The sequence below is a fragment of the Macrotis lagotis genome, chromosome 2 (genome assembly GCF_037893015.1).
Source record: "Macrotis lagotis isolate mMagLag1 chromosome 2, bilby.v1.9.chrom.fasta, whole genome shotgun sequence".
Lineage (NCBI taxonomy): Eukaryota > Metazoa > Chordata > Mammalia > Peramelemorphia > Peramelidae > Macrotis > Macrotis lagotis.
The window spans coordinates 186159813-186283353 of NC_133659.1; the positions used below are offsets into that span (position 1 = coordinate 186159813).

Below are 123541 nucleotides of genomic sequence, written 5' to 3' on the forward strand. Positions count from 1 at the left end.
GAGATCATTAAAAGGGGGAAAGACCCCTTTTATTTTTTTATAGTGGCTCTTTTTTGTAAAACAAAGAATTGGAAATTGAGGAAATGTCCATCAATCGGGGATGACTGAGCAATTTATGATACATAAATGCACTGGAGTACTGTTGTTCCCTAAGAACTCATAGTAGTCAGACTTCAGAAAAGCTTAGAAAGACTTGTTATAGAAAATGCTATCCACATCCAGAGAAACAATTATGAAGTCTGAATACAGAGCAAAGTATACTATGTTCACATTTTAAAACTTCTTTTATGCAATTACTTTTTCTCTCATGATCATTTTCTTCTTTAAGTCTAATTCTTCTTTCACAATGTGACTAATATGAAGTATGTTGAACACAATTGTATATGTATAATCTATATCATACCTTTCACTGCCATGGGGAGTGGGAAAGGAAGGGAGAGTGGTAGAAAAATGTGGAACTCGGGGTGGCTAGGTGGCACAAGGGATAAAGCACCAGCCCTGGAGTCAGGAGTGCCTGGGTTCAAATCCGGTCTCAGACACTTAATAATTACCTAGCTGAGTGACCTTGTGCAAGCCACTTAATCCCATTTGCCTTGCAAAAACCTAAAAAAAAAATGTGGAACTCATAAACTTGCAAATGGATGAATGTTGAAAATTACCTTGGGGAAAAAAAAAGAAAAAAGAAAATTACCTTGACATGTAATTGGAAAAATAAAATAAAATAAAATCCATAATAAAAAACTTACAAGAAAAAATAAGGGATAGTCAGTAGTATTAAATTATATAGAGGTCAGGGAGAATGAAATTGAGGGAAAAAAATCATTGAATTTTGATCATTGCTAACTTTTTAGAGAGCCACTGAAGGAGAGTAATGAGAGGAACCAAAATTACAGGGGGTTAAGAAGTGGTTGGGTAGTGGGAAATGGAGGCATCAGGTATAGTCCATATGACTGAAATGTTGAGCATTAAAAAAAGAACTAGCATGGTGGCCTAAGGGGACAACAGAATCAAGAAAAGATGAAATTTTGGGGGGTTTTTCCCCTCTCCCATAAAAGAAGACCTAACAATGCAATGTGTATGTAAAGAGAAAGGACCCTAAGGAAGACTGATGCATTTAGTTTGTATCATTCATTATGTTATATTTTCTGGATGTTATCCCTTATCACTGCAATTTTAGATTGTAAATTCCTAAATGCAAGGACCACATCTGGGTACTTTTCTTTGTATAGTGTCTAGCAAAATATATCAACATTAACACTACTGTACTTCAAGGATCTAAGATTTTGTTATTATTCCTACAGTCTCATTGATACAACATCTCTATATCTTAGCAGATAGTCTATGAGAGCTTCTGTGGTCAAAAACTTTATGATCTTATGACTGACTTAGTAGTAAGCCAACTTCACAAGCTAGGCTGGCCCTTGAACAGCCAACATAAAGTCCTTCACTGGACCCTATATTCAAAGTCTTCCAGCTAGGAGACTGCTGGAGACTGTAGGGTCAGCTTGGAGACTGCTGGAGACTGTAGGGTCACCTGATTGCAATGACAAAGCATTGGAATGGGACTGAGGTAGAGATTATGAGATAGCACTGTGTACAATTTAATACTTTTAATGATTGTTTTAATTCACTTAATTTAAATTGTTTAATATGATTGATTAATATTTAGGCTTTGTATATTACTGCCTAGAAGAAAGGGAAAGGTCTTATTAATATTATAGTGACATATAATATTTGACCTAATTCAACATACATATAGTGTACCTACCTTATACATAATAGAATGGGCAAAAAAGATAAACACTGTAGTCATAGACAATGATAGATGGTAGTCAGCTTCTGTTCTTTGGTTTTCCATACTGGAAAGTTTCCCAGGATGTGAAAATCAAGTACCTAGTCTAATCATTTACTAAAAAAAAATCACAGCTTCTACCAGATCTTGCTGATCCAGATCCAGAAGTAACATATAGAACCCCTCATCATGCTGTTGGTGCACAAATCTAAAATAAGATGTATTCCAAAACCTCAATACCAAGAAATGTAAGAGAAGAGAAAGGGGAATGAAAGTCTTATGAGATATCCCCAGCTGAAGGAAGCAACAACACCCTGGCTCAGTTTTCTAATTCAGCATTATTAAGGGGCTTTTCTTTCCTTTGTGAATGGTTAAGGGGCTGGTGAGGATAAAAGGGTGTATTTGTATTATTTTAGATTCAGTCAAAATTAAGCAATGTGGCAGATGCTAAGGGGGAAAAAACTAGCTAGAAATTGAACAGTGGACATTCAGCAAAAGGAGTTCACAGTGAGGAATGCATAGTGAGAAATGACTGGAAAACAATGGTGAGTTAAGGTAACCATTTCAAAAATCATTTCATTTTGCTTTGAATTTTGGTTTTGCTTTGACAATGGTCTGCCGCTACATTTTAGGTTTTCAATCGTAGCAAAGTTGATTAGCCATGGTTCAGCAAGCCCCCTGTTGGTCTCCACTGATATTTGCAAGTTGGGGGAGGGAAACAAAAACTTTTTAAGCTTTGGTTTGTAGAGGCAGGGCCCTTAAGAGGTAGGAGCCTGGAATGTGTCCTTATGTCTGTTCTGTGAAATTCTAGGCTGAGGAGAAGTTGAATGAGTCAAGGATTAGCCATTGGGCCGACCAAATCTGGGAGACATCTTTGACTCATCCATAAAAACTGGAATTGACTTTTTAAAGCACTTAAGATTAATTTTATTTAATAAGTATGAAAAATTGTTCATTGAATTCTTGCTCCAATGTATGAAGGCTCTGGATTCTCAAAAAAATTGCCAGTAGAGTACAAGCACTTTCAGGTCCTGCCAAGTAGCTTTAAATATAAACCCTGGGGATTTGGGCTATCACCTAAGGCCCAATTTAACTTAATTTGGAGACTCTTGGCTGTCTGCCAAGGCTTTCTTTGATCATAGCTACTCTCAAAAATCATCTTATAGAAGTCATAGATTTAGAGCTATTGTAAAATACACCCTACCCACCCCCAAAAGAAGCCCTAGTTAAGATCATCAGCCAGATAGATGCATTTAGTACATCCCTTGCAACATATGATAGACTTAGTGAATTATAAAATAATAATATAAATATATAATTAAATATAAATAAATAATATTACTGACATTAATACTTTAAATAAATGATAATATAAATCACAATTATTTGTAAATACCCAAGCAGGAGCCTTTAGACAAGAGGTAGCCACCTATGGAAACAGATGAACTCAAAACTTATTTACTGAATAACCAATCAGAGAACAGACACATGACTAACATGTGCACTAGATAATGTCTGGATGGAAAGTCCCACTTCTAATCATCACTAGGGGTAAGAAAAATAAGATTGAATGTTTTTCATGAATTTATGTTCTTGAAAACAAAAAATCTGGTACTCACAGTTATAAGGAAGTGGGTTGATTTAATGCAGCCACTTGTTTTGAGAGGTGGTTATACCCGCAGGAATGATTGCCTATTTCTAGTCTCTTGATATTACAATAAACAAACCATTCAAGGATTATTTGTGCATGGAAATCAATGACTAAATTGAAAATAGAATAGAGAGAAATTAGTGTGTAAACTTTGTTAAGCTGAGCCTGCAAAAGGTGGTGACTTGGGTGAAGAATCAATGGTATAAAATCACTGACCACTGCCTTGCCAATGCACTATGAGCAGGTTACAAGGATGAGAAGAGTTCATTTAAGGAGAGCTATTTTGCTGGAACATGAAAGACTGGAGCCAATGGTTCTACAGGAAATGTAGTCACAAGAAAGACAGACTGGAATTCAGGGTTGGGAGTTATGACGATGTTTCAGAAGAAGATGACATAACTGTATTTGAATAAATGTCGATTTTTGTTCCTGAATAAATGTAGATTGTTGTACATCCCCTGAAAATAAAACCTAATGCATCTTTTGGACTAAAATTTAATACAAGATCTAGTCTTATTTGGGGAGAAATATGATAGGAAAGACCTCAGAAACCAGCAAGTCCAATCCTTATTTTACAGATGAGGAAACTAAGGCCTAAAAAGATGAAGTGACTTGCTCACAGGTAATAAGGAATGGTCACAGGATTTGAATTGAGGTTTTCTGATTTTCATTGTAGAGTTTTGAGCTCCACAGTGATCCTAGAAGTATGGAAGAAGAAAACAAAAAGGAAAACAATTCCAGTTCTAATGCCATACCTCAATTCCCTTTTCCCCTAGAAGAGATTAAATTGCAATACAGTATAATGGAAAGAGAGCTAGGCTTAGAGTTTGAAGAAGCCCGAGGTCCAAATCCAGTCTCTTATACTTGTTGGTTATGTGAGCTTGGGTAAATCTGAGTACTTCTATTCGCTCTGAATCTTAACCTCTTTGTCTATAAAATGGGAACAGTAACATTTGTTACGCCTATTTCATGCAGATGTTGAGAGAAAGTATTCTGCAAACCTCAAGGTGCTATATAAATGAGATGTTAATTTGCTACTTAGGTTATTTTTACATGCTTTGAAATAATAGCTAAAGTTTATATAATATTTTAAGGTTTATAAGGCACATCCTTCACAATAACCCTATAAGATTGTTTATAGACATATTATTATCCCCATTTTACAGAGGAACTTGAGGCTCATAAAGCATAGGAAACTTGTCCAAGATCACACAAACTAGTTAGCATAGAAGCCTGGACTTAAACCTAGAACTTTTGACTCCAAGATCAATACTCTTCCCCCTATACTTTGAGTGTGTCTCCGAGATCTGTTTCATCAACAGGATACTCCCTCAACCAAGACAGATCAAAATTCCATGCTGAAAAAATCATCTGGTGAAACAGCTTCTTCATTCTTAGCTGAGTTGATTTTTAAACAACAGATTCATTTCATCCCTGGGCTATATTTTTCAGTTTGCTAGGACTTTTCAACTTTTAGTCTGTTGCAATGGCCTTGGAGAGAACCTCTCAGAAGTCCATCATCATCATCATCATCATCATCATCATCATAGGATTTTAGTGAAGGATATACACATGTAACTATGTATAGCTATTCTCAAAAATATCCAAGATCCTATTCATTTTGGAGTTTGCCATAATGATACAGATCACAACTCATTCATGCCCAACCATCCTGTGCCCATTTTGTCCATACAGCCTAAAAGGTCACCACGGGAATCCTCCAACTGAAAGCCTTCCTAATAATTATTTGAATATTAGTATTGTCAAATTATTATCCCTCATTCTTACCACTTTATAAACTCATTTTTCTTCCCATATGATATATTTTAAAAACAAATTCACACTATTAAAACAGCAATCTAAATTACATTACCCACGAAATCCATGAACTTGTATGGGGGAAAAACCTTCCATCTTTATTTTCACTAATGCCTAACAGAAATCCAGCACTTCTTTCAATTATTTTAAATGTTATTCTGAGAAAGTATCCCTAAACTTCCAAAGGGTACACACACAAAAAAAGTCCCTGCCCTAGACAGACCCCTAGTGAAAGTGAAATGCTAATTACTATAGGCTACAGGGGAAGTGCCATTGTCATTTGGGGTTTACTGGATGCTGGGTGGGGGGTGTATTAGTAGGTGCTGGATCCTTCTGTTTGTTTTGGGGACTCTGCAAAGCACTTTTTTTCTTATCTAATATTCTTTGACAGGAGGTGCTAGGCTAATTATACAGAGTAGAAATGATCATTCATCCATCTGAGGTGCTCTACATTTGATTTTCTAACAAGCTAAAGGTTTACAGAATTGTGTTTGTGTATGTATGGACTTGAAGAAGTTTGACTAAACCCCTTAGAACTCACCATAATAGTGCTAAATTAATAATAATTAAATAATGATAAAAATGATTAAAAATTGCTATCATATAAACACAAGCAAATAAAATATACACACAATAACAAAATCATTTATATAGAAGGCAGCCAAGTATTTCAGGGGATGGAGCAATGGACCTGGAGTCAAGAAGTTGTTTTCCAGTCCAGCCCTGGACTCTTCATGACTCTATTTGGGATTATCTTGGCAAAGCTACTAGAATGGTTTGCCATTTCCTTCCTCGGTTTATTTTACTGAGGAAAAAACTGAGGCAAACAGGGTTAAATGGCTTGCCACCGTTGCCCTGGAGTCAGAGAGACCTAGTTCAAATCCAACCTAAAACACTAGCTGTGTGACCCTGGTAAGTAATTTATCCTCTGCCTTAATCCGCTGGAGAAGGAAATGACAAACCATTCCAGTAGCTTTGCCGAGAAAAATCCCATGGTCCAAAGATGTCACATAAAGTCAACACCCGCCTGAATCACGACTACCATTTATTTAAAGTTTGCAAATCTCTGCAAATGTTATCTCATTTGATCCTCAGAACAATCCCGAGAAGTAGGTGCTAATTAGAGCCTCAAGACCGGAGATAGTGGTTTCATGCACCCCGAGGGCTCTGAGACGCTCAGCCGGGCCTTGGTATCCAGGTGGAAATGTTTGCGTTTGGACTAAACAGAACCCTCCAACTACAGGTATCTATCAACACCCATTTAAAAGGCATCTCGGCTTCATGTTTCTTCCCCATGAATTTGGCGCCTAAAGGGTACAGGGCTGTGCACCACTCACGCCTCTGAAATCTGTTGATCAGGTTTGAAGCAGAAGAGAACAAGTTGGAGGGGAGGGGTTAGGCAGGAATTGCAACTGGGAGGGGGCTCTGTGCCACTGGGTGTAAGCGGCCCTGCACCCTAGAGTGAATTCTTGGCCTTTTCCCGCCACCAGACACTGACCGTGCGGCTCTCAAGTCTTTTGGAAGGGGGTGTGGCTGTGCCTGGAAGTTGGGGGGGGGGGGGACTGGTACAGGCCCCAGGGAGAGGTGAGCAAGGAGAGAGTGAAGGAGGGCAAGGCTCCCCTACCTCCGGCCCAGCCCCGCATTCCTCCGCCCCGGGGCAGCCCCACTCCTCCCGGCCGCCCCCGCCTCCCGAGGCCCTCGCCTCCTGCTCCAAATATTCCAACCATCCCGGGAGGGTGGGGCGCTGTGCTCCCGCCCCCCCAGCCCACCGCAGTCGCTGCCCCCCCTTCTTCCGCGCGATCCCCACCTTTTCTGGGGTAGGGCCAGCCAATGGGCGGCGAGCCTCCAGGGTTTGGCTGGGAGTTGCCCAGCGCCGGCCCCGCTGTCCTGGCCGCCGGCCGCTCGCACACGGACTCGGCTCGGGGCTCCTCTCCTCGCCTCGCCTCGCCTCTCCCTTTCCTTCTGCCTCCTCAGGGCCCCAGGCGGCTCCCGGGAACCATGGAAAACGCGCCGCTCCACATCATCGAGCAGCCCCTGGCGGGCTACCCCGAGGCGGGGGCTCCGGAGTCCGGGCCCTCGGCCGCGGCGGCCGCGGAGGAGCCGTCGGGGGGCTCGGAGGAGCTGATCAAGCCGGACCAGGTGAACGGGGTGCTGGTGCTGAGCCTGCTGGACAAGATCATCGGCGCCGTCGACCAGATCCAGCTGACGCAGGCCCAGCTGGAGGAGAGGCAGGCGGAGATGGAGGGGGCCGTGCAGAGCATCCAGGGCGAGCTCAGCAAGCTCAGCAAGGCGCACGCCACCACCAGCAACACGGTGAGCAAGCTCCTGGAGAAGGTGCGCAAGGTCAGCGTCTACGTGAAGACCGTGCGGGGCAGCCTGGAGCGCCAGGCCGGCCAGATCAAAAAGCTCGAGGCCAACGAGGCCGAGCTGCTGCGGCGCCGCAACTTCAAAGTCATGATCTACCAGGTGAGCGCCGGCTGGCGACCCCTCCCCGCCTCGACCCCGGTCCCCCAGACCGCAGCTTCGGAAACCCCGCGCGGGCCCAAGCGGAGCAGAGTCGCCCCCGAGCTGGGGACCCGCACTCCCTCCGCCCGTGCTCCGTCCCGTGGGTCTCCGCTCCCCGCATGACCCCCAAACCCCCGCCTTCCCCTCCCCGTAAACCTGCAGCCTCCGCTAACTCCCAGCTCCTGTCCTAGACGAAGTTTAAAAACTTCTCGGGAAAGCGGACCCCAGAGTGGCCCTGGGGGCCTGGGACGGGCTGGGCCGGAGGGCCCGAGGGGCAGCGCCTGTAAGCGGACACGGGCTGGCCATGCTGGGAGCCTGGGGCCTCGGGCGGGCCCGGCCAGATATAGCCTGCTGATTCAGACCTAAAGCATGCAGCCCTGGGGCTGGTGCCAGCGAGGCCGGCCCTCCATCCCGCTACTCTGCGCCCCAAGCCGATAGAATGGAGCCCCCCCACCCCAATCAGCCCTCCCGTAAATTCCTCAATTAGGACGAGCCGCAGAGGGAAAAGATGGAGGACGCCCGGGGATCCTGGATTCCTTAGTCGGGTGTATCAGATTTTGAGGACTCAGAGAAACTGGGCAGCTGCTACTCCACCCATTTGATCCCATAAGGCTGGGACCTAGACTCCGGGCTTGATTCTTGCAGGATCCATAAAAGTGATTACAGGCTCAAAATGTTAGGGGAAACCTATTCTGAAGCAAAGGGTTTGGATGGGAGGGCAACATAGTGGCAACTGGGCAGGCTCAGATTTGGGTCTTCTTTAATGTCCCCTTGGGATCTCTGTCTCCTTTTCTCCTTATTAAAGGGAGAAGGGGACTAGGAGATAGTGAACATCAGTACTGCTTTATTAACATTGAACATTCTTTTCATTCCGTCTGCGGAAGACAGGTTCATAACTTCTCAGCATTCCTGGGGCCCTGGTTACTTTGGCCTTTTAGCAACCCTGTAGTAACCCAAATGACCTTAATCCTGTGGGGGTCCTCAGACTGTTCAGAGAGTTGGGGTGGGGAATGGTCTTGAGGAAATAGGAGACCTGAAATCTTTTTCTAGGTTGGGGAGGGAGAGAGGAATGAAGGGTGAGAGAATGAGCAAAAACGGGGGGGGGGGGGGGGAGAGTGGGAGAAAGGGAAAGAGAAAGAGCCCCACCCAATGTTTGGGCCCTGTAGCTTGACTTGCCAGGGATTTTCCCTCCCTATAGGCACCCACTTAACAAAAAAGGGGACCTGGTTTCCTCCTCTCCTAGCACCAGCTGGTGGAAAATGTTTTCCTGTGACCGTCTGCAATTAAAGTTCTGGGAGCTTTAGGGTGGGGTAGGGCAACAGGGTAAGGAAAAACTGGAGGAAAGAAAACTGGGGGAAAAGGATCTGACATTTCTGTAAATGGCTAAAAACAGGCATTTTAGGGAAAAGAGGGAAGAAAACATAAAGGGATCATTTCTCATCTCCAGTCTTCATCAGCTGAATCTTCTCTTTTCCTCCAAATCATATAGTGACACACAAGGTGGTACATTATATATTATAAGTGCTTGGTTAATATTAGTTGATTAAATCAATGAAGTATTGTTGTACAATCCATCCAAACATAACTCTGAGATACACAATATTATTGTTCCATTTTACAGATGTAAAGCCTGCATAGAAGTTCAATCTTCTAAGGTCAAAGAACTAGTAAAAAGCAGAGCTAGAACCAAGAAACAACACTGACTCTAAGTGCAATGATTTTTCTATGACAGTGTTGTTGCTGAGTCTTGACTGACTCTTCATGAGTTCTTTTTGACAAAGATATTAGAGGGATTTGCCACTTTCTTCTCCAGCTAATTTTACAAATGGGGAAACTGAGGCAAGCAGGGTTATGTGACTTGCTCAGGGTCACACAGCCTGTAAGTATCTGGGGCTGGATTTGAACTCAGGTCTTTCTGACTCAGGCTCATTGCACTATCCACTGGGCCACCTAGTTGCCTATGAATATAAAGAAGTATCATGTCCCAAAGACATGAAAGAAACCCTAAAATAAGCTGGCCTATTTTTTAAATGAAGATGCAGAAGGGAAGGGGAAGAAAGAAAGGAATAAGCATTTTTTATCACCTACTATATAACAGGCACTATGCTAAGGGATTTTTTTTGTTGTTTTTATCAAATATCTCTTTGTATTCTCATAATAGCCTTAGTAGGTAGATGCTATTATTTTCTGTATCTTACAAATAGAGAAACTAAAGCTGAGTTTAAGTGACTTGTTGAGGGTCACATAATTAGCAAGTGTCTAAGGCCAGATTTCAATTTAGGTCTTCTAACTTCAAACCCATCTATTATGCAACTTGCTGTCTTTATGAAAGAGGGATAGAAGGCCAAGGGAAAAAGGGAAATATATTAAGAAGTGTGTAAGGCTACAGTGTCAGTACAGTCCCTGGACCTCCATGCCCATATCCATCACTCTTGTCTTTCTATCTGACTGGCAGGTATGTATATCTGTCAGGCACTCTGGACTAAGTAACCAGGTCATCATTCTCTGACCAGGATGGTGGTTGCAGGAACTAGGATTCTGGTTGTATGAAATGACAAGGAAAGAGAGGCAGACTGGCAAAAGCTGGGCTTATTTGAATGCCGTCCTACTCATTCTCAGACTTAGAAAATAATGGAAACAATACCAAACTGGCATCTTGAAGAAAACTCCACCAAGGTGACTGTGGAGGAGGGAAAAGTCACTAGTATCTGTTGTCATTTATTTCTCTCTCCTTCCCTGGTAGAAATTAGAGAAGTTTGTCTCCGGGAATGTTCAACAAATATTCTAATTGAGGGGAACACAGGAAGAAAAGGTTGGGACTATAGAGGCAGTCATGGAGAGAACAAGAGCATGCAGTTTGCCTTTGGGTTCAGGAAAAGAATGATGGGAAAACAGGGCCAAGAATTTCAAAAGATCTTATACAGGTGAATAAAGTTCTCACCTTTATTATAAAATCCTAAATCTAGGGATTAGGATGTTGGACAGAATTTATGTTTCCATGTGGGGTCTGGGGAAGGATTCATAGCCAAAATAGAGTCTCCCATTATGTGTATGTTGGAAGAGAGAGGGGAAATGGGGGTCCCAATCTGTGATCATCATTCCAAAGATAGGTTATGTGATCAGTGGAATGTTATGCTATGGCATTTTATGATTTAGTAAAAATAAAAAGGGCAGGAATAGGGTTAGGGAAGGCCCTGAATTGATGGATCCAAGATTAAAGGAATCTGGTTTCACTATTAACCACTCACACCCTTCTCCCAATTCGTTTGAGGGAGGGGTGGAGTTTGCAGGGAAGTATTATTTTTATTTCCATGTTCCTCCCAGTGCTAGGCTCCCAAGAGTAAATCCAAAGGTAATTACAAGGCATAGTCAATTCTCCCTTTCCTATCCTACTCCTCAAAATAAAAAATTAGAGACCTGGTATCCAATTCTATCAGGTAACAATTGGAAAGGAGAATGATAATGAATTTGATAAATTAAAATTGTTGATTTCCATACATGGGTTTGGTCTTGACCCAGATTGTCCTTATAAAAAAATAAGGACTAGAAGGCATTTAGGGGATTATGGCTCATGGGGATTAAAAACAAGATCTGGATAGACCTGAGGGACCTGTGGGACTCCCCCTCCCAAAAAAAATTATAACCGAAATTACTCAAAGCTCCCCAAACATTTGAATATGATTCAAAATCTGACTCTGCAGAATAGATTCAGATAAGCCCCAAACCTTTGTTCAAAATACTCAATCACACAAACACACACACACACACACACACACACACACACACACACACACACACACAGAGCCCCTCCTTGTCAAACCTTTTAATCTTGAAAAAACTCTGGTTAAAATGAATGCCCAAAAAATGCTTGAAGAAGATAGATCATTTCAAGGGTCTGAAGGGACTAATCTTGACATTCCAAGTTCAGAGGGACCTTAGTGAGCAACTAGTCTAATCTTCATTTTCTAAGCAAGAAACTAAGCCCAAGAGAAATTAAGAATCTTGGCCAAGATCATACAGACAATAAGTGACAGCCAGGATTTGGACTCAAAATGTCACAAAACAGCATCATATATAGAAAGAGAAAGAATTGGTGTTGTTTTTAGGCAGCACGTCCCAATGCTTTTTGGATGTGCTGACTGTGTGCAGACAAATAATTCAGGTCATGTCCAGTGCCAGCAGGAGCTTCTTCCTCTGCTCTCTGGTCTTACCAAAAGTCCAGGGCTCCCCCAAATTTAGAATTTACTGCCCTACTTTTTTTGTACCCCAGTGTAACTGCTGCCAGAAGCTAAGAGGAATATTTGTTCATCAAAGGATATATCAATTCATTACCAAATATCCAGTATCTGTTATATTTATATATATATATATATATATATATATGTATATATATGTATATATAAGACACTATGATATACAATTGAGAAGATCAGAAAAAGATAGTTTATACATATACATATATACACATACACACATATATATGTATATATAAATATGTCAGGAGAGATTTGAACAGTTAGTAATCCAGTTTTCCTGCCAAAAGGACCATATGAATGAGAATGGTATGTATGACATTAGGCTAGAAAAATAGTTTGGAAGCAAATGTGAAGTACTTTATATGCCAAGCTAAGGGTTTATTTTTTTTATCCTATAGTTAATGGGAAACCAATGAAGGTGTTTGAGTAAAGGAGTGGCTTGGGCAGACCTGTGTCTTAGGAAAATTATTTTTGTAACTGTTGGAAAGATACATTAGATAGAGGAAGAAAACATGTAAGAAGACTAGGAGGTTATAGTAACCTCAATTTTTTTTTAATTTTTAGTTATTTAAGGCAATGAGATTAAGTAACTTACCCAAGTCACACAGATAGCCAATTATTAAGTGTCTGAGGCTGGACTGAACTCAGGTCCTCCTGACTCCAGGCCTGATGCTCTATCTACTGCACCACCTAGCTGCCCTGAGGTTATAGTAACCTCAAAGAGAAGTTAGGAATACTTGAAAGGTAGTGGTTTTGCAAGTAGAAAGAAAGGGACAAACATAAGGGATGTTGTGGAGGTGGAGTCTACGAGATTTGACAGCTTATTGTGGGGTGAAGAAGGAAGGATAGATGATTATAAGATTTTGAACCTGAGTAACTGGTAGTGCCATCAACAATGGAAAGGAAGTTGGGAGGGTTAGCAGACTTTGGAGACTGTATACAGCCATTCCCTGTTGAGCTTGTCTTTTAGGTAACAGAAATTAGAGCAGGCAGCAACTGGACAAATGGTCACAGTGGATCACTATTTTCTGCTTAGGGTCATCATTGCTTTTGTATAAATTGACCAAGATAGGGGGTTGCCTCTTAGATGATAAGAGTGCTAATCTGTGCAACATAGGGGAACAGAGGAATCCTCCTCAGATATCCCTCTCTCATTACACATGAATGGAAACAGAGTCCTAGAGTTCACAATAGAGTTTTGACTTTAGAAGTAAGGCTAAGGTAAGAAACCTTCTGAATCCATACACATCTCAATCTGTGATGAAATCTGCTGTTGGGTAGGAGAAGGTTATATTGGCTCATGTAGGAGAAGGTTATATTGGCTCTTGTTTTCCATGGCCTCATGGAAAATCTGTTTGACCTTCAATCCTACCTATTCCTACTACAACTTCCACCCCTAACCTCTCCCTTTTAACTTTCTGGACAGGCTAGAACCTGCCTTTTTTTTTTTAATGGCTGCAGGAGTTACAATGCAGCAGTTGTTGCCAAACTTGGTACTTCCCTCCTCAACCTTTCTCCAGGGATAGCTCTGTCTCCAAAGTCTGACACTTCTCCCATCTTCATTGCTCTTCATGAGTGAATATCCAATAAGAGTATTGCTTGCTTCCTTCTCCCATCCCCCTTTCCCTCAGATTCCTCTGGAAATAGATGCAATCCATATAGTTACTGAGGAAGAGTAGAAGGATTGAGTGACCCTGGAAAGTGGAATGATGTGGATTTATTCTGTTTCCTCTCAGGAGTTGACCATCAGAGGGGGCATTTGGGGTGAGGTCTTCTCATACCTTTTCTCTCGAGCCCTTTTGGTATAAAGATTGGTCTGGCTTCACCCATAAGGTTCAGCTCAGTGCATTGCTAGGTTTAGGGCTGACCTGTTTTTTAAACTTCTAATCTCCTTGGCCATTCTGGAATACCATTGTTTGCCGTGGGATAAGGAGGGGGTGGAGAGGAGGCTCTGGAAGAAGTGATGTGGCAGAAGGGAAATTAAGCTGGTGGGGAGGGGCAGGATGTTCCTTCTTCCTCATCCTCTCCCCTCTCCCATGCTAGACATTACCCTATAACCTCCCTGCCTGGGGGTTTAATCAGAGTCTGGATCAGCAGCTGTGTTAGGGGCTGGGCATCCAGACTGGGAGATAGCAAAGTTGTTTACTTGCTCTTTTTTACCCTCTCCTCCCAATGTTTGCTTGGCTGGGTTCTCTCAACTGACCCAATTAATGGTTCAGCAAAGGTGGGACATAAATAGAACTCTTAAAGGAAGGGACTTGGAGGCTGATATCCCACTCCTCCCTGAGCCCTCTATTGAATCCCCCTCCCTAAACTTTTCATTCTCCCACATTTTCACCCTTATCCAATTTGTCTTTTTCATAGTTTTGCCTCTGAGTCACTGCAAAAGCTGCAGTTGCATCTTGTTCTCTGATAGCTGTGTGTGTGTTTGGGCATGATATGGAAGCTGAGATTCCTGCCAAGAGGACGAATGACAGGGATGGAGGGAAGTGCCAATGGAAGGAATCTGGGGAGGGGGCGATAGGGGAGTGCAAAGTAGACTCTATTTCTGAGTCCCCAGCTCAGGGGTACCCTTTGCAGTCAAGCTTTAGCACTGTGTCCCAAGCCAGCCTGGATCCAGGAGACATAATTTAAATTTGATTTCCTCCTATTCCAACTCTCCTATTTAAAGCCTAACTTTGTTCTGCTTTTGTTTCTTCTCCCTACTCACCAGCTTCATCCCTGCATGCCTCCCAGGATTTCTTCCTTTCAACACAATCTTCATCCACCCAACATCCCTTTTAAACCCCTTTTCCTTACCTTAGCCTGAGAAGAAGCCGAAAACACCCTCTGAGCACTCCACACCCAAGATCGTGCCCTTTGACCTTCTGCCTGAGACTGTGCCCTTTGACCTGTTGCCTGAGACAGTGCCTGAGCATCCACCCTTTGACCTGGCACCCAGGACAGTGCCCTATTACCCTGAGCCCCCGACTAACCCTGAGGAGCTGACAGAAGCAGGGGGTATTTAAAATACCTGGTATCACATGGTACCCGGTACCCTGGTCACTGAGAGGAATCTTCCCTTAAGTGCTCAGTGGTGGACAAGATAGAAAGGGACAACACGGGCCTTGACCAGGACCTGTAATAAGTGATGTGTGCTGTGGAAATGTATAGTGTAGCAAGCTATAGGCAAAAAAGGGAAGGGGCTTGGGGGTGGAGGTGTAGTTGAGGTGTCCTCTCCTGTTTTGGAATTGAAGGGAAGAAGGGTCTCTTCCATCTTTCAATTTTAAGATTCTACCAGGAGTCCTCAAAGCAAATTCCACATCTGAGCTACAACACTCCTCTCCCCTATCCCCAGGTCATGGAACTTGACTGGTAAAGAATGAGCCCATGGCTCCCAGTTGTTCTGCAGAGAATACTTTTCTCTTAGCTCCTTCCCTGCCCTTCCTTCCTAGGGAATACTTTAGCCAAAAGCAGCCAGGGGTATCTAAGGGGAGTATTATTTGGAGGGCCTCCCCAAAAGGCTCCCTACCTCTTTTTTAACTGGGGTGGAAATGTTTGCATTTATTTTCCACTTAAAAAAAATAAAATATTTTTGCAAAGAGATTCTTTGTGTTTCCCAGATCTTCCCCTGGGTGGCATGCCCAAGAGCTGCCAACCCAAGAGAAGCCAGGAGGAGGAGGAGAAGGAAGAAGAGGAGGAGGAGGAGGAGAAATCTGTGACCCAATAGGGTTTTAGCCTCCTTTTCTCTCCAGAATAGGAAGGGAAAGATTCTTTTAGGGTTAATGTCTCTAAACACCTTGAACTTATCCACCAAGAATCCACCTAGAGAGTTTGTTTTGTTTAAGTCACCCTTCTCCCTAACTCTTCCACACACATACTTTCAGCTTCACAATCTAAGCTTTTCTTCATCTTATACTCTACCTCACAGATCTGATATGCTTTTTTCCCCAAAATGTTCTTTGAACATTACAGGAAGAAAGAGGATGGAGTTTGCCTTATATTTAGGACCTTATAATGATTGTACTTCATTTTCCCTGAAATTTCTTCTTATCACAACAGGGACTGTCATACAGAAATGGGAGCTTTTAAAGGAAGGGACTTGGAAGCTGTGGTATCCCGTTTAGGTAGCTATTCTGACTTATGGGTGGAATTAACAGAGGCAAGATTCTTCATGTTTGATAGGGAACCCTTGGGAATGTTGTTGGGGGTCAGGGGGAGAACTGTGTGTGCATATGTTCAGATTTTGGAGATTAAAAGTATTCTGGAAACCAAGTGTGATGCCAGTGGTGGTTTTCTTAAACAAAATGTTAAAACTGAGCAATACACAGTTTTGTTCATGAGTTTTGTCAGGGAAATGGGGTAAAGAGTGGTGGGCCCTCTGTGCCCAGGGTGGGGGATGAGTCTGTAAGACTATGTGGCTACTATTGTAGCAAACTATAATAGCTTTAGAGGCTCCATGGCTGAAAGTTTTGGACTAGAAAGTGAGGGGAAAATTGACAGTTCCTTCCAGCTGTGACATTCTTACAAAAAGAATGAAGGAATGTTCTCATTGTACTCTTCAAAGAGGGTCTGCTCATTGGGATATTCTTTCCAGAGCCAGTATAAATCCTATCTCCCCTAAAAGAAAGTTGACCATAAAAACCCTACCTCTCACTCCAACCAGGAAAGGGCATTCTTATCCTTTAGATACCCTTAGCATCTATCCCATTGCTTCCTGGGAGTGAAACTCCACCTTAGGAGTTTACAGGTTCCAAGTATCTCTTCAGATTGGGAGAGCCAAACCCCTTCCCCAAACCAAACAATATTCTCTCCTTTCCTCTTCCACTACTAGTCCTATCTCCCAACTTCCTTCCCTTATCCTTCACCAGTAGACAGACTCCCCAAGTATGCATCATCCTTTACTCTGGTTTTTGAGATTCCCAGAGGCCAAGCTGCCTGGGATGAGTCCTCTCTCACCCTCTACCCAGCTCACTGCCCCAGAATTCTGCCTGGAAATTCATAGTCCAGGAATATGAGCCAACTCAGCCTTGGGGATTGGGGTGGAGCAGTGGGAGGACCAGTGATGCTGAAGGGCTGGGGGGCAGGGCAGAGAGACACAATGCTGGTCTGTTTCCCAGCTGCTAAGGCTGTTTCCTGACTCCTCCAGCAGTCCTTTGTCTTTCCCTGGCATTCCCTGCAGCCCCCAAGCTTTCTCTAAGATGGTTCCTCTAGCTCTATCTTGCCCAGGAATGGAAGTATGAATGCGCCAGTGGGGTGGCAATACATAATAAAATGGTAGAAGTTGAAACTTAAGTAGAACTTAAAGAAGCAGAGTACATTTGAATCCCCATTCCCAGGTATCCTAAGTAAAAGGGCTAGAATATGACAAGAGTGGAGTGGCAAGAGCAGAAAAAAGGAGACACATTCAGAGATAAGGAAGACTCTGGTTAGAGAAAGGTTAGGGCACCTCAGCACTGGAGAAACCACCTCTTATCAACCCCAAATGAGAAGGGGCAGAGGAATGAAGAGGAAGCCTCTCATGTTTTCCAGCCAGCTGTTGTGGTTAGGAGACTACGAGTCCCAGCATCCCTTGTGCACGGGTCACTTTGTCCACTGGGAGTTGTAGTTGAGCAAGAGAAAGGTAAGGGTGCCTCAGGGTTCTGGGGCCATGGGGGTTGGGGAGATTGGCTAGCCTGGAAGAAGAGGTGTGGCTCCCCCTTTGTCCTAGCTAATGTTGACTGGGAAGGAAGTTCAGAGGAAGGGTTGTTCCTAGCTTTTTATATAAACCAGGAAACTGGAGGATATGCAAGGGTGGGAGAAAGAAAGGAAGAGAATCTCTGCTGCAGGTGATGGGTGTGTGGGTGTGTGGGTGTGTTTTCATGTTCTCATGCATAATCACACGGACTAATGTCCTTCACTTAATTTTACCACCATTTCTTCCCTTGAAAGGGAGTTATTCCCAGGCTGGCTGACTTCCCAATTGTTTTGGCATGGTTGCTATCCTGTTTTTAGTCCCGGTGAATGTGGCTGGCCGAGGGGAACCCCTTGGTAAAAACCCAATTTCCTCTCATCCCTAAACTCTGGATCAAGAGTTTCTGGATTGAGTTGAGAGGAGCAAATCCTTGGACTCCATACCTCCCTGATTTCCTCTTAGCTCAATCTCTGCCTCCCTCCTTATCCTTAGTTCTGGAGTGTGTCCAGGATATTTTGGATCCATGGAAAAGAAGACTGTCTACCCACAAATATGAGTTTGCCCCCGTGGGAAGAGGGGGCTTTGAATTCCATGGGGGGGGTGGAGATAGGGGACAGTATGTCTTTGGATTCTGTCCCAGTCTTAAAAAAACAAAACAGAACTAGAAAATTAAACAATTCTCTGACTTCCATGAAGAAGCAAGAGGGAATAGGGAGTGAACCAAGAGGAGGAGGTAAAAGAAGAATGGGGATGGAAACCACCTTTCCATGGTCCCTCTCCATAGTGGGGAATGGTTCCAGCTAGGGAGGTGTCAATGGCAAAGAGGATTAGCCCAAGCCCTGACCTCTAACCTTCTTCCTCACTCCCATCCCAGATATGTATGAACACACTATTTGGGCCTTTTCCCCTTAGCTCTGGGAGCTAGTTCTGAATTGAGGAGGAAACTGGGAAATTTGGGAGGGGATGGATGGGACCCCCCAGAACTTTATTACCCTGTCCTTAGTCCTCATTTTTTGGCCTACTTCATGGTGATGCTGGACTTGCACATGGGTGCCTAGTTTCTGCGAAAGGGAAATTGTTGTGAAACCCAAGTGAGGTAAAGGAGGTAAAGCACTTTGCAAACTTTAGAAGTGTAAAAACATTATTATTACTGCTACCATTATTCTTTAAGCTGACTGTTCAAATCTGTGTTCCCCTATGACCACGAGAGGGCGTTCAGCCTCCTTTATAGGCTAGTTATGGTCCTTGATGGAGTAGATACCAAGGAGAGAAGGAGAATACAGCAGGATTAGATCCTGCTACAACCAGAATGACGGAATGAAAACATACATGCAATAAATGCTTACTGTGTAATTAAGCAGTGGGGATACAAATAGAGAAAGCAAGGCAGTCCTGACTTTCAAAGTTCTATACTAACAAAAAAAAGTTTCAGCTGCAAAAAAAAAGGTCCAATTGTCCTTAGGATACAACAGCAAAGCAGGTGGTAGTCTATCTTCTTTCATGTCTTTACTACTGATAAAATATACTTTTCTGATATTGAACCATTTGGCAGTGTCAAGGATCTTGGTGGCAAGCATTTTTCTGATCCTTAGGCTATGGCACCTCCTCAAGAAGCTGACAGGACCCATACACAAGGCTTGCTTCCCAGGGCAATAACTTCGGGAACAGAACTGGAAGTTATATGAGTGATAACCAATGAGAGATTTGTGTTGCCACTCCCAGGCTCTTGGGCTTAGATGTCTTGTTGATGGTAGTTGGTCAATAGTTCATTGGTGAGACAGATAAATCCTTTCCCTACAATGATTGCTTCTCTCAAAGATGGCTGTGAGGGCTGGGCCAACTGTCTGGGAGGCACTACCATTCCAAGGTTTCTGGGTTCATGGTTCTGTGCTACCTCAGAAATTCATTTTGTCTTTGCCCATTGAGCTCTGATTTCTTTTCTCTCCCTCACAACTATTTGTGTTCTTCCACCAGGATGAAGTGAAACTACCAGCCAAACTGAGCATCAGCAAGTCCCTGAAGGAGTCAGAACTGCTGCCAGAGAAGGAAGGTGATGAGCTGGGAGAAGAAGGAGAGAAGCCTGAAGATGATGCTACCCTGGAACTGTCCTCTGATGAGGCAGTAGAAGTCGAGGAAATCATTGAGGAGTCCAGAGCTGAGCGCATCAAGAGAAGTGGCCTTCGGCGAGTGGATGACTTCAAGAAAGCTTTCTCCAAGGAGAAAATGGAGAAGACAAAGGTGCGAACCAGGGAGAACCTGGAGAAGACCCGACTGAAGACCAAAGAGAACCTGGAGAAGACAAGGCATAATCTGGAGAAGAGGATGAACAAGCTGGGCACAAGGATTGTGACAGCTGAGAGACGGGAGAAGATGAAGACATCCCGGGATAAGCTTCGCAAGTCCTTCACTCCTGATCACGTGGTCTATGCCCGTTCTAAGTCCAGTGTCTACAAGGTGCCCCCCTTCACCTTCCATGTCAAGAAGATTCGAGAAGGTGAGGTCGAGGTTGTCAAGGCTACAGAAATGGTAGAGGTTGGAGGTGAAGAGAATGGAGTTGAAGATGATGACGGGGAGGGCACTGACCTCCTGAGAGGGAGCAACCCTGACATGCACACCCTGCTGGAGATCACCGAGGAGTCAGATGTTGTGCTAGTGGACAAGACTGATAGCGACTGAGCTGGACAGAGAGGGAATGGAGGCTCTGGGGATGGAGGAGTGGGAGGAAGCATACCCCACTCCCCCATTCCCATATCCTTTCTTACTTTGAACTCTCTCTGTCTCTGTTCCATTCTATCTGTCTCTCTGCCCCAAGCCGGGGTAGTGGCTGAGAGTTTTATAAATTGAAAATATATCATTAAGAATTTACCCCTTTCCTTTCCATTTCCCTGCCTTTTAGGAGGAAAGGAGACTTTGGCAGAACCTACCACTGATATTTTTAGTGGTAGAAAAGTGAAAAAGGCACTATTCATTTTCCAATCATCCAGTTTGGGGTCTGCCAGAAATTGCTGCCATTTCCATTAGGGGGCCACCAAAAGCCTTTGGGGATGCTTCAGTCCCTTTTCCCTCACCCTCTCCCAGTCTCATTCCTGTCTTTTTAGTCTTTCCCCCACCCAAGTTATTATGTAGACATATCCCTAAACCCCATCTTTTGAGGCTTTAAACCATATCCATCCCTAGAGGAAATGGAAGCCTTTTTCTGAAAGAACATGAAGGCAGTTTGGGGTTTGGGGCAGTGGCATATGGAGCAAGTAGGGCCACGATAATTGTCCGGGGGAGGGTTTGAGGAGAAGGAAAAGATATTTAGGTCAGGTCAAATCCTAGTTCAGGTCCTTGGATAAAAGAACTGGAACCTAAAGGGACCTATATATCTACAAGAACCCACTCATGTGAGCACATGCACACTTAGCTATGTGGGAGGATGGATAACTGGAAGGTGGGGCCTGGAGGAAGGGGGAGAGGAGAGATGCCCCCTCCCTAGCAGCTTAGAAACCAGACTAGGCCTCGGGCCAGTGCTCCCAAGAGTATAGCAGAACTGTTGCCAGCCATAGGAAGGACTGAGAAAGTCCAAGTCCTAAGCTAAAAACCTGGCTTGGCCACAAGATTTGGGGTAAGCTCACTGTGACAACCCTGCCCAACCAACAAGGTCAGGAAGGCTCAGCCAAACTTTACCCCTCAGTTGGGTGGTATGACCCAGACCTGCCCCATTTCTTTTTGCCCAACTGCATCTGGATCAGTGAAATGAAAAGTTGTAAGGATGGAAAACTCAGTTTTGGAGGTAGTTTAGGGGCACAACAAGGGCTCTGACAGAAATAGACAGGTGGAAGGTGTGTGCGTGTGTGTGAAGCTGAAAAGGGCAGACAGAAAAGAAGAGAAGAAGCCAGGGTAGGGGGTTTCTGTATTTTTACCCTATCTCAAGTTTATTTGTGGCACTGTCTGTAAGTTTGTTTAGGACTCCCCTCCCCCCTCCTAGTTAGGCACAATTCTGGCCTTGCTTTAGCTTGCTTTCCCTGCTCCAGGGGGTTCCTTTCCTGTATCTTTGGGGGTGGGGTGAGATAATGTCTGCAGTTGGCAAGACAAGCTCTCTGCTGACTTTTGACTGTATTGTCTTCTGTATCCCCCAGTGCCAACCCCCCCCCCTTAACCCATTTCCCCCCTCTGGGAATATAAATTGCAAGTGGCAGCTTATCCCCAATGATGGCATCTTCAACTCTATACTTTTTAACCAAAGCCTAGGACTGGGGGCTTTGTCCTTCTACACCTAATACATGATTCTTACTTTCTTGTTCCCTGCCCCTTCATTTCTTCCAGAAGCTGCCTTGCTTTATGATTATTTTATATTGTAGAATTGCATTCAGCTGTTTCCAGCCACGGGTGGGGTTGGGGGTGGGTTGAGGGTGGGGTTGGGGCTGTTTCTGAGAAGGGAGCTTAGGGACACAAACCTCTTTTATACATGCTTTGCTTTTTTTCCCCCCTTCCCCTGTTGCTTCCTTCCTCATCTGGAAAGATGAAGAAATAGTTGATGGAAAATGGGATGTGGGTGGGGCCCAGGGTCCCTTGGTGCTGATGGGCTGGTGGGGGCCGGGCTTTCAGAGGAGTGGGAGGAGGGAGGGAGAAACAGAGCTAAGAGGCCATTTCTCTTGGGCTCCAAGGCTTGTGGTCTCTCTTGACTGCATCCTGGTAATCAGCCTGACCAATAAACCTGCTTTTCTAAAAAGACCTGTGTTGGACTATACTTCTGAGTTGCTGTAGGAGTAGCCATATTTCTCCACCCGCATTCGGCATTCCCTTGTCACTTCCCCTATGTCCCAAAAATTGTGCACTTGGACTCGGTCCATTATAGCCAGACCCAGAACCCCAGGACTACACCCTTCTTAGTTTGAGAATTAGGGTGAATATGGTGGGGAGAATAGGGAAGGAGCAGATTTTAAGGAAGAGGAAAGAGTACTGAATCTATAGTGAAAGGACCTGGATTTAAATCCTGGCTCTGATACTGTCCACGTGACCTTGGGCACATCATTTCCCCAGGGTCTATTTCCTCATTTATAAAGCCAGGAGGTCAGACTAGATGGCTTCTAAAGCCCCTTCTACTTCTAATTCTCCAGTGGAACTGGATGTCGTTTAGAAAGGATCCAGGAGTTATTTACCACAAGTAACCAACCTATCACCTACTCCAAAGGGTCTAAACTCTCCCTTACCAGGCCAGACCCCCAGCCTCATCCTTCTCTTCTTCTTGTTTGCCACCTCACCACTCCTCCCCATCCCTCAACTCACATAGGTACACAATGAGAAGATGCAAAACGAGAAGATAAATTTTGGTTAGAGAAATTTAGAGCTTAAGTCAGCTTCTCAGTCCCCTGGAAGGAATGGGAAATGAGCCTGACCTGAAGCCATCCCTCCCACACAATCCTAAGAATTTGGCATATTTCTGAACTTATTTCAGATTTGCAGCTACAAGAAAAGAACAAGGCCTTGACCCCAACCTGAGGAGGGGAGGCAGACAAACTCAGGGATAACAGAGACCTTGACAGGAGTGGTTCTATAATGCTGTACTCATTTCTCTTACATCATAGTTTTCTAGGGCCATGCCTCCCCATCAATAAGAATTAGATTCTACTCTTCCTGATCTACACCATTTTTGTTACCTATGCCTTTCCCTAATCAAGCTTAGCTCCAACTTTTTAGCCCACATTTTCTACTCCAGGCAAACTGCTTTTCTGTACCTTCTCCACCTGTTTTCCTCTTGCCCAAAGTCTTTGTCAAGACTGTCCCTAAAATACTGTGATACAGTCAAAAAAATGTTGGATTTGGAGGACACGGACCAAGGTTCAAGTACCAGTTTCGCTGCCTATTATGCAGCCTTAGGCAGAACTTTTATCCTCTAAGGACTCAGTTTCCTCATCTGCTAAATGAACTAGAGTGATCTAATTTATACCAGATGATCCAAAGAAGTTCAGAAGAGCCTATTATATATTGTCCACATAATTCCAAAAAGTACCAGACCATCCTCCTTCATTTATCTCTCAGATCCAGAGTTTGATACTCAACTGTAACAGATGGGGGCAGAGCTGTCCTTGTACATAAGTAGACAACTGACCAGACAATGGAGTCTGAAGGCTCCTCAAGTTTCCATGGTCTTCACATTTTGTCATGGCACTGCACTCTCTTAGAAATCTCACCAACTTGCCTCTCCAAGTTAGACAACAAAGGGCTGAAAAGAACCTTAGACATCCAGCTCAACTCCCATTTTACAAAGAAGTAATGGATCAAGAGGAAATGAGTAGTTTGCTCAAAGACCTAGTTAGTAATATAGCTGGTCAAATCTCTCCTGAATTATGTGAAAGTGTGTACATATTTGTCCTTTTTCTTTTTTAAATTTTATTAATTTAAGGCAATGGGGCTAAGGGACTTGTCCAAGGTCACACAGCTAGGCAATTATAAGTATCTGAGGTCACATTTGAACTCAGTTCCTCCTGACTCCAAGGCCAGTGTTCTATCTATTGTGCCACCTAGCTCCCCCTGACCTTTTTCAACAAAGACCATGACATCAGCAAGGTGATGCCATAATATGCACATGAATTGGATTTAGTTAGAAAGACCTAGTTAGTGATAAAGCTGAGATATGAATGCAGGTCAAATCTCTCTTCAAATTCAGGATTCTCTCCATTATACCATTTGAACTGTGCTGAAATTCCATCTGTCATTATCTATAACCTTGAACATGACTCAGTTTCTCTGGGTCTTAGTTTCTTTATCCATAAAATGAGGGAGTTGGATTAGAATCTAATCATTAGATAATCTCTAAAGTTCCTTCTGGCTCTAGCTTTAACAAGAACAAAAGAGTTAAACTATCTTTAACCTGAAATTAGAGGGCTTAACATTTCATTCTCTATTAGACAGAATCACTAGATGATACCTCCAACATGCTTAGAGCTGGAGGATCCTGAAGGAAATAACCTGAGTGGCCATAAATTTTGTATTTCAGGGTGGCAGGAAATTGAGCCGTGAGGCAGTAGGGGAAGCAATGTGGAAGAGGCAGGAAAAGGTAGGACTAATACTGAAATGGAAACAGGAATGACAAATGTAATCATCAAAAAGCCGCTTTATTTTCTTCTTCTGTAAAATAAAAGAGTTGGATGGACTTGTTTTAACTCTTTTGTTGCTCTTAAGACCTACAAGCCTGTGAGGGACCTTCGAGAATGATATATAATAATGGTCTTTTGAGTTGTGTCTTTGGATCCTCTGGCACTAAATAGTCCTGTAACAAGTTGCTAAATTTTAGTTTCCTTTCCTTGGAAATAATAGCTCAAATGTGTTATTATTTATTTGTGTTAATCAAGAAGCAGTCTAGCTTAGTGTGTGCTTTTAGTCTGGGTGACCCATAATCAAGTCCAACAACATAATTTTGATGTGACCCTGGGCAAGTTATTTAACCTCTCAATGGAGAGATGACAATTCTCCATTAATTATTAATTATAATTAATTATTAAGCATTATAGTATTATTAAGTAATAAGTATTATTATATATACTATATAAGTATAGTATTATTAAGTAGTAATTATAACATAAATTATATTCTGACTTGCATAGATGTAGGAAGTTTCTTAGCCCTCAGTGGGTACTTCCTATATCCTTTAAATCACATCTTAAAAAAAAAGTCACTACTATGGAATTCACAATCCTATATCATGCCTTGGGGGAAGGCATTGGCTGTACTAGTGGCATAAAGAGGGCTGGTTGGTTAAGAATCCAAACGCAGTTTAGTGACTGGTCCCACCTCACTACAAATTCTGAGGTTTGACCTCAGTACATGTGACTATTGTTTTACACTGCAGTTACAGCCCAGAGGCAGACTATTGTAGTGGCTAGAACCTTGAAGTTAGAAGTTCTATGTTCAAGATCTATTTCTGACAAATATTAATCTCTTAAACTCTCAGTGAACAGGGGTTCTCTAAGTGACTGAAAGCTGTTAATGTGCATTGATATTGATACTTTCCACACTGGGACTTTTCTGTGTTGATTAGACACCTCTCTCTCTCTCTCTCTCTCTCTCTCTCTCTCTCTCTCTTTCCATATATATATATATATATATTATATATATAATTACTTATCAAATATTTTATATATATCTATCAAATATTATACATATTTATTATATATAAATCAAATTTATTTATCAACTATATTATAGATTTTTGAGAGAGAGAAGAAATCCAAGAACAAACCTTGGGGAATTCCCACAATAAAGGGGAAGGATATGTATTATGTGCCAGCAAAGGCATAATTTAGTAGTCAGACATTCCTCAGCAAAAGATTTTTCCAAGAACTGATGAGAAGTACCGTGTGTGTGTGTGTGTGTGTGTGTGTGTGTGTGTGTGTGTGTAAGAGGGATAAGATGGTTGCTGTCTACAAATGTTTAAGGTGCTTCCATAGTAAAAGAGGGATTCTCTATTGTATTTGTTGAATGTGAGTTCAAATTCCCTATCTGTCACTAACTAATCTTTTAGTGTCACTTTAAATAAATCATTCAACTTCTCTCCACAAATTTCCTCAAATGCAATATGACAGTGTTAGACTAGATAGCCACCAGAAGGCCCTTTCTTTCTAAAGTTCTTAGACTAGACTCCAGAGGGCAGAATTAGGATGGTATTTGCAAAGGCAGACTTAGGCACTTCCTAATCTTTAAAGTCAGCCATGGGAAGCATGGCGCTCCATTTAAATGGAAACCTTTGAAGAACAGCCATTTAAGATCTGCTTATCAGTTATGCTGTGGAGGGGATCCTTATTCCAATACAGGTTGGATTACAAGATCCAAGGAAACTTCCAACTCTGAGATTGTGTGTGTATGTGTGTGTGTGTGCACGTGTGTGTGTGGTGCTTGTAAAGCTGTAATTATTCCCTGCCTGACTTTGATCCTGTTTTAACCTAACAGTGGTCTCAATTTCCTTTTCTGTAAATTTGGGAGTTGGTCTCAAAGGTGTCACAACTCCCTATGGCTCAAGCCAGATTAAAACGTAATTGGGAGGGGGCAGCTAGGTGGTGCAGTAGATAGAGCACTGGCCCTGGAGTCAGGAGGACCTGAGTTCAAATATGACCTCAGACACTTAATAATTACCTAGCTATGTGGCCTTGAGCAAATCACTTAACCCCATTGCCTTGCAAAGAACTAATATATATATATATATATATATATATATATATATATATATACATACATATATATATATATAATTGCATATTGTTGAAAAAACAAATAAAGAAAAGTAACAAAACAAAACAAAAGGAGAGAGAGAGAAGTGCCATTCCTCAGGCTCGTTTTACAGAAGAGGTGAATGAAATTAAGTGACGTGCTGGGGGAGGGGGGGACTCGGCTTTTCCAGACCCCTAAATTCCGCGTTCCATCCGGCCTCTACGCCCCTTCCCTTCGCAAGAGGAGGAAGGATATCAATCGCAAAGCAGAAGCAGTGCCCTGTTCCGAGTTCCCCGGAGTGAATAAATCACGCGCTGCTCCGCAAGTTAGATAACACTGTAGAAGTTCTAAATCAAGCCGGAAGGAAGCTGCGACGGGTTCTTTTAAAACCCTACGTCACGTGCACCAGACGGAGACCGCTGATTGGGTGACAGCGGCACCGCCCCTTCGAGAGTCTTAGCTGATAGGTGGAGAATTAAAAAGTTAGGTTCCCGGACGCGGGAGCCGAGAGCGATGGCGACGCCCGCGGCGGCCCTTGTGGCCTGCCTGCTCGTGAGCCTGGCGGCGGGGGACGAGGCCCGCGAGGCGGCGGCCGTGCGAGGCCTGCTGGTGCGGCTGCTGGGCCCCCGGGCGGCCGCGGGCTTCTCCGTGTCGGTGCGGCGCTCCCTGGCGCCGGCCCCCGGCGCGGACACGTACCGCCTGAGCGGCGGCGGCGGCGGCGGCGAGCCGGTGCGGGTGGCCGGCTCCAGCGGCGTGGCGGCCGCGGCCGGGCTGCACCGCTACCTGCGCGACTTCTGCGGCTGCCACGTGGCCTGGTCCGGCGCGCAGCTCCGCCTGCCCGCGCCGCTGCCCGCGCTGCCCGCGCCGCTCACCGAGACCACGCCCAACAGGTCCGGGCCGGGGGGGGGGGGGGGGGGGGGGGGCGGCGGGCGGGGGGCGCCCGGGCCGCGGGCGGGGCCCGGGCTCACCCCCTCCTCCGCGCAGGTTCCGCTTCTACCAGAACGTGTGCACGCAGAGCTACTCCTTCGTGTGGTGGGGCTGGGAGCGCTGGGAGCGCGAGCTCGACTGGATGGCGCTGAACGGCATCAACCTGGCGCCGGCCGCGGGCGGGCAGGAGGCCGTGTGGCGGACGGTGGGTCGGGCCGGGCCGCCCGCCAGCCTCCTTAGCCTCTCTCCATCCTCCTCGCCCCCCCACCCGCCGGAACCCCCTTGGCGCGCTCGCGCGCTCTCTCTCTGTCTCCTTTTCTCCTTTTCTCCTTCCCTCCCTCCCTCTCTCCCTTTCTCTCTCTCATCCCCATCGGCCTTTCTCTTCTCCCCTCCCCCCTTGCTCCCTTCTCTGTTTGGAGACTGTCATTGTTTCCCGGCCCTGGGCCTCAGTTCGTTCCTTTAAAAGATGAAGGGCTGCACTAATCGACCCCTTTCAGCTTGTCACTCGTGAGCCCTCACTTGACCCCACTGTCGCCTTACTTGCTATCCAGATCTATGCTGGGAGGGACCAAGTGAGAGGCATTCCGCTATATTTAGAAAAGGGCTAGACTAAGAGTCAGGAGATTCCCCACCAGACCCAGGCCTCAGTTTTTTTCCTCAGTCAAATGGGGATATTAATACCTGTCTTCATCTCATGGAACTATGAGGATGACATGAATCTGTATTGAGATGGCTTCATCAACTGACGAGGGTTCTTATTATCTCTTTTCTCCCCAGGTGTACTTGACTTTGGGCCTGAATGAGACCGAAATAGATGAGTACTTTACTGGCCCAGCCTTCCTGGCATGGGGGCGAATGGGCAACCTGCACACCTGGGGTGGTCCCCTACCCCCCTCCTGGCACCTTAAGCAATCTACCCTGCAGGTATTGGGGCAGTGGAGAGGAGGCTTCTCTAGGCTGAGTGAAGAGGTTGCTGATGATCCTGACCCTGCTGTCCCTCCTTTTCCCTTCCCAGTACCAGATACTGGAGAGGATGAGATCTTTTGGGATGAAGGCAGTGCTTCCTGCATTTGCTGGACATATCCCCAAGGCATTTACTAGGTGAGTTTACTAAGGGAGAACAAAGCAGGACCATAGATAACAATCTCTATATAATTCAAAGTTCCTATCTGGTTGAGGTAGTAAAAAAAAAACCATGTTAAATCTGACAGCAAAAGCCCTGAGTTTGAATCCTACTCACCTGTGACACTTTAGGCAAGTGTCTTAATCTTTCCACCCCCCATTTCCCCTTCTATATAATCAAGAGGCTAGACTAAACATCCTGTGTCCCTTCAAACTCCAGATTCATAATCTTACAAATTCAGGAGGCATGACATTCCACTGCCTTTCTCTAGAAAAAGGGTAAAGTGTTAGAAAAGAAAGGGAAACCTATATTTGGGTCCCAGATCAGACACTTATTAGAAACTTTAAGCAAGTCATAAGTCACAAGTCACTTCCTCTCTATGAGCATTCATTTTGTGTAATCTGTAAAATGGTGGAAAGTAAGACCTGTATTGTTTCCAGCAATGTTCATAGATTTTTAACTGGAAGGAACTTAGAGTTCATTTTCTCCAGCTTGAGACCTTCCTTGATCCCACCATGATGGCCTGGTATCTGCCTCTTATATTTGTACCTGAATGTAAGTGCCTTGTTCCTCCTCTGATAGAATGTAAGCTCCTTATAGGCATGCATGTCTTTATATCTCACCATCTGTCACAGAATAGAAGCTAAAGAAATATTTGTTTCGTTGAACTGAAATTGCTGGACTAAGGAGTTGTATTTTGTCTGTGGTCATAGAAGGGGAAGTCACAAAATTGGGATTTGAACTTGATTCTTTTCTCTCTGAACCCAGCTTTCATTCTATTGCTTCACAGAATTGTTGTTTTAAAACAACACTTTACAAATGAGAGATTAAAATAATGTAAAGAAGCAGGAAAAATCCTTGTTCCAGGAGTTTGGAAGACTTAGATTTCAGTCTTGACTGCCATTAACAAGTTGTAACCTTGGAAAAAGTCATTTCCCTACTTTGGTCCTCTTCACTCATTTAGCCAATCAAATATTTATTTAGCAATTAAGTACTTACACTGTGCTGGACTAGATGGTGGGGATGCAAGTGCAAGGAATGAAACAATCCCTACTCAAGAAATGAACTTATGTTCTAAGGGGAAGACAACTAACATATAAGTCATCTCCCATAACTCTTGTGTAACATGATCAGATAGGTTTACATTATCATTAATCATGTTAATAACTCATTTATAAAGCAATTTAAGTTGGAAAAACTTAATTCACTATAGCACTCTCAAGAGAGGATAGTATGAATTTTATCACTACTAGATTATCAGTGAAGAAACTGAGTCTGAGAAAGGTTGAAAGTGACTTATCCAAGGTCACATTGCTAATAAATGGTAATAAAAACTGACACATTTAGAGCTTTTTAAGATTAGCAAAGCATGTTTCATCCATTATATATCGGGGCAGCTAGGTGGCGCAGTGGATAGAGCACCTGCCCTGGAGTCAGGAGTACCTGAGTTCAAATCTGGCATCCATTATATATCATTTGCCCCTTACAGCATCCCTCCCAGATTCTGTACTACAGTTATCATCACCATTTTAGAAAGAAAACTGATTGTGAGAAAAATTGTGACTGCCCAGGGCCACTTAACTGGTAATTGCCTGCAGCAGACTTTGAACTCCAACTCCAACCATCTTTCCCTTATACACATGAACCCTCTCAAGAAACTCTTTTGCAAGGCAATGGGGTTAAGTGACTTGCCCAAGGCCACACAGCTAGGCAATTATTAAATGTCTGAGACTGGATTTGAAATCAGGTACTCCTGACTCCAGGGCCAGTGCTCTATCCACTGTGCCACCTAGCTGCCCCTATACTCCTTACATTTGTTCTTCCCTACTTGCCTTCCAATAAATGTATCTAGCTAGGGGCAGCTAGGTGGCACAGTGGATAGAGCACTGGCCCTGGAGTCAGGAGGACCTGATTTCAAATCCAGCCTCAGACACTTAACAATTACCTAGCTGTCTGGCTGTGTGGCATTTGGGCAAGCCACTTAACCCCATTATTTGCCTTGCAAAAAAACCCCCCTCCAAATATATATATATCTAGCTATAAATTAGTGACCACATTAGAAAGTTATTTTATTAACAACAATATTGTTCCCAAAAAAATAACAATCACCTTACTTGAGGGTTCTTGCCCTAGGGTGCATGAAGTTGGGGAGTTTTTGTTTTAGCATTTTGATAATTGTGTTTATATAAAATTGGTTTCCTTTGTATCCATGTTTTACTTCATGCATTTAAAAATATTTTTCTGAGAATGGCTATACAGGCCAACCAAAGGAGAGGTCCATGTCACAAAAAGATTACAAACCCTTACTTTATTCTGATAGATAATTCCTGAAGGAGGAGACATTTTGATACAAAGACACAGAAGTGTGCTGATGTGTGGTGGTGTGAAAAGGGACAATCTGCTCCCTCTCACACAGTCTACTTCTTTCTCAAGAGGGTCACTTTGACCTCTGGTCAAATTTTCTTTTATTCAGTAGTATAATTCTGCCTCTCTGGTCTCTGCTATCACTTCTTTTCTCCATCATTCTTCCTCTACCATAATCTCTTCTTTCCCTTTCAGGGTATTCCCTCAGGCCAATGTCACCAAACTGGGCATGTGGGGGCATTTCAACTGTACTTACTCTTGCTCCTACCTCTTGGCCCCAGAAGACCCTTTGTTCCCAGTCGTTGGGAGCCTCTTCCTGAGGGAGCTGACTCAGAAGTTTGGCACTGACCACATCTATAGTGCTGATACCTTTAATGAAATGGAGCCCCCTTCCTCTGAACCAGCCTACCTGGCTGCTGCCACTGCCGCAGTCTATGAGGCCATGATTGCAGGTGAGGAGAGCAAGGTGTGCTGAGGGAGATGAACACAAAGGACTGAGAGGGATCTAACAAAAAAAAGACAGCGAACTGAGGGAAATTAACAATTACCTGAGGGAAAATAAGAGGTTTGGGGAGGGGCTGGTGGTCAGGAAGGTGGTTTGTGAGTATAATAGGCCTGTTAATGACTGTGACCCAATCTCAACTCAGATCCTTACTAGCTGAGTGACCCTGGGTAAGCCACTTACATCTTTTTGAGCCTCAGTTTCTTCATCTGCTGCCCTGGGTTACTGGGAGGACCAAATGAAATAATGTATGTCAAATGCTTTACAAAGCTGAGGATGTATTCTCTGTTCAAACCCTGATCCATAGTTCACAGATCCATTACAAAATGTCAGAATCACAATGGATTTGATGCTTTCTGCCTCCAATACTCATGTGTTGTTTGTATCACCTTGAGTAGATCACTTTAGCCCCTGGGAGGAGGCACAGTCTATTCATGTCTCAAATGCACAGCCTGGACTAAGCAGCCTCTGAAGTCTCTTCAACTCTTCCAATGACCCTTGCAATTTGAATATAAGGAGGTGACTGGCTCCAGCAGGCCCGGGAGTGACAGACCTCAGGCTGGAACTCAGTCTCCTGACTCCCTCTGCTACTCTCTGCCCTTCCTTTAGGATTGGAAATGTCATCATTGAAACTACTTTGCGGCCCCCCCCCCCCCCCCCCAATAGAAGTTCCCTGATGTTGTTCTCTCCACCCTCCATTATTCACTTAGGAAGAATTAGCCTCTCCTGCTCCTGGCTGCTTTTCTCCTGCCCACAAAACCTCCTCAGAAGCCCTGAGAACTTTCTTGTCTCTTCTCTTTTGTGGCTCACTGCCTGCAGTAAATGCCTCTGTTCACCTTCATCTCCAGTTATTTCTTAGTTGTCAGATCTGATGGTCTCTCTTCTACCCTCATCCTTCCTGACCCTTCTGCATCCTTTTCAACTGTCATGCCCTCTCTTCTCTGGGTTTGTCCTTGTTCTGGGTTTATGGGACACTGCTCTTCTGTGGTTCCCTCAACTGTCTGATTGTTTCCTCAGTCTTCTTTCCTGGAATTTGTCAAGTCACACCCAATAACCCTGAGTGTCCCACAGACCTCTATCCTGGACTTTCTTCTCTTCTTCCTCCATATTAATTTCACTTTGTGAGTTCATCGGCCCTGGTGGATTCTCCTCTCATCTGCTCTCTAGTGATCTCTAGATTCTCTTTGACCTTCAGTCTCACATGTTCAACTGTCTCTTTGATATCTCCAGCTTCCAAATAGTCTATAAATATCTTAAATTGCAACATGTCCAAAGCTGAATTCATTGTCTTTCCTTACCAAGTTACCCTGTCTTCCCAACTTACCTACCATCCTGGCCTTAAAATTTCAATGTAAACTTCTCACTTTCAAATGTCAGAATCCTGTCATTTTGTAACATATCTCATGTATGAGTTCATCACTCCTCTGACACTCCCACCACCCTGCTCCAGACCCTCTTTGCTTCATTCTTGGACAATTTCAGTAGCCTATTGGTCAGTCAACTAGATTTCCCCATCTTGCATCCGGCTGCCAGATTGATCTTTACATCCAAATCTGCCCATGTTAACCTCTCATTGAGTCCATGCCAGTCAGGCTTCCAGAATCAAATGTGTTTGATCTTGACATAACTTTCTTTGAAGTCTAATTATACCTCCCTTCATCCCATTGATTCTGTGATCCAGTGACATTTGATCTTGCTATTTCTTGAACAAAACCCTCCTTCTGCTGACTCTGCTGTCTTTCTTATCTGAAATCTTTCTCCTCACTGACTTTTCCTGTCTTCCAACTCACTTTCTCCTTTCAATGGGAAGCTCTCCTGAATTTCCTTCACACTAGTGCCTTCTTTCTGCTGATTATCTCAATATAGTTTGTCTGTCTTGTGTGTACACAGGTATTTGTATGTGGTCTCCCCTGTTGGGCTGTGAGCTTCTTGAGAACCAGGACTCTTTTTTTCCTTTCATTTGTATCTCTAATATTTAGCTCAGACCTTTGTAGATAGTAGGCACTTCATCAGTGACTGACGGGACAGAGATTCTAAGATTTTACCCTAGAGGTGGATAACATTAAAAACAAGTGTGTGTGGGGCGGCTAGGTGGCGTAGTGGATAAAGCACCGGCCTTGGAGTCAGGAGTACCTGGGTTCAAATCCGGTCTCAGACACTTAATAATTACCTAGCTGTATGGCCTTGGGCAAGCCACTTAATCCCGTTTGCCTTGCAAAAAAACCTAAAAAAAAACAACCAAAAAAAAAGACAAGTGTGTGTTGTGTGTGTTGGTCCAGTGTAGACTGGGTCCAGAGGGTCCAGGGTCAGGGATTGTGATGCTGTGACTTCTTTTCTAGACTTGGGGTCCTCAAGTCCCCTTTGGGAGTGACCCAGAAGTTTTCCTCCTCTCATTCTTTATCCCTTCTTTCATTCTTTATTTCTACAGTGGACATTGATGCTGTGTGGCTTCTTCAGGCCTGGCTTTTTCAACACCAGCCAGACTTCTGGAAACCGCCTCAGGTGAAGGCTGTGCTGAAGGCTGTACCCATTGGCCGCCTTCTTGTCCTGGACCTCCATGCTGAATCCCAACCTGTTTATTCCTTCACTGACTCCTTCTATGGGCAGCCATTCATATGGTGTATGCTGCACAATTTTGGGGGAAACCATGGGCTTTTTGGAGCATTGGATGCTGTCAACAGGGGACCATCAGATGCCCGTCTCTTTCCCAATTCCACCTTTGTGGGTACAGGCATGGTCCCAGAAGGCATCAATCAGAATGAAGTAGTTTATGCCTTGATGGCTGAGCTGGGCTGGCAGAAGGACCCCTTGCCTGACCTAGGGGCTTGGATAGCAGGCTTTGCAGCCCAGCGCTATGGGACTCCCCATTCTCATGCAGAAGCTGCCTGGAGGCTGCTGCTTCAAAGTGTCTACAACTGTTCTGGTGATTTGTGTACTGGCCACAACCGCAGCCCGCTGGTGAAGCGACCATCCCTTCATCTGGACTTGTCTGTCTGGTATAACCGGAGTGATGTGTTTGAGGCCTGGAGGTTGTTACTGGAAGCTGCCCCAGTTTTGGCATCCAGCTCTGCCTTCCGCTATGACTTGCTGGATGTCACGAGGCAGGTAGCCCAGGAGTTGGTGAGCCTGTATTATGGGGAGCTCAGGACAGCCTTTGAGACAGGAAATATGTTGGCTCTGCTCACTTCGGGTGGCCTGCTGGTCTTTGACCTACTGCCCTCCCTGGATGAGCTGCTGGCCAGTGATGAGCGGTTCCTGCTAGGTAGCTGGCTCCAGCAGGCCCGGGAGATGGCGGTCAGTGAGGCTGAGGCCTGGCAGTATGAGCAGAATGCTCTCTACCAGCTGACCCTGTGGGGGCCCACAGGGAACATCCTTGACTATGCCAACAAGCAACTGGCAGGACTGGTGACTGGTTACTATGCTCCCCGTTGGAAGCTCTTTGTGGAACTGCTGGTGAAGAGCCTGGCTGAGGGCACCCCCTTTTACCAGAGCCAGTTTGAGAATGAAGCCTTGCTGTTGGGGCAGAATTTTGTATTGGGGAGGAAGAAGTTCCCCACCCAACCTCAGGGTGACACTGTGGATTTAGTCAAGACATTTTTCCTCAAGTATTACCCAAGGTTTCAAGCAGGAGCTATGTGATACCACCTCTCTTACTTGAACCATTTGGGACTTCCAGTATCTCCTTGTACTTTTAAACTCCCTCCTAGAATTCTGTCAGTGGCCTCACTTGAGAGGCCTGGGAGGGATAGGTTATAGGATCATGGAGAGTTCTTGGAGATAGTCTCTCTTCACCACTTGGCTGTGACTGGTCCCTAGAGTCAGGAACTAGAAGAGACCCTTTTGCTGTGGTGAGGGAAGAGGAGTGAAGGTATAGGATAGAAAGTGTGTCAAATGAATTGAGAGTAATGGCGGGGCTATCCCATGCCATTCTCTCCTTGACTCCAGAAATGGATATCAAACCATTGTTTTTCATCTCATTCAATCAATTAATCAATATTTCAGCATGTATATCTAGGCCTGTCCTTTGAGGAACCAAGAGCAATGGGTATAGATAGAATAATAGTGAATGTGACCGGTAAAGTCGATCTAGTCCCTCCCTTCCACCCACCCTTAAGAATAGATTTGATTTCTTATTTGCCTCCGTTTCCCACCCTGCTTTCAGAGGTGATAACTTTTCCTGTGATGCCTGTCAGTAAATTAGGCTTGGGGAAAGTATGAAGGAAGGGACAGTGAAAAATTTCCTGCCTTGAGATAAGGAAGCACTCTTGGGACTTCAAGGGCTGGGCCTGCCTTTGCACCTTCTCTCTGGCTTTAGTTCTTTGCCTCTCTGATCACTCCATCCATCTACAACTTTATATCTTCCTGATCTCTCTTCTATGGAACAGAAGGTAGTTATGATCCCATTCTGTTCCTCTAGAATTGGTTTACCATTGGTGATGTGCTAGTCTACTGATCCTTCAAAGTGGGGAAGAGAGCAAAGACCAAAGATGAGCTGTGGAGGGTGGGGGACAGGAGTCCCTGCTTGGAGCTGAGGAGAAAAGGAAATTGATTTCTAAATCCAGGTCGTCCACCTCACCTGGACCTACAGGAGATAAATTCTGACACTGATCAGGCCTGAACATCAGGACAACTAGCCTTCAACTGTTCTCTTCCTCTAAGGCAGTTTACTGACTAGCAGATATAAGAATCTAGCTGTGCTTCTGCCACTTTTGAGAGTCCAGTGAAGAACCAGGATACTTTTGTGCATTCCTCTCTCTGGAAGTTTTGTCCCAGCTCTCTTAAAGTTTATATGTGTCAGGGCAACTAAGTGGTGCAGTGGATAGAGTTCAGATGTGGTCTCAGACACTTAATAATTACCTGTGGGACCTTGGGCAAGTCAGTTAACCCCATTGCCTTGCAAAAACAACAAAAAAAGATGTCTGTTTTGCTCTACTACTGAAAAATGCTTAAAACATAAGATTCATAGCTCTTTACAATTAAATACTTTAAAAACATGAAACAACCTGTGATGTACACTACTCTTCAAATAAATGTGCAGAGATTTGACTTTCCCCATTATCTGTGCTGTCTATGTCATTCACAATCCTGGGTCTCCTGGTTACCCTGGGCCCTCTTAGTCTTTTTAGCTGCAGCATCCTCTTAGAGTTTTCTCCTAGCCATGATATATCTTCTTTCAAGCTTTGATGGCTACCAGTGGGCAGCCAGCAATGACATTGGGAACTCCTTTTTCCTTGAACTTAGGAAGTATCTATATTTTTAGGATCTCTTTTTCAGTCACCTGTACTCAGGTGCTGGAGGAATTTGATTGGTGGAGAGGGGTGGAAGAAATTATCTTTGCTGTTTAGAAGTCTTTAAAGAAAGGAAGAGATAGGGGCGGCTAGGTGGCGCAGTGGATAGAGCACCAGCCTTGTCAGGAGTACCTGAGTTCAAATGTGGCCTCAGACACTTAATAATTACCTAGCTGTGTGGCCTTGGGCATACTGTTTCACACTAGTTAGAAAACAAGAAACTAATCTTTGTTACTGTGAAACATGTTCTCTAGTCAAGAGAGGAAGCACTTGACCATTCTCAGGTTAGAATACTTGGCCAGTGTGTGATAGTCACTGCTACTTTACATTCACATTTAATTGAACTTGAGCTTCTTTGTTAGCCTACTCTTGCTGTAAGAAAGACCCATGTGCTTTTCTGACCATACATTTCCCGTGTGATATCCTAATGAGGTAATGAATTTTATTGGAGCCAGAAAAAGAAAGGTTGATCAAGTAGGTAGGTATCCAGCCTTCCTTGCTCCCTAGGTTTTCACAATTTCTTTTAATAAAATAAAAATTTATTTTTTTCCCACTCATCTTCTATAGGAGGGGAAAAAAAACAAAAAATATAGTCAAGCATTCCCAAATGAATGAATGAATGAATGAATGGAGTAAAAAGCATCAGTGGGAAGAAAGCATGTTAAGTGCTTGGAATACAAATGGAAAAGTAACAGTTCCTTCACATCCTTTTGGCTCTATGAGTGACGTCTAAAAAATGTGTTTTAGTCTTAGCACTGTTTTGTTATGGGGTGGGTACCACACACATTTTTCATCATTATCCTCTGGAATCCCATTAAACCATTTCATTCACCATCTCCACTTCAAGGGATCCTGAGTTTGAGATGTTGGGTAGATTCCCTTATGGAGGATTTATTAGAGGACTGGGACAAAAATTTCACAGAATGAGGTTAAAGAAAGATTTGGGGGGAGGCTAGGTGGCGCAGTGGATAAAGCACCAGCCCTGGAGTCAGGAGTACCTGAGTTCAAATCCGATCTCAGACATTTAATAATTACCTAGCTGTGTGGCCTTGGGCAAGCCACTTAACCCCATTTGCCTTGCAAAAACCTAAAAAAAAAAACAAGAAAGATTTGGGATCGAGTTTTAGGACAGGTTTAATCCCAAAACTCGGGGTCCCGGAGTTTATAAACATTAATTATTGACTGAAGTGAGTAGAACTGAGACCTTATTGGCCTAACTGAACATGAGAGGTGAGGGTTATATATATTCCAAGTCTCGGAGCTCTTTATGCAGACAAAGGGAACCGACGGTGAAGCCGATCTGGAGGCCCCTCAGGAAGGAGGTGGGTCGTGTGCCCAGAGGTCGGACCGTCCAGTGCAAAGCCCGCTGGCCGTCTGGGGGTGTGGCGGGGAGGGCGGGAGAGGGCCGGGGACCCGGTTTCCCTCCCTTGCCTTTTGATCCTCATTTTGTTGTCGCGTCATGCCCTCCCTCGTTTCCGTGAGAGGGACTGAGGGGGGTTGCCTGCTGCCCGGCCATGCCCAGTGTCGCGCATCGGCCCGCCCTGGCCGAGGGCCCTGCCCCGGCGGGGCGGGAGTATGCGGGGGTCTGCCAGACGGGCCCCTTCGCACGCGGCTCCATCCTTCCCCCCCCTCATCCAGCACCTGGCAGGGCCAGGGGGCCGGGATGGGTGGGGTGGGGGCGGGGACGAAGGGAGGAGGGAGCCGCACTAGGGGCATTTAAAGTGCCTCTGACGTCACGATTTGCCAGGAACTCAGCTGAGTTTTGAGCAGTCCATTCCCGTCATCTTCCCTCCCTCCCTCCGGGGCTTACGTCGCCTGGGCCCGAGCTGCTCCGGCTGCTCCGGCGGGAGGGGCAGCGCCACCTAGGGAACAGCCCGCACGGGGGCGTCCCCCATACGTCACTTATTCTGCATAATTTATCCGGGAAGCGTTTGCTCTTTGGCTCCCAAGGCGGGGTTCCGGAAGCATGATTAGCGGCTCTTGGATTCTGACTGGCCGAGGAGGCTGGGGCCTTCATGAATTATGCATTAGGGGCGGGTCTTCCCCGGCTGGGATCCTAGTGGTGATTGGCCGGGCGTGCTGTTACTCAGCCGTTTCCGGAGCAGCGGCGGCGGCGGCGGCGGCGGAGGAGGAGTGTGTTTCGACGTTTAGCTGGGAAGGGACCCCGGGAGCCCGATCCCCCGCCAGGAGACGCACCCCCCCACATCCGGGTTCCGCCGCCTCCAGCTCCGGGGCTCCGCTGACGGTCGAGCCCAGGCAGCTCCGGAGCCACCCGGCCGCCCGCACGGCCTGAAGGGACTCTCCACTCGGCCCGCGCCTCGGGCCATTCCAGCAGCCGGGCCTCGGGGCCTGTCACAGGCCGCAGCTCCCGGACCAGGTGAGGGGCGGGGCTCCCTTCTCGCTTTCTGCTTCCCCCCCACTCCGGCCCTCCTGGGGAGACAGGCCTCTCACCTCCCCGCCCCTCCTCGGGGGAGATGGTCCTATCTCGCCGCCTCCTCCCACCCCTCCCGGGGGGAATAAGGGCCCCCTCCTGCATTGCTCCTTCCCTGCACCCTCCTTGGGAATGGGGTGCTCACCCCTCCTTCCCTTCACCTCCTCCCTCCGTTCATTCCTCCCTCTTCCATCTCCCTCCTCCCACCCTCCTGGGGAGATAATCCTCCCTCCTCTCCTGCCTTCCCCCTCTTCCTGTCCCTCCTAGACAGTTCTTTCTCCTCCCATTCTCCTTCCTCCCCTCCCTTCCCCAGGTCTCCTTCCCTTCTGCTGAGGGAAAAGAGTCTTCTTTCTCTCTCCTGTGAAGGAAGGGTCCCCTCTTAAAGATGCTTTCCCATCATTCTTCTAACATTCTCCTGGGGAAAGAGTGGGGTCCCCCCATTATTTGCTGTCCTCCAAGAGGGGAGAGAGCTTCCTCTTCTCTCCTTCAAGGAAAATACACTTCCTCATCACTCTTCTTAAAAGAGATTTCTGTGCAATCAATCATAAAATATTTATTTAATGCCTAATATTTGCTAGACACAGTGCAAAATGATTTTCCCCTTCAAGAAAAAACTATTCTTTCTCTCCTTCCGCTTCTCTTCTTTCTCCATTTCCTTTCCCCATTCTTCATGGGAAGACAGTCCTACCTCCTCCCCTTCAAGAAAGGATAGGGTATTCCCCCCCCCTTACCTATTCTTCTTTAACTTCTTCCATCATTCTTTTAGTGAAGGCACTTCTTCCCTTCCAACGGCATTCTTACTTATTTACCCCTCTTCAAGGGAATTATCAGAGAAATGTTTGGGAATCTAGAGTTGAGAGGTGACTTCTATGGTCATACTTTTTTGTTTCTGTCCTATATAGGCATTGATGTTGCCTAAGATCCAGGTGGGATTGAGGAATGATTTGATACCCTGGGTAGGTTTTATGGGAATTAGAGCTAGAAAGAACCTTAAAAATTATCTACTCCATCTCCAGGATTTGACAGACAAAGTAGCTGAGGAGCAGAGAGGTTAAATGCCTTCCCTAGAATCATGTAGGTAATAAAAACCAGAGTCAGTATTTGACCTTGGGTGCCTTAATTTTCTTGTGTGTTGATTTAAAGAGCCAGACCAAGTGAGAAATCAGTGTGATGTTTCAGAAAGAGGGCTCGACTTTGAGTTAGGAAAGACAGGTTCAAATACTGGTTTTGACATTGAGTATCTGTGTGACCAGACAATCTTTGAATCTCAATTTCCTCATCCATGAAATGGTCAGAATACATTAACTTCACAGTGTATAGTGAAGATAGTCTTTATCTCTAATTTCCTAAATCTTATAATCTTACTTTTTGGCAAGAATGTTTAAAATCATTGGATATCAAATTTCTTCCCTTCCCCAGGGTAATTTGGGTGAACATAAATGGCTTTTCAGAGATTCTTCCTAAATTCCTCCCCCTCTTTCTGGCTGGTTAATAGCTAGATATCATATCCAAGCAAATACCTCTGCTTTAGAGAAATGTAATACTTCCCTTGCGTGCTTTCCTCCTGCTGTTTGTTGTTCATTTAAAAAAAAATACACCTGATAAAGGACAGAAAATAAATAATTGAACCATTGCGTTTATTGGATTGTGGTGTTGCTTAATTGTACAGGTCAGAGTGAAGTAATAATGAGTGGGAGCATTCTGTCTTGGGGCCAAGATCTTGGGTAAATGCAGAAGAAAAGGAAACAAAGACTAACAAGGCCTATTGTTGAGGCCTTGTGTGCAAACTTGTGATTTTTGATGTCTAGTTTATTATGGGGTACACTTTGAAAAACTAAGGATTACTCAGGTTGCCTTTTTCATGTCTGATACATGTTGCTTTTTGTTGTTTGTATTAAGAAGATGTGTGTTATAATTCCCCCTACACACACACACACACACACACACACACACACCTTATATGTTATCTTTAAGGTACTTATCCTAAATTGTATGATGAGAACTAATCAGTTGTCTTATCTGTAAGGAATATACATATTTCATGACTTTCATTTTAATGCAGATTATTCAAAACTGAATAAACTTGGCTTTTTCTCTGAGTGTTTAACTTGTTCATCAGCATGCAGTCATATTGTAGTGTGGATTTCAGTTTTATAAAGTAGGATTTCAAACTGAGAGACAAAAAAACAAAATAGTCATTGAATCATAGGGTTTAGAACTGAAAAGGATCTTAGAGAAGCTTTAGATCAACTTGCTTATTTTATAGATGAGAAAAACTGAGGTTCAGAGAAATTAAATGGTTTAGCCAAGGTCTCAAAGGCATAATCATGACCTAAATGTCATTGTGTTGGGGTGAATTGTGGTCTGAGCTCTTGGTTCTCCTCACAGACACAGCAGGGAAAAAAACTTGGAACCCAGATCTTTTTCCTCTAGACCATTATAATGTTACTACTTCTTCTAGTATGCTGCTGTTTACAGATTCACCTTCTGGTAGGGGGGTCAAGTCAAAAGTGCCTTACCACTTATTGTATTAGAAATACAGCAGTTGATAAGGACAGAGCAACTCTGGCTAAAGGGTCTATTCTCAGTTACAGTTTGATTAGAATACATTCTTGTTGTTTATCATCTCTTTAGGTCCTCAGAACAGGCCAGTTATATTATCCCCATTTTGCATTTGAATAAATAGAGGCTCAGAGATGAAAATGATTTGCCCTAAGTCATATTAATTACCAAGAAGTGGAACAGGTCATAGAAAATACCCAGTCCTTAATTCCTCATCCTTAGCTCTTTTTATTGTACTAATTCTGACCTGCTTATCTTAAATGTATCTGAGACTAAAAGTATTGACTGAAACCAAGTCACTACTGGGAAACAGAAGTAATATGATGACATACTCAGGAATTATGGTATTTCAGAGCTATATGGGACCCTAGGGCATTTTGTCCAGTCCTGTCATTTTTATGGACCAGGGGACTGAGACTCCAAGCAGGGAGATGATTTTAAAATGCCCAAGATGATGTCATTGGCTAGTGGCCTTGAGCTTTTTCAACTGCATTAGACTTTTGTGCATGAAAACATGCTTCCATTTACTGTTGAGTGTTGACGGTAGAAATGTAACTAGGCTCTAATTTGAGTGATTTTCAGGTTGCCCAAGATCATTTAGGTAATAGTTTATCTTAATACCTCAGGAGAGTTGTTGTTCTTAATAAATATGTAGTTGGCTAATAGGAAGGACTGTTTACTTGATTTCAGAAGATCCTACAGCTTCATTTAGATCATGACCTAAATGTCACTGGAGGGAGTGCTGAGAGTTAGTGTACTTTTGGAGGCAGTTTCTTTTCTAACATCATTTCTCTTTCCTTTCTTGCACAAGTCATTTGTATATCTGCTTGTTTCCTCAGCTGTGAAATATGGAACACCAGGTTGTCTTCCAAAAGCTTATATGGCATGCTTTTGTTCATGGCACTTTTCAAACCAGTCAACCAATAAAGGCCCAACTTAATTCAACAAGTGTTTATTAAAAAGTGAATACTCTGTAAGGTAAGACATAGTAACCACTGAGGGAAATATGGAAGTACTCTTCTTACCCTCAAGATCTTTACAGGGAACTTGGGGAGACAAGATTCCAACTGCAAAATCAATGTTTCAAGGCAGTAATAAAATCAGAACAGCTGATATTTAAGGCTTTCAAAATGCTTTTTATAATACTATCTTATTTGATCTTCCAAACAACCCAGTTCAGTATAATTTCAGTATAATGGTGATAATTTCCCATCTTATTTGAAGGAATTGAAGCTCAGAGAGTTAAAGGAAGCATGCAGCTAGTAAATGTCAGGGGCAGAATTTGACCTGACTCCAAGGTCCGTTCTCTTTCCCCTGTGCAATGAGGTGCCTAATATCTAGGACAGACAACCTGGGGAGAGATCATCACAGGCTAGAAAGATATTGGGAGCTTCATAAGAGAACAGAAATTTGAAGTCTCATAAAGGACAGGTAGAGTTTAGATGGAGTCTCAAGAGAGGTGGATAGTGATTTCCAGGTTCCTTCCACCTCTGTGATTAAATATAGTTTGAGAACAGATGTAGCAACATCATTGGATGACTCCTTTCATTGAAAAAAGCACATTGTGGTTGTTTGTGCAGAAGAACTGAACATTTTTAGCTTCAGTATATATTTGAAAACCCTCATTACAGGCCTTAGACCATTCCTTAGCAACTAGAGACATTGGCAGATTCTGAAGGATCTTCAGGGTCTCCAAGGGCAGCACCTGGATGTCGTGAGAACTAGGGTGCAAAATCACCTGGCTCTTTGGGTGTCTTTTAAAGTAATAGTGAAAGCAAGAAATGCTGTGGTTTATGTACTTGTTGGTAGAAACCAAAGCCTAATATCATGAACTTTAGTCTGGAGGGCCATCCAATATGTATGATTGCTTTGATGGTATATTTCTAAAGTTTTTGGAAGAGTCAACTTTTACTCTCATTACTTCTTATTTTGCATGTGGATTGGGCACAGCAAACTTTCCATCAGAGCCTCGCCTCTCTCTCTCTCTCTCTCTCTCTCTCTCTGTCTCTCACCCCTATCCTTCCTCAGTGGAGTTGATTGCTTGAATCTCTTGCCTCCACCGTTCCCCTATCCCTGACTTTTTGGATAAGTAGACCAAAGTAACCTATGTTTCAGGGCTTTGGTGTGGGTTAATGGAAAAATGTTTTGGATTGGGTGTCAGGAGATCTGAAGGTTAGTCTCTACTCTATTCCTAACTGGGTGAATTTGGGTAAGTCCCTTAACCTCTCTTGACCTCAGTTCCTGCATCTTCAAAATCCTGATTTTGGGGGTTCTCTTAAGTTTCCTTTAAGTTTTAATATTACATCCTGCAGTAGCCAGCTATTGTCACAGTCCAAGATCTTGTCTTAGTGTGAGTTTGGGATTTCATAGGTCCAAACTGTATCACTTGTATAAGGAAAGGGACATTATGGTTTGGATATAAGAAGTTATAAGGGCATACCCAGTTGCTCAGTGACCTGAGTCTCTTAGTTTCTTTATCAAATACTTTTTAATAAGCCTTCTCTGCTAGATGAGTTTGTGCATATGAAAGAAAGGCAGTCTTAACCTACTTGGGGGGAATGACAGAGTCCCCAAGGAACTTATATTCTACTTGAAGAGACAACTTCCAGCATCCTGAACTCACTACTTTTATTTACCCCATATCAGCATTGTTACCAAATATTGTTCCCTCTTAGCCAACATTTCTCTGCTCTTTCCCCTTCTCTGTTCACACAGCTATCCCTCTTTAACACATTTGTCCAGTCTCTTGCAGCAGCAAACTTCTTACTGGCTTCTTCTCTCTCCCCACTACAGTGCACCTTAAGTCCCAGCTTGGACCCTGTTCCTACCCCTTTCACTCCCTGTTGTGACTCAAATATAAGTTCTCCGCTTTGCACTAAAAGCCCTTTGCAACCCAACCTCCTTTTTTAAATCTATTTTTTTATTTTTTTAAGACAATGGGGTTAAGTGACTTGCCTAACCTCACACAACTAGGCAAGTGTCTGAGGTCACATTTGAACTCAGGTCCTTCTGACTCCTGGGCTGGTACTCTATCCACTGCACCACTTAACTGATCCCTGTGGCCCATTACAAGGAACATTTGATACAATGAAGCAATTTAAACATCCCCTCCATTGCCATTTTATCTTTAGACATTTGGTCTGAGGTATATAAATGAGCCCTCAAGTATGTTATAGAAGTGCCTCATCAGGTATGAATTGAACTAAATGGTTTCAGTGCTGAGATTCTGTAATCAGATTTGAATGGGGCTAATCTAGGAAAACAGTGAAAATGAGTTGGGTTTTTTTTTTTTAGGTTTTTTGGTTTGTTTTTTTTTTTGCAAGGCAATGGGGTTAAGTGGCTTGCCCAAGGCCACACAGCTAGGTAATTATTAAGTATCTGAGGCCGGATTTGAACTCAAGTACTCCTGACTCCAGGGCCGGTGCTCTATCCACTGTGCCACCTGGCCACCCCAAAAAATGAGTTTTGAGGCAAGATAAAAGCAGAATGAGAGTGACATAGAAGGAACTCGGACTGTGGGAGATGAGGGTGCTTCAGGTGGAGGGAACTTGTCATGAGTCCTGTTAAGTGTCTCAATTTGTCTTTTCCTGTTCTGTTGAAGCTGCTGTTACCTCACAGCTTCAGGGTGAGAGTAGCCAAGGTTCCCTTGCCCCCTTGGTTCTGGCAAATGCTGTTTACAGATTGCCCCATTATCTTCGTTTGCTGGGAAATCTTTAGGCTGAGCTTTATGATTAAGAAGAGTCTGAAATTGTTTTTCTCTAGCTCTGATTTACCCATATGGGGTCACTGCCAATGTCAATAAGATTTGAACCCAAATGTTCTGACAACACTTACTCTATCTATTCCACCTTTAGAAAGGCAGGAAAGGGGTAAGGACCAGGCAGTTATTAAGTGCTTATTGGGTGCTGGGCACTGGGCTAAAGAAGGAGTAGCCTTTTTTGCTTCTTATTCTCCTTGGGCCTCTGATCATTGAGCAGTGTGATAAACAAGCAGTGACCTTGTTGTGGAGGGGGTCCTCCAGGCAGCAGCTAGAGGTGGGGTTTGGGTAGTTTTTATAATTGCCATGTCTGGAAATTGACTTGGATTAGCTAGCAGGGTGGGGGGGTGGGGACATGCTGCCCTTATTTAAGGCTAACCACCCGATGTCCTGTCGGTTGATAACTTGTTCATAGATCACTCCCTGTCCTTCCAATTTTGTTGTAATAATCGTGAGTGAAGTTGTGAAAGAAAGCTGCTAGGAAGAAACTTCATAAAATGTTGGATGTTATTATATAAACCATAAGTATTTAACATGTGTTTTTTGAAATTGAGTTCTTTGCAAATTTAACAGTAACTTTATGTGGTTTAGTAAAGTCTATTTTAGATAACAAGGATATTCATATATTTAGTGCTTAAAGATTTACCAGATACAAATCCAAGCATAGAGCTTGCCACATAGGTTTTGCTTAATAAGTACTAGTTCACTGATGGTGGTTATAGTTTGAGGGGGTATGACATATAAGTATAGTACAAAACTCTCATATATGATAAATGTTTTGGAGAGGTAAATGGAAAGTATCCTGTGGTATCTGGTCAGGAAAAGTCATTGCCCCAAGGATAGTGTTCAGTAGATTCATCTGACTGGAATTGGAATCCTTGCTCTTCTCCTGGGATCTCATGCAAATCACTGCCATTCTGGACCTCAATTTCCTCATTTGGAAAATCAAGATTTGCACTAGATGGTATCCGAGGATCCTTCCAGTTCTGACTCCTAGGAGATAATTGAATTTTTTCTTTAAAAATGCAAAAAAAAATTTGGGCAGAGAGGAGGAAGACAAAAAAGTGCCAGGTATGTATGGTGATGACAGGTCATTTAGTTTGCCTAGAAGAATAAATTGGAGGCAGGCCTTCAGTTTCTTTACCTGTAAAATAAGTTTTGTACTAGATCTCTTGGGCCATTTCAGCTCTAAGCTATAATATAGTCTCAGGTAACTCCTGGGTATCAGGCCAGCTCCAGACAATCTTTCTCTCCAGTTGTGGGAGGTAAACTCCTTGAAGAGAAGGGGCTGTTTGATTTTGATCTTTGCATTACTTTGTATTCCTAGTGCCTTGTACTATGTCTGAAATATGATAAATGTTAGGCTTGTTGAAAAAAAATAATAAATTGGAAGTTGTAATGTGAACTAAGAGGAATCACAGAAGGTAGAGAACTTTAATTCCAGGAATTTAAACCATACTTGCTAAAGCACTGAATTGAATTGGTGAGCAGTAGAAACATAATCAAACAAATTTTGAATAGAGAGACAGTCAGCCTATGTGCTTAAGATTAAAATAGAAGTCATGTGAAGGATGACTTGGAAGGAGAAAAAATGGAGGAGAAAAGATAAGGTGAGAATAAGCTGAGCATTTGTTAAAGTTCCTCCTGTGTGCCTTGGATAGTGACTAGAAGAGAGTCAGTCCTGGGGCCAAGGACATCTAGGTGGGAGTACTGCTAGCTTTTGTGATTGGGCAACAGTCACTAACTTCTCAGAGAAGGTACCTGCCTAGGTAGAGGAAGTCCTAGAGCAGAAAGTTCTTTCTACTAATGAAGTCACAAGTCTGCTCCCTAGTCTTATGTGCTAGGCATAAGGAGTACAGAGACAAAAAGAGACAAACAGTCCCTTCCCTCCAGGTGCTTACTTTGAAGGAAAGAGCATGTAAACAGTTAAGTAGATGCTAGATAATATGAGAAGTGAGAGAGCATTAACAACAATTAGAAGATCGGGAAATGTTTCACATTTAAAGAAAATGGTGTTGGTGAAGTAAAGATTCTAAGAGAGGTGAAGAAGTGTCTCTCAGGTATGGGGGGGCAGTGACACAGATATATAGGCCTATTGTCCAGAACATACTGTAAATGAAGAGAAATGATATGAAATAATTCTGGGAAAATAGGGTGGAGTCATGCTGATGAGTTTGTTTCTTTTAGCTGCACCTGGTAGCCCCTAAAGATTCTTGAGCAGGAGAATTACATGAATACCAGTATTTTAAGAAAGATGATTTTTGTCAGCTATATAGAGAAAGTGAGAGAGGGACGAGTCTAGAAGGACCAGTTGGGAGGCCAAGAGAGAAGTAATGAGAACTTGAACTGGGGTGGTGGTTAAAAGTAGAAAGGAAAGGATGCAAATTCATCCCAAATTGGAGATGTCAACATGGTAAAACCAATGAGACTTGGCAGCTGTTTAGCTATGTAGGTGTTAATGGAGAAGGAAATGAGAAGGATTGACTCCAAGGTCAACCAAATAGCCTGGGTTACTAGAAGAATAAAGCTGTTATCAATAGGATACTAACACTCCTATCTTTGAACATTCTGTATTCCTCTAGGTTAGAGTTATTTGTAGGTATAAAACCAGAGAGTGGAAGGGAATTTAGATATAATCTGATCTACTTCCCCTTGTTTTACAGATAAGAAATCTAAGATTGAGAGTTTGTGACTTTCCCAAGGCCACAAAATGGCAGTATCTAGAATCTAGACACTAAAATGTCATCTCCTCTATAAAACCTCCTGGAACCCTCTTTGTTACCTGGGGAATCTTTCTTATGACAGGGCCTTTGTATTTATTCCTTTATCGAGTTCTTTTTTGTATCATTTGTATCATTTGCATACTTGCCATGGCTGATCAGTTTGATTATATCATAAGCTTCTTGAAAAGAACAAGGGCCATGTTTTGTTTATTATTTCTTCCTAATGCTTTACACTTTAATTTATACATTAAATGTTCAATGTTTGTTTAAATATTGAATATAATTTGATTGAGATAGAAGTCAGACTCCCTGACTCCTGGTTCAGAACTCTTTTCCTTTCTATACTTTGCTCATAAACCTTTGTGAAAAGGAGTGAGTGTTCAGATGATTTTCAGACTATTTATAACAGGGTTTGAAAATTAAATGTTTTATATAGTTTGGGAGAAGACTTCTAGAAGATGACAGTTTCATTCAGGACATATTGGGGATATGGGTGGCTATGGTTTTTCTTTTTTTTTTTTGGAATTTCTTTTTCCTTTGAACTTAATAAATAAAATAATCAGTTCATAAAACTATAGAACAGAAATGAAATGTCAAATCTCTATTAAACTTGCTTTCTTTTTTAAATATAAATATATTAAGTTTAACATGTAACTTTCAAAGCTGCTCTGCTTATCTGTGATTTTTTTTTCCTGACTTGTTATATTTTGGGCCTTTAAAAATGTTTTTTACGACTTCTTTTTCTTCCTTCTTCCCTTCCTTCCTTGTTACCCTATCCCTATTGCAGACTTCCTTCCTTCCCAACCACTTCCAAATTTTTTTTTTTTAAAGAAGAGAAAATACTTAATAACTAGGTATGGTCAAAACAAATTCTTGTGTTGGCTTGGAGGAACAGCTGAACAGAGAAGTCAGGAAGCTTCAACTTTCTGAGTTCAAATATGACCTCAGACACTTACTAGCTGTGTGACCCTGGGCAAATCATTTAACCCTATTTGCTTCAGTTTCTCATTGTAAAATGAGCTGGTGAAGGAAATTCCAAACCACTCAAGTATCTTTGCCAAAAAAACCCTGAATCATGTTGTGAAAAGGCAGTCATTACTGAACAACTCCTAGATTTTAATCCTCTTTTTGGTAGCTAGATGGTTCAGGGGTTAAAGCACTGCACTTGGAGTCAGGATGGCCTGAGTTCAAATCTAGCCTCAGACACTTAATACTGGGTATCCCAGGACAAGTCACTTCACCTCTGTTTGCTTTAATCTATAGAAGAAAGAAATGGCAAACCAGTCCAATATCTTTTCTGACAGCTGACAGAGTGCCACACTTGGAGTGAGGAAGACTCATCTTCCTAAGTTCAAATCTAGCCTCAGTCACTTGCTAGCAATGTGACCCTGGGCAAGTCTTTTGACCTTGTTTACCTCAGTTTCTTCATCTGTGAAATGTGCTAGAGAAGGAAATGACTTCAATATCTTTGCCAAGAAAATCCCCCAAAGGGTCTGTTTTAATTATAGGAAATATTTTTTATGCCCACTTATTCTGTATTGTTTATCTCCTGTTCTTTGCTTGTTTTTATGAAAATGAATATTTCCCGAGAATCCGACAGGAAAATATATAGTTTTAGGATATATTGTTTTAGATTATATTGATGTTTGATACAGTGCCTGTGTAAATTCTATAGAAACTGTTTCCCAAATTGCTTAAATGAAGTATTGCCTCATTGCTTAAAGGTATTTTGATCACCTCCCATCTGTATCTGGATAGTATATCTGTATCTTCCTTTTTTTTTGATATTGTAATAACTTGAATAACACATGAAGTGAAAAAGGAAGAAACCAATCTTAATTTCTAAGAGGTAAATATAAATAGGGTACTCAAAATTTGACTTAGTGTGACCATCCAAGGATGGAAAAAAAGCTTTTTGCTGTTTGGAGTATTCTGGGAATAATTCTAGGAGTATGTTGGGCCCCCAAATCCCAAGAATATAATAATAAGTCTTTCTAATTTCTTAGTGGTTAATTCCTGGTGGTTACATTGCCTTGGGAGTTCTGGGTAACCAGAATTATCTGAAGCAATAGTAACTCATTGAAACAAATGGGATTAGTGGAGCCCACTGCAATCTTGTTTTTCTGCATTCTGTTATCATGAGTCCTTGTGCTTATTTGGGACCAAGGGAAGACCCATAGCAAAACCCTGTATGAATTTTGAGTTTCAGCTTTTCGAGGGTGACTTTTTGCAGTTCCAGTTTGATTCATAAGTAGGCTTATCTGAGAACCCTCTCTTTCTTCTTCTGCTGGAATTGCTCATGATTTAATGCTTCTTTCTAAACAGTTAATTAGCCTGTCTTTCCAAGAATGTGGTCATAATAGTGTGCAAGCATGCACACACACACACACACACACACACACACACACACACACACACACATCCATTGTCTTTCTGTCTGTCTCTCTTTCTCTCTCTCTCTCTCTCTCTCTCTCTCTCTCTCTCTCTCTCTCTCTCTCCCCCCTCCCCCCCCAGCTTTAACTTTCTGATCGATTAACCTTTTCTTTACCTTTTTTTAATGGAAGCTAATAGATGAGATCAGCCATTAATATACAGAAGTCACTTTCAGCTAAATTGTAATCTCAGTAATATTTTAAAGAAACACTTTACTAATTGGCAAGGTGCCCAACATCTTAGAAACAAGTGACCTTTCTCACACTGGCTTTTATAAGAGTGTGTTATTTGACATCAAGATAAAATGAAATCTTTCATAATTTTTTCCTCCCATTGTTACATAAGCCTATGTGGAAATACATCTTTTAGAGCAGGGAAATATTACTTGTGGTGGTTAATGAATTAGGAATTGTACAAGGAAATGAAATACTCATTTTTGGGGGGTTCCCAAATAAGATTTTCAGTGTTGAAACTCTAGGTTTATACTGACCTTATTCAGAGCTCCTAGACTTGAGGGCAATTGTAACTTGCACTATTTTAAGTTAGACATTCAGAATCTTGGCAAGATTGAGAGAGAATGCATTCTTGATGCATCTGATATTATATGTCTGTCTGGATCTCTCTTCTTGCTCCAATCCATTTCCTCTGCTTCCTTAAATGATTCATGACTTAGGACCAGCAAGGGACAAGTAGTAATTCCTAAAGATTAACTTCAGTCTCCTATTGTTTTACCTAGAAAACCAAATAAAAGCACAATCTGAATGTGGGCCTTTTTTGGCCAAGAGACTTTTTCTTTCTTTGTTTTTACTGTGCCAAAACAGGGACCCTTCACAGAATTTCAGAGCTATAAGGCCTCTGAGGTATATAGTTTAATCCATGCCAGAACAGAATTACCTTTCTAAACATCCCCCAACAGTCTTTGCTTCAAGTACTTTAATGAGGTAGAATACACTGTCTTGGATACTAATTTTCTGTTTCTTGTTGCCCTTAAATCGTACCAGGTGAATGAGGGCTGATGTTACCTGGATATGACACATCATTTTGAACTCTACTTCATGTTTCTGGACCTTCGTCTTGATTTTGGCCTATTGCCTGTCATCCATCATTTTGGGGGCTTTTTTCCCCCTTTCAGAATTTTGAATATTGACTACAAGATTTTTCTGCTACCTAAAAACCATTGCATAATGACAAAGGATAGGTGGATGGCTTGACCTCCCAGAAGCTTGTTTTAGGGTGATAATGATAATGAGAGGAAGGATGGCCATGAGCAGAAATTTGAGAAAGGAAGTCAGGGCCTCCCAAACTATTAACTATAGATCATCTTTCTAATATGGTCATCTTCACAACACCTTGTAGTTGATATACTTGTTGGTGTCCTATAAACCCATTATATGCCTTTACAAATACACATTTGCTCTTCATTCTATTCTATTTGGATAAAAAAATTCAGGTGATCCTGCCTCCTTCAGTGAGGTTTAAGAGCTGCCAAGAAGTACCAAGAGCAAAATGGCAGCCCCTCTCTTGGGGAAGGGGAGTCATCATAACTTCTTATCTCTTCTGGAGCCTAGTACAGTGTTCTGCATACAGTAGATACTTATTAAATGATTATGGAAACTTGATTAGTGTAACTCTTGGACTTGAATTTTGACTCATTTTGAGATGCCACAAAGTCCCACTGATGTCTATACATTGCATTTTAATGTAGTCAGACCAGAGACAAATTTTGAACATTAGAGGTCATTTTGAGAGAAATGTCATTATAACTTGCATGCCTATCCCTAGGCTAGATAGATGGTTTTTTTATCTTTGCTAAGATGCTGAAGGAGTGAGGAATTTTGGGGTTTTCTTCATCATGTGTTGTTTGTCTTAAACTCAAAACCCAAACTATGTCCTTGGTTCTGAGGAAGCATGGCACAGTGAAAAAAGACATTTTATCCATAAGCTTCATTAAGTACCTACTAATGCCAGGTATTATGTGAGGAATAAGCTAGGGCTAAAATGATATATGTACAATTACTGCCCTGAAGAAACTGTGTTCAGGACAGCTGAGTTCTAGTCTTGACTCTTTATATAACCAGTTATGTGATGTTTGGGCATATTAACTTCTTAGGTTCTCAAGTTTCTTCATTTGTAAAGTGAAGAGATTGGGTTAGATGATTGTGTTCTCAAAAATTCCAGTACTGGGACAGTTGGGTGGTGCAGTAGATAGAGCACCTGCCCTGGAGTCAAGAGGACCTGAGTTCAAATTTGGCCTCAGACACTTAATAATTACCTAGCTATGTGACCTTGGACAAGTCACTTTAACCCCATGGCCTTGCACCCCCCCCCCAAAAAAAAATTCCAGTGCTTCATTCATTGTGGTTCTCTAGTTGCAATCTCAGTTATGCTTACTCTGGGCATTGAGGAACAGATATTTGGTTGACTTTGCAATTATTATTCTCCTGAAAAAGACTTAAAACCTTTGCCTTGAGAGCCCAGTTTAGCCATCAAGTGCTCTATACACCACTAACCTGAATTGTTTAATGTCATATTTTCAGAATAGAGCCATTTAAACATTTAATCTGTAGACTCCTAAATCATTCCAGTTTAGAGAAGTTGATGCACTAATAAAATTTTCTTAAATGAGATTTTTGAAAAAGATTGCAAATTAAGTTAATTTCTCACTGTAGGTAGTTATTTAGAGTAGGAATGCTTTTGGATGAAAGTTTGCCGTATATGTTTGTGTTCTCATCCATCATTGGTGCTGATCAGATTAATGGAGTTCCATTTAATTTATTATTAGGATTAAGAGTAATTTGTTCAGTTCTGTTTCATCTCAATCAAAATAAACACTGATAAACTAATGCAGTCAAGAGGGAAATCAAGGTAGCAAGGACTTTGAAAATCATTTCATTTGAGAAACAGTTGAAGAAACTAAGGATGTTTAACTCATAGCTTAGATGGAAGGGGAAGAAGAAAATGTTGGAGAAGACCAGGAACTATTTTTTCTTTTTTTTTTTTTAAGATTTTATTTATTTTGAGTTTTACAATTTTTCCCACATTCTTGTTTCCTTCCTCCCATCCCCCACAGAAGGCATTCTGTTAGTCTTTACATTGTTTTCATATTATACATTGATCCCAGTTGAATGTGATGACAGAGAAATCCTATCCTTAAGGAAGAAAAATAAAATATGAGATAGCATAATTACATAATAAGATAATGGTTTTTTGTTATTCTGATTTGAAGGTAATAGTCTTTGGTCTTTGTTCAAAGTCCATAATTCTTTCTCTGGATACAGATGGTATTCTCCATTTCAGATATCCCAATATTGTCTCTGGTTGTTGCACTGATGGAATGAGCAAGTCCATCAAGGTTGATCATCACCCCCATGTCAGGGTGTACAGTGTTTTTCTGGTTCTGCTCATCTCACTCAGCATCGCTTCATGCAAAAGGAACTATTTTCAAATAACTAAAGATTTGTCATATGAAAGAAGGCATAGATTTTTTTCAATGATTTTCTCAAGAAGGCAAAGATGTACAATGAATGGGTGAAGTTACAGAGAAGCAGACACTAGCTTAATATATAGTCCTTCTAACTGCAATGGGCTACCTTCCCCCAAAGACTCACATAAGCAAATTCCAAATACCCATCCCTCAGGGATACTATGGAGGAGGTTCCAGCATGAGATAGATTTGTTTTTAGGATCAAAGACCTGAATCAGTTAAACCAGTCCAACTTCCTCACTTTATAAATGAGAATTATGAGTCCAGGGAGGTTTGGAGACTTGCCCTAACTCATACAGGAGGGCTGAATTGGAAGCCAGGTGCTCTCACAATCAAGCCAGTAATCTATTCACAGTACCTTAAAGTTTCAGATGCACCAAAATGACACTTTGTGGTCCCTTCTTATTCTAAGAATTTATGAATTATGGATGAAGTCTAATTCCTTCTAAGAAATCCAGATTAATTTGTAGCAGCTCTTTTTGTAATGTCAAAGAATTGAAAATTGAGTGGATGCCTATCAGTTGGGAAATGGCTGAACAAATTATGGTATATGAATATTATGGAGTACTATTGTCTATAAGAAATAATGAATGGTCAAACTCTAGAGAAGCATGGAAAGAATTACACATACTAATGCTTAGCAAAGATCAGAATCAAGAGAACATTGAACACATTATTAACAGCAACACTGTGAGTTGACCAGCTATGATGATACAACCCCTCTCAGTGACCTATGACAATCCTGAGAGACTTGTTTTGGACCAAATGCCATGCACATTCAGATGGAAAAAAAAAAAAAGCAAAAAACAGAGAATCTGTATGAACGCTATGTTCATTTATTAAAAAATTTCTCTGATTTTCCTTCCTATCCCATGGTTTTCTTTTTTCCCTCTTAATCCCAATTCCTCCTACATCAAATGACTGATATATAAACATGTTAAACACAAATGTACATGTACAACATTCACTAGACTATTTGCTACTGAGAGGAGGGGGGTGGGAACGGAGGGTAGAAGAAAATTGAATTCTGAAAAACTTTCATAATGTATTTGGAAAAATAAAATATTAATAAAAAATCCAGATTAAAAATTTAAATATATAAATATAATAATATTAAGACACCTCAAACAGTATATTCTATTCTTATTCAAACAGTATAGAGCTACATCATAGATGCTGGGTATTTTAACAGATGAGAGATAAGGAAATTAGGCAGGGAACCCTGACTTCCCTAACACCAGGAGAGCTGCTATTCTGATTTGAAGAGGAATAACATTTCATTCACATGACAGGATGTGGATTTAGAACTAGAAGACACCTTAAAGATTAAGTTCAGGAGTACCTGGATTCTAGTCTGCTTGAGAGGTCAGAGTTCATAGATTCATAAAATGTTACAGATAGAAGAGACCTGAGGTTAACTATTCCAGCCACATCATTTTAGAAGATGAAAACCAAGATCCAGAGATGGAAAGTCATTCAATGAGGTCACTCAAATCACCTGACTCAGGGTATAGTCAAAGCTATTCCAGGTTGGAAATACATGTTAAAATATGTAGTTCTACCCCATTTCCCTCCCATACCCTACACACACACATACATACACACATTCAAGTTGTCAGATTCTACAAGAACTTATTTTTCAGAAGAAATAATTGGTTGGTTTGGAACTAATGTTCATACTGGTGCAGAACAGTGGGTTTTCCTTCCTTCTCACTTAAAATTGCACTAACACTTTTGGGATACCCTGTAATTCTTTTTCTTTCTTTCTCTTTTTAATTTTTATTTTATTTGCAAGGCAGTGGGTTAAGTAACTTGTTCAAGGTCACACAGTCTAAGGCTGAATTTGAACAAAGGTCCTCTTCACTCCAGGGCTGGTGCTCTATCTGCTGTGCTACCTAGCTGCCCCCTCTGTATTTCTTTTTTTTTTGGTAAGGCAAAGGGGTTAAGTGACTTACCTAAGATCACACAACTTGGAGTGGCTAGGTGGTGCAGTGGATAGAGCACCAGCCCTGGAGTCAGTAGTACCAGGAGTTCAAGTCAGGCCTCAGACAGTTAATGATTACCTAGCTGTGTAGCCTTGGGCAAGTCACTTAACCCCTTTGCCTTGTAAAAACCTTAAAAAAAATCACACAGCTAGGTGATTATTAAGTCTCTGAGACTGCATTTGAACTTAGGTCCTCCGGATTCCAGGGCTGGTGCTCTATCCACTGTGCCACCTGGCCATCTCCTCTGTATTTCTTCTAAATAAAATCAGCAATTACTTGTTGCTGACTTGAATTAGCCAAAGATTGAGGGGGATCAGAAAGAGAGGAGAGTTGTACTTTTGACTTGTATTAAACTTGTGAAGAGAACTCTCAGGCTTATCACTGTACTACTTCACAGGTCAGATTCTTCCACTCTCCCTGTACTAATTTTTGTGGTGTGAAAACATTAGACTCTACATTTAATCCTGTCAAATTTGGTTAGTTCCCTCACTTTGAAAAAAAAATAAAAGTTAGTGAGTTAGTTCCCTCACTTAGTTTATTAACTCTTCTGGACAGGGCTTTCTCAGTTAAAAACCCTCATTCTTATATTTCTTCTATTAGCCTTCTAAGTATTAGAAATTCTCCGAATGAATTTTCCATTAAAATGCAAATTTGGTTTTAGTTTTGTTGTTTGTTTTTTTTTTTTTTTGTAAGGCAAATGGGGTTAAGTGGCTTGCCCAAGGCTACACAGCTAGGTAATCATTAACTGTCTGAGGCCGGACTTGAACTCCTGGTACTACTGACTCCAGGGCTGGTGCTCTATCCACTGCACCACCTAGCCGCCCCTAAAATGCAAATTTGAAAGGAGACTTAATACTTAACCTAGCTCAGGGAGCATAGATTTAGAGCTGGGAAGGACTGTAGAGTTTCCTGGTTCTACCCTTTCATTTTATAGATGAATAATCTGAGACCCATGTAAGTGAAAAATAAATAGCCAGGCAGCAGAATCACAATTTGAATACTGGTCCTCTGACTCCCAATCCAGTATTCTTTCCACTGCTTCTGAGACTCAGGGTTCAAGAGAATGAGACTTTAGGCAAATAAATTTAGATAGAAGAAAGGAAGGGGTGTGGGAGGGTAAGTTCTTGCCTAGAGAAGAAGCAGTAAGGAAAATGTAGTGGAAATTGGAGAAAGACACCAAGACTAGTTTAGCCTGGGGCCTTTCCTGTGACTAAGGCACTTTATCCTTATTTCCAATAAGTGAAAACATCTCTGCTTTAAAATAGTTATGCAACTAAGTTCTAAGGTCTGCTTTTAGGTAAAAGCTCTTGGCTTGTCTTCCCTCCTTTGCTCAAAGTATCTTGCATTGTCACCTTTGGAACCCATCCTGAAGGGAATTAGATATCTTGGCTTTGATCCTCCAGGCTGTTGGATTTGAAATAATGAGCTTATTAGTAATCTTTCCTCTTACTTGACAATTTAAGAAAGCAAAAGAAAAAGGGTGTTGTTAAGCCCCCAAAGGTAGCAGATACCTAGGGAAGGGCTCGACATTGTTTCTTCTAGTAGGTTTTTGAATCTGATTGTCACTTGCAGAACAGTGGGTTTTCCTTCCTCCTTGCTCTTAAATTCCTGGTAGTCTCCGCCTCCTGCAATTACAGTAAGTTGAGAGTAATTCATTCTCTATTTCTGGATAGATACCAGGCAGTGGCATAAGTAGAGCCTGTGTGGTCCTGATAAGACCTTACAAACTTGTCATTAGGCAGAATGGGGGAAGGATTGTGCCTACCACATCAAGACCACCTCCTCCCCTTCTCATCCTTCCAGCTCTTGAGGAAAGGCTTTTAAGACTTGTATTCAAAGGTAACTTGAATGTTATCAAAATATATACTCCCCTCTACTAAGTTAGCACAATTTATCAGGATGTAATAAAAGTTTGGGGGTATAGCTGTAAACTGAAATAGAAGTTCTCTTAGATACCTGAGCCATCTTTCTAAGCAAGAAGAATTGTTTTCTGACTTAAGTCATATTCATCATACATGTATATATTATTAATATACTTTATTATATTCACATCAACATACCTTTAATTTTTATCACAAGTTAGAGTCAAGATTAACATTTTTATGTAAGCAGTATAGAGTTTTAAGAATTGATATAGGGGTGGCTAGGTGGCATAGTGGATAAAGCACCAGCCTTGGAGTCAGGAGTACCTGGGTTCAAATCCGGTCTCAGACAACTTAATAATTACCTAGCTGTGTGGCCTTGGGCAAGCCACTTAACCCCATTTGCCTTACAACCCCCCCTCCAAAAAAAGAATTGATATAAAGATGAATCTCTTGTTCATAGTGGGAAAATGTTTTTCTGCAAAAGTTAAAAAAATTCTGAGTGATGACATGACTTTGCTTCTCTTGAGCTTAATGATCCTTTGTTCTGCTGTTTCATCTGACTCTTCATGACCTCTTTTAGGAATTTCTTTTTTCTAAAATTTTATTTATTTAAGACAGTGGGGCTAAGTGACTTGCCCAAGGTCACACAGCTAAGTGTCTGAGACCAGATTTGAACTCAGCTCCTCCTCACTCCAGGGCTGGTGCTCTTTCCATTGCCCCACCTAGCGGCCCCCTAAACTGGATCACTTTTGAACTTGACTTCAGTACTGTACGAAAATCTTTTGTGAGCCATTTCTGGGTAAACCATGGCAAAACATATACTGGTATACCTAATATACTGGTAATAAATGCAAAACAGTGAGCACAAAGACAATAAGTTAGAAAAGGCAGGAAATGTAAGTAAAAAAAATCTGCAACCATTCCCAGTTTTTAGACTCCAAAGTTTTTGAAACTCTTTTGAAAAAGGGTGCATCGGGGGCCGCTAGGTGGTGCAGTGGATAGAGCACTAGCCCTGGAGTCAGGATGACCTGAGTTCAAATGTGGCCTCAGACACTTAATTACTTTAGCTGTAAGATCCTGGGCACACTTACTTTACAAAAAGAAAAAAAAACGGGAAAAAGGGTGCATCTTTTATATGGGAAAATATGGTAAATATTCCTAGTCGTTGTATGGTAATTCCTGAGGAAGTAATCCCTAAGAATTGAGGATAATTAGAAATAATCCTTGTGGATTATTCAGTATTTTTCATTTTCCCTTTCATTTATCCCATCCATGATCCATTACTATAAGGAGTATAGAGGAGGCAGTAATTTAGAACAAAGTGGAATTAAGATGCTTATATATGACTATGAAGAATGTGGAGAATGAGTGCTTACCTAGAAAAAGGCAGTAGGTGTGCTTGAAGGCAACAGACACCTGAGTCTAAGAAATTAGAGAGGGAAGCAGTCTGAAGAGACCTTAGTGTTAGACTTTATTCAACAGCATAACTGAAAATTTTAGAAGTCCCCTACTTGAACTTTGTAGATGCTGGTTCTATAGTAGTAGTAGAATCTTTCAATTTAAACAGCATTTTGGCAGAAGCCCAGTCAAATAAAATCTTAAAAAGTTATTATTTTTAATCAAACAGCATTAGGCTCATTAAAAAAAATGATTCAGGGGCAGATAGGTGGCGCAGTGGATAAAGCACTGGCCCTGGAGTCAGGAGTACCCAAGTTCAAATCTGACCTCACACATTTAATAATTACCTAGCTGTGTGGCCTTGGGCAAGCCACTTAACCCCATTGCCTTGCAAAAAAAAAAATTATTCGTAAAAGTACAGTTTGAGTCTGTTGGTTATTCTGGTTATTTGGCTTGGGGTGGGAGGAACAAAAATGAAAATAATGATTTTTCTAAATAATGTTGGGAGGATGTTGCCTAAGTATATAGTATTGTCCTTATAGATCATATCCTTGTGAAGATCCCTATCTGAAGTCTTTGTGACTGCTGTTAATTAAATATTATTTACAGTCAGATATTTTTGGACCATCTTCACTGAAAAAAATTACTTGTTTTTTCAGTTTTGTTCAGATTGTTCTTTTGTGCTTCAGAAGGAGGTAAATTCCAGGTAAAGCAAAACCCAAGGGTTCTTAGGCTAGGAGAGACAGAACTTAAAATTAATCTATGTATTTTTGTTTTTATAGAAGGAACTACTCGAGTCACACTTTTGGGGGGGGGATCTAGATCTTTTGACTTTAATTTTAGTACTCTCTCTAGTACACAAGAGTTTAAAATTAATAACATTTTGTTTCTTGAAGTAAATGTATTATTGTTAACTAGACTACATTAGAATAGCATTATCAGAAGTATGTATTTCATCCTGAGGTCCAGTTGAAGAGGTTTTTCTGTTAAATCTATGCTATCCAGCCTAGTTGAATTCTGTTAGATTTGTACAAGTGATGTGTTTTATGCATTACTAAAATATTCTTGTTTAAGAGTAAATATAATACCCTCTTCCCCCCCAAAATATAGACCCTCATGAGAAATAAAGTAAAAGAAAGAGAAAAAAAAATGTGCTTCAGTCTGTGTTCCAATACTACCAGCTCTGTCTCAGGTGGATCACTTTTTTTATTTTTTTAGGTTTTTGCAAGGCAGTGGGGTTAAGGTGGCTTGCCCAAGGTCACACAGCTAGGTAATTATTAAGTGTTTGAGGTCAAATTTGAACTCAGGTACTCCTGACTCCAGGGATGATGCTTTATCCACTGTGCCACCTAGCTGCCCCGGATCACATTCTTTATAATAAGTCCATCACAAAAGCTACTTCCATATTTTCCTACTGTTGCTGTTGCTGATTGCAACTCCCTCCATCCATACCTTCCCACTACCATATACTATATTTTCTCTCTCCATTCACTTTGTCCCTCTTCTAAAATGTGCTGTAGGGTAGCTGAGTGGCGCAGCGGACTGATCACCGGCCCTGGGGCCCAAGAGGCCCTGAGCCCACATACCACCCCTGAGACCCAGCAACCACCTAGCCCTGTGGTCCGGGACTGGTCACCCAATCCCAGCCCCTTGCAAGAAGTAAAAAAGAAAATGTTATATTTGACCACTCTCCCCCCACGATCAACCCTCTCCTCCATCATCCACATCCCCCCTTCCCCCTTCTTTCCTTTTTACTCTAGATATCTATACCCCATTGAGTGTATATGATGTTTCTTCTCTGAGTTACCTCTGATGAAAGTGAAGGTTCGCTCATTCCCCCTTGCCTTCCCCCTTCCATATCATTGCAATATCTCATTGCAATAAAAAAAATCAAGTCACACTCTTAAAGAGGAGAAATATAGTTCTTTTAAAACATTCCCCCTTTTTATTTTATTTTAATAATCTTTTAATAAACTTGAACATTTATCAGTCAACTTAACATTTCCATATATTAAGAATTATATGTGAAATCATGAATTTTGGCTTTCTTTTTTTTTGTTTCAAAGTATTTATCATATTTAACACAGCAGTATCAATTCTGTCATTCTGAACTTATACTCTCTTCAGTTTATACTGTATTTCATTTTGGCGTCACTATCACTAGCCTTCTACTCTGATAAAACACTTCCCTCCTCTAAAGCTCTCCTTTGTGACAAGCAGAGTCAAGCAAAACAAATCTGTGTTATATTTGTCAAATCTGAAATAACACATTTCATTCTGTAGCTACTGCCCACCACCTCTTGGCCAAGATGTTGATTGACCCTTGAATTGATGATTGATTGTTTCAAAGCTGTTGTTCTTCACAGTATTTTAAAAGTTGTATAAACTTTTCTATTGGTTCTGCTCACATCATTAGTTCAGATAAGTCTCTGAATCATAGATTTAGAGCTGGAAGAAAACTCGAAGACCACATAGATCAGGCAGTCAATAAAACATTAGTTAAGAATCTGCTGTATATGAGGGTGGCTAGGTGGTGCAGTGGATAGAGCCTTGGAGTCAGGAGTACCTGAGTTCAAATCCGGCCTCAGACACTTAATAATTACCTAGCCATGTAGCCTTGGGCAAGCCACTTAACCCCATTGCCTTGAAAAAAAAAAGGATCTGCTGTATAGGTCGGCTAGGTGGCACAGTGGATAAAGCACTGGCCCTGGAGTCCTGGAGTGAGGAGTACCTGAGTTCAGATCTGGCCCCAGACACTTAATTACCTAGCTGTGTGGCCTTGGGCAAGCCACTTAACCCCATTGCCTTGCAAAAAAGAAAAAACTTAAAAAAAATCTACTGTATTACACCCTAAACCTATTTGGCAATTAAGAAATCATTGGTAAATCTACAAGAGACCACTGGGGATACAAAAAGAAGCAAAAATACTGTCCCTGCACTCAAGCATCTTGTAACATAATGGGAGAGAAAACATGCTAACAAACATGCATGTATATATATATATATATATATATATATATATATGGAAATAATTAACAAAAAGAAGGCACTGGAATTAAGTAGGGTTGGGGAAAGCTTCCTATAGAAGATGAGATCTTAGTTGCTACTTGAAACCAAAGAAGTGAGTTGGTAGAACTGAGGAGGGAGAATGTTCCAGGCATGGGGAACAGCCAGAGAGAATGCCTAGAGCTGAGAGATTTTTGTTTTGAGATTCTGAATGTTTTGTTCTAGCAACAGTCAGGAGACCAGTATCACTAGATCAAAGAATTATGTTTTGGGGGGAAAAGACTTGAAAGTTTGAAGGGGCTAAGTAAGAAAAAGACTTTCAATTTTGTGTTTGAGCCTGATGATAGGGAGCCTTTGTAGATTACTGTGGAGGTCTTGTGGGAGGGTGACATGGTCAGAAATTTACTTTAAAAAAAATCAAATTAGTGACTGACTGAATGGAGGAAAGATGGAAGTAGGGAGAGACTTCAGACTGGCCAACCCACCAGCTGATAATTTTTTTTGTTTGTTTTTTTGCAAGGCAATAGGGTTAAGTGACTTGCCCAAGGTTATACGGCTAGGCAATTATTAAGTATCTGAGGCCGGATTTGAACTCAGATCCTCTTGACTCCAGGGCTGGTGCTCTATCTGCTGCACCACCTAGCTGCCCACCAGCTGGTAATTAAATGGTCCTGATATGAGGTGATAAGGGTCTGTACTAGAGTGGTGACTGTGTCAGAAGAGAGAAAGACTTGTATTTGAGAGATGTTGCAAAAGTGACATTGTCAGGCCTTGGCAACAACTTAGATAAAGAGGATTAAAAAGTCCTGAATGATTCCTAGATTTTCAGCCTGAGGAATGAGGAGATGACATTGCCTTCTAGATTTTTAGGGAATATAGCTAGAAGGTCAGGATTAGGGAAAAAGATGATGAGTTTAGTTTTGAACATAAGATGTTTCCTGAACCATCTAGTTTGATATACCTGAAAGGCAGTTGCATAGGTCAGATTGAAACTTAGAGAGTTTGAAGGGACAGGATAGCTAGATTTGAGAATCATGGAACTTAAATCTATCAGAATTGATGAGATCTCCAATTGAAGTATTATAGATGGTAAAGAGAGGCCTAGGATAAAAACCTTAAGGAGAATCTATAGTTAGAAGGCATGATCTGGAGAATCCAGCAAAGACAGAGAAAGTATGCTTAGATAAGTTAGAAGAAAACCAACAAAAAATAATAGCTTGAAAAAATCTAAAGAAAAGTATCAAGGATGACAGAGTGATCAATCATATCAAAGGCTGCAAAAAATGTCAGGGATAATGAGAAGAGGGAGCCATTGGATTTGGCAACTAAGGGATCATTAGTAACTTTGGCAAGGCCAGTTTTGGAGAAATAAGCTGTTTTGGTAGAAGCCAGATTTTAAAGGGTTAAGAGAATGAGAGGGAAAGAAAGTGGAGATGACCTTTTTGGGGAGATGGCATAAGAAATAAGCCAATAGATGGGAAAGATTGAAAATAGGAAAAAAGGAGTGTTAGATAACTAGCTTTTAAAAAATTATTTTTAGTTTTTTGGAAGGCAATGGGGTTAAGTGGCTTGCTCAATGCCACACAGCTAGGCAATTATTAAGTGTATGAAGCCGGATTTGAACTCAGGTTCAAATAACCACCCCGATAACTAGCTTATTTTAAAACTATTTTGGAAGCTGAAATTCCTTTTGAAAAGATAATTTTTTGTAGTTGAACTTAGTTTAGCTACAAATAGATACAGATGAGGGGGGATGGAAGGATCAAATGAAGGTTTTTCAGGTTGGAAGAGTCATGGTCATGTTTGTAAGTAGGAAATGAGCCAGTACAGAGGGAGAGATTGAAAATAAATGAAAGTGGGCAGCTAGGTGGCACAGTGGATAGAGCATAGGCCTTGGAGTCAGGAGGACCTGAGTTCAAATCTGGCCTCAGACACTTAATAATTGCCTAGCTGTGTGACCTTGGGCAAGTCACTTAACCCCATTGCTTTACAAAAACCAAAACATAAAACATAAATGAAAAAGTAGAGATAACAAATCTGTTGGAGGAGACAGGATGGAATGAAATTACTTGAGTTAGCCTTGGTAAGGAGTAAGGCCACTTCTTCATGTGTAATAAGGGTGAAGGAGAAAGATAGTGGCAGAAGGCACTAAAATTGATAGGAAATGAGGAAGAGAGAAAAAGAAAGTTCATGCAAATGACCTCAATTTTTTTCTGTAAAATATGAGGCAAGGTTCTCAACTGAGAGAGTTGGGGCAAAGGAAAGTCTTGGAAAATTTGAGGGGGAATGAAAAGTTGAGGAAACCAAGACCCAGGTTCTTCCCAGATTTTTTTGAATCTATCCTTTTTAACACTTCTTAACTAATGATAATATTCCATTGTAATTGAACACTATAATTTTTTTTCAGCCATTTTCCAGTTGATGGGCTCCCCCTTTGTTTCAAATTCTTTTGATAAAACAAAAAGTACTCTATAATTGTTTTTTACTTTGAACCCTTTTGCTTTGCCTTTTATCTTTTTTGAGGTTAATAGCCTAATAGTGGTATCACTGAGTTAAAGAACCCCCTCTTCCCTTTTAAGACCCATGTTAGAGGTTAAAATATATGTCTGTCTGACATTTAAAAAATATACATGCAGTGTTAATATGTAATGGGGCCACTGTGGTAGAAAGCTACCATGTGTAAATGAATCAGAAGTGCATAAATTGAATGAAAGTATTAGATTTTAAATTTAGAGCTGGAAGGCCTAAAAGCCATCTGATTTCACTCCTTAATTCTTTATATTTTATACAGATGAGGAAACTGAGATTTAAAGAGGTAAAATTACTTTGCTAAAACCATTCAGGAATTGAATTATAGCTCACTACACAGTTTTGTTGATACTATCTCTCTTTTTTTTCTAGATTTTTGCAAGGCAAACGGGGTTAAGTGGCTTGCCCAAGGCCACACAGCTAGGTAATTATTAAGTGTCTGAGACTGGATTTGAACCCAGGTACTCTTGACTCCAGGGCCAGTGCTTTATCCACTGCGCCACCTAGCCGCCCTGATACTATATCTTAAAACACTGACATATAAAGTTTAATCCACCACTTAGTCTTGTCCAAAACAAAGACTCCATGGAACTTTCATTTTTTTTTTTTTTCACTGAATTCAATGTAAATGCCTTGAAGCTGAGCACATTCTCTTTGACTGTTTCTGAAGATATAACAACCCATTTAAATTCCAAGTATAATTACTTGTGTAAACAGAATTTATTTGACTCAAGGTCCTCGGAAGATGAAGGGGGTGTTTCTGAAAGTACATGGAGAAGGTGCTAGGTTATTGGGAGAATATGACTTTACTAAATTTTACTGGAGAATCTGGAATTCTAACACTTTCACAGGATCACAGCTGGAAAGAATATAAGACATCAGCTTTTTTTATTGGTAAAACCCTTTTTATTTTACAGATGTGGAAATTGAGAACCAAAAAAAAAAAAAAGGTTAAGTGAATTGCCCAAGATCATAGAAATAGTGTCTTTGATCAAATATAGTTATAATTCAGGACTTTTGATGCCAAAGTGTTCTCTTCACTTTACCTGATGTGTTATTTTATATATATATATATAATTTTATAAAAGTAGAAGAAATTATACTTGTGAAACCTTGCAGTTGTTTTATTCCATAGGCTTTTCCCACTATGAGGGCTCTCTTACCAGTGTTATTAAATGTAAACTCTAGTTCTTAAGAAAAGAAGATTCAGATAGGGTCCTTAGTAGCCAAATATTTAAGGTTACCTTTTCTTCCACAGTTCTGATTCAGTGTAGCAGCAGCTTTAATGGTATTTTTACCTGTACTTCTCCTAAGGATCCAATTTAGACTTTGATGAACTTATAGCTGCTTCTAAGCATATCTCATATTTGTTCCTCAGAAAAAAGAGGTTCACAGCATAACTAGTATTCTAACCTATTCAATATATGATCTTTTAAACTTCTAACTTTACCAACTGAATAAGCTTCCTGCTCTTAAAAACAATACTATTCTGGTGGCTGTTGTTTCCGTTGAAACAATTTGAAATGATACAGCTAGATGGATACATATATAATCTAAGAGTTTTAAGCAGGATTAAGAATTTTGGGACACTTAGACTGACAAATTGCCTTCTCTGGGGGGAAGTAAGATTAGGGCAAAAATTGTAAAACTCAAAATAAATTAAATCTTTTTAAAAACATTTTAAAAAATAAAAAAATAATTTTGGGACACTTGATATTATATTTTCTTGGCAAAGATACTGGAGTACTTTGCCATTTCCTTCTTTATAGGAATCAAGTGCATCATTGATGAGGGTGTTAATAAGCAACAAGTAGGCTTTTATAAGCAATAATCAACAATAGGCCTCATTTTTTTTACTATCTCACAATTAGCTGAAAGAGAAAATGGTACTTATTGTCTGTTGATTATGAAAAGCATTTGATTTGTTAAACTACTAAGTGTTCTTACTACAAAAGTGTCTTCCATCCATTCATTAAAATCTTTCAAGATTCCTTGGAAGATACAACAGCTTAATAATCACATTCATTATCTGATGATAAACATCATGTGAGGCATAAAACGGAAAACCTTATAGATGCCAAAGGTATTTACCACTGTGATAGAGGCGATCTAATGAAGAATCCAAATAGAAGATGGCTTTCCTATGGATGAAAAGGTCCTTCAGATGTTCTTATTTGCAGATGACATTGTGCTGATTCAATCAAGCTCCAGAATATTGCAGAACCTCCTGAAAGAGATCTGAAATCACTCAAAGGAGTTTGATGTGTCACAGTTCAAAATAAGGTAAATTGAGGTACAAAACTCTGATCTGAGCACGATCAGTTTATTGGTAAGGCTAGCAATTATTCATAGAATGGGTCTTTCAAATTCTCAGCAAACCAAAAGACATTGAGGACTGAAAAAAGGAGAGGCCTCCAAAAATTAGAAGGCAGCATCAGGATGGGGGAAATAATATGACTGATAGCAAAGTTAAGAAACATCACAGATGTAGAAAAAATGCTATTGGGTGGACATCAGGAATGTAGAACGAGCAACAACCCCTTCTTCCTTCCTGTCCCTGAGAAACTGCATGTCATTTGAGCTCACTTGCATCTTACAGATATTTCCTTTAATAGTATAAGAACATCTAGACAGTGCAGAAGTCAGAAGGCCCTAAGTTCAAATCCAGCCTCAGATTCTTATCCTTCTCTGGAGGAGAAAGTGAGGTTATGATTTAGTACAGCATCCCCTCACTCAAATTCAATTCACATGCTTGTCATGCATGACATCACCCCCCTGATGTCATGGTCTTCTTCAAAGACAAAGGATAAAATATCCTCAAGGACAACTAGTGGTAATAGATTTCCTCTTATTGATCAAGAGCAGCTGGTGATAAGAAATGTTTCTTCCAATGAAAATTTTTAGGACAGATGAATGTTTAAATTTACTCAGAGGAACATTGCATTGTAAGAGAGAAGCTGAATTTTTAAACATTTGGACTTAAACACAAAGGAATGTGATTTTAGGTAGTTATATAAAAGGTTGGTGGTGATATAAAATAGAATCAATTGTAAAATGGAAGCAGCATCAGTTTGATTTTCTCAGATCTGTGCCTCCACACAGGGAAGACCAAATACAAGGTCTATTTGCCAAGATTTAACCATGCATTTAGATGAACACTCTATAAAATTTGTTCAACAATTTGTATGTCTGAGTTCAGACAGTACAAATGGACAGTGAGCTGTACCCCAAATTAACCAGGAGGAGGAAAAGGAACTTGGATTACTTTCAGGGAATTATGGAGCTCTTTTATTGACTTCAAAGTTGCCATTTGGCAATGAAGACAGAACACTACTGCCTCTGAAGAACTAAAGATAATGGGAGCAATCCTCTTCCTTTTTCTGTCTTCTTATACTCACTGAGACTGCATGAAACTGCATTTCAGGCACTTGTTACCCTCTCTGGTTAGGATGAAAGAGTCAAAACTCCCCTTGTTCTTCTCATTGTCACTCCTACCATATCACTAAGAACTTCTCCTTTGAGATTCATGCTTTTCAAAAATATTGCCCACCCCAGATTGAGGGTATGTCCCTCTTGTTTGACTGGAAAAATTGAGGGAACTCATCTAGAATTTTCTCTTTTCCCATCCTCCTTAACTTCGATCATTAAGCATGTTCCCCCCCACACACACACTTTGCCTTTGTTTCACCTGAAGAATTTGCCCTTGAAACTTGATCCTACCCCCCCTTCTCCAACAGATTGTCCCTTCCAAAATTTTCATCCTTTCTCCTCTGACTTCCCCTTTATTTTTTTTATTTAAATTTTTTCTAATTACATGCAAAAGTAGGTTTCAATATTCATCCATTTGCAAGCTTTTGAATTTCACACTTTTCTACCACCCTCTCCACTACTCCTGACAGTGAACAATCCAGTAAAAGTTGTACATATACAATTATGTCTAATATATTTCCATATTAGACTTCTTGTGAGAAAGGAATTACAATCAAGGGGAAAAAAAATCATGACAAAACAACATAAAAGAAATTTTAAAAAGTGAACATAATATGCTTTGCTCTACATTCAGACTCCATAGTGGATGGCATTTTCCTTAACTAGGCTCTTCAGGCTTAGAATTTTGACATGATTTCCCCATTCTTTTTTTGGTAGGGCAGCTAGATAATTACTAAGTATCTGAGGCTCAATTTGAACTCAGGTTCTCCTCACTCCAGGGCCGGTGCTCTATCCATTGCACCATCTAGCTGCCCCCCCCCTTTTTATTTTCAATTGAAATTTTATTTTTCCAATTACATGCTCTGATAGTTATTCAGCATTCATCCATTTGCAAATTTATAAGTTAAACATTTTTCTACCAGCTTCCCTTCTCTTCCCCCCTTCCCATGGCAGTGAACAGTCTGGTAAAAGTTGTACATTTATGTTTAACATATTCACATATTAGTCATTTTGTGTAAGAGGAATTAGGACTAAAAGAGAAAGAAAATATGAGATAATAAGGAAAAACATGGGAGATGTTTTAAAAAAATGAATATAGTAAATAAACATTCAGATTCTGTGATTTTTTTTGCCCCCCCCCTCTGGATATGGATGGCATTGTCCACAGGTTTCTCAGAGTTGATCTACCAATTCCTGGTTAGATTTTTTTTAGATCTCTCCTCTTTATTACTAAACTCCTTGAGAAAAACTATCCCTAGGTAGGAAGAGAAAAGAAGAGAGGAAAGGGAAGGAAATAAAACATTTATACAGCACTGATACTGTGCAAAAGAGTTTTATCATATTTGATCCTCATTGCAATGGGAGGTAAATGCTATTGTCATCCCTATTTTACAGTTGCAAAAACTAAAGCAAGCAGAGATCAAGTGCTTGGCCACATAGCTAGCAAGTGTCTGAGGCTGGATTTGAATTCAGGTCTTCTTGACTCCAAACCCAGCACTCTGTATTCACTGTACCACCTAGCCACCCACCAGGTGCCACTATTTGTTCACTTTTCATTTAAAATTTAAATTCATAAAAGTTCATTTTTAGAATTAGCTTTCCACTTCTACATTCTATATTAACGGAATCTTGATTTTGTTTTTATTTTGCATAATTTGTATATTGCTGATCTTAATTTAGTGGAAAGCACAATTGGTTTACAAAGCTAGGAGACTTGTGATTAGTGTTTGCCCTACCCAGATGGAGCAAAGTAATGAATAGACTTTTCTAAGTACCCTATCTTCCTTTATTATACTCAGAACTACGTGCAGAATAGATAGGCTGGTTACTTTTGAGAGCAGTCCTGTTCCCTACCAAGTATAATAGCTTTCTCAGGATTCACACAACCATATATACTTCTTGTTTGTAGCTGACAATCCTAGACTTCAACAAGATGGCTCAATGGAACCAGCTGCAGCAGCTTGACACCCGTTACCTGGAGCAGCTTCATCAGTTGTATAGTGACAGCTTTCCCATGGAACTTCGGCAATTCCTGGCCCCCTGGATAGAAAGCCAGGACTGGTAAGTCGTTTTTTTTTTTTATCAAAGATTTTATTTATTTTGAGTTTTACAATTTTTCCCCTAATCTTACTTCCCTCCCCCCACCCCCACAGAAGGCAGTTTGTCAGTCTTTACACTGTTTTCATGGTAAACATTGATCCAAATCAAGTGTGATGAGAGAGAAATGATATCCTTAAGGAAGAAACATAAAGTATAAGAGATAGCAAAATCAGACAATAAGATATCAGGTTTTTTTTTTTTTCCTAAAGTTAAGGTAATAGTCCTTGGTCTTTGTTCAAACTCCGCAGTTCTTTCTCTGGATACAGATGGTATTCTCCATTGCAGAGAGCCTCAAATTGTCCCTGATTGTTGCACTGATGGAATGAGTGAGTCCGTCAAAGTTGATCATTGCCTCCATGTTGCTGTTTGGGTGTATAGTGTTTTTCTGGTTCTGCTCATCTCACTCAGCATCAGTTCATGCAAATCCCTCTAGGCTTCCCTGAATTCCCATCCCTCCTGGTTTCTAATAGAACAATAGTGTTCCATACATATACCACAGTTTGCGAAGCCATTCCCCAATTGAAGGACATTTACTTGATTTCCAATTCTTTGCCACCACAAACAGAGCTGCTATGAATATTTTTGTACAAGTGATGTTTTTACCCTTTTTCATCATCTCTTCAGGGTATAGACAGAGGAGTGGTATGCTGGATCAAAGGGTATGCACATTTTTTTTTACAAATAATGTTTTTTATACATTAATAAAATATCCTTGTTTAAGAGTAAACAAAGTGCCCCCTCCCCCTAAAAAATATAGACTCGCTTGAGCGATAAAGTAAAGGGGAGAGAAAAAAATAAAATTAAAAAAACATAATAGTAATAATTGTAGGTATGGCCAGGTGGTGCAATGGACAGAGCACCAGCCCAGCACCTGAGCCCATATCCAGCCCCATACACCAATCACCCAGCCGTGTGACATGCAAGCTACCCCAACCCCACTGCCCTGCAAAAACCAAAAAAAAAAGGGAAAAAAAGACCCCAAATAAAATAAAATAGTAATAATAGTAGGGGTGGCTGGGTGGCGGACAAAGCATTGGTCCTTGAGCCAGGAGCACCCAGGTGCAAATCTGGCCTCAGACACCCAACGATCACCCTGCTATGCAACCCCAGGCAGGCCACCCACCCCATTTGCCCTGCACCCTCCCAAAATAATAATAATAAAAAATGTGCTTCAGTCTTTGTTCCAACACCAACAACTCTGTCACGGGTGGATCACATTCTTTATGATAAATCCATCGCAAAAGTTACTTCCATAGTTTTCCACTGTTGCCATTGCTGATTGCAACTCCCTCCTTTCGTATTTCTCCACTACCATGTACTATATTTTCTCTCTCCTTTCACTCTGACTCTGCTGTAGGGTAGCTGAGTGGCGCAGCAGACAGATCCCTGGTCCTGGGGCCAAGAGGCCCTGAGCCCCGCTACCACCCCTTAGGCCCAGCATCCACTTGGCCCTATGGTCCCAGACAGGCCATCCAATCCCAGCCCCTTGCAAGAAGTAAAAACGAAAATGTGTTATATCTGACCACTCTCCCCCCATGGTCCATCCTCTCCTCCATCACTCACATCCACCCCCCTTCCCCCGTCCCCCCCCCCTCCTTCTTACTCCAGATGCCTATACCCCATTGAGTATATATGCTGTTTCCTCTCCTAGCCACCTCTGATGAGAGCAAAGATTCTCTCATTCCCCCTTGTCTTCCCCCCCTTCCATATAATTGCAATAGCTCATTGTAATAAAGAAAAATCTTATTATATGAAATATCTTGTCCTATTCCCCCTCTCCTTTTTCTTTCTCCCATTACATTTCCCTTTTTTCTATTGACTCCATTTTTGCACCATATTTTATCTTCAAATTCAGCTTTCTCCTGTGCTTCAACTACCTGCTCTATTAACTGAGAAGGTTCATATGAGTATTATCAGTGTCATTTTTTCTTTTTTTTTTCCTAGGTATTTTTGCGAGGCAAATGGGGTTAAGTGGCTTGCCCAAGGCCACACAGCTAGGTCATTATTAAGTGTCTGAAACTGGATTTGAACCCAGGTACTCCTGACTCCAGGGCCGGTGCTTTATCCACTGCGCCACCTAGCCACCCCAGTGTCATTTTTCTATGCAGAAATACATGCAATTCATCATCATTAAGTCCCTCATATTTTCCCCTTCTTATCCAATCTCTATGCTTCACCTGAGTCCTGTATTTGAAGATCAGACCTGTTCAGCTCTGGCCATTCCAACAGGAACATTTGAAATTCTCCTGGTTCATTGAAAGTCCATCTTTTTCCCTGGAAGAGGATGTTCGTTTTTGCTGGGTAGTTGATTCTTGGTTGTATTCCAAGCTCTTTTGCCTTCCGGTATATTATATTCCAAGCCCTATGAGCTTTTCATGTAGTTGTTGCTAAGTCCTGTGTGATCCTGACTGCAGCTCCATGATATTTGAACTGTGTCCTTCTGGCTGCTTGTAATATTTTCTCTTTGACTTGGGAGTTCTGGAACTTGGCTATAATATTCCTAGGGGTTGGTTTTTTGGGATCTCTTTCTTGGGGGGATCAGTGGATTCTCTCCATTTCTATTTTGCCCTCTGCTTCTAGGATATCAGGGCAATTTTCCTGTAGTATAATTCTTTGAAAATGATATCAAGGCTCTTTTCCTGATCATGACTTTCAGGTATTCCAATAATTTTTAAATTATCTTTCCTTAATCTGTTTTCTATATCAGTTGTTTTTTCAGTGAGATGTTTCACATTTTCTTCTAATTTTTCATTTTTTTGGTTTTGAAGTAAATGAGTCCTGATTTCTCATAAATTCATCAATCTCCCTAAGTTCTTTTCTTTGTCTGAAGGATTTGTTCTCCTCAGAGAGTTTTCTTATCTCTTTTTCCATCTGGCCATTTTTGCTTTTTAAAGCATTCTTCTCCATAACTTTTTGAACTGTTTTATCCATTTGGCCTAAGCTGGTTTTTAGCATGCTATTTTCTTCAGCATTTTTTTGGATTTCCTTGACTAGGCTGCTGACTTCATTTTCATGTTTTTCCTGCATCTCTCTCATTTCTTTTCCCAGTTTTTCTTCTAACTCCCTCATTTGATTTTCAAAGTCTTTTTTGAGCTCTGTCATAGCCTGAGCCCAATTTCTGTTTTTCTTGGAGTCTTTAGATGCAGGAGCTTCTGTTTCCTCATCTTCAGACTGAGTATATTGATCCTTCTTGGGATCATAGATAACGTATTTCTCAATGGTGTTCATCTTTTTTTCTCTGCTTGCTCATTTTCGCAGCCTAAGCCTGTTTTGGGGGTGCTTCCTGAGCTTTTGGGACACTCCCACAAAGGTCTCAGTGTGTGAGGCTCTGTCCTCCCTTCTGGTCTGTGAATGACCATATGCATTCCCCTCTGCTATGGGGCTGAGGTGGAGGGTATTCCTGCTGTTCTATGGGGGGACTAGACTGTGATCAGGATCTGAATGTGTTCAGAGCCCCAGAGTCCTGTTCCAGGGGCAGAGGACAGAGCTCTGCAGTCTCTCTCTCTGCTCCCCTCCCTAGGTTCAATGGGCTCATGCCCTGGGGGCTCCTGCTTAGGCTCCACCTGCTTCTGTTCCTGGATCTGGAATGCAGTGGCCAAGCTGCTCGCTGTGTGCCCTGAGGGCTGGGCTTCACATCCTGACTCTGGCAGAGGTCCCCCCCCTTCTCCCAATTTGTGTCCAGGGCTCCCTGGGGTGTAGGTTAGGAAACTCCCCTGCTGCTGTGAGCCCATGGCTCCCAGCGCCCTGGGGCTGCCTCCTAGAGTCTGAAGTTCTTTCTCTCTGGAGGGCCACCCCTCCAACCCCGGGGAGCAGAGCCTTTCTGCTCTTTTCCAGGTTATCTTGAGTAGGAGAACTGCCTCACTGAGTCCCTCTGTAGGTTCTGTCTCTTGAAAATTTAGCTAGAGTCCTTAGTTACGAAGATTTATGAGAGAGCTCCTAAGACATGATCCGCTCTTGTCGCCATCTTGGCTCCACTCCCCCTTAATAGTGACTGGTAAGTCTTCTTTTTAAGAGTTGGGTGACTCCTCTCTCAAAAGATTGGGCTTTGTTTTGAATTGGGAGAGAAATATGGAATGTTTTAAATAAATATGAATTTTTGAAAGAAAGACACCTTATAAAGCATTTCTTAAAGAATTAAAGAATAAGCCAAATTACTGGAAATGTTCATGGCTCAGCTGTGCTAATATAATAAAAATTACAATACTAACAAAGTCATTTTAATACTTTTAATGTTATCCTAATTAAATTACCAAGAGGATACTTTATAGAGCTTGCCAGTATAAAATAATTGTCAATATGATTTAGAAAAACAAAAAGGTCTAGATAATGAAGAGAAATGAAGAAAGGTAAGGATGAAGGGGGAATAACACTTTCAGACCTCAAACCATATTATAAAGCAGCAGTCATCAAAGTCATCTAAACGTGGTTTAAAAAAAAAAGATGATAAATTGGTAGAACAGACTAGATAAAGGGATGTTCAGGGAAAAAAAATGGAACTACGAAAAAGTCAAACTGCTATTTGATAGAATAAGAAACATAAGTTACCGGGGGGGGGGGATTCCTATTTGATAAAACTCTGGAAAAAATGGAAAGATTTTGGCAGAAATTAGGCTTAGAGTCAGGAGGCCCTCAGTTCAAATCCAGCCTCAAAAACTTAATATGCGCAGCTGTGTGACCTTGGGCAAGTCATTTAACCTCATTGCCTTAAATAAATAAATTTTTTTTGAAAATAGGCTTAGATCAATGATTTACACCATGTTCCATAGAACCTTCTAAATGGATACATGATCTTAATATTAAAGATCATACTAAGGGGCAGCTAGGTGGCGTAGTAGATAAAGCACTGGCCTTGGAGTCATGAGTACCTGAGTTCAAATCCGGTCTCAGACACTTAATAATTACCTAGCTGTGTGGCCTTGGGCAAGCCATTTAACCCCATTTGCCTTGCAAAAACCTAAAAAAAAAAATAGATTATACTATTAAAAAATTAGAAGAGAAACAGATCATGTACCTCTCATGGCTATGGGTAATAGGTAGTAGTCTTAGCAAAACAAGAAATAGAAGCAATTATAAAAGAAGCTGAAAAGCTTTTGCATAAACAACAAATTAATGTGTCTAGGATAAGAGAAGTAATCAAATAGAAAAAAATCTTTGTGTAATAGTTCTCCGATAAAGTTTTGGTATCCCAGATATAGAAACAATAAGTATATATAGATATATGACTCAAAGCCATTCCTCAGTAGATAAATGGTCAAACAATATAAATAATAATTCCCAAAAGATAAAATATAACACTATTGAAAAATTCTCCAAATCACTAATAATAATTAAAGTATAAATCAGAACAACTTTAAGGTTTGTCTTCACATTCTGCACTTGGCAAAAGCCGCACAAAAAACCCAACTAACTAGCCAACAAACAAAAAAAGACAATGGTCAATATTGGAGGGTTTTGGTAAGATAGGCACACTGAAACATTGTTGGTGGAGCTGTGAAATGGTACAGTGATAAGCAAATTTGTAGTCATGCAAATAAAGTGACTAAAATGAATATTTTAGTCCATACAAGTCCATTTAGTCTTTGAGCCAGAAACTCCGTTACTGTTATACCACAAAAAAATCATCAGTTAGAAATCAGCACCATATACTCCAAAATATTTATAAAAATACTTTTGGTTATAACTGAGGATTGGCAACAAAGTATATGAACATTGATTGGGAAATGACTAAACAAGTTGTGATACGTGATTGTAATGTAATATTACTGTTCTATCAAAAGTGATTTGTGTGATGAATACAGAGAAGCCTGGAAAGATCTATATTAATTGATGCAGAGTAAATGATATAGGCAAAGCTAAGAAAACAGAATACCCAGTAACTACAACATTGTAAATTGAATTAACAGTGACTCAGCAAAAAATCAAAAGTCAGTGAAGCAAAATTATAAAGAACTAGTGGGACTTGAATGAAGAGACTTGAGAAAACATCCCCAACCTCCTTGTGGAGATGAGATATCCACAAGTATTACACATTCATTGCACATATTTTTAGACTTTGTCAATGTATCAATCAGTTGACTGACTTTTTTTTTACCATATGGGATAACTTTCTTATAAGAGAAAGAAGGATATTTTGGAAACCATGGTGAAACAAAAAACTTAAATTAAAATGAACCTTTTAAAAATAATAAAAATTAGATATATAATGGCATAACAGGTGAGCTCAATATAGACCTCATAGAAAGGTCAATGACAGAAGATTCTAATTGTCTTTTCTAGTGAATTTAAAAATATTAAATGGGAATACTTTTTCAGTTTCGTTTGTTTTGTTTTTTTTTTTGCTTAAACTGGTGATGCTATAAGTATTTTCTCATGGCAAGGGGTGGAATAAAGAGAAGTAACTCAGGACTTCATTGAATGACAAGGGAACTTGTCAACCAGGAACTAAGCCTTTGCTATAGATAATACCTTTGCAGAATTGATTATATATTTATATGTTTAAAACAAGGAGAGACCATTTAGAAGGTGAAAGTGATTAGTGACTTAAAAAGACTTGGCTTTTGGTGTAAACACAAGATGGAATCTATAAGACCCACTCTAATGTCTCCTTGTTTAATTTCTCTTCCTGGTGATGGTTTTTCTTTTTCAATGAATCCCTGGAAAGCTTTGTATTTTTCTGGATCATTCCCTAATTCTATTCTTCCTTCTAGGGCATATGCTGCCAGCAAAGAGTCACATGCCACCTTGGTCTTCCACAACCTCTTGGGTGAGATTGACCAGCAGTACAGCCGCTTCCTTCAGGAATCAAATGTCCTTTATCAACACAACCTACGGAGAATCAAGCAGTTCCTGCAGGTAGGGCATAAATTTTAAGATGAAAATTTGACCATTAGTATAGGGCCAACAGCTTTTCCCCTCTCTTTAAGAATACTACTCTACTTTTTTGTTGAGGTAACCAGAATACAGCCAGAGAGAAGGTTTTGTCCATTTGAATAATGAGGAGATGTAATGGTTTCCTCTCAAATCTCAGTTTGTGAACCATTAATGTTGTTTCTTGGAAGTCTCAGGTCATCTTCTCCTATAGCACTTGGAATGGGCAACATTTGTTGTTAATAGATAGTTCTAACAAAAGGGATTGCTTTTCCTGTGACACTGGGAAGTGAGTGTGATGGTAATTGAATAATCTCCCAGTGAAGCCAAGTTAACGCTCTGTCCATGAATTTTAGCTGTAGTTCTTTCCTTTCGAAAGAACAGAACAAAACCACAACTCATGTCTCAGCCTTTTGTCCTTCTTCCCAGCTCCATTCTGAGGCATATATCCTGTTACATTTGAGGGGATAGAAGGACCTTAGGGATCTATTATTTTCATTGTTCAATTCCACAAGTATTATACATTAGTATATGCCAAACATTGTGCTAAACCCAATAGACAAAGAGAAAACCGTAAAATAGCTTCTTGAAAGGAGAAGGGAGAGATGATGCTCCTAAGGTGGCATTTAAAGAAAAAAATAAATAATCTGATTTTTTTTTTAGCTGACTTCATCTTTCTTCTCCCCTTCTATCTTCCCTATTCCCATTATAGAGCAGATACCTTGAAAAACCAATGGAGATTGCCAGGATTGTGGCTCGGTGCCTGTGGGAAGAATCTCGTCTCCTTCAGACAGCAGCCACAGCTGCCCAGGTGAGACATGGGAAGAGCAAAAATGTTTGATAATTTGCCTTCTGGCCTGTGCTAATTTAATACTGCTTATGCATTGCTGATTGTGTAGTATGAATGTTTTCTGGTACTTGGGAAAAGTTTACCCTGAGGTATCAGCATTATCAGTCACACTCTACATATGTTTGTGAGTTAGACAGATGGAACTAAGGATGCAGTCTCAATTCTATCTTGGAGAAGTGTGATCCTAATTGGCCCGTATGAAGAATGATACCCAGAGCCTGCTTAGCTCTTTTGATTAAAATACAGTGCCAATTGGTCAAGACAATAGTAGTGTGCTCCCTGTTATGCTGCTGGGCTTTTAGGATAATAAAGTCTAAGATTCAAGCCTAGCTTTCAATAGGAATACCAAGTTTAAGAGAATAAGTATGTCCCCTGTGTGTCTTGCTGTATCTTTATTAATTCAGAGAATATTTGTGGTTCATTTCCAGCTTTATGGATAATTGTCTTGATTTCCCAAATGAGTGTCATGTTTCCTTTTCCTGGCTTAAAAAAAAAAAGCAACTCTTTCATTTTTGGTGCTGCCAATTTGCTAACTCCAGTGGGTGGTGGTTCTGCCTTTAGAACAAGATTGTTTGCATTCATTCCCCATTAGCAACTTATACTTAGTAGTTCTTCAGTAAGCTCTCTCTGTCTCTCTTTCTCTTTATATATCTTTGAATACAAACTTTTAAGGGCAGGAAACACAACTTTTATTCCTTCAACAAATATTTAATAAGCGTCTGCTATAGGCCAGCACCCTGACATGGAGTTACAAAGACAAAAATGAAGAACACAAGCCCCTTATCCAGAGTATTGTGCTTTTGAACAGGTTTTTTTGAAGTTTACTGTTGTTGGTTTTGCTGGATATCAGCATGGCAGGCATTGAAGCTTAGGCTGGGAGCACCCAGGGAGTTTTGGTATCCTTGGCTGCTGAGAGCCATGCCAGACTTAGTTTTCTGTTGGTGAGGCAGCATTCCAAGGGGAATGCTGGGATTGGAGAGTATAATTTTTCATGTTATATGCCTGTACCCACATGTTTGTTTGTTCTCTTTATGGCAGCAAGGAGGGCAAGCCAACCACCCCACAGCTGCTGTGGTGACAGAAAAACAACAAATGTTAGAGCAACACTTGCAGGATGTGAGGAAAAGAGTACAGGTAAATGGGTCTGGCTTTCAAAGGAGCCACCCCTTCTGAGTTCTGTGTGTGATGCTTCAGTCTCTATGTGCCTTATTTGATAGAGTATAGGTTCATTTTAGTTCCCTCTTGGAACATTTTTAGTTCTTTTTCCTCCATCTTCTCCCTATCTTCCTTCAAGAAAAATAGAATTCTCATATAGGATGTTTTACAGGATCTGGAACAGAAGATGAAAGTGGTGGAGAATCTCCAGGATGACTTTGATTTCAACTACAAGACACTAAAAAGTCAAGGAGGCATGTAGATATTATTAGCAATATTAGGGAAAAAAATCCTCTACAAAAAAATGGCAGTTCAGTCTATATGGGTGAGGGGAAGTGGGACAGAGGCAGTTTTGTTGACTAGTTCACCCTCTCTTAAACTCTAGGTCCATCAGAAATTTTTGGTGCATGAGCACGAAAGAGTCTGGTTAGTTAGTGATTTAACTTTACTCAACAGATATGCAAGATCTAAATGGAAACAACCAGTCTGTGACTAGGCAAAAGATGCAGCAGCTGGAACAGATGCTGACAGCCCTTGACCAGATGCGGCGGGTAGGAAAATGAGACACTCTCTCCTGATCCTTGTTGCTCCCTTGAACAGCATGCCATTTTCACAACTTCTTTTGATCTGACTGTACATGATGGTTAAAATCTATCAGAACATTTCCCATTTTTGTTATGATTTCCAAACAGGGAATTGTGAGTGAATTAGCAGGACTTCTTTCTGCCATGGAGTATGTGCAGAAGACTCTTACAGATGAGGAACTGGCTGACTGGAAGAGGAGACAACAGATTGCTTGTATTGGAGGACCTCCTAACATCTGCCTGGATCGCTTAGAAAACTGGTAAAGAGATAAAAAGAATAAAGATAAAGAGGAACCTTTTTGTTCCTTTCTCTAGAGCTATGCTGACTATGGATGTAGTCAAAAGTTGTAGATCCAGGCTTTGGATTAAGACTAAATACTAAACTTGAGGACACAGATTTATACTGGTGGACCTAAGTAGTCCCTGCTACTGGGGAAGCTAGGGACTTCTATCCATTAAGGTGTGAAGTTCTGAACTAAATTAGCCAATTACTTTTTTTTGGCAAGGCAATGGGGTTAAGTGACTTGCCCAAGGTCACACAGCTAGGTACTTATTAAGTGTCTGAGGTTGGATTTGAACTCAGGTCCTGACTGACTCCAGGGCTGGTGCTCTATCCACTGTACCACCCAGTTGCCCCAGACAATTAGTCTTTACTGAATCAGTCCACCAGTATGGTGAACTTCCAGCCGGGGGGTCATCACACTGCTCAGGGAGGCTTAGAGATGGAGTAGTCGGTAGCAGGATCAGATCCTTGAATTGAATGGCTGCTCTGCTTCCAGTCTGGGCTGGACAAGGAAGTCCTGCTTCAGAAAAATAAATACAAACAGGAATTTAGTTTTGTGATCAATTAAAGAACTAGGAATAGAACTATAAATACTAGCAATGGAGAACTCAGTGCCTAATCACTCAGGTTTACTTGCCTTCCTTCTCTCCGTCTTTGCTTGTTTTAAGACCCTTTTATCTGTGTTAAACCATTGAGAGAAATCACTAAAGTGAATGTCATCCCTAATTCACTGATATCAGTGTAAATTCAGCCTTCCTGACCTTTACCCTTTCTCTTTCCATATGTGTTATCCCTCAGAAAAAAATGACTGTTGTTTTTTTGGATGTATGGCTTCCTATCTTTAAGGAACTGCTGATGTAGAAACTTCCCCCAATATTGCAGTCTATGATAATATTAATAATCAGCATTTATATAGAACCTTAAATTTTGCAAAGGGCTTTACAATTATTATCTCATATGTTCCTCACAACTACCCTGGAAGGGAACTGCTGTGACTATTCCAATTTTACAGATTAGGAACTGAGTCAAACAGGTAAAATACTTTGTCCAAGTCACAAAGCTAGTGGGGTATGAGGCCACATTTGTATTCAGGTCTTCCTGAATTCAGATCCAGCATGCTCCACACTGTACCTCTCATATGCCACTCTGGGGCACTGAGAGGCTCAGACACTTGCTCATGGTTACTCAGCTAGCCTATGTCAGAGGCAGGGCAAGAATCCTGGTCTTGCTGATTCTAGGGAAGAACCTCTGTCACTACCCTGTGCTGTCTCTCATGAACGTGTTTATCAGTGGAGAAATCCAACCCTAAGTTTCAAATCCTTTGTCCCTGGACCCTAGCATTCAATTTTGTAAATCATTTTAAGTATAAACTTCATAATGCTTCCTAATAATATAAACTTTAATCTCAAAATAAAGATTTTCAAAGATTCCTTTTTATATTTTTTAAAATGAAAAGTATATTACAGGATGGGGTTCTGCCTGTTTTTTTCTCCCCCCCCCCCCAGAGTAATTTAGAGTCACTGGTATTGTTTTCAGGATAACTTCTTTAGCTGAATCTCAACTCCAGACCCGTCAGCAGATAAAGAAGCTGGAGGAATTACAGCAGAAAGTCTCTTACAAAGGTGACCCCATTGTCCAGCACCGACCTATGCTAGAAGAGAGAATTGTGGAGCTCTTTAGGAATTTAATGAAAAGGTAATGTGAACTTCATCACCTAGGAGAAATTATTCCCAATTCCTTTAATCTGAGGTAAAGGATGGTCTAAAATTTTGCCTCTAAGATGACCTCGTCCTCTCCCTTCCCTTTTCTTCTTTCAGTGCCTTTGTTGTGGAGCGGCAACCCTGCATGCCTATGCACCCTGATCGACCTTTGGTTATCAAGACAGGTGTTCAGTTCACTACCAAAGTCAGGTGGGCCTTGTGTGTCTATTCCTAGGGTGAAAAGGATTCTCATTTCCCACAACTTTTGGAATATGACTTTCCCTTTGATATCAGTGTCAGGAGCAAGGATGGACCTCCCTCAAATCCATCCAGTTATATACCTTTGATTCTAGACCACTTGGCAGTATTCCCAGTGTCTTCAGTGATAGCTTCATTCTTCCTCAGTAGCATCAATAAATGGTGCAAATTATTTCCTAGTCTCCTGTTTATATTATTCTCCAGAGGAGGAGGAAAGGTGAGGGCAGTTCTATCAGGGAAGTGGCCAGTGATCTCTTTTGCTTTCAGAGTAAGGATGTATGCTAACCAGCAGGGTATTAAAGTCTTCTCATTTTAACTGCCTAAGAAGCCCCTATACTTCTTTTGAATATTAATTCCATGACCTTAGAGTCCATTGAAGGTTGGAGTAAATGTCACTTCGCATATTTATAGTAAATACCACTTGGGCTTATAAGTGGGAGTTTTAATTTCACACTTCTGTCCTTGGGCAGGTAGGTTAGGGTTTTGCCCTGCCACTCTCAAAATTTCCCTCTGCAGAAATGCATTTAATGTGACTTTGAGTTTCAGATTTAGTAAGCAATATTTAAGCTGTGGTATATATGTTTCCATAATACTTTACATGAAGTTGCTTTTACAAACATTTTTCATTGTCCCCTTGTACCAGTATGTCCTATTTCTTAGTTCTTGACTTCCCTATACATACCACAAATACCCAACATTAAGATGCCAAAAATAGTGTTTTAGTATTTGGGAAAATGTCATTTGGTTTCATGATTTTTGAGGGACAGAATTTTGTTAAAGGGATTAGACTTTTCTTCATCTTTGGGAATCTTGTTCCTTAATGTAATTGATTTTATGTGACTATTAAAAAAATCAATTTTTTTATAGGTTATTGGTCAAATTCCCTGAATTGAATTATCAACTTAAAATTAAAGTCTGTATAGACAAGTAAGTAAACTTGTGGCTTTGTTGTTCTTCTTTCTGAATGAGGGGATGGAGGAAAGAACTTTGACCTATGATGAAGATTCAGTTTTCATTCAGAGCTTTTATAAAGAAGGGGAGGAAAAAAACCTTCATTTAGAAAGTCTGTACAAAGATTCTGAGACTGAAAAGTGAAATCAAAAAAGGAAAGGAAAATCCAGAATCTCTTCCCAGAAAACTTCCAATTTAGACATTGCATCTTGGGTTTTATAAAATGTGTTGCTATGTGCTCACATAACCTGCCTTGTCTTTGAGTTGAGAATTGCTGTGGTGGGTTTTGCCATACTTCTTTATTGAGAGTTGAAATGTTTGTTGCCAGACCATAAATTTAGGTTTGAAAGGGTAGCAGCAGTTCATCATTCTTAATTTCTTGCTAAACATTATATCACTTTGGAAAACTGCCACTACTTTTCTAACTATGGCTATATGGTCTAACCGGCTAGATTTCTTTTCTTTTTCTTTTCTTTTTTCTATTTTTGTCCAATTCCATGATTCATCAGTGTGGGGAAATTCCAGATGGAGAAGCACTTTTCACTGATGCCAAATTGGCAACTTTTTTTTTTAACTGTGAGTCTTAGAGTGTCGTCTTCGTCCAAGAGAAATTATTTGCCCATGGTCACATAGCTAGTTTGTGTCAAGGGCAGGACCTGAACCTAGAAGGATTCCTCTATCTACTACACTTTGCTGTACCTCCATAGGCATGGATAATTTAGAGAAAGGCATTAAAGGGCTCACCCTTTAAAATGTAATTGGAGGAGGTAGCTAGGTAGCATAGTGGATAGAGCACTGGCCCTGGAGTAAGGAGGGACCTGAGTTCAGATTCAGCCTCAGATACTTCCTTAGCTGGGAGACCTTGAACAAGTCACTTAACCCTATTGCCTTTCAAAAACAAATGTTTTTGGGAAATGTTTAACAAAAATATGTGAAAATACAACTTAGAAAATGTTAATTTGTGGTTCTCTCCATATCCCATAGAGATCTATTTCTATTTTGAGTTTGATACCACTGTATATAGCACATGCTTCCCTGGTCTTTTCTATTAAAATTACAGACCTACTAATGTTGTAATTCAGTAAAATTACATATGCATATATGTATATTTACACATACTTATACATACATACATTTTCATATGATTGGAAAAAATTTAAGAGAATCCAGGTTTTTAGGTATAAATTGGTATCTACCATTAATCTTCAACTATTAATTAAGTCATTGCTTAATTTATCTACAGCCCTATCTTGGGGGTTAGATAAAATTACTTTAGTCAAGTTACCAACCATGTTTTATTTAGTCTAGCCTTTATAATGAGTTTTCTCTTATTCTGGCAGCTGTAACTCCTTAGGAAGTGGGGGGGGGCAACTCCTTTTAATTTTTTAATCTTGCTTCTCTTGTGGCAAAAGCATTTAAAATAAAAGGAAAATTTCAGTACTACTTCTTGGACAGACCTAATGGAAAGATGATCTCTTTCCAAAGATATGTTTTTATTTCTCTGTCTTCCCTTCCCTTTTTGACCCATTTCTACTGCTTTTGAAGCCAGAAATTAATGCTGAAGCTTATTTGAATAAAATACTAGAATTTATCAGTAACTTCTCTTACAGGCTCTTTAGAAATCTTTTTCTAGGGGTGGCTAGGTGGCGCAGTGGATAAAGCACTGGCCCTGGAGTCAGGAGTACCTGGGTTCAAATCTAGTCTCAGACACTTAATAATTACGTAGCTGTGTGGCCTTGAGCAAGCCACTTAACCCATTTGCCTTACAAAAACCTAAAAAAAAAAAATCTTTTTCTAACTTTGCTTTTTAATCTGATATATATATATATATATATATATATATATATATATATATATATATAGAGAGAGAGAGAGAGAGAGAGAGAGAGAGAGAGAGAGAGAGAACTCCCTTGTTTGTATATAGGTTGTCCCTATGTCTTAGTGCAATTTTAGGCTATTAAAGACTTTTGGACCTCCCTCCATATATTTAAAGCTCATTCAAATAGAACAGTTTTCAAAAAGAGCTATATAGTGGTTTTTCCACAGGAGGACACAGGAGGAAGCAAACTGGGGCTCTTGAAGGAACATGGGGCCTGTTTTATTGAAAATGTTTTCATATTCTCAACAGAGACTCTGGTGATGTCGCAGCGTTAAGAGGGTAAGTCCTCCCTTGAAGATTAATTCTTTTGATTCCAATTTTCTACTTCTCTACTCTCCAACCACTCAGTTGCTTTTCTTTTGTGATACAGATCCCGGAAATTCAACATTCTGGGAACAAACACGAAAGTGATGAACATGGAGGAGTCTAATAATGGCAGCCTCTCTGCAGAGTTCAAACACTTGGTATGTGGGAAACAACTTAACCCCTCTTACTTTCAGAAACAGGGCAAGAAGTGAACAGTTATGTGAGACATGTTCTGTTTCCTCCCATAGACCCTGAGGGAGCAGAGATGTGGCAATGGGGGCCGGGCCAATTGTGATGTAAGTCAATAGGATGAGTGAGGGGGAGCTGCCTGTAGGAGGGCTTAACTTGACTGGTTTGGTGGGGATCTTTGTGTGTGTGTTGTTGTTGTTTTGATGTTTTGGTGAGGCAATGGGGTTAAGTGATTTGCCCAAGGTCACACTTCTAGGTAATTATTATGTGTCTGAGGTCAGATTTGAACTCAGGTCCTCCTGACTCAGGGCCAGTACTCTATCCACTTTGCCACCTAGCTGCCCTGAGGGCTTAACTTCAACAAGTCAAAATAAAATAAGAAAAGTTGTAAGACAAGGAAGGGCTGGTGTCAGAAATTATTATGGTATGTCATGTCACTGGCTAAAAGCCAATTCTGGATCGTTCTGGGAAGTCACTCTTCATTGGAACTTTCCAGCTTCCCTGGTTATTTGAGACTTAAGAAGTTTCATTAACTTGACAGCTTTATTTCCATCACTTAACAGGTTAGGGCATTTACTTGATCCCTATTCTATCTACCCAGGAAAGATCAGTATTGTAGGAAAAGGAGAGAGAAGTGCCATAGTTGTGATTTTCATGAGAACCTTTCTTTTCTCTTCCTTCCTTTTTTATGTACCAGCCATCCTTCAACTAAGTGATTCGCTCCTTAGTTCATCTCATTAAACTTGCAGTTTACAACTTTTGGGGATCATGCTTTTAAGCTCCATGAGGACAAGCATCACATCTTCTACATCTGTGTTTTCCTAAACATGTCCTCAGATCTACTTTTTGACCTCTTTGTAAGACTAGTTGGTCTGATCTCAGGACATTAATTTAGTTCAATTTAGCAGGCATTAATTGCCTACCATCTGCAGAAAACCATACAGCCCATTCACTGAGGGAGGGAGAAAAATGAACAAGATATGGTCCCTGTCTTCATGCTGCTCACAGCCTACTGGAGCTATACAAAACCATATGTTAATGACTGAAGGACAAAAATGATTAGTGCATAAGAGAAACAAAACAATTCACATGTCAGATGAAGTCATGAGGATTGAAAAGTAATTTCTTAAGGTTAAGGGTGGGAGGTGATTGTTACAGGGAAGCAATCAGGGAATGTTTTGTTGGAAAAGGTGGCACTTAACTGCATTCTTGAAAACTGGGTGATGTTTCAACTGGGGGGATAACTGGGGGGTGGAAAGGAATGGGAGAGATGTAGATTATTGAATCCCCTTCCCTCTTCTGCTAGTGTTGGTGGATAGCATGGTTTACTCCAATTTCTGAAGTCAGATCTCTGTCTCCTCTTTGCAGGCCTCTCTGATAGTGACTGAAGAACTTCATCTCATCACGTTTGAGACAGAAGTTTACCATCAAGGCCTAAAGATTGACTTGGAGGTTAGTTCCACTGAAGAAGCTGGCCAGGGATAGGATTTAGAAGAAATTTAGGGCAGGTATATTTATCTAGAGATGAGATAACCTGAATATTGGTTGCTGAAAAACATCATTTTAAACAATCTTTTGGGGGTTTCTTGTTCCTTCCCCTTTAGCATCTTATTCTCTACTGGAATTCTTCATTAAAGTAGAAGCCAGAGAGTTTACAGGAGGACTGGGGATATGATCCTGTAGGACTCTGTAGGCAGTTCCTGAATTATGTCTATACTTTGAAGGTGATAGCCAGCTTAATGTGAAATTTGGAATTTACATTTGGATAAATTCAAGGGTAATGGTTTGCTTTATAAAAAGATTTCATCATAGGATTCCTTAAATCATTTTTTAAAAAAAAAACTCCTGACATATTTGAACGATTTACTTTGTTCAGGATTATTTCCATTATGTAAAATAAGGCTCTTTTTAGAAACATTGGGTCTAATGGTTGGAGTGAAGCTTTACTTGTATGTCCTCCCACTTCCTCCCCCTGATTTTATAGATTGGAAGTTGAGTTCAGTGTCTTAGTCAGAGTCATCTTGGAAGTTAGTGGCAAAGCTAGGTGTAATACTACTCTACTGCCTTCAGACATTGGCTGTCCTATGCAAGGATGCAGACTTCTGTGCTGGAGCATTTGAGAATTAGTAATTAGTGTGGTTACAAGGATTGAGAGGTTTATACACTAACAATTCTGCTTCCCTCATTCCACAGACACACTCCTTACCAGTCGTAGTAATCTCTAATATCTGTCAGATGCCAAATGCCTGGGCTTCAATCCTCTGGTATAACCTGCTGACCAATAACCCCAAGGTTAGTAAACAGTCCTCAGGGGAGCCATATGGTTTTTATCTGTAGTTAGGAGTAGCCTCTGGTTCTTTTCTGTGTATCTTTAACCCCAGCCTTCTTGCCATTCACTGATGTTTCTTGAGCAGAATGTTAACTTCTTCACCAAACCTCCTATCGGAACATGGGATCAAGTTGCTGAGGTGCTAAGCTGGCAGTTTTCTTCCACCACAAAGCGGGGCTTGAGCATTGAGCAGTTGACCACACTAGCAGAGAAACTTTTAGGTGAGTAGCCTGTCTTCTCTTCTTCCTACTTCCTTAGAAATGTGATGTTCCCACAGAAAAAAATAAAATTATTGATACAGTGTTATTCAGCAGAAAATCTGACTGCATGTATATAAGAAGTTGTGGTTGTCACCAAACTTATGTTCATACCTGCCCATCAGGAGGGAGCTGCATTTGAGGGAGACCTTTCTGTGGGCTTTCAGGGATCAGAATTCTCAAAGGATTCCTGTTTTTCCTCCCCACAGTCTCCTCCCATCTAGAATGTTATATTCCCACATTAGTTGAAGAAGGCAAAGTTGCAGGATCACATGCCCAGTACTCTTGTAAACTCTCTTCTTCTTTAATGAAGAATTTCAGTATAGAATAAGATGCTACATAGTATGCATTCACAACCTGGTTTGTTTTTAAGTTTTACTAAGAAGCAGAAAAGTTGTAAATGGGTTTACGGTGCATAGGAAACAGCTTCATTCTATACCATAGCTAAAGATTGAGCCTAGCTAATATTAGGCTGCCATCTTTCCAGTATAATATACTGCTGATAATAAGGAAGACAAGATGAAAGAATCTAACTTAATCAGTACAGCTCACTCATAGTTTTGGAAAAACATCTCAAAATATAGATCTTATGGTGAAACAGTAGTAGTATTAGTCTGGACCTTTCAAAAACAACCTATTTGTAGAATATATACAACACAGGAAAACTGTGGATTATTCTTAGAAAATCAGACCCTGATACAGAGTTGAAAATCTCATCATCTAATTCTTTCTCCTTTTAGGACCTGGTGTGAATTACTCAGGGTGCCAGATCACATGGGCCAAATTTTGCAAAGTAAGCCTGCCTGTTACTGAGTTCCTGTTGGCCTGCCCATATGTCCTTGGGAATTTGACATTTTTCTGAGAGTAGAAATGGGTTCTCTCTCTTGGGGCAGTAGAATATACCTTTCAGTGACTGCACTCAAATTTTTTGGGGTGGGAGGACATTTTATTTTAGTCTAAGAAGAAAAAAGGGAAGTTAGCTACAGATTTTCAGTACTGTGCTATATTCTCTTTAGGGGAATTCGGTACTCTATGGAGGGAGGAACTGTTCTAGCTGCTGGATTTAACTTATCCATGCTAAATTTTACACATTCTTCTCTCCAGGAAAACATGGCTGGCAAAGGTTTCTCCTTCTGGGTTTGGTTGGACAACATTATCGATCTCGTGAAAAAGTATATTTTGGCATTGTGGAATGAAGGGTAAGCCAGTATTACTGGTTGGAGGAGGAAGAGAGAGCACACTAAGGGAAAATTAGCATGTGTCATTCTGTTTCTGAAGAAGCTACTTGACATGGTAGCATTGGAATAGGAGTCAACCCTCTTTTGTGTTCTGTTTGACCACAGGTACATAATGGGCTTCATTAGCAAGGAACGAGAGCGAGCCATCCTGAGCACAAAACCCCCTGGGACCTTCCTATTGAGGTTCAGTGAGAGCAGCAAAGAGGGAGGCATCACCTTCACTTGGGTGGAGAAAGATATTAGTGGTGAGCTAAATCAAAGATCTTCTCTCACCGGACCCGTAGTTGTGGGTAACCATGATGATCCAGCCTGACCTCATAAGATGTTTCATGTATCCCAGAGACTCTTAGAGTTACAAATGGATATTTAGGTGTTTGTTTTCTTTTATTGTGAGAACAGTACAGCATTAAGTCAAGTCTTATCTGCCTAGTGCAGTTAGTTGAGAGACAGGAACTGGATTAAATGGCCCTACATCCCTTCCAGCCCAAGGATTCTCTTTATTTATTTGTTTAGTTTTGTCCTAAAGAATCCTACGATTCTTTTTTCCCCACCTTACTAAACTGACTGCTCAGTCTTTGAGGGTTTTGCTTTAAAGTCTTTCCACTAGAAGGGGCTTCATGATCCCTTAATACCCATAACTAATCTTCATGGTTGTCCTTCCAGGTTCCATTCTTTTTGTTCTCTAAAGCTGCTGTTAATGATTCTCAATACCAGACCACTGGGCTCTGTATTCAGAGCCTCAGGCCATACCTGTGAGAGAGTGTAGCTTCTCTTTTATAAAGTTCTTTTTTATATATAAATATGAGTAATTGATATTGGTATTGTTATTCCATCCTTTGGGGAGGATTTTTCCTTGGATTTCTAGGTATGTGGCCAATGGCCTTCCTTTCTCATATTCCACCACAGGCAAGACCCAGATCCAGTCTGTGGAGCCATATACAAAGCAGCAGCTGAACAACATGTCCTTTGCTGAGATCATCATGGGTTATAAAATCATGGATGCCACTAATATCCTGGTGTCTCCCCTGGTCTATCTCTACCCTGACATTCCCAAGGAGGAGGCATTTGGAAAGTATTGCCGGCCAGAGAGCCAGGAGCATCCTGAAGCTGACCCAGGTAGTCGTTGATTTTCCTTGTACCAGTCATTGAATTCTGTGTTCCTTTGGAGAGGTGGAAAGTCACTGGGTCTGGAGAAGAGTAATGTGGAACCACCGTGGACCAGAGCAATAGTACAGTGGAAGGAGGAGTGGACCACTCCTTCCAGGAATTCCTATGTAATAAGGAGCACAGACAATCTCACAGAATCCTAAGACTGACAACAGTGTGAAGAGCAGAACTGATGCCATAGAACTGTACTTTGTGTTTCCTCAAGTTTTTTGAGCTATAGGTGGCAACTAGGTAAGAAGGGAAAAATGGGCAGACAGTAGTCCATTGTGTTTAATCACACATTTCTAGAATATGGTGACCATAATGAGCATTTCACAAACACTATTTTACAGAAGAGTAAACTGAAGCCCAGATTAGTTAGTTACTTGCCCGGGGTTGTGGAGTCTTTGTCTCAGGCCAAATTTGAACCCTGATCTTCATTAATCTAAGCTCAGCTCACTTAACAGCTGACTCTACCCCTTCTGGCATCTTGCTTGGATTGGGGGATGTTCTGCCTAGGGGGCTGTGCCATGTGTATTCTTTGAGAGAATAGCTTTATTCTTTGGAGGCATATAATAGAAGACTAGTGGACAGAGTGCTGGATTGGGAGATCAGGTGACCTGAGTTTAGGAATACCCTAACACTTAATTGCTAGATGAACACTGTTAAATCACTTCATCTCTCCAGCCCAGGGAAGACATTAGTGGAAAGAATTCCCTCACAAAGAGTTTCCCACCATGGTGCAGACACAGATCATTCATGGATTCTTATATATATATATATATATGCATACATAGAAAGGGATAGAAGCCAGAGTAAGATACCTGAATTCAAGTCCTACCTTTTTCTTTTATGAGAGAGGTGACCAGCCCTTGATACTTTGGGTAGCTCTTTTAAGATAAAAAATTTTCTAAATTGATGCCTCTCATTTTTATCCCATTTCCAAATGTCTTCCTCTCCCTCTCTGCTACCTAGTTCCATGTAACAGATTTAAAAAGAAAATGAAAGAAATAGTTTGACAAATCCAACTTTACTCAAACCATTATATCCAACAGATTGCCCACACTTTATAGTGCATGAACTATATACTCCATATGCATGAGCATTCATCTCTTTAGGGAAGTCAGTGAAGCACATTTTCTCAGTTGTTCTGTGAGACCAAGCTTGGTCAGTATGATTTCAAACATTCATTTTCATTTTTTGTTGTTGTTAAAACTGCTAGTTACTGTGTAAAATGTTTGCTTGGTTCTGCTTACTTCACTCTGTAGAAATTTATTTCTCTGAATTATTCATATTAATTTTTTCTTTAAAAAACAAGTATTATTCCATTAGATACATTATATCACACAGTTTGTTTAGCCATTCTCCTTTCAATGAATATCTATTTTGTTTCCAGTTTCTTTGCTACCACAAAAATGATATGAATATTTTGGTGTTTATGGGACCTTTCTTCTATCTTTGACCTCCTTAGCATTATCTAGTTAAGGGATCTCTGGATCAAAGGATGTGGATATTTTCATCATTTCTTTAACATAATTCCAAAGTGCTATCTAGAATGTTTGGACTAATTCATAGCTCCACCACTAGTGTTATTAGTATATTTACAACCCATTCGATTTTGGATATTTCCAACTTTTGTTATCTATCAATTTATTGGTATTTGGTGAAACTTAATGATTGTTTTGAGTTGCATTTTTCTTATTCTTAATAATTTGGAGCAGGCTTTCCTATGATTGTTGATTATTTTCAGTTTATCTTTTGAGAACTTTTTTTTCAAATCCTTGGACTACTTACCCATTGGTAAGATTCAGTTATAAACAGAAGGTACCTTTGTTCCTATAATGGGAATTTTTAACCAGCTGAAAGAATAGTATACATAAAAAATCCCATGCTTATATAAGTAAATATACACATTTCATATGTATGGGTATAGTTTTATACTTGGAAGCAATGGTTACATCCATCATTCAGTCACCTGCTGAAAAAACCTAGGGCTTTCATTCACATCTCTCTGATCTTTTTTCTGCTGTGGTTTCCCATACTTCTTTGGGGACTCATCAAAGTCATGATAGGGGGTCTATAATTATGTAAAGTCACAGAATACAAAAATTGAAATTATATAACCATTGTGTTTTTAAAGCTGAAGAGCAGAATGTTCTTGAAATCAGCTTCACTTGTCTCTTTTCTCCCTCTTTTCTCTTTATTTTGTCATAATTTTAAGAAAATTTCAGAGTATTAATTTCTTATAAATTAAAAGGATCCATTAAGAATTGCATGTATGGAGTGGGAAAGTGGAAAAGGAGATATTGACCTGTACTGTTTAGATCTCCTTTCCTTTGTTTTACTAATTCATTTTGTTGATGGTGTATTTTATGATGTGGCTTCCTGATTGCCCCTTATCTCTCTCTCTCCACCTTGTCCTTCAGTTGGAGATCTATTAATCAGCCCCTGTCACTTAGCTGTTCTTTTGTGGAGACCATGCTGGTCTTGGCTGGTAGTTAGGCTATTTATGCTTTAAGACACAAGATCCCAATCTGAGACTACATCCTTGATTAGAATTTTCCCCTTGCTAGCATGTTTTAGAGTGGAAAGGATTAGCCTCCTTTGAGCCCCACATTGTCTCCTTCTGGGGGAAGGATGTTGGTTACAAGAAAGAAACTGCCAGGCAGTAACTTGATTGCCTTGGTTGGGAGGAAGGTGGCTGAGTCACACACACACACACACACACACAAACACACACACACGGGACCTGGGGGCTCTTTGAACTTGATGAGGTGGTTAAAAAATCAGGGATGGGACAACAGCTGGGTGCAGACTGTTGGCATGATGAAAAGGGTCATGAAATCAGCCTTCCAAACAAATAGTTTTCTGGTCATCCCCTTTCTTTTCCTTCATTGTCAGGTCCCACAGTGGCAGGTCTTTCTCTTCCAAAGATCTTTCTGTACTCAAACACAACATAGTCATTTAAAAATAGCAAATCGTTTACCTTAAAGGAGTCTTCAAAATATGAACTTCTTATAGTTTGGGTAAATCATTATCCACTTTATTTTCTCACCCATCATACCCATTCCCCAAAAGCCATGTTTTTTCCACAGCCTTTTTCACTTAAGGTCTTTTCTATCTGGACCTCAGATCTGCCTGTTATAGTTTCTTCTAAGTTTTGAAATTCTTCATTCAGTCACCAGAACCCCAACTCAGCAGATTCTGCTGTATCACTCTCCTAGGACTAGCCTTTCTTCTCAGACAAATTAAGAATCTGAGTTTCTGTGATTAGATATTTTACTTAAGGTTTCTAGTTAGCTAGGATAGAGACAGTTTAGAGCCCCATTCTCGATCCATTAGGTACATTTTCTTTTTCTTTTACTTTTTTTTTTTTAGGCTTTTTGCAAGGCAATGGGGGGGGTTAAGTGGCTTGCCCAAGGCCTCACAGCTAGGTAATTATTAAGTGTCTGAGGCTGGATTTGAACTCAGTACTCCTGACCCCGGGGCCTGGGCTCTATCCATTGAACTACCTAGCTGCCCCCATTAGGTACATTTTCTAAAATTCTTAGTATCACTATCTTTTTAAGACAGTTTGTGGGTTGAGGGTTTTTGCTGAGGATTTATTGGTATGATATCTTCATTTGTGAAATTTATTATAAACTTGTCGATTAAAAAAAAAAAAGAAATCCCCAGACCATTTCCCAAAATCTGAAGTTTAATAGGTTCCTAATTGCTTGTAGTTCTGGGTATCCTACAAAGATAACTCTTGTGGACCTGACCCTTGTTCCCTAAGACCCTTAGTTGCAAAGACTACTAAAAGTTAGATAAAAGAACAGAAGCAAAAATGTTAAACTGGTATATGAATTGGATGTAAGCTCAGAAATCCTGAAGATCTTGGGTAAATAAAGAAAACTTTTGGAATGGGTTGAGGAGGAGGAGAAGTTGTGGGAATCTCCAAATCTAGATGAAACAAGGAGATGCTAACTTCATGCTCTTTTATCAGGGACAGCATTGATTAGACAAGGGGAAAAGGAGACCAGTACTGTGGTAAAGAGGAAGAGTTCATCCACACTGCCATACTGTTGCTTGGAGTGCAGTGAAAACCTGATACTTTGAGGTCTTCCTGGGCTAGGGATATTTCTCCTCTTCTTTTGTATTTGTAAATTCAGGTTCAATTTAACAAATCTGAATTTCCTTGCTATTCACAGGTGCTGCTCCATACCTGAAGACCAAGTTTATCTGTGTGACCCCGTAAGTGTTTTCCCCCATTGTTCTTCCAGTCCTTGTATCTAAGTGGTTCTTAAGATTAGAAAACTGGATGAAAGAACAGTAAAGGGGTTGGGGAGGGGCCCCTAAGACCAGTCATTTCCTAAAATGACCTCTGTGTGTTAGAAGCTAGAGCTTTTTTTTTTGTTGGAAACCAGAGTTTGATGGCTTGTTATGTGTGTGTTGTTTTTCTTTTTTTCTCTATTATGTCGTGTCAACCCCGCCCATTCCCCCCACTCCCCATTTCCTACAGAACGACCTGCAGCAATACCATTGACCTGCCGATGTCCCCCCGCACTTTAGATTCATTGATGCAGTTTGGAAATAATGGTGAAGGAGCTGAGCCCTCATCAGGAGGGGGACAGTTTGGTGAGTGTACAGTTGACAAAGACCCCTAGACTTCCTCCTTGTCAGGTGAAGTCTGTCCATTTGTCATTATGTGCAGAGATCCTGGGGCTGAAGGAATGGGAGAACAAAAAATGGGAGACTCAGTCTTTTTTGAGGGAAGAAGTCTTGATTGGAAACTCCCTGAGCAGCCCAGAAACAGAGGAGTACAGGCCAAGATCTCAATACCTCAAGTTATCAGATCTAGCTTTTTAGTTGATTTATGATCATTGGTATTAGGGAGAAAACTAGCTTCTTGCCTTCAGGGAGGACTTATTCGGATGGAAAAGCCAAACTAGCCACAAAAGGAAACGGAAGAAAGAGAGTTTACAAAATAGCATGCAAGCAAATGTAGAATCACCTAGTGAAAATAGGTGTCAATATAGTTTGAATTGATTGAATTAAGTACTGAGAATATGTGGAATAAAGGAATGGAGCAGGATCAGGTGTGGTTATTTATTGAAGAGTTTTAATTGCAGGAAGGAGGATACTATAAGCAAAAGGATGTCTGAAGACAGAGGTAGAAGAGCACATGGAGTTTGAGGGAAAGGAAAGCAATGATATTAATTGGCATTTATATGCTAGTCTGGCCAAGGCTTTATAACTGAGGAGAGTAGGGCAAATGGGGAAAGATCTGAGCTGAAGATTCTGAATAGAAAGGAAAATAGGAGGGAAGGAAGAAAAGGAATGACTGAGAAAAGTTGTTTCCCAATTGTCTGGGTAAGTTGGAGTGGGGACTAGATATTTCAACAGAAATAAATTCTTAAACTTCATTTCAGTCCAATTTGTTAGCCTTCTCCCTAGCTAGTTTTTGACCAAAACTGCTTCATGATACAAGGAACAAAAAAATGATAAATAATCAGCCCTCTAAATCTCTCAGTCATATATAGTGGGTTCATTTTAGTAGGCACACTGCTCCACCACAGCTTTTCTCCTTAAAACATTATCCACTTGAACACCATTAAAAGACTAGACACGTGAAGGTTGGGACTTAAGTAGAAACAGAAAAGTAAAAAAGAAAAAAGGACGAAAGCTTTAGAGGACTTCTTAAAGCTATGAGGTCCAGTTTGTCTGAGAAGAAAGGGACAGAAAATACCTTTACTAAGTAGCAAGGACCTCTTAAACATACCCAGAAGTCCACAAGAGTTGTGGGGAGTTGTGGGACTGTGGTTTTGCTAAGTTGGCAAAGAGTTCAAGTTATCAGACTCTTCAGCTCATCTAATGCATAATGCCATTTTTTAAAGTGACTTTAAGACTCTTGAATTTCATTTTTCTTTTCTTTTTTTGGGGGGGGGGTGTTGCAAGGCAGTGGGGGTAAGTGACTTGCCAAGGCCACACAGCTAGGTAATTTAGTGTCTGAAATCGAATTTGAACTCAGGTCCTCCTGACTTCAAGGTCAGTGCTCTATGCACTGTGCCACCTAGCTGCCCCTAAGACTCTTGAATTTCAGAATACTTTTGTTCCTGTTTACAGGGTTTTGTGTGTGAGTTTTTTTTTTTTTTTTTTTTTTTTGAGATCAAGGGGTAATTAATTCCCAGAGGTGGTGGGACACATTTCCTTGAAATTTAACCTGCTTTGGTTGCCATTTTTGAAGGAGAGCTTCATGGGAAAAGTAGCTGAAAATAGCAATGATTGTGCTTCTAGATATTCTCTCTAGGGATCTGGGAAACTGAGCAGGAGGAGGGGTGTCTAGTGCCCTTCTAACTTTGAGAAAATCAGGTCACTGAGCTATATCTCTTTGTCTTTCCTTCTCTCTATCCAGAGACCCTCACGTTTGATATGGATTTGACTTCTGAGTGTGCTGCATCGCCCATGTGATGTGCTAAGAATGGAAGCTACAGAATGATGTAACTGAGGCACCTAAACTTCACCTCACCTCTTCCAAAAAAAAAACCAAACCCAAATCCAACAACCAAACCCCAGATCAACTGAAACTTGTACCTTTGTGACTCCAGATCATTTCTTGAATCTCCTGCTTCTCATTTATCCATAAGTGATTAGAGTATCTTTCTCCTAGAGAAATGAGTGTTTCTAGATTATAAGATAGTAACCAAACAGAAGTCAAATGGTTCATCCTTTGAAACTGTGGTTGTTTGGGTGGGAGTGCGGGAGTGTAGAGGAGGCAGGAGGGAGAAGAAAGGAACATACTTTGATTTTCTTTCCCCCTCACCCCCTCAACATTCTTCCTCAGTAATTATTTGGGGATTTTTGTGTGAATTTTGGGTTTTTCTGTATTGTATTTTGTTTTGCTAGACAAGTGCCTACTGGTGCCAGCTGCATCCAGTGCCTGTTTTGTAAGTTAATGCTCCAGGATATGTCTGACTGCATGCTGCCACCACCTGATGCACCTATTATCTTGCTAACATCCAAATAGAAGTGAGGACTTTTTAATCCTCTAGGTTTCTTTTTAAACTTGGAAAAGTTCAAATCAAAAGAAAGAAGCCTAATTCTCTCCCACATCAAAGCTTTTTAAAAATGTATTTAAGATTTTTCTGGAAACTTCTTTTAGTTAATCAGCAATCCCAGATGGCAGTCTTTCCTTAGACTCCTAGTGTGGGTTTACTGAATTCATTCATTCATTCATTCATCCATTCAACAAACATTCTCAAGGTGCTGGGGACATAAAGATAAAATTTGACATGATCCTTGCCCTCAAGGAGCTTACTATTGATTACCTCAAATGGTAGCAAGCTCTGAAGCTATTGCTTGGCCTTTAAAACAGACATGTTTAGGAATAGCCTAAAACTATATACATATATATATATATATATATATATATATAAATTTTCTTTGGTAAACCTTTTTATTCCCTTTACTAGCCTCTTAGTCCCAAGGCCTTAGTTTCTGGTTCTGAGCTTGGTTGTTAGGGTGCCTTATTTGGGCTGGAGGAATCCTTCCCTCCTCAGCCCGCATGTACCTCCCGGCAGCACGTGCTCCTCTTCCCTTATTGCTTTAGGAATCCTGCTTTTGGAGCCTTGTGAAATATAAAAGAGCTGTGGGTGCCAGCAATAGTGTCAGGCCATGAGCCTCACAAAGTGCCCTGTTGGTTCAGGGATATGGCTCTCTCAGGTTCTTGAAGGTTTCAGCACTTATTTCACTTTTAACAAGTTTAGCTCCTAGAGTGGAGACATACAGAATCCTAGAATGTTGTAGTGCAAAGGAATTTTAGAAGATTTTCTGCTAAGACCAGAGCTTATACTTTGTATGTCTCTAGGCTGTCCCCAAGCCTGGGTGTGTTAGCGCTCCTGCCTTTAGGGTCCAGGAGGGAGCAAGAAGACCCCACCTCTTGACTGGCCTTAAATTGCTCCTCAGGCCTCTTCTGGTGCTTCCCTTTTTGCCTTCCTAGTATTAGCCAGCCAAATGATAGTGCAAATTTGTCGTATTGTCCCAGGTGCTTTCTTAAATAGGATTTAGGTCCATTCTGCTCTAGAGGCAGCGGCAGTAGCAGCTTCAGATATGTGATCCCTCAAGAGTCTTCTCTCAGTTGTTCCCTATCCTCTGTTAATCCCCAATAGCCTTTGAGCTGAATGGGGAGCCTGATCTTTGTAAAGCACTATAGAAGTTCCTCTATGTCTGATCCAGCTTCATGATGGGATTGAGTTGACCCTCAGTACAGACCCTTAGGAGCACCTTGATCACGCAGGCTAGAAAACTGAGGGCTGTAGTAGAGAGAACTTGCAATTTGGCAGTGTGGGGCTGGAGGAGGAATGGGTGACTCAGTGCCCCAGGGGCCATTTAGAATTGATGATTTTAGGTGACATGCCTTTCTGTTTCTGATTCTTGTGATGGTAGAAGCAGTGAAAGGAAACAAAACATGATGTACCTTTTCCTCCATTTTTCTCCCCTCAAGAACAGTATCTTGGGTAGGTTTGCAACACTTCCAGAACTCCTTTCAATCTCCACTCCCCCCCCCCCCCGTGCCCCCAAGGGGCTTCCCTGTTAACTATTTCATCTTGTACATTGGTTCTGTTGTAAAACAACCTCTGAGCTGCTGACCTAGTCCTCCTTGCATCCTGACTCCAGTGTATACTTCATACTGTAAAAAAAATTGTTTTTTTGTATATTTTATTGCTGTATCTATCTGCTTTTAACTTCTCAAAATAAACATTTTAAAGCAATTATCCACCCATGTAGCATCCTTCTTGCCATCTTTCATTCTCTGCCCTTCCTCCTAACCCCTCTCCCTTAGTCAAAGCCCCCCAAAAGCCTTGCAAAAAAACCTGCTCCCAGGGCCAATCTTGTGGCCCTGGGTAGAAAGGACAGTTTCTTCAGCCAGCTTTTATTAGACACTTACCAAGGGGATACCAAGATTAAAAAAAAAAATCTCTACTCAATTTAAATTCTATCTCAAATAACCAGTGTATACACAGAAAAACATACATCAGGTAGGAGAAGAGAACTCTTAGGAGAGATCAGGCAAGACCTCTTATGGTACAGCATGAACTGAACCTTGGAGGAAGCTCTGCGTTTCAAAGTGATGGGTGAGAAGGACAGAACATTCCAAGCCTGGGGAACAGCCTGTACCAAAGTAGAAGATGCAGGGGGTGGAACACCACTACCTGAGAAAACTCCTTCAGGATTATTGTCTGGACTACACAACTTCAGTTTTATCTAAAGAAGCTCTTAGGGGCACTCATTTGGCTGGAAACAGCAGGGAGACAATCAGTGACTATGAGAGAAGGCATTTCTAATCTGAAAGAGCCAGTATCCCCACCCCTCCCATAGCTTCCCAGAACCCTGTTTAATGTCTAAGCTAAGGAAAATGTGCCTTCCCCTCTCCCACAGTCTGCCTCTTTTATGCTTTGTCTTGGTCTGTCATTGGAGATTGCAACATAGGAAACACTTGACTATAGAGCAGCTACGACAAAGCAGGGGCCCAGAACCTACCCATGGGGCTACAATTCGGGGAAATGTTCAGTGGTGTTTACTGTCATTCCCTCATCACCAACTTTACTTAGCTACCCCCATATTCCTTCCTCCCTTCCCCAAACACCATGGAAACCAGTGAATGATAACCAGCTGCCTCCCCTGTAGAAACAAAAGGGAAGATGGTCGTGTTGTTTCCGCTAAACTACAACCACCTTCTTTCCTTCCCCAACCACAGTCACAGCAAAAAGCTAATGGGAGTTGCCATGACTCCTGAACACAAGCCAGCACAGCCTTCCCTCCCCACCTATCCTTATTAAATGAGCTGTATAAAAAAGCCTTTTCTGCCACTAAAATAAAGCTATTGCTAGTTAGTTATCATACAACTGAGAAAATATTAGGCAGTAGTTGCCAAAAGTTGAGATGTCAGTCATTCAGATCCCTTCAATACCCTTCTCATCTCAGGTAACCTCTCAAGGTCCTGTTGGAAAGAACCACTCTGTTAGAGCCAAGTGAGCCAAGGTTAAATAAAATGGAGGTAGAGGACTCCTTTTCATTTCTACTGGTCTACACTTGGAGCATTGCCCAAAAACAGCAGATATGAGACAATGTTGCCATCTACTGGAATTCTGGAGGAGAGAGAAGGAGGCAGCTGTAGCCACAGCTAAGATCCTAGTCAGGGGCTAGACTAGGAAAAGACCCACCAAGACCCAACTTCAGAATTCTTCTCCAATGGTAGTTATAAAACTGGGTTATAGGCCATTGTGTCTCTTAGTCCCTAACCTCTCCTCTTAATCCAAGACCTGCCTCCTTCATCTGCTGGTTTCTTGGTAGTCTTTGGTCTCCTTCCTGTTGGTATTTGGAAAGATTTGATATTTCCATGATAACTAACTAGCAATAGCTTTATTTTAGACATTTTAAGATAGGTGAGATGTTTGTGGCCTCAAGTTGCAAAATTTCAGCACTGGAACCCAAAGGAGGGAAAGAATTGTGAAATGTTCAGGTCACATTTCATTTTCATAATTCAATCCCCAGTTATATATTCCAGCTCCTTCCACCTAAGAAACAAGGCCATTTTTTTAAAAAAGCATTTTATTCAAAAACAGCATTTCTTCACTTTATTCAAATGTTTTGTACAAAGTACAAAAAATGTGTGGTGTCATCTTCTGGCCCCCACATATCCAGACCTCAAAGGCATTACAACCCTTTCATCCCCACTATAGCACAGACAGATGTTCTTCCACTTTGTAAACCTGACTCTTGTCCCCAACCTGCCAGGAGAGCTGAAAGGTAGCAGACCAAAGTGCAAGGATAGGAGAAGATTCCTTTGCTTTCAAAACTATTTGCAATGGGATAACCAAGGCCATCAGGAAAGATCAGTTGCTAGCATCAGTCATTTATAGTTCTAATTTCTTGTTTTTTTGTTCTTTTTTTTTTTTTAAACTTTAATATCTTACTTACTGTGTTCCAGATATCTCTCTCCTGTTGCCTTGGTCATTGCCAAGGACAATGTGTGTGTGTGTGTGTGTGTGTGTGTGTGTGTGTGTGGTGGAGAGGGGGATATGGGTCAGATGGGTCAGGAAAAGAAAATTAAGTCTTGAGATAGGGCATTCAGGCCTAAAAGGTCAGGACCCCAGACTCAAGAGAGAGGAAACAGTCTAGCAAACAAGGCAGTTCTTATACCACAACTTGTATCTTCTAACTCTTCCTGGACAAGGCTGGGGACATGGCCTTTACAGACCTCCCTGAGAAATCTGAGAATGGTTGGGAATTCACATTCTGGGTCAATCTGTAAAACATTACCCAGGAGTTCTAGCCCAATTCCTTTTGTACATGTGATTGTAGGAGTATAGATTTTGAGCTGGACAGTCTCTTGAAGGTCTTCTGATCCAATCCCTTATATATGCAGAAACAGAAGAGAATAAGTGGGTTGCACAAGAGTAACAGAGGAAAAGCCATGATTAAAATCCAGGCCCTCTGGCTCCAAATCCAGGGCTCTTTACTGTACCACATGGACTGACTAATACATGCATATAGATAGACAGCTGTGTGTGTGAGCGTGGACAAGAGCATACATATACATATAGGTGCATTTGGGAAGTCACTCAGAGCATGAGCACATGGGCAATTTATGTCCTGCCTCCCACTCCTCTCCAATGATCCTGCCCTGTCCCCCCTGCCCACTGCTAATAAGGCAAAGGAGAAAAGGAGAATATTCCTCCCTTCCCCTTCCCTTTCCCTCCTAACAATCAAAGCTTACAGACTGGCTTTTAGATAATCAAAAATAGTCACAGTCCCTAAGGCTCTGAAGATATTGGTGAACACAAGACAGCAAAGGAAGAAGCTACTTAAGAACTATACCCACCCATCCCACTGGCATCATATGCACAGATTTATATGCTGAGATCCCAGCAGCCATCAATATTTCACATTATGAGTATTGTCTCCAATGATGTATGGAATTTAACACCCAACAATGAGAAGAGGGAAGAGGGTAATGAAACAAGGAGTGGAGGGGTAAAGGGTCATGACTGGGTGTGGGGGATCCACTGACTGTCAATTGGCCGACTTAAAAGTTCTTCAACGTGTCTTGCTACATCCATGGTTTCATCCAAGTCAAAATCCGCATCAGGGTCAAGGACAGAATCAGGACTGATGGAATAAAAAGGAAGACTTAAGAACAAAAGAACTTAAGAAGTTGTTCTTAAGAACTTAAGAACAAAAGTATTTTTCACCCTCCCTCCCCCAGACTATCTCATGGGTGTGATCCTTGGGCACACCCAAGGATGGCAGCCCATTCCCCTCCTCCACTCAAAGTTGCCCAAGTGATTCTGACCTAATGTGAGCAACACATCCGTGCCTCCAATTAAACCCAGAGGAAGGGTTTTCAGGGATAGCTGGAAATAGGCAGTGAAAATCAATTAATATTCAGTCCCTTTCTCTACTCCTATATTGATCATCAGCTTTTTCTTTCAGAATCTCAAACCTACCACGCTTGAGTAGAGTAGGATCCCAGAGTCCTGCCTGGGTAACCTGGGGTCTACAGACTCTCCCTGCCTAAAAGTCTGCAGATACAAATCTAGGGGGTCTGTACACTGGGAAGGGGAAAAATTTTTACACCTTTACACATTTTTTCTAACATTTGGTTTCATTTGTGCTCCTATGTATTTTATTTTATTCTTTTAAAAAAATTATTCTAAGAAATCCAAAGGAGTTCACCAGACTGCCAAAGGGGTCTGTGACACCAAAAAAAGGTGAAGACCTCTTTCATAAGGTGTTCTGAAAATTGAACAAGGCTGGATAATTAGAGCTATCCCTAAATCTGGAGATGGTGAGTTCTCCCTTGCTAGGTAGAAGTCTTCCAAAAAATGCTGGGTGGCCACTAGTCCAGGAGGATAGGAGGATGTAGAAGGTACTCCTGGACATATTACTTTATATATATAGTCTCTTACAGCACTATGATTTTGAACCCAACCCACCAACCTAGCTTAAGGTCAGTAGAACTAAGCCCAGTTGGAGAAGGCATTCAAGACTGACTCTTTGGACATTCATCATCCCTCCCCTTTCTATTTCAAGTGCAACCTACTTCTGAGGATACATGTTATAATGCGATTGGGAGCACACTGCTGGGGACGGGGCCTGATCCATGAATGTGGCACTGCCCCCTGAAGAATCTGCAGATGCATTGACAAACCTAGAAGAAGAAGAAGAAGAAGAAGAAGAAGAAGAAGAAGCAGAAGCAAAATAAATAAATAAATAAATCATAGATCCCACTGGGGGACTGAATTGAGAGCCCACTAGGGCTCCTTCTTGTTCTATGGACTTGGACCTGGAGGGAAACATATTTGCTAAGCATCTATGCCCAAGGAAGACAACCTGGGCTAGCTCATTAGCTCAGAAGATCCCAGATCTGCCCCTTTCTCCTCTTTTCCTGCTCCCTTTGGAACTGCTTCCTTTAATGTACTGCTAACTGAATCTGAGCTTTTTTACTGTACTGCTAATTGAGCATGAGGCATGTCAAGAGGTCACCACAGCACTTTTCCTGAGGAAGCTGTTTTTGGGGGTAGAGAGGAAGAGAAGGTATCCCACCTGGAGGTTTGGGCAAGGGAAGTTGTGAGCTGAGGATACTGACTCAGGACAAAATGCAAGATCCAACATTACTCATCAGGGTCTAAGTCTGGGGAAGGGTAGATTTATGAATTATGGGTTTTCATAGAGAGTAAGAAGAGAGAGTTGTGGGTAGGAGAGGTCAAATGGAAATCAAGAAAATACAAATGTGAATACTGACAAGAACTGGAAACTTACTCTGGAACAACCTGCTTGATCTGTGGCTTCACATATCCATCTACAGCTTTACCTACCAAGAAAAGAAAGAAGAAAGAAATTGTAATCATTGGTGACTCTCAAGATAGGAGTGGTAGTAGAGGGAGATATGGAAATAATAATAATAATAATACAATGAATAACAATAATAGCTATCACTTTAAGATTTATAAAAGTATATTACATAAATTATTTCATTTGTTCTTAAAGCAACCCAAGAAAACAGATAATATTGTTGTTTGTTATTATTTGGTCATTTTTAGTCATGTCTGACTCTTTTTGACTCCTTTTGAAGTTTACTTGACAAAGATACTGAGTAGTTTGCCATTTCCTTCTTCAGCTCATTGTACAGATGAGGAAATTGAAGCAAACAGGGTGAAGTGACTTGTCCAGGGTCACAACAGCTAGTATCTGAGGTCAAATTTGAACTTAGGTCTTCCTGACTCCAAGCCTGGAGTGGCTGGCTAAGTAGTGCTTATTATCCCCATTTTACAAATCAGGAAGCAGAGGCTAAGAAAGGGTTAAGTGTACATTCAGAGTCAGATAACATTTGGGACTGTATTCAATCTCAAGACTTCTAATGCTCTCTCTACTTACACCATTTAAGCTGTCCTCAAGACAGCAAGAGCCTAGAAGAAACATGAAGTACTTGTTGATGGCTAAATGATGTAGTTTAAGAATTATCCAGCTATAAATAAAATTCATCTATCCAATTGGAAAGAGGATTACATTCGGAATGAGAAATGCTATCTCATTTATTTACTACCTGTATAACTTGAGAGTAGGAAGATCTGTGTTCAAATCTCCTCAAGACACTTGCTAGATGTGTGATCCTAGGTAAGTCAATCAATCTTTCTGGGCTTCAGCTTCCTCATATGCAAAATGAGGAGCCTAAGTCCCTTTCAGATCTAACTTTCTGATTCCTGTCAATTTCTTCTCTACTACCCCACTTTAAAAAGAAAAAAGGATTTTAAAAAATTCTAAACTTAACAATCTTAATAAATATGAATCTGTAAACTAAATTTAGGGGGAAACTCTCAAACTTAAATTCCAAACTATTTGCATTTTAATAAGAGCAAAATTAGAAATGTTAATAAAATGAAGACAGGTGTCCCTGTGACTCCTCCCTTCTGGCCTTCCTGTGTATTTCCAAAGTTTAGTTGTAATTATTTATTTATAAATCAATGTCAGTGAGAGTCCTATTTTCATAATTCTATTTTCTCCCTACCATTTTCTTTTTATATTTTCCCTCCTGTCCCCCATAGACTGATTTGGAGACATGGAGAACATTCATCAGTTTATTCTGGGGCTTGCAAGTATCAGTCCTGGGGAAAGTTCTTAAGAAGGAGGAGTTGATTCAAATGAGGTTAGTGAGTTAATATGCATGGAGTGGAATTATATAGACTTCATTGTCTTCCTAAGATACCAGCCTTCTTCCCAAGCATTCCTCCCAAAACCTCTGTCTGCTGGGAGAAAAAAGTCCTTTTCTGAGATAGGACTCACCAAGGACAGGAGTATAATACTTGGAGAAAACTTCATCCTTGGGTCGGTCTGGGAACACATAAATGAGATAGTTCAGGTCTCCCAGGCGGTCAGCCAGGGATCGAATGGAGAAATCTTTCGTTGTGAATGGCTTCAGATTCCACAGGTTCCGATCCGCTGTGAGAAAGGATACAATATGCCTATCAGGATATTCTAATTCAGGGTTGAGGAGGGAAAGACAGGGAGCTAGGTAGCACAGTGGGTAAAGCACTGAACCTGGAGTGAGAAAGGCCTGGGCTGATTCCTGTCTCTGAGGCTTACTAAGTGTGTGATTCTCAAGAAGTTACTTAAACCTCTCACTGCCTCAGTTTCCTCATATAGAAAAAGGGGACAACAATAGCTCCTAACTTGCAGGGGTTATTGTGAGAATCAAAAGAGATAGTGTCTGTAAAGTGCTCTGCACACCTTAAGGAATTGTATAAGTGCTACTAGTATTATTTGAAAGCTTTGAGTAGCTTTTACAGGCTTTACCACCACCCAGTCTCCCCAGTGTAATGAAAGGAGTCATATCAGTGCTTCCCAAGATGGATAGTCTAATCTCTCCAGGTACCTAGTTGTCTACAAGGTTGGAGGAATTTCCTGAACTCAGTTCCTGATTTAGTGAAATGGTAAGAAGAGAAACTACTTTTGATCACCTCCCTTCCCTAAGTGTGAAACTCTTGGTGTCCCTTTAATCTTCTTAATTCAAGATCTGGAAGAGGAATGTTGAAGAGGGCAAGCAAGGTGGACAGTAGAGGAAAGAGAGTCCGAGAATTGTCAGGGAAAGGAAAGGTAGAGGAAGGAATGAGGACATTGAAAGGTTTTTCATGCTGGGGGCCTGGGAACTCACGGGAGTCAAATTTCCAGGCAATGGTGATACCCCCAATTTCAGAGTCACTGAATCGAAGCAGGAAAGTTCCATCAGGTTTGTTGATGAGCAGGTCATGGGCCTGCTGCTTGTTCACGAAACCAAGGATGGCCCTAAAGGATGAGGTGCATGATGGGGGCCTTCTTACCCCCTGCTCAGAATCTACCATAGATATACTTTCTCTGCTTGATCCCCAAATTCCATAGCTAGAACGCAGTCTAATCCCACCCCTACCACCTCCATTCCCCTAAAGCTGCTCTGTGCCATAGCTCCTCACCCATCGTTCCAGTGGGGCTTGTGATGTTTCCTCAGCACGTCCATCACCCCATCAAACCACTGCCAGAATGTGTAATTCCAGCCTGGCAGGTTCTCCTAGAACAATCCCCATCCCCCCCCAAAAAAGGAGATCTGAGTTAAATGTCTTACTTGGAACACCTTTCCCCAGATCAAGCAGATGATAGCTCTCTACCCATCCCTAAATTCCCTCTACTCTCTACCAGTTTAGCTTCAGAAAGCCCCCAAGGGAGAGTATCCCTCTCTCCCTTGTCTGTGTGAACACACACACACACACACACACACACACACACACATTCCTTTAAGATAATCTCACAGGGCAGGAGACTGAGGGAAAGGAGAAGAAAGAAGTCTAGAGTCTAGGGGGAAGGCAGGAAAGCACATTTTCTTCAGGTTTTTTTTGTTCAAGTTCTTTTAAAATTATATTCCCTGCCTGTCCATTTTACTTCCAGATCCCAGGCATGGGCTCATTAGGTGGCTGTTCTATATACATTTTTCTCCCTCTGCTCACCATCTCCACCCCCATTCCCAGAAGGAGGCTTGTCTTGGGACAGGTATCAAGGAAGGGATTGCTGGAGGGATGGAAGGAAAGCTGTTTGTGAGGGCAATGGTGAGGGATAGGGTCTCCTTGGCCCCAGAGGGGCCCCCATTCCCCTCACCCTGTTGAACTGGGACCAAGAGATGGTCATATTGTTGTAATCCTCCATGTTGTTGCTGCTGCTGTTGAACAGTTTCTGAGCCAGGAACACCAGGTTCTCTTTTGTCAGGCCTCGGTTGCTCTGGACTTCTGCCTTGAACTTCATATTGAGAGCCTCGCATAGCTGGGGCCACAGTACTTTATCAGGAACAGCAAATGGCACCCGGCCCTGGAACAGGGGAGATGACCGAGAGACCAAGAACAGTTCAGAGAAAGGCACCAGCCCCAGGAGCCCAGGAGAAGGGAAACAGGTAGAAATGAGGAGCTCTCATCAGTGACTCCTCAGATCTAAAGCCCAGTCAGCTTCCCAGCTCTTGTTCTGGGGGAAGATTATAATGAATGATCCTCTGAAGGATCCTGAGGTTGACCCTCCAGGAGGGGTTGAAGAAGAAAGGTCACTCACAGGTTCAGCAAATGCATTGTCCCATAACACCGTAGCTGTTGCATTGTGGTCCTGGCTCCCATGAACAATGACCACAACTGGAAGGGACAGGGTCTGCAGAGGTGGGAAAAGAAAATATTTGGGGAAAAGGATGAAGTATAGGATCCACTTTGCATCTCAAATTTAAATCACATAGGAGGGTCCTAAATTCTCACATGGAAATACTCCTTCTAGGCTCCTCTGATTGATTTCTAGGTAGTGTGGAAACTAAATTTTTCTCATGTATCATAATCAAGTGACCAGAGACCTTGATAGGGTTCACATTCCACACTGATACTCATTACTGTGTTATCCTGAATAAGAAGTTACTTAAATTTCGTAAGTCTTAGTATTCTCATCTGCAAAATAGAGCTAATAACAAACCATGCCCCTGAGTTTTTGTGACAAATGAAATACTGTACTAGATTCTTTGCACAATCTATAAATACTTATACAACTTTAACATGTTATATAAATGCTAGCTATTAACTATGTTCTTAGTTTTATGACTAAGTCTATGAGGATGATAATCAAATCAATATATCCAAACCTAATCTCTCTCCAGAGGTCTAAATGAACATCCCTCACAGTTTATTGGATGAATCTTGGGCATCTCAAACTCAATATACCCAAAACTAAACTCACTAATTTTCCCAAAAAATTCACCTCTCTTCTGAATGCCACTATTTCTGTTGAGGGGTACCAGTCCTCTCCCAGTCACCCAGTTTGAAATTTTGGTCTCAGTTCCCCTCAGCCCTCTCATCCAATCAGTTGCCAAATCTTATCTTTTCTATCTCCACAATGTCTTGTATCTCTCCCTCTTCTCTTTATTCCCTCAAGCTACCATCTTGCAGGCCCTTATGATCTCTCAATTGTTCTATTGCAAGAACCTCCTAATTAGTCTCCTAGCTTCAAATTTCTCTTCTCTTCATTCCATCCTCCACATAGCGGAGGCCTGACCATGTCATCCCTCTTACTCAATAAACTCTGTTGGCTTCCAATTTCCTCTAGGATGAAATAAAAATGCCTCTGTTTTTAGCTTTTAAATGCTATCACAATCTGAACCCAATTTACATTTTAAAAGTTATCCATTACTTCCCTTCCCTCTACACTCTCATTTAACTTGTCATGGCAATAGAAGAACCACTGGATCTTAACTTCTGACCTTGCAACTAAATCCTTTATGTACTTTCTCTCTCTCTCCTGATTTGAACATGAGCTCATCAAAAGCAATTGTTTCATTTTTCTTTTTGTATCCTCGGTGCTTAGCATAGTATTTGACAAATAGCTAGGCTTTAATAAATGTTTTTTTTCATTCATTAATTTTTCCCCTAAACTCTGATCCAACCAAAGTAAACTTCTTTCTGTTCCTTAATAACATACTATCTCTCCTCTCTGCACCTTTGCACTAAGTCTGCACCCCAAGCCTGGAATGCACTCTCTCACTTTATTTCTGCTTCTTAAAATCCCTTATTCTTTTAAAAATCTCAACTCAAGTTCTACCTTATACATTGTCTTTTTGATCCCCATAGCTATAAGTGCCACTCTACACAAAAATTTATATTATATATATTTACTATGTCCTTATCTATTTACTCTTATTTATCAAGTAAAAATGTATATTCCTTGTGGGCAAGGACAATTTAGGTTTTTCCTTTGGATTCCCTGTACCTAGCACAAGGACTAGCCTTAAAAATGCTTTTTTTTTTATTTTTTAGGATTTTTGCAAGGCAAACAGGGTTAAGTGGCTTGCCCAAGGCCACACAGCTAGGTAATTATTAAGTGTCTGAAACAGGGTTTGAACTCAGGTACTCCTGACTCCAGGGCTGGTGCTCTATCCACTGAACCACCTAGCCGCCCCCTAAAAATGCTTCTTGATTGATTCCTAAGAATCCACATTCTGTTCAAATTTCTCTTTCTGAGTCTCTTTGCTCCATACAATACAGATTAAACATTGGAGCTTGATAGGGTTGTTGCTGTTAATATTATGATGGCATTCTCAGACTAATATTGCTCTGGAAGGGCAGTTAGGTGACACAGTGGATAGAACATCAAGTCTGAAGTCAGGAAGGATAAGCTTCCTGAATTCAAATCTGGTCTTATAAACTTATTGGCTGGGTGACCATGGGTAAGTCTCATAACCCTGTTTACCTCAATTTCTTCATCTGTAACATGAGTTAAAGAAGAAAATGACAAACCACTCCAGTTTCTTTACCAAGAAAATTCCAATGGGGTCATGAAAAATTGGACATGACTGAAAAATGACTAAACAACAACAAATTGCTCATCTGTGTGACTTCTGACTGATAAATAAACTTTATACTTATGTACCTATTCTTTCAAGGCCCAGTGGTATGGGCCTTTTCTTATTGGTAGAGATGAATGCCCTCCTATGTGGTATATATAGGAGATCACATACCAGACAATACAGAATGAAGAAGCTCTCCCATGGGGAATAAGATAATTCAGTTCAACTGAGAGAGAGAGAGAGAGAGAGAGAGAGAGAGAGAGAGAGAGAGCTCAATCTCATGCAAAGAGTGAGTCTAAATCATTGAGTTGTAAGCTGGAAATAAGGACAGTTTTTCCTTCAACAATCTGAAGTAATGTTGGCCTCTTCTATCTTCTCTACTCAAGCTGGAAGTCAGAAGCTTTCAAAGTGATTCTATACTTAAAGAAGACTTGAAGTTCGAGAAATCCTCATCCTGAAGAGTCCCAAAGGATTGGATAACTGAAGCTCTCCTGCCTCTCACCAATTCTGCCCAGCTCCTCCTGAAGGGCAGGAATTTTATCTCCACTATTAAGGAGAGAGTCCCATACTAATGAGCCTAAGGATAGGGGTTGCACATGAATTCATGGCTTTCTCTGCACCTCCCTCCCCTTCTGATGATAGAAGCCTCCCAATTTTTACCTTAACTTGAAACACAAGTTCATTTCCCCCAATGCTGAACTGAGACTCGAACAAGACTGTGAATTTCTCTTCCGTCACTGACTCTGCACCCCGTCTGTCTGCCCTCTTAATCCTCTTCAGGGACTACAGAGACAGGAACACATGAAGAGAGATGGATTATTTACTGCCCAGCCCCAAGTCACCTGTCCTCTGCTCAGTCCAACACAATACTCCTTATAAACCCAACTCCCAGTGTCTGCCAAGTTGCATCCTCACCATATTTCTGAAATGTGCACTGAGGGTACCAGTTGCTTGGTGATACTCCATCACACAGCAGTTGTTCAAAATCTCTCCACTGCACTCACTGCAAAACAAAGATATGTCTAAACAAAGATCAAGCATCCACTATCCTTAGGGGTACTCTCTTCTTCCGAGTTCTGATCCGGATTTCCATTCTTCAAGAAGTCATCCCAAATTATTCAACTCTCCTGGAGGTAATAATCCACCCAGCACTGATGTCTACCAAGAGCATGTTTCTATTTGATGTAACCTATCACATCAGATTGGGAGCTTTCTGAGCCTGAGGATTCTGTGCCTCAACAAACTGGAAACATTTTGAGACCTAGAACTCCACAGGAGGTGAAGATTGATAGGGGAGGGGAAGGAGGATATGGAGAAAGGAAGGAGTCACACTATGTGGATGATGTTGCCCAAATAACCCCATCATCTCATAGGAAGCAGCAAATAAGAAGAAAAGGCATCCATCATTACTTTCGTGTGTTCTCGTTCTTCAGCAAAGACTTGGCCTGCTGCTCACTGATGATGGTGGCCTTCACTTGTGGAGGGTTCATGTGCACATTCAACTTTCCACCCACCAGGAGACGCACCGTAGCTGCAAATTTCGTCTGTGTCTTCAGGACCTGAGGGGGCTGCTTTTCAATGATGAAGGTGCTGAAGGGAAGAGAAATGACCAGACTTCCAGGATTCATGCTGACGTCAGATGACATCATCCCTTCCCTGGAGGCAATCCCCCACCCCCACCCCAGTCTGAAGTAGCAGCAAAGGAATCACTAGAGGTGCTTCTCATAGTTTGGAGATCAATCAGCTAGGTTTACTTGGTGGCCTTGGGCTTTTTAAACTTCTAGGAAAGGGTGAATTTACCTTAAGAAGATTATAGTTATAAAAAATTAGTGATAGTACACATCCAAAAGAAGGCTATTGAGAGTTAGAAAATAACAGGGAGGGGAGGGACCCTAAGTTAGAAAGTCAAAAAGAGCTAGGGACAATCAGATTGGAGAACATGGGAAGGTGGGTTATCTGGTCCCTGGGAGGTCTCTCAGACACAGACACAAGTCTCTCCTGGTAGGAACGAGAACCAGAGAAGCTCAATCCAAACCAGCCTGTGAAGAGGCCAAGAGGAAGAAGTACAGCCTCTGACAGGAGAGCCAGATGTTACTAGCTCAGTGATTCATAGAACTTTCTCTTGCTTTCCAAGGCTGGAGCTGGCTCAAAATGAAGTGAAGCTCAGAGCAGTCACCTGGTCACCAATGCAGAGATGATATCTGTGATGGTGGCATTGAGCTCAGTCAGCATCTCCTCCACAGGTCCAGGAATGGGCAACTGTTGACAAAGATGCTCAGCCCTCCTGATCTGCTGCCTGTTCTGCCAGATGATCTCCGCCAACTTCTCACACCTGGGCAGGGAGGGCCAGAGGACAACACAAGGGAATGGAGTAAATTGTCCAAGACATAGGCTGACCCAATACTGATCTAGGGAATGATATCTCATGCTATATAGGAACTTTCTCTCAATAAGAGACCAAGGAAACTTACAGTGGAGGAGTGGATTGGGAGGGATGGTGCTTGATTTCAGTCAAGATCAAAAATCCCCAAACCCCAAAGCTCCAAGACCAAAAGCCTTGTTCTCAAAACCCCATACAGACCTAAGTAATCTCCCTCACATACCAAGATTGAAGGACATCCAGGCTGCCCTCTGGGGGCCCTCCATTCCCAGCCAGTTGCTGCCTTCTCTTCCATTGGATCAGCTCATCATCCAGAATAATAGTTTGCTGCTTCCTGAGCAGCTGGAGGGTCTTTTGGTGTTTCTCTGCCAGCTCCTGCAAAGACCAGTGAATCAGAGCTGGGAGGCATCTTAACATATTTTCTGCTCCAGCCCCCTCATATGACTAGTGAGCAATGAAGTCCATAGAGGTCCAGCTCCAATCCCCAGAAGAAGTAGTAGTAAGTGATAGTGCTGGGGAATAGAACCCAGGGTTCTGACTCCAAGGCCGGGACCCTTGGATGGCTCAGAGTACAGCTTTTCTCTCTTTCATTTAACAAAAAAGATGACAGGGAAGGTCTTTTCTCACATGGCTTCCTTGCTTCTCTTGCCTCAGCTTCCCTGCTCCTGATTCCCCTTGTAGCTGCCCTGCTTGGTTCTTTGGCTCAACTTCCCCAAAAGAGAGCAGGACACTGCTGTCCATCAAAGGACACCCACCACCCTTCATCCCCTTATCAATTCTGCCCAGGACAGAGAGGAAAGGAAGGTGCTCACCACACGGTACTGTTGGAGAGTCTGAGCCTCACGCTGCAGCCAGGCCTCCAGAGACACCTGCTTCTGTTGAAGTGCTGTTTCCCTTGTCAAGCGTTCCTGGGGACTCAACTGTGACAGCTGGGAAAACTGAGCTATGGGGGAAAGGAACAAACCAGGACACTCCCCTTTAGATTTCACACAGGAAGCCTGGGGACTCAGGCATCTTGTGATCAGGAATGGGGGATACCCCCCTCCAAAATGAGAGAGAAACCTCTCTGAGCAACCCCCTCTTCTACTTTCAGTCTCCTCTCCAACACCAACCAATGCCTCTAGATGAAGGAGGCTTCATCCTTTCCCCTCAAATACAACAATGGACAATCAGGGTCCATTTCCTACTTCACACCCCTTCTGATCTGACTAGCTTCTCCCAGATGAGGAATGTGATGAGGGAGGCTGCACAGGTGAGTTTGTGTGTGTATATGTGTGCCTATGTGTGTGTGTACATGTGCGCTCATGTGTATATGTGTATGTTCAAGAGTAAGAAGAGAGGCACCAGAATCCCATGATCCAGCAGAAGCTACCAAGTGAGGGGGAAACTTATCTCAACCCAACCCCTCACAAAGAGAGGGTGCTTGTGTCCCAGCTGCTAGCAACTGTGCTCCCAGCCCAGGCACTTGAGGTTGGTCTTTCTGACAACATGCCTGTCTGGCTACCCCTGGGACAAAGCCAGGCTCCAGCCTAAGAGAAGACCAGGAGAGGGAGCTCCTGGAGCTCCACACTTGCTTTCTTCCAAGGTGAGCCTTAGCCTGATTTTGCTCCAAAGGTTCCCACATCCTAGGCACAAGGTAGACACTATCCCCCTGACCCAAGGAAGGGCTGTTCAGTTGCCAGCTCTGAGCTCCAGACATTTCCTGGAAACCCTTTCAAAGCCAGCCTTCCCATGATCTGTCAAATACAACTAATTCCCACCATCCCTGGTTGGGCAGACCTTGATATTTTTATGTCCCATGCAACATTCACTTGTGTTTCCTCTAAGGGGATGAGGTGCTCTGAGTTTGTGGGCATTTTAAAAACATCTATTGTGATCACAGCAGTAGCTGGTATTGTACTTAGACTGGGAGCTGTCTGAGAATGTGAGCTGCTTCCCCATTAGACTAGGAGCTAGGTAAGGATAGATCAAGTCCCTCCCTTCTTTGGTCTCTTTGTCACTGTGTTCTGTGTTTATCAGTGATGGGCTTTTTGGTAGCTCCAGTCCAAGGTCAATGTCCCAACTAAGAACCCCATTTTTCTTTCCAGTTCTTAGCTCTCTTGGTGGTTCCTGGTCCCACCATCAACCATAACCCTGACTCTAGCCACACTGGTCTCACCTTGGTTTCTGAGGCTCTCCTGGTACTGGATGATGAAATACTCCTGGGTCTGCTGTAGCTTCTTCAGTTCATTCTCTGTGTCCTGAGTGACCAGGCGAAGCTCCTCAAATGTCTGGTTGATCTGCAGGTGTTTCTGGGACATAGCATCAGCCAGATTTCCAACTGGAGAACTACACTGCACACAGTGGGAGACAAGGGGAGAGGCAGCAGGGTCACAAGGCCACAAGGGCCTGAGGCTTTGGATAAAGCTCTCTGTGGTACACTCCACAGTCTCCAAACCTTTACCACAAGGACAAGACAATTACCATTCAGACAAAAGAAAGGAAAAGACTCAGCTAGGAAACTAGGAGACTTATGGGGGCTAGCTCTGAAGAAAAGGGAATTTTGGTTTGTTTCAGGACTATTCTCTCCTGAAGAAATCTTCAATGGGCTCCTAAGAGAACATAAGAAGAGGGATTATTCCAGAGCATCATTTTCACTAACAATGAGGACTCCTCTTTCTGGACAGTGCAGACAGACCCTACCTGGTTGAATCACTCAGCTCTTTCTCCCTTGCTATGGAATAGAATGTTCCAGACATCTGGATGGAGAATCTCCCAAAGAGATTTCAACTCCCCTTCTCCCCACACACCCATTGACTTAACAAGGCCAATGTCACCAGGTTTCCATAGCACCAACCACTCAGTGATTTATTTCTATCAAGACATTCTGCTCTGAATCAACCAGCTCATCTTCCAGCCCACTCCTAATTGATACGACCCACAGAGAAAAAGGATTTGTATCCTCAAGCTCTCAAAAAAACAGCACCATCCTTATCCCTCATAGAGAACAATTTATAATCAAAGCCTAATTCTTACTCCCACTAGTTTACATCTGCCCAGGGACCACAGTTTCTCCCAGAGGAGGCATGCAATGAGGGAAGGAATGGGGATAGTGGGAATGTAACAATTTTGTATTATCGGATATAATTGTGCATTGGTTAGCTTTACTTAAACTGTCTTTTTTCTTTCCTTTTTAGATTATGAGTTTCTCAAGAGCAGGAACTATAGGGTATTTTTCTTTCTTTATATCCCTAACATTCAACACAGACCCTAGAACATAAGTAATTGATTAATAAATGCTTGCTGACTGACTTTTCCCTACCTCTTTTCCAGGTTAGGTGAAAGCTGGGGAAGGATATATTCAGAAATGAAGGTAACACAAATCCAAAAGAAAGGAACAAAAATTTTAAATGTTTTCAAAAGGTCTAGCTCAGAATCAGTCATATTTTCTAGCATCTTCAGCCATCACTCAATTCATCAAAACTTAAGCCTCAGCATTTCTCACTCTTTGAACTGAATTTATTTACCCCTGTTTGCGATGCTTTATTATCAAATCAAATCATTTGATTTATGGGTTTCATACATCTTCTATCAGCTAGTAAATTACTTGGGGTCATGAACCATCTTTACTATTACTTTTATACTCCCTTGGTGGCCCTTGGGACAGTCTTCTGTGCATAGTAGAAATTCACTCAATGTGCAGAGAGAGAGAGAGAGAGTCTGATGAGAGAGGACACTCACATTATTAGCTTCTCGGACTAGCCTCTGTTCATTGTATAATATGTGTCGGATGCATCGGACCAACTCCATAGGGCAACGGTCATAAGTGCTCTGAAAGAATCAAACATGAAATGAAACTTCCCACCACCCCTGAAGACTCCCATTCATAGTCTCCCATTCCAACTATACCTGTTTCTCCTAAATCAATAACTTTGTTTTTATTTCTCACTCTCATTCTCCTTTGTTCTAGAAAAATCATCTCTTGTCCTTTTTATTTTTGTATTTTGCAAGGCAATGGGGTTAAGTGGCTTGTCCAAGGCCACACAGCTAGGTAATTATTAAGTGTCTGAGGCTGGACTTAAACTCAGGTCCTCCTGACTCAAGAGCCAGTGCTCTATCCACTGCACCACCTAGCCACCTTATCGTCCTTTCAATTAACTGTAGCTTTTGCATCCTTCAAACCCAAAACAACATTTGCTTCTTCTAGAAACTCCTCATGAACTATCCTTCATCTGAGAAAAGGAAAGGAGGAAGGGAGAGATGGAAAAAAGGAAGAAATTTCTCTTTAGCTCTTCCTGCCCTCAACACTGGTGCATTTAGCTTATACCATGAACCTTTGTGCTGATGGATAAATAAATATAGCTATACATATGTATACATCTATCTGTAATATATAGATATATAAGACATCTCTATTTACAATTTTCTTTAAAAAAATAAACTTTTATGAAGCACTTGTTGTATGGGAGATACCGAGTCGAACTTTCCTTAGGATAGATATCACAAATAATCTTTCCCTTGTGTTTCATTGATCATGCCTAAGATACACCTTGCCAAATGGGATTGTCTCCACGAATTCTTAGCCTCTTTTGAATTAAATATTGTCCTTTCCCTTTTAAACCTGTCACTCCAGTAGCCTGTTTTCAGTAGGGGTATACCTCCACAGTCTACATTTTTCCTGTCTTGTTACCTTCTGATTAGGAAGATAGACTACCATATTCTAGGTGGGAATCTCAATTTAAAAGATCCTCTACTGAGTGACCTTGCCACTTCTTTCTCCCTCTTATTTCATAAACCAGTAATCTTTTTGCTCCCTGAGATTAGCAGTTTTGACAAAGTTCTAATCTTTAATCTTCCTACTAAATGGTAAACCCTCCCAGTCTGTTGTCCTTGATACTGTTTCATTTATCATTCCCACTTCAGACAATAATCCTCTACTTTGTAACATAAGAAAAACAAGCCTAGGATACAAGTTACAAAGAAGAGGTAGGAGGGCAAAACACAGAAGTTTAGTAATTAGCTCAAGGTCACAGAGTGAATTAGTTTGCAAAGTCAAGATTTGAGCTCAAATATTTTGATGCTAGGAAGAAGAAAGGGGAACATAATGTACCAGGAAGATGGCCCCAGATTTCACACCCACCTGAAGCTGAGTTGCATAATGCCCTAGTTTGATCTTCAGTAAAAATCCGTCTTCCCCAACTTGGTGCTCAGCCTTCTTTTGCAGTTCTTGGATCAGACCCTCTAATAGCTGGGCAGCTTGGACACTGTCCTGGGGATTGTCCAGGTCAATGGAATTCCTAGGAAGAGAGATGGAAGTAGGTCAATGGACCATAGGTGGTATTTTACCTGGTTAGAAAATGGAGGACTTGGAGGCAAATGAAATTCTAGGTGAGTTCTTTTATCTTAGAGAGTCTATTCTGTTCTTAGAGCCCACAGAATTCATTCTAAGCAACTCAGCATGAATCAGAAATGAGAAAAGCTCCCACTACCCTTTCTACTCCCTCTTCCCCTTTCCTAGGGACACCACCCCTTCCTCTAACAGTCACAGGGCAGAGGCAGAGAGAGGGGCAGAAAGAGACAGAACCTGAGAAAAATGGACAGCAAAGCCAATAAGACAGGGAATGATGGAGAGGCTGTCAAACATTCTACAAATAAGAGCAAAACCTAAACCAGAAAAGTGGTGGTGGGGAGGAACAGCAAGTCACAATGAAAAAGAAAGGGAATACCAATTCAAACATACCACACACATACCAAAGCCTGGGATGATAATCTGAAAATCAGAGGAGGCCAGTCCTATATATTCTTCCCAGATGGAGAAGAGTTCTTGATGGGTATACTTACCAGGCCTGGCTTTCAATCCATTGAGCCAAATAGTGGCGAACTTCAATGGGGAAGTGCTGTCCATAGAGGACCTGCATCTGGCGGAGAGCATCCCCTTGAAGTTGTTGTGCCTGGATCCAACCTGCCATGTCTTTGCACCTGAAGGAGGAGATTAAAGAGAGGGTAATTGGATTCAATATAATTCAACAACAAACATTTCTTAAGTTAGGACTTTGTATCTGGGGATTCAAAGAAAAAAATGAGGGGAAAAAGGTGACAATGAGGTCAGGACAAAAAGCCAAGCTTTTGCTGCCTTTTTCATTTTCATTCCTGTCAACTCTGGCTACTCTTATCTATATAGAGATGGTACCTGACCTTCTACCATTCTACCAATATTTCATTGCTTGCCTGGTGTGATGAGAAGTAGATTGGACTGAGAGACCAGGACTTGGGCTAAAATTCCAGCTCTGCTACTTACTATGTAACTTTAGGTATGTCACTTCCCCTCTCTAGACAGACCTGTTTCCTTTTCTCTGCTATGATGAAGTTAGACTACCTTCTAAGGACCTTTTCAGGTCTAAATCTTAGAATTTATAATTTTTTGGGGGGGGGGGGAGGAGAGGGAACGTGACAAGTGGGCTTGTGAGACAAAAGCCAACCATCTCCCAATGCCTGGAACTGGAATGAAGGATGGTGCTAGATGCCAAGCGTCAAATGGCTAGGTTTCTCCTTAACCCCCCTTTCCCTATGGCCCCAAAGTGGGGCTTCCCCAAAGGCAGGAGTGCTAGAAACAGAAAGGGAAACCAGGTGGCTAAACCCCAGGAGTCCTCAGCTGAGGAGGGGTGGGACAGTCCCCCTAAGGCCCAACGTGGGTAGGGATATTCCAATGGAGAACCCCGTCCCCAACTGTTCCCCTCCCTGCTGGGTGAAGATCCCACGTGTCTGTAGATAAGAGAAACCGGAGGTGAGTTGCAGCTCCCCTCCAAAACCCCTCGAACCCATCCTGGGCATCGTTCTTTCGTAGGTAGCAGAGAGATATGTCATTTCTTTGGCTCTTCCCTCTCGAGACGCTGTCTCTATCTCCGAACTATGGAAACTCTCTCCAGTCCTCTAAATCAGGTTTCGGGACCCCAAGCAGCCTGGCTCTGGAACCCTGAGATGCCCCGGCGCCGGAAGATGAAACGAGCGCCCCCTTGCTTTCTTCCCAGCAACCGCGAAGGCCCTCTTCTTCTGGCCAACCAAGTACCCCTCCTTGCCCCAGCCCAGACCCGCGCAGTGCGCTCCGGACGCATTGGCCAACCATCCTCACCTCCGGGCCCCCAGCAGCGGACCGGGGCTCTCCGCGCCCGGGCTCTCCGGTCTTGGGCCGGCGGCAACAGCTGCGGCTGAAGCTGCTACTACAGGAAGGAGCAGAGAGCAGCGATTTCCTCCTCAAAGGTCAGCTGCCTCCAACAGACCAAACACAGAGCGCAAAGCTCTCGCCAGCTCCCCTCCCTGTCTCCCTCCCTCCTTAACTCGCTTACTCTCCGGCTAGGGCGAAGCGCCTGCTTGCCACCGGCTCAGTAGCGTGGGCCCTCTCTGCGCCTTAGCCCAAAGAAGTGCAGGCTGGGCGGGGATACGGGGGGGGGGTTGTCCCACCAACTGGGCCACCCCCCCACCCCCACCCCAAGGTCCCAACCCAAGTGCTCTGGCGTCTCCCGTGGGAGTGTCCCGGAGGGGGTGGGTGGTAGACGCAGCGACAAAAGTGCGGAAAGGAGTGACTCGGAGAAAGTGGGGAATCCCAGAGTGGCCGCCTTAGGGAGCCACAGAAGGCATCAGATTCTGAGAGTTCCAAATAAGTGAGTCGGGACTTCACCCACCGTCCCCTAAAGGCAGAGCTACCGGGATAGGGAAGGTGTGGGGACGACAAAGGAGCCCTAATTCTCCCCCCACGCACAGCCAAGTAGTCAGGAGATCAACCACCCAGTTAAGAGTGGTCTACACCTTCCAGTAAATAGCTGCCGCTGCCTTCCCCTAGTAATCAAGAGACAGTTCTGTCAAAACCTCAGTGGGGAGTCTGAAAACTGACTCCTGATTGAAAGGTCTTGCTGTTTCACTTAACAAATAGCTGGGGGATCCTCCACCATCTCAACAGTCACTCCTTTCTCCCCCTAGCCCCCTCCAGCCTTGAGTTGAGGCCCCTGTTTTGGATTCTATTGGGTAAGGTCAACCTGGAAGGCTTCCATTCCCTTTGCCCAGCTTCTCTTCTCTTTCAGACCTCCCTTTTCTCTGGACAGTGTCCGGCCACTGGGCATTGGCAGGACCAAAGGGAGGAGCAGCTATTGCCTACCCCGACCCTGCTTGGCTGAGGTTTTGGGCCATCCTGGGGTAACTCTTCACTTCTGCCTCCCTCTCTTATTTCCCTCTCTGCCCTTTTCTCCCTTTCTTATTCTCCTTTCCCTGTCACCCTATTCTTTTTCTTTCCATCTCTTGTCTCTACCTTATGTCATCTGTTTCTGTCTCTCCCTCCTCTTTCCTTCTCTTCATTTTAGAAGTTTTGAGTATCAAAAGAAGACATGATGTGTGTTCATATTTCTCTTCCCTTTACCTCCTCTTCAGCCACCTCCACTCTGGGGCCTAGATCTCTCAGTTGATAAGATTAATAAGGAAAAGGACTTAAAAGTGAAAAGAGTAGTGGACATGGAGGTGACCTGGGTAGGATTTTTAGCTCAGACCTTTCCTAGCTGGGTAATTGTGAGGAAGCCACTAAAATGCTTTGAGCCTCAATTTCCTCATCTGTAAAATGAGGATAATAAAACTTATAAACCTACCTAACAGAGCTTTTGTAAGGACTGAATTTTGTAAACTGTCATACGTGCTAGAATTGTGTGAGGTACTATTAAAGTAGTGGGGGCTCTGTGGGGGCACATAGAAGATCAAAGAAATTGTCACCCCACACTCATACCCCACAGAGAATCCCTTAAGGAAAGAGTGTTTGCAACTCCTACCTGACTTGGATTAATGAGAGGCAGACAAGGCTCTCTTAACTACTCTTCAGCCCAGGCCAGATGAGGTGTAGTACTGATCAATAGCTTTCTGCCCTTCACATCAGATTTAGATGCAGAATAAACCCAAAAAAAGTCAGATTACAATCCTGTGAGCTTTATTCTCTCTAAATAGAATCCTGAGGTGTTTGGTCGGGTGAATGAGGGTGGAGAGAGAAGAGATCCCTCTCCCTCAATTGCCGTCTCTCTCATATTCTGCATTCCAAAGCACTGTCTCCCTTTTTGAGATGTCTCCCACCCACAAGCAAGTGTGTAGTGCTGGGGAGGGATTTCCAGTGTCTTCCTGGTTTCTTATTTCTGGGTTTTGGGGCCCTTCTTCTCCCCAATCTGGTACTCAGATTCTTTTCCTTAGTACCCCACCTTCATGAGTATTCCACTCCTGGCTTCTTCCCAAGTCACTGCCCCCAGCCTACAGTCCCACCCATCATGGAACATTTGGGTGGGAAGGGAGGAAGTCTTGAGTTCCAGAAAGCTGGCACCAAACTAACAGCAAGCAAAAGAGGATGGCCCTTGGCAATTGTCTCAACCAAATCTCCCCCACCCAGAATTTCTATTTGTCCTCTCCCCTATCTTTCCTCCACCTCTTCCACCTTCATTACCCTTTATCCCAGCTCCTCAGGCTGGATTTGGGACTGAGACTACCCTTGTAATCAGACAGAAAATTATTACTCAAGTCTTCTCACTGTTACTGCATTGCTCTCTTTTCCTGTTTCTTTGTTTCTGCTTGTTCATCTCTCTGTATTATTGTCTTAGTCTGTTTCTCTGTCTCTCCCTATCATCACCTCTGACTCTGCTCTAACTTCTGGGGGGGGGGGGGAGTTCCCAGAGATGAGAACAGAATGATGCAGGCTCCCCAAGGGAGAACAAGAGACCAGGTGAGAATAGAGAGAGGTGGAGGGGAGTGCTGAGTAGGGTTAGAAAGAAGAGGTATCAATGCTTAGCACAATTAGTTAATTGAATGTAATTTTCAGTTAGTTAATTAACATAGTGTCTGACATGTAGCAGAAGCTTAATAATTGTTTATTGACTAATTTGTAAGATTTGGCACTAATGCCATGAGAATCAGGATTCTCATTTTTCATTACCTGAAGAATCTGTAATTTTTATTTTTCTGTTTTCCATTTCCAGGTATTAAGATTGAGATCTCTACCATTTCCCATAGCAAAACACCTAGATTGGGTCTGGAGGAAAATTACCCAGGGTCAAACTATAGAGGAAAAAAGGGGAGTTTAGGGATGAGAGAGAATCAGCATGGCCAAGGATTCAATATCTAGTCATCAAAGGACCCCACAGCTAAGACTTTACCCAAATAGCTATAGAAAGTAGATAAGCCTTAGAGAAACTGAGGATCATCTGAAGGAATAACTGGCACAGAATCTTGGAAGCAGGGAGATATGATTTAGAATTTTGCATCCGATACTTGCTAGCCATGTGGCTTTGGGCAAGTCACCTAACTGCTCTCAGCTTCCAATTTTCTGCTGACAAGAATGGGGATCACAGTGATTGTGAGAATCAAATGGAATAAAACTGGTGCCTTGCTTTGCACACCTTATTAAAATGGTACAATACTGTTGTTTTTGTTATTATGTCACAATACCCAAGGCCCTACAGGTATTGTGACATAGCCAGGCACTCTGACTCCAAACCCAGCATTCTTTCCACTGTCTCACAGTAAAATACTATTCA

The 123541-nt window shown here is 41.6% G+C and overlaps 4 protein-coding genes across 6 annotated transcripts; 3 read left to right on the forward strand and 1 right to left on the reverse strand.

Moving 5' to 3' along the window:
• Nucleotides 1-7156: 7156 nt before the first annotated feature.
• Nucleotides 7157-22389, forward strand: CAVIN1 (caveolae associated protein 1). The gene is made up of 2 exons (XM_074223859.1): nucleotides 7157-7727; nucleotides 19650-22389. The coding sequence occupies exons 1-2, from the start codon at nucleotides 7260-7262 to the stop codon at nucleotides 20349-20351; spliced, it is 1170 nt and encodes a 389-aa protein (XP_074079960.1). The 5' UTR covers nucleotides 7157-7259; the 3' UTR covers nucleotides 20352-22389.
• Nucleotides 22390-27339: 4950 nt separating this feature from the next.
• On the forward strand, nucleotides 27340-36838 carry NAGLU (N-acetyl-alpha-glucosaminidase). The gene is made up of 6 exons (XM_074223880.1): nucleotides 27340-27754; nucleotides 27849-27996; nucleotides 28569-28715; nucleotides 28807-28892; nucleotides 31474-31730; nucleotides 34209-36838. The coding sequence occupies exons 1-6, from the start codon at nucleotides 27378-27380 to the stop codon at nucleotides 35417-35419; spliced, it is 2226 nt and encodes a 741-aa protein (XP_074079981.1). The 5' UTR covers nucleotides 27340-27377; the 3' UTR covers nucleotides 35420-36838.
• Nucleotides 36839-39217: 2379 nt separating this feature from the next.
• On the forward strand, nucleotides 39218-99515 carry STAT3 (signal transducer and activator of transcription 3). Of its 3 annotated transcripts, none has more exons than XM_074223879.1 (25): nucleotides 39218-39445; nucleotides 67422-67524; nucleotides 70580-70731; nucleotides 77478-77622; nucleotides 78350-78448; nucleotides 79526-79621; nucleotides 79815-79896; nucleotides 80099-80193; nucleotides 80335-80486; nucleotides 82046-82204; nucleotides 82327-82419; nucleotides 83335-83394; nucleotides 85547-85576; nucleotides 85668-85761; nucleotides 85852-85899; nucleotides 87161-87244; nucleotides 87986-88084; nucleotides 88207-88342; nucleotides 89119-89171; nucleotides 89483-89577; nucleotides 89722-89861; nucleotides 90523-90732; nucleotides 94953-94995; nucleotides 95264-95379; nucleotides 97157-99515. In XM_074223879.1, exons 3-25 carry the CDS (start codon nucleotides 70604-70606, stop codon nucleotides 97210-97212), a joined length of 2313 nt encoding a protein of 770 aa, XP_074079980.1. In that variant the 5' UTR covers nucleotides 39218-39445; nucleotides 67422-67524; nucleotides 70580-70603; the 3' UTR covers nucleotides 97213-99515. The 3 variants fall into 3 exon arrangements, with proteins under 3 accessions (XP_074079980.1, XP_074079978.1, XP_074079979.1); XM_074223877.1 differs by having other exon boundaries at nucleotides 39220-39445; nucleotides 90523-90735; XM_074223878.1 differs by lacking the exon at nucleotides 67422-67524 and having other exon boundaries at nucleotides 39220-39445; nucleotides 90523-90735.
• A 1817-nt stretch (nucleotides 99516-101332) lies between these two features.
• On the reverse strand, nucleotides 101333-120370 carry LOC141513743 (signal transducer and activator of transcription 5A). Its single transcript, XM_074223875.1, has 19 exons — nucleotides 120121-120370; nucleotides 118833-118970; nucleotides 118132-118288; nucleotides 116733-116822; nucleotides 115171-115345; nucleotides 113825-113955; nucleotides 113236-113387; nucleotides 112809-112964; nucleotides 112043-112222; nucleotides 111548-111635; nucleotides 111293-111415; nucleotides 108367-108459; nucleotides 107926-108132; nucleotides 107250-107344; nucleotides 106955-107085; nucleotides 106087-106242; nucleotides 104566-104617; nucleotides 103847-103954; nucleotides 101333-102912 (listed from the first exon to the last, which is right to left on the reverse strand). Exons 2-19 carry the CDS (start codon nucleotides 118958-118960, stop codon nucleotides 102786-102788), a joined length of 2349 nt encoding a protein of 782 aa, XP_074079976.1. The 5' UTR covers nucleotides 118961-118970; nucleotides 120121-120370; the 3' UTR covers nucleotides 101333-102785.
• Nucleotides 120371-123541: the final 3171 nt, after the last annotated feature.

Bases quoted from the DNA above. Each gene is read 5' to 3' on its own strand.
- CAVIN1 (XM_074223859.1), top strand. From the start codon at position 7,260: ATGGAAAACGCGCCGCTCCACATCATCGAGCAGCCCCTGGCGGGCTAC. The intron at 7,728-19,649 runs GTGAGCGCCGGC...TTCTTCCACCAG, and splicing joins TCAAAGTCATGATCTACCAG to GATGAAGTGAAACTACCAGC.
- NAGLU (XM_074223880.1), top strand. From the start codon at position 27,378: ATGGCGACGCCCGCGGCGGCCCTTGTGGCCTGCCTGCTCGTGAGCCTG. The intron at 27,755-27,848 runs GTCCGGGCCGGG...TCCTCCGCGCAG, and splicing joins ACCGAGACCACGCCCAACAG to GTTCCGCTTCTACCAGAACG. The intron at 28,893-31,473 runs GTGAGTTTACTA...TTTCCCTTTCAG, and splicing joins ATCCCCAAGGCATTTACTAG to GGTATTCCCTCAGGCCAATG.
- STAT3 (XM_074223877.1), top strand. From the start codon at position 70,604: ATGGCTCAATGGAACCAGCTGCAGCAGCTTGACACCCGTTACCTGGAG. The intron at 78,449-79,525 runs GTGAGACATGGG...TCTTTATGGCAG, and splicing joins CAGCAGCCACAGCTGCCCAG to CAAGGAGGGCAAGCCAACCA. The intron at 85,577-85,667 runs GTAAGTCCTCCC...TTTGTGATACAG, and splicing joins GATGTCGCAGCGTTAAGAGG to ATCCCGGAAATTCAACATTC.
- LOC141513743 (XM_074223875.1), bottom strand. From the start codon at position 118,960: ATGGCAGGTTGGATCCAGGCACAACAACTTCAAGGGGATGCTCTCCGC. The intron at 107,345-107,925 runs GTGAGGGGAATG...GGATTGTTCTAG, and splicing joins CTTGGTCCCAGTTCAACAGG to GAGAACCTGCCAGGCTGGAA. The intron at 103,955-104,565 runs GTAAGTTTCCAG...TTCTTCTTCTAG, and splicing joins ATCAAGCAGGTTGTTCCAGA to GTTTGTCAATGCATCTGCAG.